Source organism: Anabas testudineus, chromosome 17 (genome assembly GCF_900324465.2).
Source record: "Anabas testudineus chromosome 17, fAnaTes1.2, whole genome shotgun sequence".
NCBI classification, from domain to species: Eukaryota; Metazoa; Chordata; class Actinopteri; order Anabantiformes; family Anabantidae; genus Anabas; species Anabas testudineus.
Window position 1 is genome coordinate 1573665 of NC_046626.1, and position 144179 is coordinate 1717843.

Sequence of the window (144179 nt, forward strand, 5' to 3'; positions counted from 1 at the left end):
GGCTCAGGTCATCTGCACCTGGAAGACATCATCCCTATTTTACTTTTTGTTGCTCTGCTTTGCACACATATCCATTCCATATGTATCCACCCTAGTAGAGTGATCTATATTTGGTTGTTCTTTCAAGTTTCTTCCAATTTTTGCTTGATATAATGTTGATGTGTGCCTGTACATCTGATTGACCACTGCAACATTTTATCAAATGGCATTCTCTTGCAGCTGACCAAGTTTTAATTTATTCACCTGACAATCTTTATTGTAAGGAACATCAGAGGATAGAAGGAATGCTGTTCTTGTTACTTGGCATATGGCCCTTTGTCTCAGCAAGGAGACAAAGTTTGTTTAAGGAGAGACTGAAGCCAGCAAGAAAAAAGGCTGAATAATCAGGAGAGTTTGGGAAATACTTTAGAGTTCAGACAAGAGCACTGTGGTTGCTGTAGTAACGCTTCTAACAAAGCAGTTTGCAGTGTTTTCACGTCACCTTTTAGTACCACTTCAGCTCGCTTGGAATATATAACATGATATCATCTTCTCCTGACCCCAAACTTAAAAATCTGTACCCACATACAGTACCAGACAATATAAGGCCTGCAAGTTCTGGAAGAGGCAAAGTTTGAAAGTAGTGATTAAATGTTTGAACTGCAAAATTAAAGATAAAAAGTTCACTAAAGGCTTTTTACTTTAATTTATTCACCAGATAACCATTATATCAGTGAGGTACGGCACTTTTAAGAGATTTTTAAAAATGAAGGATTGTAGGTGCTGTGAATTCTGCAAGGGAGATGTTATGAATCTATCAAAGAAAGGGCCACATCGGCTTCTATATCTGAGGCTTTAACTCTGCTGCTGCCCTGGATTACATCCAACCAGAGAACAGACCTGACATGTATCATAGTAGACTTTACATGCACAACATGCTTGTGTGGGTTTTTTTCTGATGCTCTGTTTTTTGAAGACCCTACATTGCCACTATCAGAAATGCATTGAATATGCACTTGGAAATTGGAAAGGAAATTGGAAAAATGCAATTGATTAATCACTCAAACAGGAGAAAAAATATGGGCCACAGATAGTAGGTGAGACATGTAAACCACTACTCCAACCACACGCAGCCATGAGGAATTTAGGTAGAAGCCAACAGAAATGTTGGTTCTGCCAGAAATCTCAGCTGGATCATTCATGATGGTCATGGAGTCCCTGCATATCTTTTCAAAGACGGATCTGCCCACTGAATGACAGAAATGAACATTTATTCATCATAACATGAAACCTTTAAACAAGATGTATAATGGAGTAGGATGACTGGATGAAGATTCTAATTGTATTCTTAAGCTACTAAGGAGTATTAGGTATTTTTTAAATTCTCTACTTTCTGAAACTTTGTGGCTGCTTGACATTGAAATGAGAGCACATGTTGCGCTCGCCGTGTGATAAAGGGCTCACACTGTGGCAACTGTGGCACACTTTCAACTCTTAATGAAGCTACAACTGAAACCATGCTGCAGTGAACAAAACACATGATGTATGTACAATAGTCCCGTTTTTCAGAAAAATGAAAAAGAAAAGTGAGAGAACTGTTGGAGTCAGCTGTAGATAACATGCTGTTTTGTCGACAGGATTCTTGTTAATTGTTATATTCACACCAGAACTTGGCCTTTTCTGTGCACACACTCCATACAATGTGTAAAGGATGATGTAGTTTTTCTCCACTGTGCATAATAGAGATGGAAAGTTCGATTCTTTTAACTGACTCAGATTTTTAACTCTCAATCTGTTACGATTCCTCCCTTGGCCCCTGTCTGTGGGTTTGTTTTTTGTGTCTCACTCTCCTGCCATACACCATATATGGACTTCCTCTTCCCCCATTCTCCACCCACTGCCGGACTAATTACTGACTCGGTTCACCTGTGCGTCCCTCCATTTTATAAGCTCCCCTCAGTCCTCTGCTCACGGCTGGTTTGTCGTCATACATGCTGTTCATTGCATTCTCCCTAGTTAGTTAGTTGGTTAGTTAGTTAGTTAGTTAGTTAGTTAGTTGGTTAGTTAGTTAGTTAGTTAGTTAGTTAGTTTGCTAGTTTGCTAGCTAATGTCTTCACACAACTCTGTTCATTGATGTAATTCATACTCTCACACTGCTCATGTCTTGTTTGCTCCGTATCTGGTCAGTTCGTGTTTTTGTCCGTCAGGAACCGCTGTTTTTGGTTTGTACGTTTGAATTGTTTTGTCTGCATTTAAGCAGCTTTTTGAGTTGATACTTTGTCCTGTTAGCTTTGTATGTTTGTTTCCCATGTGCCTGCCTCCCGCAGTGATTTTGGTTTGTCACTTTGTACTTTTAGTCTGTTAGTTTCATGTCCGCCTTAGTGGGTGGTTTTTTGTTGGTACTTTGTATGTTGTCGCAGGAGTTTTAGTTTGAGTTTTTGCCTGTGTTTCCACAGTGTTTTATGTTGATACTTTGTTCATGTTTGTTAGTTCCCTGTGTCCCCTGACCTTTTTGTTAATAAATATATCCTTTTTGTTCATACCTGTTTTGGTCCCTGTCAGTCCTGTTTGTTAGTTTGTATCAGTAAATTGAACGAATCATTTTGAGTCACTTCGTTCATTTTACAACAGGCCTTGAACCAAATTAAAAAGTTCTTCCAATCAAAAGGCTTCAGCACTGTCCTGGGCTCAAACAGATGAGACTAGGGGCTTCTGAGTAGGTACACTGCAATATCTATGTTTAAGGTAGGATGCGATGTCTGATGCAGGCTGACACACTGATCAAACTGAATGGTCAAATGTTTATCTGTGTACAGCTGGGAGAAGCCTTAGGCCTCATCAAATAACTCACCAGGACTTATAGACTCACCAAGCCAAATTGGTTGATGTTGGAGTTATGTGGGTGTGAGGCACATCTGAGTTCGCAGGGTTCTCTTTATGTGAATAAATGGGCTTGCTGGGTTATATAGGTGACATCATCTCTGATACAGCCCAGTCTATTTGTATATGTGTATTTCCTTCTCACTCATACATGGTATGTGTGTGTGTGTTGGTCAACTGCAAGTCCTCTACCAGAGGCCTGGAAATTTGAGGGTTCTGATCTTGTTGTTCTACATACGTGGGCAGACCACTCTGGTGTTGGAATCTGCTGGAGCTTTGGGTGTTTGTCTTGTTGGGAAAACCTCTGTGCCTAGTCAATGACAACAAGAGGATGCAGGGACCTCAAATGACTGAAACCACTTCCCAAATGGCATCAAAGAGCCAACACAATCAGATGACAGCCACTAGGCCTGGTAGATCTTGCTTTACTCATTTGATATTGGATCTGTTAATGACACCCAGAGAACAAAACAGTGGACTTCCATCACTTCTACCAAGTATGAAATACAAAAAAGACAAAGTTGAGGAATCCTTACATTCTTAAAACACTGTGTATATATTTATTTGGAGCCATTCAGAAGACCAGGAGCTGCAAACAATAAATCCATGTACTTGGATACAAACAATTGTTCTTTAGTGGCACAGACAGTAAGTATTATTCTAAAGAATTGGAGCCAATTTTCTTGCAGACTAAAATAAAGCAAAACAAAGCTTAATGTAGCAATAATAGGAAAAAAAGAAAGGTTACAGGAGACCTATTGAGTCCAGAAAGAGACAAACCTTACAGGAAACACAATACATACTGCTGCTGCAGAGGACTCACTGTATACAAGGCATCGGGCCAAATAAATAGTACACTAGCCCTCACACTTTGGTGGTTAAGCTACACAGTGAACCCAGGTTACATCTGCTCAACGTTCTACAGTAGAGGACCCAATGTCCTGGACAGCTGAATTAATGTGAAGCAAACTGCTTTGTCACTTCTTTCTATACAAAAAAAAAACAAAAAACTCGGACTGCAGAAATGCAATAAAAGGTGACATTTTTGACATGGAAATTTGGAGGGTTTTTAAAGTTGGTCTTTTGGGTTATCAGTGTTTTGGATGGATGCAGCAGCTGGAGGAAAAGGCTGAGGATTGGACCGGGAAGGCTGAGGATGCAGAAACAGCTTTAGGCTGCACAGCCCACACAAGGCTAGCACAACAGCTTCTGAAAAGTGTGAGTGGGTGGGTTAGTGTGCATATTTTGAGCATACACATGTTTGTATAGTGTGTTTTGTAAAGTATTTATGGATATATGTGCATTAGAATGTCTTTGTATTAGGGAGCAACTGAGGGTGTGTGTGTGTGTGTGTGTGTGTGTGTGTGTGTGAGAGGCCTAAAGTCATATCTATGTGAACGTCTTTAGAAGCATGAAAGGGGAGGATATGGGTGCATGGTGTCTTTAAGTGTTTGTGGACTTGTGTGTATCCAAATGTGTATTTGCCCATTTCAGTTTTTGTGTTTTACACTTGACCATGCCCCACAAATGTCAAGTGAAGCATGAAAGATAATACCACAAATCAATAAAAGCTTGGCTCGGATGGTGACAGACAGCCTCAAGAAGAACTGTGTGTTTTGGCCATGTCTCAACTTCTGAACCTTTTCAGGCCTGACCGATCAGAGCCAATTTTCTATGTGGCTACACCAGAGTAGCTGTGAACACAGCACATTGGATGTGTGAACATGTTTAGCCAGTGGATCAGAGAGCAGCAGTCCTAGCCAGACAACAGGCTGTCACAGATCTTAGGGGACCAAGGACCAGAGGAAAATACATTCAGTGCACAAAACAGAGACTTGGAACAACATTTGTTATTTGCCTATTCTTGGTAACGATTCAGTGCTGACAGACTATCCTCTAGATAACAGGCTTGGCCAACTATGGCCTTTCACACTCCCTGATTCATTGATTCATTGTTGTTCTTACACACAGCCACAACATTAACACCACCAGTTATGTTGTGGTGGACAGGGGTTAGCATGGGAGCAATGCAATAATGGACAAGTGTCATACACACAGTGCATCAGTTTGCTGTGTATAGGGCTGTGTGGCCACAGACTTGACAGAGTGCCCATGATGATCACTGTCATTCAACAACTCAACTCAATCAGATTTTTGGGAATCTTTGTTTATTCTGAGCGTGATAAATTGAAGAAGTGTATAGGATGTCACACAATTTCAGACCGTCTCTTCTTGAAGGCAGTCAGTGATGTTGATGGACTGTGATGCAAGTAGTTTTGCATCAGAGCTCGAGGGAGAAAGAGCTTGACAGATAGATTTAAACCATGCACATATTCACATTTTTGCACTCCTGAGCAGTAGTGGGTGGCAATGAGTTCTTATTTTGCACTTGATTGTACATACGTTACACAGTGGCTGCTTTACTTTGTTGGTAAATAATTTTTTTAACATGCAGATGAAGCAAAGGTAGACTGATTTAAGGCGGTGTCTTCATTATCTCCTTTCTGCCCACACAAATCTGATCTCAATATGCAAATGCATTAGGTAGAGCTGGCAGACTTGTCAAAAAAACATGATGTGTTAGCTTCATTTGAAATCACCTCTTATAGAATATTTTCTGACTTCTGCCTCTCATAGATTGCTGAAGATGTACAGTTCCAGGGGCCCAGGGGTTCAAGCAGGGCCTCGACCTGACCCACTTTAAGTCACTTGTTGGAAAACAAAGACAAAGTACGTTATCACAATAATGGCCAAAAGTATTATTGCTAAACATTAAGATGTCACAGCAAAAATTAGACACTGTATTCAATGTGTTCATTTTGTACATGTGCCTAAGAGCCTGAAAATTATTCTACAACATTTATTGCTACTGACACTATTTACTATAATGTACACTTAGCATTCCTGTTGTACAACACTTTCCCTCCAATAAAAACAAGGACAAACCAGTGTTTTTGCTGACTCTGTCTTCCTTTACTGTGCATGGCTGAGTTAAGGTCTCCATAAGTGGGCCCCTGGAGGAAAACAAGGTCACTTCAAAAAGAAGGGCTAGTTGTTAATCAAAAGACATAGGAAATGAAAAGCATCAGACGAAGATTAAATTCTTTTGTTGTTGGCACAATAACCTGTCAGATGAAGCATCCTTCCATGGCGCCAAACTACCAAACATTTTCAGTTCACTGCCCCACATACATTTGATAAGCAAATACTCTTATTTTTCGGCTCTCAGGGACAGGCCCATCCTTCACCACCTAAGCCTTCTCTTAGTCCATCTGGATTTTTCTCACAGACAAGATGACAGCAAAGAACAAGACTGGACTGTTGAGGCTTGGAAATCACATTTCTCAGCCTAAACATACAGGTGGTTCTGGAGCAAACAAAGAAGAAGCACTGTTGTCACATGTTGCACAGGCTCGGCTTCACAGTGAGGGAAGATCATTTACAATTAGTTATTTGGCAGATGCTTTTATCCAAAGCGACTTGAGATACAAGGTACAAGGGTAGGCAGGGTAAGCATAAGGAGGTCTTGGCTTAGGACCCCTACTGGAGGTCGGCCACAGCCAGGATTCAATCCCAGTCTTGCACATGGAGAGTGGCGACCTTATCACTACTCTATTCAGATCAGAATGTCATCAAGGTAAACAAAAACAAATCTGTTCAATATATCTGCCAAAACATCTTTAGCCAAGTTTTGGTACACGGCTGGTGCTTTTGTTCAGACCAAACAGTATTTGGAGTGCCCTACCAGGTGTTAAAAGTTATCTTCCATTCATCCTCCTCTGGGATTTGGACCAAGTAATAATCATTACCAAGGTCCAACTTGGTAAAGATGCCCTGCACACACTCAACAGTGGACAAAATGCAGCAGGTAACAGTTCTTGACCATGAAGCCATTGAGGCCCTGGAAGTCAGCGCATGGATGCAGTCCCCCATCCTTATTCCCAACAAATAAAATTCCAGCACCAGCAAGGTGCTGTAGAAAGGACTGATGAGTCCTGCAGCGAGAGCCTCATCCAAATATTTTTGCATGTCCTCAGGTTCTGGAGAAGACTGAGAATAGAGATGACCACGGGAAAGAGAACAGCCAGGAAGAAGATCAACTGAGCAATCACAGGGTTGACGAGGTGGTGGTAAGGTAGCATTAGTCTTATTGAATACTTCTTTCAGATCATGATACCCAGGCAGAACTTTGGACAGATCACGGAACTGCTCTTCGGCTATCCAGATATCAGAGATGGCCAGACAGCAGCACGAAGACAAGTGGTATGCCAGTTAATACCCCAACATTGAGGGTTATGCTTTCTACACCAAGTTGCTCCCAACACTAGAGAGAGCTTTGCAGAATAAATGATGTGAAAGGATAAGGAGAATTGACTTTTTAACTGGGACATTGCTTTTAGAACAAGGGTGATTGATGTGGTCATCAGGTGCTTTTACTTGGACTTGGGTCTGGGAGCCAGAATACTGGAGTCCAAGTTTCTTTTCCAATAGTTTGTTGATGAACTGAGAATTGGCCCTGGAATAGAGGAAAGCCGTAAGGGGATACGATTGACTAGATACACACAGAATGACAGAGGTAAGTGGCCAGGGGGAGATTAGAGATGCTGTTGAGTCCTGTCTTTTGACTGGCAATCAGAGACTATGACTGGGAAAACAGGAGCTTACAACAGACACATTGTGAGAGCTGTAAAGAAATGGCCTGAAACAACTGTTAGTGACATTAGCAACAACCTCCAGAGGGCAGCAATGAAGGTACAATAACCATATACATAATTCGTTGATTGATTGCTGTTATTATTGCTCCAAGAAAAAAAACCTCTTAGTTAAAGAGTTAATGACTGAATGAGCCTTTATCGTTGGGCACAGACAGTTTTACATTAGAGAACACTGTGTGCAACAACCAAGAAGCAACAGAGTTCACAGATGGGTGCCGCAGTCCTGTAGTGGTGCAGACAGGACCGGCTGAAGTGCTGAGACATTACAGAACAGCGCAACATTTCTAAAGTTGTCTTTAAGTAGTGGACAGAATTTGCTTCATTTAGGAACACTAATAAACCACTCTATCTCTATAAAAGTATAGAGGGCTAAGGTACCTCGATCACAAAGAGGATGTTACAGACTTTGTGCATACACAGTCAATACGCTCTCCAATATGTCTCATTTTGTGCTCACCCAGTTGTCTTTTGCAGATAAACTACTGCTGTATGTCAAGACCAAGCCTCTGCTGACAGGACTTTCAGGCTCTGTAGAAGTGAATGGATAATGGTTGTGTTGATGCATAGAGAGTTGGAACAGGCAGTGCAGCAGCTAGAATCTATTATTTATCAGTAGCACAAGGAGTGTAAGGAGGTATGAAGAATTCAGATAGGTGGAGAAAGAGGGGAAACCACTAGTCTCAGAGGCGTAGTCTCTCTCTCTCTGTCTCTCTTACATGAGACACACACACACAGTGTCCTCCACTGGGGACTCTAAAAGCAGATACCATTAGTTGTCTCTCAAGTCCAGATCTAGTGGACTTGAATATGTGATTTTTTATGTTTCAACTTCCTGCACAAGGATTTTTCTCTTGAATACCTGTGTATATTCCCAAGATACTCATGCTTTATAATAATTTAATTCCAATTCCAATTTAGTTAAATCCATAAATCTGTATTCTTTTTTGAAAAGTGGTTTTTAAAAGCTTCAGTTATATTCATCATTGGATTTTTCCTCTTTTATATATGAATGAGTAATCTTTCAAGGAGCCTGGGGTTCGTTTTGTGATTTATCTAGTGTACTTGAGTTGAGTATAATTCAATGAAATATATTATAAACAGGTCTTTGTAGAAATTATAAAACTTCAAAAGATAAAAAAAAACAAACAAACAAAAAAAAAACAGGAATAGAATTGTTTAATTTCAATATCCAATTCAATATAGTGCAATGTAGGTCTAATATTTACTTTTTTTGCTCTGATTTGGTCTTCACTAAATCCAAATATGAGAAAAAATATCTATAGTGCCAAGAAAAGTATGTGAACGTTTTGGAATTTTGTCTTTTTCTACATTAACTATTTCTAAGTAATGTGAACTGATTTTCATCAAAGTAAAGAGTATTAACAAATATAATGTGCCTAAAAAAATTCAGATCTTTCATGTCTTTATTGAGAACAACTATAAAAACCTCATAGTGCTAGTGAAAAAAGTATGCGAATCCTTGTAATTAATAACTGGTTGACCCCCTTGGTAATAAACCCAACCATGTGCTTCATGTAGCTGTGGATCAGACCTGCACATCATTCAGGAGGAATTTTAGCCCATTCTGCAGAACTGCTTTAGCTCTGTCATATTCTTTGGACCTCTCAGGTTTGTGGCTCTCTTCATTCCATAGCATCTCTATTGGGTTGAGGTCTGGGCTCTGACTTGGCCACTCCAAAAGGCAGATCTTGTTTTTCCCAAGCCATTCTGTTGTGTGTTTTGGGTCATTGTCCTGTAGCATCAGTCAACTTCTACAGAGTTTCAGCTGCCGTTCTCACATTATGCTGAAGAATTTTTTATTGCACTTGAGAATTCCTTTTCCCCTCAGTCACTGCAAAGCAGGCCCAAACCATGAAGTGAAGTTTCCTCCACTATACTTTATGATTGGGATGATGTTTTCATGATGATATACAGTGACCTTTTTACACCAGATGTAGTGCTGTGTGTTCTTTCCAAATAGTGCAATCTTGGTTTCATCAGTCCATAAACATTTTGCCAGTACTGCTGTGGAGTGTCAATGTGCTTTTTGGCAAACTTCATTCATGCAGCAATGTTCTTTTTAGTAAGCAACAACTTCCTTCACAATGTCCTGACATAGACGCCCTGCTTGTTCAATGTTTTACCTACTGTAGACTCATGAACACAGATGTTAGCCAGTTCCAATGATGCCTTTAAATCACTCTGGGTTGTTTCTTTACCTCATTGAGAAGTGTTTGTTGTGCTCCATCTCAATTGATGGGATTAACTGACCACCCACTTCTTGGTAGAGTAGCCACAGTCCCAAAGTGTCTCCATTTGTAGATTGTTTGCCAAACTATAAACTGATGAATTTCTGGAGTCTTAGACATCACTTTATACCCTTTTCCAGCCCTTTCCTGCAAATCACCAATTTTTAAACGTAGGTCCCCTGAAAGCTAATTTTGATGAGGCATGGCTTACATAAGCACATTCTTCTTGTGCGGAGCAAACTCAAAAAGCTCTAGTCCACATAGTCCACAACTACAAACTTAGAAACTTTATATAAATAAAAACTTTGACAAGAATCCAGGTATGCTAGCACCTGACTCCAGTCTTTATTGATAATGTAACACATGATGGCAGTTTTAGGGACTAATGACACCAGGATTAACCTCTACCAAAGTACTGAAAAAGTAGAAAAAGTATTGAGTAGAAAAGGTTCTATACTAATTAAGCTCATGTGTGAAACATGGTGGTGTTACAGTTCCTCCCTCTGTCCCGTCTGTTGGTTTGGTTTGGTTTTGTTCTGTCTTTCTCCTGCCACACACCCATACATGGACTTCTTCTTCCTCCACTCTCCACACTCTGGACTCAGTTCACCTGGTCATCCCTCTGGTTTATAAGAAACTCCTCAGTCCTCAGTTGAATTGCTGGTTTGTTGGCATTATACACGCAGTTCTCTGCATTTCCTCTGGTTAGTTCGTTTGTTTGCTGGTTTGATGTTCATTGTCGTGTCTTTCATGCCCCGTATCAACCACCTCTCTGGTCGGTTCGTTTTTTGGTCTGGTTTCTTAGTAAGTTTAAACCGTTTTGTTTTTAAGGTAGAATTGTTTGGTCTGCCTTTTGCAGTGTGTTTTAGTTGTTACTTTGTCCTGTTAGTTTTGTATGTTTGTTCCTGTTTGCCTGCCTGCCGCAGTGATTTTGGTTTGTCACTTTGTACATTTAGTTTGTCTGTTAGTTTCATGTCCGCATTAGTGCGTGGTTTTTTGTTGGTACTTTGTATGTTGTCGTTAGAGTTTTAGTTGGAGTTTTGCCTGTGTTTCCACAGTGTTTTATGTTATGATGATACTTGATACTTTGATACTTTGTTCATGTTTGTTAGTGTGACCGTTTTTGTTAATATATCCTTTTGCTCTTACCCGTTTGGTCCCCGTCAGTCCAGTCAGTCAGTTCGTAACAGGTGGTGGTAGTGTCATGCATGCATGCTAATCTTTTTTAATGATATAACTCAGTGGTTAGCAGTGGGATGAATTCAGAGGTGTTCAAAAACAGGTAATCGATGTATCAAAACCAATTAGGAGTAATTTCATAATGCAGCAAGACAATGATCTGAAACACTTCAACAGAAGGAAAAAGAGGAAGGTTTTAGACTGGATGAGCCAGTCACCAGACCTTAACCCAACTAATCATTTCACCTTCTGAGAAACTCCCCAAAACAAACTGAAGCCTGGAAAAGCACATCAAAAGAAGAAACCACCAGTTGATCACAATTTAAATACAAAGAGGGGATAGGTACCTGTAATATCATGAAATCATTCCAAGACAGAATTCTTTTGTATTATGTGTGTATTTTATGTAATTGTGAAACAAATGATGTTTTAGTTTTTTTTATTTAAAAAAAAAAAAGTTTGAGGCACAAGTCACAAATTGTCAGCTCTGTCCTCTTGGAAATGTACTTTAGCTCCATTTGCTGTGTTCTGAGTTTAGTTTATACAGTGGCAATGAGACAAATGCTGGAAATTTACAGCAAATCCCAAATCTGATTTAGCAGCAGTGTGTGAGTGAATAAATGAAGTATCACATGTTGTTCCGGCTTTCATCAGAGCTCAGATCTCGTTTCACTGTGTCAGAATCAGATTGAGGACTAAGGCATGAAAACGGAAAAAACAAAGACGACTGATGAGCTTTGCATCATTGTGGTTTGTATGTACTGTACTGTATGAATTAATCTTACATTCAAACAAAGATGGCACCGAAACAATCACATTCAGTAGTCAGTCCTAAAGCCGAGAGCTTGGGCTTTCATGTTGCATGCCTGAAAAGACAATTACATAGGTACACTTAGCTAGTATTTTATTTAAGTGGTGTATTGATCAGGTTTGAGTGGTGCCTTTTGGAAGGGAAGAAACAACCTATTTTAGGCCAAGAAACAGTCTGCCTTTGACGGCCATTTGCATCCAGTGGCTCTCAATCGATGGGATGACTGGAACAGAGCATAAAGGCGTGTTTTAGCTGGGTGAGCGGAGTGATTCAAGGTGGACATGATGAGATGTAATTACTGTCACAGTGGCTTCATTAAACACACTCTGCTGCATCGTGCCAACAAGTGATCGGGATTTCAGCTCAACTGTCACATCCCACACATGAATTGGTCATAATTACAGTGGTATACTTTCTTCAAATGAAAGCCGTGGTCAGAAGTCTATGAGAGGACTCAAACGCAGATAAGCAGTTCCAAATGAGAACAGGAATTTTGTTTAACTGAAAAATACAATTTGTAGTGACATGCATACACCACAACTTCAGTACTGTGACGTTTAACACTGTCTGATTGTGTAATTACTTAATATTTCAAACTTTCTTTACATTACATTTAGCAGGCACTTCTATCCAAAGCGACTTACAAGTGAGATACAAGGTAAAAGGCAGGATAGAAGTAAGGGGGTCTTGCTTAAGGACCCCTAATGAAACTAGGCCACAGCTGGGATTTGAGCAAATTTCTATTTATTTGTTACTATTGTCAGACTTAAAGTTATTTCAGTGACCAGTTTGGGTTATTCTTTGTTTAATGGAAGGGTACCAACAATTTTATATCTGTATGTTCACTCTGCTGTCATGATGTGCAACACAATCCATCCCTTGTATTTATTCTCTATTGTGTTCCCTGTTAGTTTGCTAGTGTGTCATCTTTGCTTCGTCAGATCCTTTTCCCGTTTGTCCTCCCCCGACCACCAACTTTTGTCCTCCATGATCTGTATGTTTACATTTACATTTACATTTAGTCATTTAACTTACGCTTTTATCCAAAGCAACTTACAAGTGAGGAACAAGGCAAGCAAACAAAATCTAAGTCAAGAAGAAACAACATCAAAGCAAAGTGCTATCAAAAAAGTGTTTCTGTTTCAAGAGATGTGAGAACGGAAGAGTAGAGAATTTTCTTTTTTTTTAGTGCAAAGTAAGATGAGGAAGAGTTCTGTTTTCAGCAGTGTTTTAAATATTAAAGTGAGGTGGCTGAGTGTGCAGAGTTCTGCAGCTCATTCCACCATCGTGGGATCACTGAGTTGAACAGTTTTCCTTGGTGTCGACTGTGTGGTGCTGGTACCACCGGACGTCATTCACCGGTTGAGCGCAGTGGACGGGAGGGGATGTAGACCTGAATGATTGAACTGAGTTAGATGGAGCTGTGGAGTTAACCACTCTGTAGGCAAGAGACAGAGCCTTGAACTTGATCCTTGCAGCCACAGGAAGCCAGTGCAAAGATCTGAAGAGCGGTGTGACATGAGACCTTTTTGGTTGATTAAAAATGAGGCGTGCTGCCGCATTTTGGATCATCTGGAGGGGTTTGGTCGTGGATGCCGGTAAACCCATCAGTAGTGCATCGCAGTAGTCAAGACGAGATAAGATCAACGCCTGTGCAATGAGTTGGGTTGTGTACTCCGTCAGATAGGGTCTGATCTTTCTGATATTGTGGAGGGCAAATCTACACGACCTAGAGACTGTGGCGATGTATGTTAGTTAGATTTCTCGTTAGTGTTGGTTTTGTTTGTTACAGATTTCTTACTTGTAAGCTTCCTGCTCTGCAGTGGTTTTTCATTTGTAGCTGGTCCAAATTTATAGCCTCCTGACTCCGCAGTGATTTAGTTTTCTTGTTTTGCTAGTAAGATTATCTTTAACGTGTTCTCCTGCCTTTGCAATGACCTTTGTTTTTTCCTTTGATTGTTGGCTTTTTTGCCAGCTCTAGCTGGGATCTTGTGTTGTACACTTTTTGTTAATAAATATTCTTGCACTTTATTCAATGTGTCTCCTTGTACTTCCACATTTGGATTCCCCTTTTTGCTAGCTTGTAACACAAATATGCTTCCTTTGTCCATTTTCATCAATAAGTTAACTATCAATGTAATCTTCTACTATTTGATGATGGAGGCCACTGTGCTCATTAACTTTTGATCAGCATTAAAGATCATTAGGATCTTTAATGCTGCAGAAATTCTGTACCCTTCCCCAGAACTGTGCCTCAATACAATCCTGTCACATGTAAATGTAAATCACTGATTAGACATCTCATAATAAATCAGATGTCTATAGACAATTCCACGAACTTTATGGCTTGGTTTATGCTCTGCACATGCACTTTTAACTCTGGGACCTTATATGGACAAGTCCAAATCATTTCCAATCAACTAAATTTTCTACAGGTGGACTCCAAATTCGTTGAAGAAACATCTTAAAGATGATAAGTGGAAACAGGATTCACCAGATCTCTTTTGAGTGTCATGGCAAAGGCTGTGAATACTTATGTATTCTCTGAATTATATGTACTGTATGTACTTATAATTCCTCTAAACCATCAAACCATCCCAACTACACTCTCAAAGATGTCTTACCTAAGATCAGCACATCCATATTAGATCAGATCAATCTATCTTTACAAATAGGCTACGTACCACAGGCTTTTAAGGTTGCTGTAGTCAAGCCCTTACTCAAAAGGCCTACTCTGGACTCACGGTTTATATCCAATCTGCCCTTTATCTCTAAAATCCTTGAAAAGATAGTTTCTAAGCAATTGTACGACCATCTGCGCAGTAATAACTTGTATGAAGATTTCCAGTCAGGATTTAGAGTACATCATAGTACAGAAACAGCACTGGTAAAGGTTACTAATGATCTTCTATTAGCATCAGACAATGGACTACTCTCTATACTTGTCATGTTAGACTGATTCTTTTCACTTTATTTATGTCCCCTTAGGCAATATTATTAGGAAACACTCTATAAATATCCATTGTTATGCAGATGATACCCAGCTATACTTATCTATGATACTAATCAATTAGTCAAACTTCAAGCTGCTTAAAAGACATAAAGACCTGGATGTCCTCCAATTTCCTTCTCCTAAATCCAGACAAGACAGAGGTTATACTGTTTGGGCCTAAAAATCTCATTTCAATTGATGACTTAGTTCTGGCCTCAAGTAATACTGTAAGAAATCTCAGAGTTATCTTTGATCAGGATATCTCCTTCACTTCATACATCAAATAAATCTCTAGAACTGCCTTTTTTCACCTGAGAAACATTGTTAAAATTAGGAGCATCCATGCATTTATTACTTCCAGACTGGACTATTGTAATTCCTTATTAATAGGATGTTCCAATAACTCATTAAAGAGCCTCCAGTTAATCCAAAATGCCGCAGCCAGAGTTCTGACTGGAATTAGTAAGAGAGATCATATTTCTCCTATGTTAGCTTCTCTCCATTGGCTCCCTGTAAAATCCAGAATTGAATTTAAAATTCTTCTCCTCACTTATAAATCCCTTAATAATCAGGCTCCATCTTATCTTAAAGAACTCATAGTTCCATATTTTCCAAGCAGAACCCTCCGTTCTCAGACTGCAGGTTTACTTGTGGTTCCTAGAGTTTCCAAATGTAAAATGGGAGGCAGAGCCTTTAGCTATCAAGCCCCTCTCCTGTGGAACCAGCTCCCAGTTCAGGTTCTGGAGGCAGACACCCTCTCCACATTTAAGACTAGACTTAAAACTTTCCTCTTTTATAAAACTTATAGTTAGAGATGGATCAGGTGACTCTGAACCATCTCTTAGTTATGGTGCTATAGGTTAGTTTTGGTTGGCGGTATACAAATAAAACTGAATTGAATTGAATTGTGTACATGGGAGTTTTTTATTTCAGATTTTAGACAAACTTATTTCATGTTGTCATTGTAATGAGAAAAATAATAAATTTAACCAATTTTGGAATAAGGCCGTCTCATACTCAAACTTTCAGTAGACTTAGTTAGTGTTTACTGGAGAAGAGTCATCTGTCGCTGCTGACAGATGTAAAGATGATGCTCTGGGATCTTCTCTGATGCCATCTGTGCTGTATCTGATTCAGATAGGATCTCACCAGACACAGCGAGATCCAGTGAGTCAGCTCTAAAGTATATTTCGAATATTTGAATCATCTGCTTTCTCTCTGCATCTTGACACGATTTAGCCATTTTGACTTTCAGAATCACGACGTAGCAACTGTCAGTCATCAACATGCAAGCTGGATTATCTTTGGCAGTAAAAATGAGATTTAACCAATAATAGTTTAACAGTCTCATTTCATACAGCTATTAGTCAACACAACATTAAGTCATGCAGATCACGTTTTAATAGTGTTGGTGGTAAGTTGTGCTCAAACCCCAGGGTTGGTGGTTCGATTCCTGGTTAATCCTGGCCATATGGTGACAAGACAATGAAACCCCCTCAAAAACACCATCTTGTATGTGTAGCTCTCCAACAACAATCCTCCTTAGGTTGGTTAAAGATTGGTTTCACGATTAACAGGACAAATTATGCCATATCTTCCTGCTGTAGGATGCTCAGTTTCTGAATGTGTAGCATGAGCCTGACTTTAGCTGGCACACTCCTCATATTGAATTTTGTTAGTGTGGTAACACATGCTCCTCAGTACTGTCACTCTACCACTCTCCCGTCTGTTTCGCACTCAACTTCACAGTATCACACACACACACACACACACACACACACACACACACACACACACACACACACACACACACACACACACACACACACACACACACCAAAAAACACCATTTCTCCATCTCCCAAAAAGCACTTAAGAGCACTGGACCCTCCCTTCTGTTCCTCTTCTCTTTTCGAGTTCCCAGTGAGCCCTCAGATGAAGCCCATGTAGAAGTCTAAAGACTAAACTGCTCCATTCCTCTGTTTGAATATGCAGATGGGCCATGATTGGATGACACTGTGTGTGCTTATGAGTGCATTAGCTGCCTTATTATGAGCAAGCAAAGATACAGGCCTTCATCAACTGAGCCATTTCATTAGCATAGTTGTAAATTAAAGTTGCACTAATCAACTTTTTATATGTATAATGGATCTAATGACTAACTGTGATGTGACAGCAGTCACCCTGGCCAGTGCATAGACTGGGCTCCCATAGGGAGTTCCCATAAGTTTAACACACCTACTTGTCTTGAATTCTCACTCTCAGGGTCCTCGTTTTGGTGGCTCTGATCATATCTGCTTTCTAGTGTCAGGTGAACAGTGGACGTATGGGATGAGGGGAGCAAGCAGGTGAAGGAATCATTGAATTTAGGGATCAGAGAGCAAGTTGGTAATACTTTGATGGAAAGAGAGTCTTAGATGTTATGAGTCTGCCTATGATTTTATCAAATAAGACACTTCTTGGAATGCATGGCTAACCAGGATGGAATTATTTTTAAAGCATAGGTTCACAAAATGTGTCTTTTGAACACATCAGTCAGGCGCTGATATGAACACTAAAGGAGGGTTTTTCATATTCCTCTCGTTCATACTGGCTAAAGCTCTTATTATGGAAGTGACAAGAGTCAACATCAACAGTCACGAATTGTGTATGAACACATATTCAAAGTTAAAATGAGTCTTCGGAGATCTTCCAAAGTTAAAACCTTTTCAGTTGAAAATCCCTGTTGAGTTGCAGTGAAAGTTAAAAAGAAGGAATTTTATTCATGTAATACATTTGAAAGGCTGGAGATATTATCTACATATAAAGCTTTTGCACAGATGGAGGACTGTGGACTTTCACTTCAATAATAAACTTCTCTTCGAAGGATCTCTTATGGGTCAGTATTAATAGGAGGATTGATCAGAGCAAGTAAAGCCAGTTTCAGTGCTCATATGGTCACCTAACTGTAATTCTACACCCACAGTAGACATTAAAATCAATTTTGATAAAAACTCTTAACCAGCAAATGCACCGAAAAAGTTGTTGTATCTGCAACAAAAGGTTGAATGTGTTTTTCAGCCGTTTCATTACAGCATGTATCTATACATCATTCTTAGTCCTACAGCTTCTGCTCTGCCAGAGTGAAACACCGTTATGCACGACCTTTCTTTGTAATAACTTTATTAGATCTACTGCAAATGACAACAAGCTAATATAAAAAACCTTTCACACACATGTACACATAGACAGACAGGTCAGCTATAGATCAATGACAACTTTGTGTGTCAGTTCCTTTTTCCATCTGTCTCTTTCAACAAAAGCAGCATTTCACATTTTACCAGAGATACAATGAGACTTCAGAAATAGTGTCAGACTGTTACAATCAGCTCTGTGTATGCCACAACCATCTGATAGCAGTGATAACTACTAATACTAACAAAGGACAACAATAGAAAAACAGCTTCTTTGAGGTGCCGTCCCCCATCCCCCAGCAGTCAGACAGTGCATGGTTGTTTAGGTTAGTTGTCACAGCGATGGTGTTGGATCTGCTAGTAAAGCTGCAGTCTCCATGATTCGGGTCTATGGTCAAGACGCTTTCATCAGACCATCTTAAGTCCTGCAGCCCAGGCGCAAAGACAGCTTGTAGGCAGCTGTGGGGCTCAAGGTGACAGATGAGCAGACAGGGCTCATCTTACCACTGAGTTGTGAGTTAACCTCCTGGTAGGCTACATCACTGTTCTATTCATTGTGGATCAAATTTACCTGCACTGTTGTCAATGTGAGAGCAGGTCATAAAACCTTAGAACCTAGTTAAACCCAGGAAACATGCTTTTTGGCCATACTTGAATAAAGTTTAAGTGCACATCCAGCACAGTAGATGGCAGTGGCACCCTCATTGTTAGAGTGTGCGCAGAGATCATTAGCTCTATGGTGTTATTGCACCGAGTATGGAGCGGGAAGTTTGAAGTGTAGTGAACAAACCCTCAAGAGACACCATGAAAAAATATTTAACAGGGATGAAAAGAGAGATACATGTAGAAAGAGAGAGAGGTAATGAGAGAAACGAAAGTCACCCTAAAGCTAAGACGAGGAAATATGACGAAGGTTATGTAGCGCTCGGCTTGGCTTGACAAGGAACAACTGTTAGGATTACTGTGTCGGGGGGTGGGGGGTAGTGGTGGTGGTGTTTATTCATTCCTGAGGGCGGGGGGTGGGGGCATAACAGAAAATAATTGAGAAGCACTGGTTTAGAGGAAGAAACCTCCAGCACAAGGCTGGGGTTCATGATGGATGGCCATCTGCCTCGATCGGCTGGGGTGAGTGGAAAGAGGAGAGAGAAAAAAAAAACAGCTAAAACAAAAGAGCATGTTGGAGTTAGAATGTCTTCACCAAAGTCACAATGTTTAACGTGACAAAACACAGTCACAATTCTTTATCCATCTTTGCCATTTGTCAACTGCTTTACCTCCTAAGAGTCAAGGGGGTGCTGGAGTCAATCTTAGATGTTAGCAAACCAGTTGAACGCTGGTGCAAAGACCAGAGCATCAGTCAGTTGTAAATTCACTTGTAAATACACCCAGACACTTCTTCCCAGACATTAACTTGTTCTTGCCACTGTAGCTGTTCTTGTACCATTCCTTGAAATACAAATTATAATTAAAAAAAAAAAAAGACAGTCAAGCACTTAAATAAAACATGAAGTGAAATAAGTAAAAGAGAAACTGTAGGAGTTTGAGGTATTTGTTAATGAAATGTTTCAGTTTTGCACAGTGACTGTGAGAAACGGCTACTGTATGGAGCATTTTAGGAGGTGACAGGGCAGGTGGGCAGCTAAGTGTGGCGGTCATTCATGATGAGAGGTAGAAAAAGCTGCAGTATGGGGAAGAAAGCTCACTGTTGGAAGTTAGTTTTATGTACTAATTACTTTTTTTAATGCTTAAGTGAACAGTTTGGTGTTCAGTAAACTATTAAATGTATGAAATAAACATCTTTCTTTGAACTTGGAAGTTAAGTGCCACATTTAGAAAAGCTCTGATTGACTTCAATCTTTCAAAGTGTGTCTTCAAGCATACTCTCCATTAAGGCAGAGGAGGAAGGAAGAGACTAATTCAAACTGTATTCGTGTATATGTTGAGGTTATAATAATCAAAGCCGATGATAATTCTTTCATCACTGGGAAATATTATGAAACAAATAGGAATTAATTAGAGGGTATCTGATTAGATAGTGAGTATTAAACATTAAGATTAAGGATGTGATTTGTTCTCTCTCTGCCTCTGCCATCTGTTTCTCATATTTCATCTGTCTGCCTTTGTAGATGTGGTATTTACAGTTTTTAAACCCGCTTTATTCTCCATCTCCTCAATATTCATCTCTGCTGGATTTGTACTGATAATTATCACTCATCTTAGCAGTTACATGTCAAATCTCAGCCAATTCCACTGACTGCAAAAGAACCTTTTAATAAAATCCAAAATGAGTAGTGGCTTATCATTTGCTTTCATTTTTTTTTTCATTAGATTCTACAACTACTGTGATGTTCTAACAGTGTACCACAATGAAAAACAACAAATTGAATCCCTTGCCCTGGTCTGCAGTGCACTGGATTGCTTTTGAGGTAGCCTTCTGTCATGTTACAAATTAAATGTAAAATACATTTGCATGATTTGATTACACTGTGTATTAGTAAGTTACTTGTTGTTTACAGACACACAGTTCTTGTCACCCGTTTACTAAGACAGTATGAGACCTTAACCTTAACCTAATCTATTATTCTGGAAAAGACAAGTCTTTCAGCACCTCACTGTGCTATTATGTGTTCCAGCTCTCATGGACACTCTTCCCTGGGTAAGCTGGCCAATGCACAGACAAGCTGCCGTACAAGATTAGACTTGCAAGATGAATCTTTGTTGGCTTCTCTTAAATCTAAAGACATTCCCCAGTGCTACACATATTTTTTTAAAGAACTGATTACTTCTATTGTTCTCAGTCTCTCTCAGTAGCAACCTTCTCCAGCTGTATCCTGACTGTGTGTGTTGTGCCTGTAGCAGAAGGAAAAGCCCAGCGCTGCAGGCCACACGGCGCTGTCTCAGCACCTTGGATCAGTCAACCCAAGCCCTGAAGAATGAATGGTCATGCCTTTCTGAGTCAATCTGTGTGTGAATTACTGAATATGCAGTGTTTCTGTGTGTGTGTGTGTGTGTGTGTGTGTGTGTGGAAATCCTTTGTGCAGAGGTGGGGTTAGTGAGTTTGACAGTCACTTTTTATCTCCTTACATGACATCTCCATCAAAGATTAACAGGGAGAAAGAAATATGAAGCACTAATGGAGGCGTGTGGTGAACTCATAGTGTGGTTACTGCTGTCATCACTAATGCTGCCACTGGGTAACCACTCTCTCTCTCACACACACACACACACACACACACACACACACACACACACACACACACACACACACAAACACACACAGAGAAACCAGGACTGAAGTGACTGATGTGCTCTACCTCTCAGTCTACTGTCCAGATGGCGATGGGACACAGAGAAAACAGGGTTAAAGGTTTAAAATCTGTTCATTCCCATTAAAAAAGTCAAACTGCACTCAAACAAACATACAAAAAAGAAAAAAAAACCCTGTCAAAGATGAATCTGTCAGAAGCGCTTCTGACTAACTTCAACCCAGAATACAAAGTGTGAATCTTTTATGGGATTCTGTTTTATCTAACCACGGAGGTTATTTATTCATTTCTCTGTTTCATTTACTGACAAAAACATGGTCATGCAGAGTTAAAAATTTATATAAAGGCAACACTGGCCTATTTTTGAAAGACAATATTATTCTGAATTTATGGTTACAAGGAAACACCACCACCAACAACACACCAATACAGTCCAGCCATCTCACTACCTTAGTTTTTTTTACCTCAGTGATTAGTTATGTTATATGCTTGCAGTAATGCCAATACTGCATATTTTACATATTGCATTTATGAAGCCTAACTAACAAAATATTAGGATTCTCCAGAGGAAGTATTAAGTGAAGATAAATGCACAGTGAGCTCTGATAGGGCTGGACCCCTCAGTACAGCATGACTTCACTGCAGAACCACTGAATCTGTTTTACAACTTCGTGTTTACTGTGCAAAACACATTTGGATTGCTGAGTCTACTGTAGATACACAACATTTAAATAAATGCTTTTCTTTCAATTTAGAGACATGCATCCGTTGTGCTGCTGCTGGGTAAAGACTACAGCTGTATAAGAAAGTCAAAGAAAAGGAGCTACAGTGCATTATTCTAAACTGTTCTGACTGTAGAATAATGTGGTTATTGCTGAGTTATAATATGTTATATTATTGTTTGTAAATGGCAACAGCTATTAGCTAGCTATTAGCCCTATAGAACACAGGTCTGATCCCCTGAAATGCAATAGCAATAGCTTTCAGTGCAATATGGGCTATCCTGATGTAATTCCATCACTATGGAGTCAAGAGGATTCTGGGCTGTGATGAGTGACCTCAGGATAGAACAGGTTGTAGGGTTTGCCCCGGGGATTGGAGGAAAGAAAGAACAGTTGACTTCACTGGCCTTGAAGTGACCCTAAAAAAAGAGCTTGAACAAAGAGTACTGTCTGGGCTCCACTGAAACATGGCTATAAAGAGGCTGCTATCTCAGACTCAGAGAATGAAAACGATCTAAGCAAATAGGTCATGATATTGATTTAGAAGCAAATCATATACAGATCTATTCACTTTGTGGATCATCTAGGTGTCTACCACACGTCTGTTAACCTTATTTAGTTTCATGTTTTAAAACAGAAAAATGTCCAATGTCCAATATAAAAGTGACATTAATGCAGAACATTGCCTCTTTAGATGGTGATGGGGTGATGGTGAGGGGACCCTTCCCTAAAGTCTTGTTGAGCTTTAGGCAGTGCCTTGACATCCACTCCAAGATATTTGCCAGGCAAGCAGAGATGCGTTCCACCTGATTGAAAAGAATAGTTGGGTGTCCTCAGCATACATTAGCAGTGGTAGAAGAAGCTACTTGAGTGTATGAGGACCCAAGCTGCAAACGGAGAGAGTGCATAGCCTGAGAGAGGACAGTCTGATGTTTCATCATGTCAAATGCAGCACACATATAGAACATGTGCATTAAATTGCTATGGTGTCCTGGAGCAAAAATAAGTAGCTTCGCATAGTGTGGATTATTTTTTGCCCAGGGACACAGTAAACGTCCTGTACCACCTGTTTTTTTGTGTTTTTTTCTGAACAGCGGAATGCACCTTGTGCAGTCCCAGATGGAACACTAAAGCTGACAATGTTACTCTGCTAACACAGGTAACACACAGCCTACACCTACACAGTATTGTAGCCACTCATATTTGCCAATAATTGCATAATTTACCAATCTCATAATGTAGCCAAGGTCAATTTATATACTTTATGTTAGCTGTGTGCACGAGGGTAACTTTGGTGCAAGTCTGTGGACTGTGGCAAGAAACCAAAATATGTAGAAAAAGGGGAAATCCTCTATGCCATGCCCAACTCTACTTTGTAGTAGTAGATGCATACCAATTTTTTTTTACTGAACTGAAAAATGCTCTTTTCTCCTGGAAGAAATAACTGAAAGAATAGCAAACGTGCTATTTTCTCTCTTCTTTCTCAGTGGAGATTCATTTGCAACCATTTCCAAGACCACACTTTTAATGAGCAAGGTTTTTACTGTAAAACTTTATTTTGAGAAAATTAAACAACTTGTTAATACATCATCATATACTGACGGTAGACTGCCCACAGCAAGTTTCACACCTCCAAAAATTACATTAAAAAACAGAGAAGCTGGACAGTATTTGGATTTTTTGAAGAATATCATTGTTTGTCCTATAAATATTTGGTACAAAATGACTGAATTACAATATAAAGAAAAGCATGTGGACATGTTTGAAACCTTCACAGCAGACCACGTTCACAAAACACAACTGGAACAACTTGCTGCTTTAACTGGAACTGCCAAATCACACAATCCTGATATCAAATAAGAACAAGAATAAATCTGAATCTGTCGTCCTTATAACTTTTTAAACACAGCACTGCGGTTGATTGTTATGATGATTTTGTCCTTTTTTCAGTATTTAGCATGACATCAAAATAAATGACAAGTATGTTCCCATCCAGTGTTGGTTAATTACACTGGTTAACAACAATGCTTTGTGTCTCTGTATGACACCTGAGGGTAGGCTCATTAGGAAAGCAGTTCAGTTTCTTTGCTTGTCAGCAGCCAGGTAATTCTGTGCCAGAAAACCTTTGGGTAAACACATTTGCATCATATCCTCAAACTATATGAATACTAAGGAGGAAACAGGTATGAGCAGGAAATGACATGACGTTGAGAACAAGGTTACCAGTCACTGAAAGACATTGAGGCTGCGTTAGGGGCTCTAAAGTATGGCTGTCACTTTTTGAAACAGGTCTAATATGAACAGGTAAATGTTGGAATTAATTTATGGTACATAGTCTAATCCCAGGGTAGTAACTGATTAGGCCGTGTTCATTTGCAGTAACACTGCAATAAACTACAGTAACAGGTGGCTGAATTTGTTGTATCATTTGTCTGTAATTGTCCACTTTAATCCAAAATGCCTCCACACATTACTTCTCAGATGTTTTGGGATAATCTGATTTGAATGTTTTTGTTACCTGTATTTTGCTTTAAACATGCATTTTTTTTGCCTTGAAGCGAAATTAGGTTTAGTTATTATGGGCTAGCTATTTCTCCCATCAGCGACAAATTATTTCTGTATTTTATAGAATTGTTAATAGCTTTTTATTGCCCATGTTGAGCTATAGGGAGTGCCTTGACATTCACTTGTAGATCCTGAACAATAGCTGGGCATCATCAGTATAGCAGTTAGGGGGAAGCTCAAAAAGAGTGTTACAGCACCAATTGTCCTTGTATAAAAGGCACGGTCATTATGCAAAGCTAAGTGGTTTTATATTTACTGTACAAATGTTGGACTAGTAACAGTCTTTTTAGTATGCAACTCTTTGGATTTAGGCTTATTAATAAGAAGCAAATAAGCCTAAATGTTGTTGTGGTACTGTGTCACTTTTGTTTAACATAAAAATACATCACTCTTCAGCTACCAAGTACTTTTCCGCACGAAACCAGCCAGGTTCTATGTTCAAGTTGCCTGTACAGTTGAGGACCAGATAACCAAATAGGATAATAAATATAGGATAAAAGATGATAAAATAGTAAAATGAAATAAATATGGAACTGAGAAGAACTGCAGATTTGAGGATCATTCTCTGGAGATTTGTTTGCTACATTAAATGTAGCCATTTGATCCACTGTTATTTGGAGGACAGGAAATACTTGCCCTTCCGCCTTTACTCTAACAACATGCAGAATGTTGGTGAAGTGGGGAGAAAAAAGACCACCTTGCATTCAAGTTCTGAACAAAAAGTGACAGCCACACTATAAAGGCAGAACTTCTTCATGTTCTTCAGGTACAGTAAATATAAAACATCTTCCCAATGAAAAGACTATTGAAAAACCTAGTCAGACTGTGGTTGTTCTTCAGCTTCTAGGTGTGAATGTGGGGAACTGTATAAATGTGATCAGGGTGTTTGGTCCTGGCTTGGTGGAAAGGGGGTATCATTGAAAGTACCCTGAATAAATAATGGTTGAAACAAGACTGGTAAAATTTAAGATTTATAGTACTTGCATACTTCCTTGTAACTTGTATACTCCCAATATAATTCTGTTCAACCACAGTTCTGACACAATAAACACTTAAAAAGCTAAAAGTCTAGAAACGATGTGGTGAACATCTCTTCTTTTTGTGTGCAGCACAAAAAAAAAAAAAATCAATCAAAAAATCTAAATACCTGTGTAAACAAAGAAATCAGTGCATTTAGTCATATGAGTTGTCCTCTTTATACACTGTGTCCCAAAGAAGGCGATTTTCAACCAGCGATCCTTCAGAATAACTTGTCTGGAATGGTCATTTTACACAAGACAGCAGAAAAGACAAAAAGCAATTAATTTAGTCATTAACCCCCCCTCCTCAGTTTCAGCCAGCCTACAGGCGTCCAAGGTTCAGCTTGAAGGGCAGCAGAAGGGCACTTAGTCAAAAAAAAAAAAAAAAAACTAAACATATATTCCCCACACTCTTCACTTCATATATGCAGCTGATAGTGTGTTTGGTCCAGTCCTGAAGTAACTACACTGGGGCTTTGTTGCTGACCTGCTTCCACACTTCATTCAGTTTGGCTTAAATGGCACATCTAAAGCCACAAGAAACACTACAAAACAGTTATTTGGTAACCCAGGAAAGATTAAAGCAAAGTCGCAAAGTATTAAAAGTCCAATTCTCAATACAAAATAGAGTTCAATTTAGATTAAGAAGTTAAGTTAAACATGGGTGGAACTGAAGTTCTTTGGCTCCACGATTACGCTGGTTGATTTACATTTCCATTAGTTTCCATTCCCAAAAATAGATATTCAGGACTTTTGTTTCCTTTTAAAATGAATCAGTTTCAGGAGCCATGTGAAGTAAGACTGGGTCAAAAAAGTTCTCACATTTTCTTAAAGCTCATCACCAATGTTCCCAATCTCCAGTATTGGGTTTGTAGTTAGACGTTGCTTTCCTCTGCCCTGAATTGTCAAAATGTAACTGAGCCTATGTTTGATGTGGAAATGTGTGTGTGGGTTTTTGGTATCTGTGTTAGGAGAAGTCACTGTCTTCTGCCCCATACAGGTCAGCTAGTTTCCTGAACCTGGGCCCCCAGTCACTCAGGTAGTGGTAGTCCTGTTCAGCCTCAGACGAAGCTGAGCCCAGTGAGCTCAGTGACTCAGCCACTGAGCCTGTACCTTCATAGGCGTAGGTGGCCAGCGAATCATATGGGGGTGCTGTTGGGTTACAGTCATTCTCCAAAACCCTCTGGTTAATGAACTCGCGAACATCCCCGTTATCCCGTGACACCATACCGACAGGAGGCATGATGAGTCCAGGGGCAGTGGGCGCAGGTCGGCAGTTTGGAGGGTACAGCAGGGTGTCAGTGGGAATGATGTCGCGCCTCTGTTTGGCAGATTCCTCCAAGGCTGCCGCAGCGTCCGGGTGCCGTAGCGCTCCGATGTCAAAAGCCTGGGTGTCCTCTTCGCCACCACCCTCATCGTTGTAGCTCACCACATTGTCCCGGACATCTTCCTTAGAGATAATGAGAGGTTCCTGCTTTCTTTGGCGTTTTAATGCTGTGAACAGAACGACGATCACTGCAGGAGACAACAGCGAAAAGATTACAATTAGACGATTTTATTATGAACAGCAGTCATAAGAACATACACCAATAAGCCACAACATTGAATGCATCTGCATGGCCACAGACCAGTAAGGTCCACCACCATGTTGAGCCCTGTCCACCACAACATTATGTCATGGTGGATGTTGTGGCTGACTGATGTACAGCTACTAAAGACAGACACATACAAAACAATTTTCATTTTATTTCAATATTTTAGTTTTGATGGCATGTTTTTACTGATCAACAACTTAAATGCTAAGATCTGGAAACAGGAAGTTAGGGGGACGCTCAGTTCAGTGAATATGCAGACCTCAGCACCACCTGATGAGGTACGTATCTGTTCACCAACAACTTCAACTTATCCCTATCTCAGGTCAGATTCCTCCTGCCTGAAGCCAGACAGTATTATTCCTATGCAAAACAAAAATCCATCACCTGCCTTAATGATTACAGACTAGAGGCTCACACTCATTACCATGAAATGTTTTGAATGGTTGGCTACACAGCCCATTAAATCTTGCCTCTCTCCACTCTGGACCATAGATGTAGGTGGCCAGTGAGTCATATCACAGTCAAACAGATCTACAGAAGACACCATCTTCAGTATCCTTCATACTATACCTACTCATGTACAGTAGGAGAGACATACTTTATGTAAGAATGCTACATTGATTACATTCAACACCACCCCAACAGGATGTTTCACAAACTGTTAAATCTGGATCACTCTTGGTGCACAGATAAAAACCTTTTTGACAAACTGACCAATAGATTTATTAGGGCTCCAATGTACCGAAGTGGGGCTGTATAGGGTGAGCCATGTGGAATGAATTATGTGATTTAGAGCCTACAGAGTTTTATAAATGCAAGATGAGGAGCAGCAGGAAGTGACAGTGTAGCTTTCAGGGGAGTGATATGGCAGCAGGCATGCAGCAAACTAGAGAGCAGAGCATTGGCAGTTGAAGTACATCAAAAGGGTATATTGGATATATGTTGCAGTGAGAAGAATACTCCGTGGTTGTGTGGCAGCAGACTGGAGATGGCTGCCTGGACCAGTTCAGAAGCTTTGCTTCATTTAGAAACAGACATGATACTTAACTCTCCAACAAGTACTAGAAAACAGAACAGTACATCACTACACTAGATGAAAAAGACAAAAAGTTTAAAGTAAAACAGAAAGATTTGGTGTGAAGATGTATATGATAGCGCATCTTCACACAAACCAACACCTGGCACTCTATGCCAAAATGAGTGTAAAACCATGGCTGCACAGACCAGTTACAGGCCAACAGCAGCCTTGGATTTCAGAGAGGACTCAGCCATAAATAATCATACACAACATTTGATTGGCTATGCTCATGTGGGCCAGTTTGAATTTAAATCAAGTGAGAGCACAGTGGGAACAAGAAAGAGCAGAAGCTGTGTTAGGTCAGTGAACTGAAATAACCGATATTGCACACACACAGTAGCATCACAAATCACAACACCAAATGCCTGCAAAGGAGCACGAGAGTGTGAGCTGTGATGTGAATGGGAAAATATACCATACGCAGAAAACAAGGTAAATGCAAAAAGACAAGGAAGATATGTATAGATAAAGAAATCAGTTTTGTATAGTCTGCAGAGAGGAGACAGGCACAGAGAAGAATATATAAGCATCTACTTCAAACCAGTAAATGGATAGAAATTGACATAGAAAATGTATGCTCAACATGGTTAAAGAAGTTTGTATTTATTGCTAAATTCCTTCAGTTTATTTAAAGCCTGCAGTCATTTGAAGGCAGCAAGACACATCCAGTATGTGTTTCTGTGGGTTCTCTCCAGGTAGCCAAGTTTCCTCCACAGTCTAAAGACATGTGGTTAGGTTAACTGGTGAGTGTACACTGCCTGTAGGTGTGACTGACTGACAGTTGGGCTTGCCTGGTGTGAGTGGCTGACAAAGAAAACCCAAAAGTAACACACTCTACTATTTCATTGATCCACCTTTAGCTTTGATTATGGCACACATGGCATAATTTCGATAAGCTTCTGCAATGTCACAACATTTTTTTCCATCCAGAGTTGCATACATTTTTTGTCAAGATCCTGTATTTATAATGGTAGAGTCAGACCACAAGTCTTTTCCAGCACATCCCAAAGATTCTCAATGGGGTTAAGGTCTAGACTCGGGGTAGCTACTCCATCTGTAAAAATAATGTGTCATGCTCCCTAAACTACTCAGCTTGGAATATGCCAAAAAAAAAAGCAACTGATGGAATAGCCTGGTCATTCAGTATATTCAGGGAGTTAGCTACCGTCATAATGTTGCTGAATCTAGACCTGACTAACTGCAGCAACCCCAGATCATAGCACTGCCCCCACAGGCTTGTACAGCTTATACCTCTATCCCTCAGAAAGAGGCTAAATCTGGACTCATCAGACTACACGACCTTCTTCCATTGCTCCAGAGTTCAATCTTTATGCTCCCTTTTTTCAAAATTAGCCTCACTGGCAAGTGGTTTTCTTAAGGCTACACAGCTGTTTAGTCCCAATCCCTTGAGTACTCTTCGCATTGAGTGTATGGAAATGCTCTCACTTTACATTTATATTTAGTCATTCGGCAGACGCTTTTATGCAAAGCAACTTACAAGGTAAAGGGCAACTTATAAGGCAGGAGGTCTTGCCTAAGGACCCCTATCGAATGTACGCCACAGCCAGGATTTGAACCTCCCGCATGGAGGGTGATTTTACCACTACACTATCACTATTAAACATAGCAGTGAGTTCTATTGTTGCTTTTCTACGATTTGATTTCACCAAGCATTTAAGTGATTGCCGATCATTTAAGATTTTCTATGACCACAGGATGTGTCTTCCAATATTGTTGTTTAAGAAATGAGAAACTACTCACTGCATCAGTTAGGGTTAAATGATCAGCTGAAAAATCATCCACACAGTAATTATGCAATCGGATTCTCTTACCTATTTGCTTAGTTAAGTTAGTAAACCTACTGTACGTTCCACATGCTTTTGTGGGTTTGGTGAAGAAGGAACATGCTGAATTCTTAAGGCATATAATGAGATAACTGGGATTTCGAACTGGGCTAAATATTTTTCATAACCTGTCAAAATGGAAACAAAGGGGAATTTAAGAAAAATAGTTTTGTTGCATTAAGAATGTTCTTAGTTGTGCATTTTAAACGGAGGCATGGATGTATTGAATTCTTATTACACCATTTACAGATTAAAATAATTTTATGTATATGTAGCATAACCAGTCAACAGATTTGTTTAACCAGGTTAAGAAATGTTTTTACTGTAAGTAAACTTAAGGTGTGTGTGTGTGTGTTTGAGTGTGTGTGTGTGTGTGTGTGTGTGTGTGTGTGTGCAAATGGATGCTGCTGATGGCTGACTGCTCTCATCTCTCTCCAGTCATGTAAGTGTGGACAATGCATTACAGCAGTGCCTGCCTCCTGTGTGTGCGTCTTCATATGTCCTTGTGTGTGTGTGTGTGTGTGTGTGTGTGTGTGTGTGTGTGTGAGTGTGCGTCCACTAAGCCTGCAATGACTGCACTTTTCAGAGGCATAAATATGTATTCATTTTCCTAGCAGCTCACTGGACTGTGACCACCGCATGAATAAGAGGATAAGTGGGGATGTGGTGGCAGATGAAATGCAGTCATTTCCATACGAGCTTTGATTCTGCAGCAGACTGGAGCTCTGAAACAACATTGTTTTCCATTACAGCAAATGAGAAAGCACAATGGCTGCTTGTGTTTATGACGCTGTACAAATGGAAACACTGCAGTGTGATCAAACAATGCTATATATTGTGTGTGCACATTTCATTTTACATCTGTCCTGTTGGATTTTTATGCTAAATATATACTTTTCCTATTTATTTTTCTGTTGCTGTTTCTGATGTTTCATTCACATCTGAATTTGTCTATTTATATGACATAGAAATGAATGGTGGATGGACATTAGCTGACACAGTGTAGAGATGGAACATGGCTAGAAAAAGTTTGTGTTGTTTGTCTTCTTTGTGTGACTGAACAGAAAAAATACTGCTACAAATACTGCTGGTACTGAAGTTCTGGTTACTTAACACAATGAAGGCTTAATGGCTGTATTGTCTGCATGCATGGTGTTGTAAATTAGTTTAAAATAATATTAAGTCTTAATAACGAGGCTGCTTCACAATAAAACCTTTGTATTATGTTTGTATGTTATGTCATATAGACATACAGTATGGAGGTCCACAAATCAGGAGGTTCAAAATATTCAAAATGGCACTCAGAAATAATCATAGCTGTGCCACATCATTTCATCATCATCATCATTTTTCTGAGACAACAAAGCAATCTCCATACCTGTCATAGCAACATCTGGCCTCATTTTAATTTACATATAAATGGGTCCTTTCCACATTTTATCACATTATCATACTAATGCAGCTATTCATACATCTACAGTACAACATTCAATACTTGCACTGTACCTGTTCAGCTGTGCTGTGTATACAATATATTTCTATAGAATTTTAGTTCACTTTTGTGCTTTATATTTTAGCCCACACATTTCCCCATACATACTCAGCAGTATAATAGCACACAGGAGGATGGCGATGAGTGCTCCTGTGCTGAGGCCGGGAGAGCTGCTCAGGGCTTCAGCATTACACAGCTCCTTGTTGCCTTCACGGTCACACGTGCACACCCTCACAGTGAGGGTTCCGGTGCTGCTCTGCATGGGGTAGTCGCCGTCTGTGATCACCACGGGAACCAGGTAGACGCTCTGGTGAAGGCGGCTGTAGCTGGCTCGTCGTGTCAGGATACTGGCAGTGTTATCTGAGTTAGAGAAAGTCTGCTTAGAAGATCACTGAAGAACACCTGCAGAGCACAGCGTGTCTTGATACTTTGGAACACAGCATAAGAGGTGTGAATAAAAATCACTTTATTACCAAACTGCAAAAAGAAATGTGGGGACAACGAGGCATTAGTCAGTCATACTACCTCACTGAGAAGGCAGCGCGTACTGCTATGTAATGTAATGTAAGGTATTTCATACCTGGATTTCTATCTCAAAATTGCTGTTTAGTGGAACAGACACAACCTTTCATGAAGTTGAGAATTTCAGTTTCTGATAGTTTCAGCAAAAACCAAGCAATTATCACCTTGTAAAAGTAAAATTCATTGTATTGTATTGCACTAGGTTGTCCAGGTGTATCAATGAAAAAGCTGTAAAATGCTCTAAAAAGCTGTTTACATCAGTTAAATGGCTTTGTTTAATATCATGCTCCATGATAATTATTCAGTGAATTTAAAGAACTTGCGTCCGGTCAGGTGTTGCCTACCTCCATTGTCTCGGACAGTGAAGTTGCTACGGTGCGTCCCGTCCGGAGCCAGGCTGAAGAAAAACTTGTGCCCCAGCATTGGGTCATCGGCATCGACAGCACTCACCGTCTGAATGAGCTGTCAAAGAAACCAGCATGCATTAACACGAACATCTCAGCTGAGTTAAATCAATTAAGGCCAGTCATTGAGTGGAAAAATAGGTTTAGGGTTAGAGGTTTCATTCACAGGGACTCTTCTGCCTTAGCTCACAGAACAGAGCTCAGACACCACCATCACCAGTGTCTGTGCCAAATAAGTCATTAATATCTCTGCCATCAAGACAGCTCTTAAAATGATGTATTACACTGAAATGGGATAGTACACTCACTGCACACTCAACAACAACTAATTCACTCAAACTAGATATCTAATACTTGACATATGATATATGGCCTTTCTGAAACGCATATTATGTATGTGATTAACCAAGGTTCTGTACTGCTGCTTCACACAAAATAGTGCGGCTCATCAACACTCTGGTTCTTCTCATTATACTTAATATACTGTATTTCATGTTCTACACAGTTATCAGTTCCAAATGGTTATGTAACAATATCTGCACTATTTTATTCATGATTTTCTGATGTTGTTGCCGTCCTTCAGTAAGATGGGACTAAATCCCCTGCTGCCAGTAGCGTTTTGAGTAGTGTGACAGCAGGACATGTAAACTGTTTATTTAGCGTTACTTTAGCAGAATTCTGAGTGTTAGCTCACACTGAGTGTGTGGACTGACAGTGGAGAAGCAGATTATGCTACGGCAGTGGTTTGAGAAGATCCATTGTAGCCGACTGAGTTCAAGCTGAGCGCAGCTGCTGTTCTCTGTGAAGAAGCACCCTACACACTTTTATAGCTACCTTTCAAGTTGACAGTGGTGAGAGCTCCATGAACCAAAGATACAGTTTGGTTGGAGAATTGCTTTGAGCAGACAAAAGCAGATCTCAGTGAAGTTTCAATGGATTTAATAAAAGCATTAAAGATCAAGTAAACCAAATCACTGATGTGATTCTTGACACATTAAACGTGTCTGTGAACGATGTAGTACTAAATTATGGAGTTAACCATTTAACAGTTTCTCATCATTTTTGTTGTCAGGACTTTTTAGGCAGGGCAGAAATAAAGCTCAATGACGAACTGGAGATGCTGAACTGACTGACCCATTTAAAATTCTAATGAGATTTCAACATTGCTAATAAATAAAAATTCTAGCTATGGAACGCAGCTTTTATTTCCCTGACATGTCACTCACATGGTGTGTTAAGATAAGTATTGTGAGGTAGGTTTTCCTCAGCAGATGCACCTGTCCAATGAGCAGCGAGGACTCCTCTTATGGTTTGAAGTGATGCATTTTGGTATGCTTGGATTTTCTCTGTGTGAAAACTAACTGAACCATGCACCTCTACATACACTCAAGTAACCAGGCACAGTTGGCTTTCTCAGCTAAGGTGAATTCTTAATGGTCATGGAATGGGAAACATGCTTACTAACTTGATTTCACGTGGTAGACTTCTCCCATATTCTGCCATGTATACACATAGTAACTGTTCAGTTGCATGTGTCGCCTACACTTGCTACTCTCAGCAGGAAAGTGCGGCTGGATGAAAGGAGACATTTTTCACCATGTATTTCTTTAATTCAGACAGTTGTTACAGTTAAAAGGAACTCTGTGACGGTCTATATGTCTCTCCCACAGCACGAAAGTTGTCACCTCCCCCTACACATGTATCAAAATGCTATTCTGTCTCTATACAGTAAAAAAAACGTGAACCATGCTTTCAAAATCAGCACAAGGTAGAGGAGAAAGCTGATTATTAATCTGCTGCATGTATGTGTGGATTTCCAGTAACCAGGTTTCTCTGCTAGTGTTCCCCAGTTAGCAGAGAAACCAGGCTTCTCTGAGTGACATATTTCAGTGCATGTAAATGCAGTAAGGGAGAAATGCTCTTGTATAAATGTTTTGGACCAGAGAAAATGTACTAAGGTGTGAAAACTCCTTTAAACAAACGTAGAGGGAAGTTACGGAGAAGCCCAATGCTGCCACTTGCCAGTCAGAGTATGGTCCAATCGTTGTTTAGCTGTTATTGTTACTACAACCTCTTAATAAAAAAAGACACAACCAAGTACATACTGTACGTGCTCTACAAACAATGTTAGACTGTAAGAGAAGGTAAAATTGTTAACACTCAAGAAACGTGGTTACTGGAATCAGAGTATACATACAGCAGGTACAGTAATCTGATTGCTCCTGCGCCCTGGGCTGATTTGGAAGCTTGGTCCACATATTTAAACTGCATAGAGACAGAAAAGACCGCTTCTTTTTTTTTAGCTATGTGTGTCGGGAGAGGTGACTGACAGTGCTGGGAACACAGACAGACACAGCGCTACTTGTTATGCCACACTTCTCAGCTGATAGTAGTAGAGTGTTAAGTGTCTGCAGCCTCTGTTATGCGCATGCACCCTTGTAAAAAGCCCATCAGAAACCAGGTTATGCGTTTACATGGCAAAGTGATCTACGTTCTCTGAGAGAAATCTACCACGGAAATCTGGTTTCTTTAATCCCCTACCCCAATTACAGTAACCTGGTTTCCCATTTACATGACAGTTAAAAGACCAGCTTTTCAACAAAACCAACTTTAACCTGGTTACTTAAGTGCATGTAAATGCACTAATTGGTAAGTTAGTTTATAGACTGAGCATTCTTCACTTTTTTTGGATGAAATTTGACAAATGACTAAATTTGTTCAGGAGCTGCTTATTTAACTCCAATGACCATCAAAAGTGATATATAACATAGGCAGTTGTTTTTGTTCTTTTTCTACTTTTTAAGTGCAGCTTTATTTAATTGAATAGGAAACACTAGCTGAGAGATTAAAAGCTTTAACAAAGATCTGTGCCAATAACTCGCACATGTGCACAAATCTGGAGCCTGCGGGAAGCAGTGGAGGATATCCAGTGAACAAATACTGATGATTAACACTGATGGACAGATGAAAGGGCAGAGGAATTAAAGGATAAAAGGGTGGCAGGATGACAGGGACTTTAGGAGACCAATGGCAGCAGAACCACCATACGGAAGAATGTCAAGATGATGCTGGGTGGGCGAGTGTGTGGCATCAGCAGAGTGTTCCTAATTGTGTTTGTGGTTATATTTAACATATTGTGTGTGTGTGTGTCTGCGTGTGTGTGTGATTACACGTACAGATTTGTGTTTTTATCCTATTAATTGTTGCATGATGTTTGATGCATGATACAGTTGTGTGTGTATGTGTGTATAAAACTCTATTTACAATACTTGATGTGTGAAAGCTCCTGTCAGCGTCCATGACAGATTAACACATCAGCCACCACAAAAGAAGAACCTAAGTGGTCTCCAGGAGCACAACCAATCGGCTTTTCAGCTGCAGGAATAAGTGTGTGTGTGTTTATGCATGTATGTATGTATGTGTATAAGCTTGTGCACACTAATCACATTAGTTGAGTCTCACAAAGAACGCAATGACTCGCAATGATATTAAGTGGCATTACAGCAAAGGACAATTACTCTTTAAAGCATTCAAATGCACATTTTTGATGGTAAAAAAAATCTATATTAAAGAAGTCTGACAATGTCAAAGCTATTTCTAATTGGACAGTGAAGTCAGTGGATTAGGAAGCTGCAGCAGAAGCTACTAAAATGTTCTGTGTGTCAATGATTGGTGCACAACACAGCAAGAAACAACCAAACATTAAAAACCCTTCAAACTTGATTCATGTAGCTGTGCGGCTAAGTTAAAAACCAGACTGTGGTGACACGTTTGTACTGCATATTGCACATTGTTATATATATATATATATATATATATATATATATATATATATATATATATATATATATATATATATATATATATATATATATATATACTATGTATTCTTTTATTAAGCAGATTCTGCAAAGTAACTATACTATAGTTACTGAAGAAAAGTAGCGGAGTACAATTATTATGTTTAAGTATTCTTTACTCAAGTAAAGCAGGAAAAATGCCTTCAGTAAATGTCTATGTGCATAAGGTAAAAAGTGACAGTACTCTACTTATGCTCTACTGTGCATCCAGCCCGAATGCTTGTTAAAGAGTCTCACTTAAAAAGAGCGTCTGACTCTGTGCTGCTCGTCATGATGCCAAATGTTTCCATCACACGAGTTCTCTCAAATGACAACTGCTTCATTTGGGGCTATTTAAAGTTACTTAATGTTAATACTGGTATTTCTAATTTGGAAATATTAAATCCATTTAAAGTGCAGTCCTGTCCAGCTCCACTCTGTAGTCTGTCTGTCATTTCTCCCTACAGAGAGCTCCCACAGGCTCAGGTGAAACAATAATTAGCAGCTTCTCCACAAACTCTCAGCCGCCACAGTAATATTAATCAGACTTTTGCTGAGGAAATAACCTGTGTTTAAAACAGGATGTAACACAGTTACTCTCACTGTTATTTGCCCCCTGCAGGGAGGCTCTGATAGGGCTTCATTGGTCTGTTCTAGTCCACATCTGTTCCAGGCAGAATTCTGGGACTGGCTAATGAATCTCCTTTTTCTTTCTCTTTTGCAAAAACAGATAAAAGATTCTCCTGCTCTGTTAGATAGTTTGGTTTGGTTGACGTGTTCTCTGCTGAATACTCTGCAATGCTGTTTGGTGCATAGGTACAGACAAAGAGCTTTCCCCACAGAGCTCTCCTCATCTCCCTGGAGAATAAGAGAGTCACCTACAGTATATGCACTGACTCATGCCTGTAATTGCAGTAGTGACTTGATAAAAAAAGACTGCTACTTCTTATCTCAAGTATGCTATCAGGAGTTCTACTTTCCAAATGCAAAAAAGAACGTAGCGGCAGTACCTGGCCAGCCTTGGTTCGCTCACAGACAAAGGTTTCATAAACAGCGGCGAATGTGGGGGCATTGTCGTTGATGTCCAGCAGGTGGATGTAGACAGGGATGTGGCTGCTCTGACGGGGATTATCTGGAAGGTAAACACAGGAAAGGTGTCACGCTCCACTTCCGAATGCTCACACAACCTAACTGGTCTACTTATAGCCCCCAGTGAGCAGCTCCGTGCCTTGCTTTCTTAGGGCACCTTTTCAGCAGCTGATGGGGTGAGAAGTTAGAATTACCCATCCACTTTTTCTCAGCCATATGTTCCCTTCTTTCCCTCCTGCTCTCACACCAAAATAAAAGATAAAATCATGAAAGAACACAAAATAGGTTTTGAAAAGCGATGACATACAAAGGGGCATATTTCTGGGGCCATGTTGAAGTGTAGTTGGTTTATAGTCATTTTCACAGCATGTGTCAGTTTAAGCTACGAAACCAATCAGACTTCCATTTCACACTGTTTGTGGAAGCTCAGACTTGGTTGATTCAATGTTACTGAAACTTTAACTATAAAGTATTAATTTGATCAAAACTAAACAAAACAATCTTTTTTTTTAATGTAATTTTTATAGGCTTCAGTATTTTCCAAATAATAACCAACAGAGACTAATTACAGTGTGACCAAAGAATTACTACAAAGATTTTCAACAGTTTTAACATCTGAAAAGCTCCAAAATGATTTGATTTTGTCACCACATATAAGTAATTTCTCCTGTTATGAATAGGACCCATGAAATAATTAAGGATCAAATGCTAAATGATTCCTCCTCATAGTGTTTGACAAATTATTTATTTTTGTTTATTTTTATGAAGGTTTTGAGATATTTGCTGTTAAACAGTGCTATAATATTTTAACTAACTGTTCACTGCTTTCCAATTTATTTACATCTACAGTATATATCTATATCCATATCTATATCTATATGTTAAAAAAAAAAAAAAAAAAAAAATATATTGCCACTATCTGTTTCAATACTGAAAAAAAAAAAACAGTGTTTCAGAGGAACATTTACGAATTTTACTGAGTCTACTTAATGTAGACACTTTGGCAGTCACTCCCGGATATTATATTTAGATCTATACCACACTGAATTCTCTCAATGTTAAGTGAAAGATGTTCTGAGACATCATACACTCAGTCTGGCTCCATACATTTCTACTCTACATCAATGCATCACCTCATCTCTGCAAATACTCCAGGCTTCTGCTGCACTTACTGTATTCAGTGGCAATAACTGAAATATTATGCCAGGCACTCTCCTCTCTGTCCAGGCTTTTGAGCAGGAACACAGACCCATTCCCTGGATGGATGCTGAACATGCGATCCATGTCAGTGCGACGGTCGATAGAGTACCTGTAACAAGCAAGACAGAGAAGGTGAGAAAGGGTTAAATTAAGCCAGTGGCTGGGATGAACTCTGGTAACCCTTGTATCTCTGCAGTCACCACATGGGTAAGAAGAACTGATTTCTTTCAATCTATGATAAACAAGGGTGTATGGAGATCCAGCCAAACCAAGTGAGTGAGTGGTGTGATGAAGTTTAGTGTGTAAAGCCGTTGAAAGCACAATGTGAACTCATAAACTTTGCATTACTGTAGGTGTGAGTTGCTGTGTCAAGTTGTTTTTTTTTTGCTTTCTACAGGACCCTGTGGTTCAAAAATGCCTCTGAAACTATGGCAAGCTGAAGCTCAAGGGCACAGGTTTTTAATCGGCTAAATGAAACTGTATTACAAAACAGAAATGTTTCCCTTGAAGCGTGTGAACAACAGCAAACTCAGTCTGACACAGCAACAACACATGGTAAAACTCTATCCTGAAAATGAAATACAAGGAAATCATTTTTACATTTTATCAACATTTTACTTGAGTAAGATGAGTGGATTGTCATTGTTTCTGTCCCAGATGTGAAGTCAGCATGTGGTTGGCTGGTTCAAAAATACATTACAGGTAGTTAACTTATAAATAAACTGTAGAACATGACTTAATGGTTTCAGGGTGAATGAAGTGCTGTAACATGCTTCTATACAGTGGCTATCTCAGCTCTCTGCTACCCTCCAGTAATAGTTCTGTGATTTACATTTGCATGTTAATGGTTGGTTAATGGTAAATCTCATTAAGTGTTATCCAATTAATGAACAAATACATGGTAAATTGTTATAGTTCTGACAGCTGTGCTGAGCTGAAAGTCAAAACCTTGACTTCTAGACTTGTATTTTACCTTGTGTCACCCTATAACTATAGCTGGCCATCCCAATTTTTGGATTACTTGTCCCAGCACTCAGTCTCCGTGCTGGGTTAACTAGTGTATGCTGTGTTGTCATCGCTGCTTTGTACGTATATGAGGTGGATATTGTTGTATACCTTATATCTGTCTCTGTGAGACACAAAATAAGAGTATTTCCCCAAAAACTAAAGGATGTTTACAGACTGAAGAAAAGGGGAAAGTGGAAAATTGGAGAGTGAATTTTACATGAATCGCTTTAGGTGGCAAAAATTGAGGTGAAGATGTGTTTGCACATCATTGAAGCATGAAAAATGTGTGCTTGTCCTGTGGAGAAAAAGGGATGAGAAGAGCAAAAGAGAGAAAGTGGAAGAAAAAAAAAAACTGTAGTTCCTCATAAATGTCCTGTTAAACGTTAAGTTAAGCTCAGCTTTTGGCACCACGCAGTGTGGTGTTAGCTGCCAGGGCACTCGTTTGGCCAATCACAGGCATACTTCTGCTGGATTAGTTAACATGAAGAGTCTAGTTCTGCTGTTAATGCTTTGAAGTAGTGCTGATGAAGGATAAAATAATTGTCACTGTTTTCTAAAATCCCTCCTCAGGAGTGTTGGTGTCTGATGAGATTTCAAACTTAGGGATCTGCTCTCAGAATTAACTTCCTGGTCTAACTATTGCCTGACAAAACACCTACACATCCTCATTTCCTTTTTAGTGGAGGCTATGAATCTCTCACACACATGCAAATAGCTGCATTGGCTGTTTGTAGTGTATAAACAGAGACAGAAACATAACTAAACTCGCTTTGCCTTCAGTCTGAATACAAGCCCCGAAGTGAATTCTGCACCAAAAAAGGGATGTACACACTTTGATGTGGAAGGCTGGACGAAAACTACAGCCTGTGTACAACAGCCGACCTTGATATTCTAACTACTGGAATCACATAATTGTGCTACACTGGAAAGCTGCTGCGTTCTGTCCTCTCCTCCTGTTCAAGGCTGTACAAAACATCACAGCTACTTGAAACTCTCTTCCCACTGTTTGTGAACTGCTCACAGAGCATTCTCTATTTTTGAACTAGTTGCTGAATGCAGCTATTCACAGATTCATAGCACTTCATAGATAATAGAACTGAAATGCCTTTGCCTCTGTCTTTTTCTGCCTGTCAAAGTGGAGGCTCTGTGAACGGCAACTGCTCATTGTACTGTATATGAACATTGTACGTGCCTGGACCAAGGCTGGTTTTACTGTCTGCTCAAACATGTAAACTGCAACATCAAACTGCTATTACATGTTATGTAGGATTCAATTTTAATTATTATTTTCCATAAAGAGATGTGAAGCCGCCCCAGGAGGTCCAGGTTGGATCATAATTAGAACGCTCTGAACAGTAAAATAATAGTTCATGTGAATAGATAATACAGGCGCAAACACAAATGCACAAATGCAGCAGTAATTGGAGTTGTGCCTGAGTGTGTATGTGTGTGTATGTGTGTGCCCCCTTGTGACACATAATTTTAAGAGCACTCCATGGTCCCGTGCTTGTTTTAATTGGAAAGTGTTCCTCATTAGTTCGCCAGCTTTTAATGTAGAGAAATAAAGGCAGCGTTCCAGTCTCCAGCTGTGCTCTGTCCTGCTGCACCACTCCATCTCCTGTCACTTTACCACACTCATTCTGCTGTCGTTCATTCATTTGTACATCATGATTGGTCCTTTTATCTCACCCTACACTATGCTACACTCTGATAATTTCATCCTAACTGATCATTCTGTGTGTTTGCATGGCAGTGTTTTCTAAATGATGTTTATTTACTGCTGTATCCTATTAGTTTTTTGGCAGTGACTCAAATCGCTCTGTGCGATCACAAAAGTTTCAACTTATCTTAACATTCTTGCTACTCCTGTAACACCCACTGCAACAAAGCGAATTACTGAGGGCTTTAGGCGTTTTATTTTGTAAGCATCAGAAAATTCCCAGGATGTACTGACGCCATTTGAGTAATGGACAATTACTAACAGGAGAGCAACAGCTCAACCTATCCTAATGCCAAGCATCAATAATGAACGGTACTGCAGCGAGGCAGCGGGGATTAAATATAGCCTGTAAGTGAAGTTTGGTGTTTTGTATGTGCTCAGCAGTTTTTACACACAGCTGTATAGTCCACAGACAGCTTGGTTTATAATCACTCTAGCACCTACAGTATCTTTTAACTCACTTCATATTTCTCCTCTTTCCCCCTTTTTTCACAATCCCTCACAAGCCTTTAGAGAATTGAGGTCCATTTGAAGTCAAACTTCCTGCTCTGCTATTTCAGGATTGTAAAACAGCAGAGCAGGAAGTACAGATATGCCAACTTTCATATATAACAGTCCTGGCCTACTCAAACAGGCTCCTGTTTTCAGTCTCATATATAAAATCATTGCTTTTAAAAAAAATCCCTTCACTCTTACCCTTTTAAACAGGTGTGTCAAAGTCAGTGTTTGACTGACAGCGTACCCAGCAACCTTTTTCCATTTGTCCTTCAACTGGACAATTGGCGTACTAGTGAAAACATTCACCAAGATGGATTGACATTAGCTGTGCAACTTTACCAAATGGATGTTTGGTAGATCTTTCAACAAGGCGACAGAAGCATTCTTCAAAAACTAATGGAGGCTGTCATTCAAATCTGTGCCTCTTGTGTTTGAATTCAGGTTGATATAAGTAATTGTGACCATCTTCCTATGATAGAACAAATTCAACAGTAAATATACTGAGACAATGTGCACGACTCATTAGGATCACAGCAGCTGAAAACACTGTCCCATTCTTTTTAGCTGCTGTTACAAGGTGGAGATTTCAGGGTTGAGATAGACTGAGGTTTGGCCTTACTTGACCATGTTGCGAACTCCATCAGGGTCTATAGCGTTGACCGACCCCACGGCCACGCCCGGTGCTGCATCCTCCTTCACCTGCATCTCGTATTTGGCTTTGTCGAACACTGGTGGCTCATCAACGTCATCCACGCTGATCCGCACCGTGGCCATGTCCTTGGATCCTGTGGACATGAAGCGAGTATCCACCTGGGTGTTCTGGACCTGGATTTCTACAGTGTATGATGACTTCTTCTCATAGTCCAAAGGCTGCAGAAAAAACAAAAACAAAAACAAAACAAAACTAGAGATCTACTGTATGTCTGATTATAAAGATTAACAGTGTTTGACAAAAAAAATCAATGTACTGATTTTCATGCAGAATTGAAGTTCCAGTGACCACAGTGGCCTCCATTATCCGTAAGTAGAAAATGTTTGCACATTATATTTGTTAATACTCTTCACATTTTATGTGAAAAAACCATGAAATTCCAAAAGCTTCACATATCTACCACTCTACGTACATGTGATGTTTTAATTTGTTTTTTATTTAATACATTTGCAAAGATTTCAAACAAACTTCTTTCATATTGTCATTATGGGGTATTGTTTGTAGATCGTCACATTTATTGACTTTATTATTATTATTTTTGCTATTTTGGGGCAGACACACTTACACTATATTCAACAGCAATCCAGCAACAGAATCATTTGACTCAATGTATTATTTAATGGGAAAGCTGAGAAGTTAAGCAACAAAGGCAGAATTTATTGTGTCAGGTTTGCTGAGTGTCTGAATGATACAAAAATGAAAAGCACACCACATGCTGTGGCAGAGGAAAGTCTAACATTAATAAAAAAAAGGGATATAAAGCAGCTGACAGATTCAATCTGATGACAAATGATAATAGTTTTTCAAAAGTGCAAATAATGTTGATGAAATCTTGACATCAGATGTGACAATGCTGCCTGGTTGTTTTTTTCAAACAAGAACAAAGAGTCAGATTTATGGATATTGTCCTCAGCTCGTACCCCGCTGACAGAATATCATTACTTCTTTGTTGAAGATTGCAGACTTTTTTCTAGGCTGTGTCAGCAAGACGAACAAAAGAGCTTCTAAATATCAGTTGTGATTGTACATCACTAAACACACACACTCTGTGTGAGGACACTGTGAATCGCTTCTAAAATCCACGAGCATAAAAAGCTCCACTCTTGTGTATTAGTGCTTGCTGCAAAGGCTAGGACTGGGGGGTTGTGAAGGTAAAGATGAATAAGTTTAATTTGGTTTCTTTCATCTGTCAAGCATGCCCAGGCTTTGCATATTTAACAGTACGTGTAAAACAGACTACGTGGGCAGGATCCTTATGAGTGGAAAAGTGTGGGATCTGCTGAATCACTGCTTTAGAATTAATTTGACTCTTAACCAATGCAGTGAGAAAAATATCAAGATAATTAAAAGCCAACCTTATTTGAACATGGGCATCAAGAAAGCACCAGATTCCTTGTTTATTACAATATGAAGTAGTTTGACTTTTGCAATTGCTGCTGCTTTTTATTTTAATTGCTTTTATAGCAATATTCTCAGAATACCTTTTTAATGTAAATCCTTCTAATCGCTATTGTTTTCTGCCTTACACTAATAAAAAAATCTAAAAATGTGATCAGTACTCACTGATACACCAAGCAACATCAAGAAAAGAGGTGACTTACAGAAACTGTTGTGTCGCCTCATGTTGCCTTTGTCTGGGTTAAAAGTGGGACTGAGAAACAACTTTCTATGGCAGCAGGTGGCCGCGTAATCTGAATGAACTATTCAAAGAGGGAAGGCAGAAGAACGCCTAGGACTGCAAATACACAAGGTAATCAAAGCAGCACTTGGCAGTGTTTGCTTACAATTTTCACACCACTCTCAAAAAATATGCCTGATAAGAAGTTTGCTAAGCTGAACAGCCAATCAGGGTGATCTCTGACACCGACAGGCTGCTGATTCAACACGCTGAATTAGCTAAATGGGGTCGCGCTCCCTCTCACCTTGCTAATGGTGATGACCCCCTCCTGGGTGTCTCTGTCAGTGGAGATCTCGAACATGTCCATGCCATCTCCACTGACGATGGTGAAATACATCTCAGCGTTCCTCCCGATGTCTCTGTCAGTGGCTTGAATTCTTCCAACTTTAGCCCCAGACGTGGATGACTCTGGAACTCTGAACTGGTAAATACCTGGAAACACACAGGAAACCAATGAGCTTAAACTGAAAAGACATCAGTAAACACTTACCTGGATTCATCTTTTACATGAACATGACAGTAGCATTATGGCTGCAGAAGAACTAGACCACTGTTCCAGACCTTTGTTCTCTACGCGCAACTACATTCAGAAAAACTGGCTACAATCAAAACAGATGATGCAAACCCACTCTTCTGAATTTGTATCAGTTAGAGAGAGTCAAATGAATCTTAAACATGTCAGTCACTTTAGGATGGTGGCTGTGGCTCAATAGGTAGAGCAGTTATCATTGGATTGGTGGTTCGATTCCCAGCTGCCATGTCCCATGCCAAAGTGTCCTAGCCCTACCGAACCCCTAGTTGCCCCCGGTGAGTCAGGTCAGCTGCATAGCAGCTCTGCCATCGGTGTGTGAGTGTGTGTGTGCTTGTGTGTGTGAATGAGTGAATGAGACGCAGTGTAAAGCGCTTTGAGTACCAACTAGGTAGAAAGGAGCTACAGTATATAAGTGCAGACCATTTACCATTTACATTGTTTCAAGACTGTAGTCTTGTTGGGAATCCAGCGTGGCCAGGACCTCCCAACTTACAAAACACTTCAGTTCAATATAATACAAATAAAACTGAATAAAGTTTGGATTTAACTGTTGATCAATTAGTGGATCATGTGTTAGAATGTGGGTACAGTAATTAGTAGTAATTATTGGACCTGTTATACACTGTGTCATGTCACACTTTATTTTTTTAATATTTGTTTTTTGTGAAGCAAGTTCTCAGTGTCATTTAGGAAACTAAACTCCAATAGTAAAATGACACCCCCTTTCAAAAGTATAGGTAAAGTGAGGCCTTTATTTTTACATTTGGTTTTGACAACCAAAAATGTGCTTCTAGTTCCAGGTGTTTACATCTGGATCTGATATAGAACTTAGCACCTTTTGCTTGAACCCCCTCCCCACTTGGTTCTATGTGAAATAATCATGGACTGGGAGTAGCAGCACACACATGCATGCACGCACGCACACACACACACACGCACCTGCACACAGCAGACAGCAGGAATCTTTTCTGCAGGGTTGAGCTGTCGAAGCTTCAGAACGAAGCTGCTGCTATGAAACAACCACAAAACCTTTTTTTTTTTGTGATTTATTCCTTATTCGCTCCCTCTCTTGATTCACTCTTAAGCATGCTTGACCACCTCAGGAGAGGAGGGTCTAATTCTCAGCACAGCACAGCATTAAAAGGAACGACTCTTGACTAAGACTTGGTTTATTTGTTTCTATCAAGGAGCTGTTTAAACAAACCAGATTGTTCGTAAACGGAACATCACTATTTTGTGTGTAGGATTGGAGAAAGCAACACTATTTACACTGTCTGAATGGAAAAATCCATCCGGCTAGATCTGCTGCATCAACATATAGACTTTCCAACATGGGGAAACAACATACTGGAGCGTTTTTTACACCAACCAGAGAGAAGCTTACAAAGCTCTTCCCCTAACCCACCTCGGAATCTAACGCCACACCACTATCATGCTGTTACCAGCATATAGGACACTGGTTAAAGTTGCAAAACCAGTTTGGAAGCAGGCATGAGTGTGGCCAGAAGGGTCTTCAGAGGCACTCAACAGAGTGGAACCTACACAGTACATGGGGGAGGTCCACAGACTCCCGAAGGGAGAAATGCTGCCTTTACATCTAGAGATGAGGACAGCTCGGGCCTATCTGTCCTGAGGCACCAAAGATGCTAAGAGACAGTACTCCAGGAGGGTAGCCCACTGCCTGTGGCGAGGAATACGGACCATTACGGCCTGCATGCCCGCACAACAAACCTGCAGCAGCACTCCCACCTGTATATAGTATTTTTGTATCTTTTTTTTGTTCATAGCTCTTAGCTCTAACAAATATTTGTTACTAACCTTAAATATATATTTTTTGTAGAAATAGGCCCCAAACTTAGCTCAATATGGAGAGGTGCTGTCAAACTATCTGGCGACAGTGCAGAGATATTCCATAGAGAAGGTGGTTGTGTGAGGCTCAACATTTTAACCAGCTGGATCAATTGTTTTTTGTTCATTATTTAATGTCATTTCATAAGACAGCTAATAATTTCATAATGATTGAAGGGCTGTGAAGAGCAGTCAGAGAAGATTATATTTTCTTTTTTTCAGACTGATATTTGAATCATTAAAATCTTTACCACAAATCCTGTTAAGGGTCGTAGGGGTGCTGGAGCCTGTCCAAGCTGTCATTGGCAGAAACGGCCCAGCCAGCTGTCAGGTTTGAACCCAGGAGATTCTTGCTGTGAGGCAAGTACAAACCTCTCCAACCATGCCACCCCACCATCACCACCACATGCCAAGTGCAGAAAAATGACTCTGCTTGGCAATCCTATCATTAGATTATTATTAGATAATTATTTTCAGATCCTACAAACGGTGGCTTTAATTCTGAAGTCATATTTGAATTGAAGGAAGAGTTGTTTTATTTTTATTTTGACATAATCTTATTCAAGTGTGTATGGTGCTTCCAGTTGTTTGGATTTTTAAACTGAAATGCACAAAACTGAAAACCAAATCACAATAAACATGTTCCACATTCAGAGAAAGATTTCATTAAAAGGTATAAACTATAGTCTCTAGACATGCTGCAACTGTTAGTCTGGGAGGAAATCACACCTTTTCCTATCCAAACCTCATCATGAGAATGCTCCAAATTTGCAAATGGAATGTTCTGATAAAAGTTTAATATGCAATTTTTATTTGACAATTATTTTATGGTTAAATATGCTTAAAATGCTGTTTTGTGATCGATTTACAACCATTTGAACAAGTAAAAAACCAACAAACTAAAATATGAATGCATGTATGTAGGTGTTCTTTTCTTGGCAGTGTGTTCATTCAGTCATGCATGTCATATCATAAAAAATCATTTTAAATATCAGTCTGAAAAGCTAAAATAGTGTCAAAAGCTCCCTGATTAAACATTTTAAGTCACTTAACTCCCTCCACCTCTAACTTTTCCCATCTCTTAGCCTTAATTCAGCATATTAGAATGGTTGGCCATGCTACCACATTCACTAAATGTAATGTGTCTTTATAGTAAGATTCATTATAAATATCCCTGTTGGGTCACCTAAATCCAACAAAGCACACAATATAACAAAAGTAAAAGTATGCTGAGTCTTAAACAACAACAACAGACTGGAGGTACAGTAGATAATACTGGTGACTGAAAACAGATGCACCACATAAACACAAACAAAGACATTGAGAAAGTTTTTCTGCCATTGAAAAAACAAAAAAGCAATAAATCACAAACAAGAAACAGATGACAGCATAAATGCTAAACAAAGAAACAACATCTTTCTCTCGTCTCAGAACCTCATAAAGAAGGTTAGACAGGTAGACAGCAGGAACAAAAGAAGCATTCTCAGTCCAACACAGAAAAAAAAAGCTGCGTAAATGCTGATGGAAGCCAGGCGCTGGAACAACATCACGCTGCCAGACTGCTGACGATCATTAAAAAAAGCATTTCTATGTATTTTTTAGTGAGCATGATATATCCTTTTGTTCTCTGGAATAAGTGCTAACACTGTGTTTTGCCATCAGTTAGTTGCTGAGGATAGCTGCCCGCTGCTAAGACTTTTCCTCCTCATTGTTGAACCAACACAGGCTCTGCCTGCATGAGAAAAAACACTGAGGCTCCACTAACTCACTGAATGGGTCCAAGCACACAAACACACCTAGATGAATGCAAATGAGATGTCACTATGCGATATGAACCTGAGGCAGTTTCATATCAGGATACCGCCATTACTTAGGATGTGTGTGTGTGTGGTTACACTCAATCTCTAAGATCTGGTGGTGTGTGTAAAGCATCTGAGTGAGTAATTATAAGCTGCTGAGACACAGAAGGCATAATACACCCTGGCAGCTAGACAGTACTCAATCTACCACTATTTTGGTTATATTTGTGTGTGTGTGTGTGTGTGAGAGAGAGAGAGTACTGTTTGCACTTACATGTAAACAGTACACTTCAGACCCATTTAGTTTGTGTATGCTTCTGACGGAAGCAGTAGCATCTCATTTCTTTAACAACCATGTCTGAAGACACATGCTGGAAAAGATGATAATCTGTTTCAGAAGGGTCAAATTGTTGGCATCAAACAAAGAAAACATCTAGAAAACACATGTGGGGTTGCTGTAGTTGCTCAGGTCTAGGTTCAGCAATGTTTTGAGGTCAGCTGACTACCTGAATATACTGAATGACCAGGTTATTCCACCAATGGAGTTTTTTTTCTCCCCGATGTCACGGGCATATTCCAAGATGATAATGCCAGGATTCATCGCTTCATCAATACAAGATCTTGGTGAAACATTAATGCAACTGGACGGGAATAAATGTTGTGACATTGCAGAAGCTTATTGAAACAATGCCACAGTGACTGCGTGTCTTAACCAAAGCTAATGGAGGTCCAACAAAACATGGGACTTTTTTGGATGGGAGTGTAGTTTCTCCTTTACACACTTAAAGCTACAGTACATAACTTGTTTTCTATTCTCTTTTTTTTTTTTTTTTTTACTAGAAATATGCTCCAAAATATATCCTTAATGTGGAAAAATACTGTGTGATCCAGACTTGCAGGACAGTTTGAGTGTAAAGATATTTACTATCACAGATGAGTGTGAAATGGGGGAAATACAAGTCAATACGCATCGTCCAGCTTCTGACTGACTGCAGCCATCGTGTCAGCTCTTAAAAAACTAGTACACTACACAAACATTTTTTGGACTTCTAAAAGTATCATGTGCTTTCAATGAGATTCTTACATTGAGATTGACAAAGTTGACTTATTTAAAGCATAAAAGGCGTTTTATGTATGTATTATGTAGGCTTAATGTTTATTTCTATATTGACAGCAAACAACATTAAAATGTATTACAGAGTTCTATCAGAATAAAAACATTTTATTTCAGACTTGAGGCAAAAGTCAAACTAAAGATCCTCACACGGTACTGACAGCTGCTGGTGAACTTAACAGATCAATGTTTTAAAGTAATAGAGACCTTCATTAAACTATTACATGATGTCAACAGGTCACTTGATATTTCAATGTCTGCCACGGTCCAGCAGATGTAAATCCAATTCAGGAACCTACAGACATCTGTAGATCAGGTGGTAGAGCAGTTGTCTACAAGCCCCAGGGTCAGTGGTTCCTGGTTCCTTCTGGCTACATGTCCTTGGACAAGACAGCACAGCCCTGTAGTAGTGCTAATGTGTACTGTCTGGTAGCTGTCCAACAACAACTTCCCCATGGGGATCAATAAAGTATGTCATTATTATTAACTGAATTCAATGGCCTGCAGTCACAGTGTAAAATGGCCAGAAGATACACACAAGAGATGAGGAGACCTAAGAAACAGCTGTAGAACAGCTGCTTTCACTCACCACGTCTACATGCGCTCAAATAGAAAGGTTACAGTTGATTTTCTTGAGTAAGCTTATTCTTAACTGTCATGTAGATGGGAAACCTGATTATTGTAATCAGGGCAGGGGATTAGAGAAACCTGATTTCCCCATATGGATGTCTCCCAGAGAACCAAGCGCTTGCAGGACAAAGGCTGCAGACACTCACCACACTACTACTATTAGGTGATAGGTTCATTACACAAACACAAGATCTATCTTAAACTCAAACCAGCACAAAGTTTGCTGTAGATGTATAAATAAATTACTTTTCACTGTGTATTTTTTTACTTTTGCATATATTAAAATATATATAAATAAATAATCTGTGTCTGTACAGTTAAAATATGTGAACCATGCTTCTAAAATCAGGTAGAGGAGAGGTCAGATTACTTTGTTCATCATTTACCTGGCTTCTCTAAGTAACCTGGTTACTTAAGTACATGTAAATGACTGTTCCTTTTGGATGTGTTGGTCAAAGAAAATTGCTGACTGGTGTTTCGTGGGAGACACAGTTAGACCCTACAAATATCTTTGCCCATACTGAAACAATATTCTGTAACTATAAAAAACTACTCTACTTTACTATTCCAAATATTTTATTCTTCATTTACGTACATACATGTTTGACAATCAACTGAGAGCCTGCCGAGACGCTGAAGAGCCCAGAGGCAGAAACAGATTTAATCTCAACTCAGATTTTTTTCGGGCTGGTTGACAGCACCGAGTGGAGTTGTGGTGTGAATTGAAATAAACTGATGTGAATGGTCCAAGGTGTGTGTATAACTGTGTGTTCTATCTTTGTTCTGACCTTCAGACTGAGGACAGGAAACATACTTCATGTAATCAACAGATGGTATTCACATTGATAAGAAACAGTACAAGCGTGTGTGCGTGTGTGTGTGTGTGTGTGTGTGTGTGTGTGTGTGTGCGGGTGCGTGTGTGTGTGTGTGTGTGTGTGTGTGTGTGTGTGTGTGTTTGTGTGCGTGTGTGCGTGTGTGTGGTAACTTCAACCAAATGATGATGCCACATGCAATCAGCAGATTTTAGGGTGATCCCATTTTACACACTTCACCACCGACGGGAACAGTGGATGAATGGGTGCTAATGGTGGGCGAATAGAATGAGGGAGATACTGACACTCTGATATAAGTGAATGTGATTGAATGAGGCAAAAATGAAGAGGGAGAGGGAAAAACTATTAGAAAATGAAGAGTTGGACACAGAAAACCACAGAGCCAGAGAACGAAGGGGAGGAGGTTCTGCCTCTATGTCAATACGTGATGATTAGACAAATGAATGACTGATGTGATCAAGAGCAACAGAGCAGAAAAGAACTCACTTCTTTTACACTACTGCAGTCACTGATGACTGCTGATGGACACCACACACACACACACACACACACACACACACACACACACACACACACACACACACACACACACACACACACACACACTGATATGCAGTAGTCATTTGCACTAGATGTTCTTATGCTTAAACTCCAACAGTTACTCATCATCTACTAACTTGATTAGCAAACAAACTGGCCCTGACAGTTGTAACTGTGGAATAATGTTAACGGGAAACAGAACGTTTCTAAGTAATGACAATGCAACAAATACTGTATATCATTTCATTTTTTTCCCAAGACATCTCATCTATGTTGAACTAAAAAGTCAAGGTCCAACCAGGTTGTAGCACTTTAAAAATCGTATGATGTTCATCAGTGCATTGATGGCAAAAGCCTTAGCTTAGCAACACAGTTGTGTTTAGGCACCTAGGGACACACGACATGTTCTGTTGAATTTAGAAAAAGAAGCAAATGCAACCAATGCAGTGAACAGTTATAACTTTCTTAAATAGGAGTATCCAGAAAATCTGAAATCTGCAATTCCCGAACAACTGGACAAATTGCATGTGTGAAGGAAGGTCATGTGATGTAATTGACAACTCCAGAACAGCTACTAAGTGGACTTTTGTGGAGTCGTTTTGTCATTCAACTCTGTTTTCAACAAATAGACCTTTACTTTGAACACAAATACAACATTTCTCACCTTACTTTACTGATATTGAACTACAGAACTAGTTTCCATATTATTTCTCCATCTCAATGCACTCACAGCAGGGCCAAATAACCTTGCTGAGGGGCCTGAGGGCAAAACTAAAATGTTTTTCTCATTCTATCATTGTTCACATATTCTATTGCCCTTATGTATTCACCTGCTATTCAGTGAAAAGCAAATTATACATTTAGAAACCAACCAGTACTCCTGTCCTACTACAAATTGTTACATCGTCATTTTCTAACTATGTAAGAACTTAAATTCTTAATTAATTAATGTATCTAAGACTAAAGAGACCCTCAAAGTTAGTTAGGTATAGTTAGTTAGAAATTCAGGACCAACCTTATGGCCCTTGTCACATCAGGTTACATAGTAGAGAACAGTCCCAAGCACATTTACAATTCAACTAATTACCACAAAGTCATTTCCACACAGCAAGGCTTTGGACCCCTTGAGGGTCATTTCTCCAGGTCTGACAGCACTGAACAGTGACAATTGAAAAAATCTGCAGCAACACATTTTCAGACAGAGTTCCCTTGTTACTCTGGATACTCCACTTTGTAAGTTTACATAGAGACTTTTTACTAAGCTAAAACTAGCTCCATCAAACTGCAAGGTTACGACTGTACCCAACCAAAACCAACACGATCTACTCTCTGCATACAGTTGGTTTGTAATGTTGGTGTAATTGTCCTTTAACAACAATTTAAGACGGTATTAAATATCAGGCTTCTTGATATCTCTGATTCAGTTAACACTACTCACCACTGACGGTCCTACCTTCCTACCTTATATCTAGTCTCTATTTTTGCATTAGACCTATAGATCAAGTTCCACTCATGAACATTAGATGGCAAAATTGGACAGGCCAATCATTTTAACATTTCACATTTAGATATAATTAATGAACTCTTTGGGATCCATGAAAGTATTTATTTGTTTATTTGTTAGTGCTGACCAATAGGGATCTGTTGCCATGGGAAACAGTGCCAGAATAACTTATCAAAGGATTTTTTGTTTGCAGCCACAGCCGAGGTGGTGTCAGGTAAAGGGAAGGCAGCCTAGTTGTCTTCTTTAGTTGGACTAAGAAGTAATCAGAAGAAAATGGACTATTTCCTGACACATGGATGATTAGATAATTATTTTGAATCCTAAACTACAATCATTTAAACCATAATAGAAATGCTTGTGAGTGGCAGTCCCAACTATAATCTGAAGCCAGACTGGGGAAGTGTTTCATTATTAGACAGTGCTGTTGTTAAATCCACAGCCTGTCTCCTCCTAACTGACACCCTACAACAGGGGTTTGGAGAGATTGTGTTTCTTGGTACATGGCCCACATGTTTACAGCGAGACTGTTCCTGTGATTTAGGATTAATTAAGTTTCATTAATAAGGAGGAAAGCTTTTGGGAAGAATTAGTGTTACTTGGACAGATTCTCCTGAAAGGACGCACACAGCCGGTGAAATCATTTCCCAGAGAATAAGTGCTTCGTTCCTTTAGCAGTAAGTGCTGGGCTTTGAATAGATAAACACGCTGGGAGTGAATTGTGCTCCTGCTGTGATGGACGGGATGAGTTATAGAGATAGTTAGAAACTTCATTAATTCTACTGCTACCGTACGTCTGTAGTGCAGCAATTTCTGGCCCCTGACATGTGAGTTGAGCACAATGATTCACTGCTGTGAACAGTAACTGTGAGCAGGAAAAAAAAGTCAGCAGTGAGCAGAAACTTTTGAGTTCATGCTGAACGTTGCATTTATGGGCTTATTTAGGGAGCAACATATTGTCATCCATCATTTAAATCTGCTTAACAATAAACAGGAAAACAGTCTGCCAGTTAATAAGCCTTCTGGTACTGACTAGTCCTAATCTTTGGACCCCATTCCATTCCCCAACAGGTTATCCCAACCTCAATGATTACTCTTGAAAGCCAAACTCAAACTATCTTCATCTCAACAGCTGGTTCCACAGGATACCTATTTTCACCTTTAGATCCTGGAATGGCCTTGGTTTTGAATGTCTTGACTAATTCTCTATCCTCCTAATCACAAGTGTCTTGGCTTGGATGAAGAACCACAACTGGGTCATTTCCTGTTTGAAATTTGATTTCCGGAATCAATGACCAAAGACAAATTCCCTTATGTACCAGTATCCTAACACTGTTTGTTCCACTTACATAGCCAGGGAGTAACAGTAAGAAATTAAAACCAGTGACTGCTCCTTGCACATGAGCCAAGATTTCCATTAGTGTCCACACACTGAGCTGCATTATAAAATCCATAAAATCTCACTTTTCTCATTAATGGTAAGATATTAAAGCTTTCAGAGGTTGCTTGTTGTGTGTTAAAGGTGTTTTTTGTGACTTTGCCTCCAGTGCTCATTTTTTAATATAATGTAGCCTGAGCTGTCATTTGAATGCAAGACCTTATTGATTCCTGAGGGGAAATTTGATTTGTGGATATAAACTCTGTGACATTTCAGTCGTTCTGCAGTTGTGTTTCCACATTCTCTCTGTTCTGTCTGCAGCCAACTAAGTGTTTTTCAATTTAAAGTTGACAGAAGATGTTAAAGGTTAACTGAAACAATCTCACAGAGAAACTTTACCACACGCAGTTACCTGCATTTGATTCCTGTGGGGAAATTGTTCATATTTAACAAGGTATGGAAAAACAGAACTGTTATCCTGCCCTTTAATTCTTCTAAACCCCATAATTAATGCATGCGTGTGACTCAGTGTTTCATCATCTGTTTTCCTTCAGTGTCTTACTCTGAGTGAAGCGGGGAGGGTTATCATTGACATCAGTCAGAGTGATGTTAACCACCGTGGTCCCTGTAAGCCCTCCTCTCTGTCCGGCCATGTCTTTGGCTTCGATCACCACCTGGTAGTGCTCCCTCTGCTCGCGGTCCATGTCCTCAGGACCCAAGGCTGTCCGGATCACACCTGAACAGACATTAACACCTTTTTACATACTGTTTTTCTCTTTTCTCTTACATCATGCATCACCTACACATCGCCTACATGAAAAATCACAGATCTTGCTGTTTCTAATTAGAATGTATTTCTTAAGGTGAGCTTCGGCTGACCTTCTCTACTAAAATAGGTGTATTTTGCTCTTGTTTCATTTGTGGGTGGTTGAGAGAAGAGCCTGCCATCTGTTATACTAATATTTAGTTGTTGTTTTGTTTCAATCAATACACAGCGTGTTACAGATGTCCTTCAGATAAAATCAGGCACATCTACAATAGCATCTGATAAGAAGGCCAAAAACATTTTCCTTTTTTTAAAATGTCTGGATCATTTGGTGTAAATGCTAGTCAATAGTGTTGGACAGAGCTGCACTGAATTTGGTCTGAAAGAGTTTAATCTTGATATGTGTAGTGCTGAAATCTTGTGTTCTCATGTTACACATAATGTCACAAGAAGTCAGTGGAGAAAACAGAACAAAATCGTTCTGGCCCTTAAAAAAAAAAAAAATCACCACTACCACATTTTACGTGGGATCAGTCAGTCCACTTGTGCGTTCACTGATTTTAACACTTTTCAGATAACAATAGAAGTCTGTGACAGACGAATAAACCAACTCAGAACCAACAGCAAGTAGAGGCAACTCATGGTTGGTTTCAGTCTCTATATGGGAACTGAGTATGAATAAATGTGAACATAGTATAAATGTGAAAACTGACCAGCCTTCGCCTTTAAGTAAACAGAAATTTTGAAAATGAATAACAATCCAGGCGCTGTAGAAGTATGAAGCTGGAATTTTAAGATGGAAAACGATTTTCCTGACTTTGTAACACATGGTTAACCTGTACATAAACTGAAATGTTATTGAAAAAACTATTATATATACTATATTAACAGGAGGCGTTGCCAGGCTCGGTTCCTTTCAACTGTGGGGATAAAAATAGTTTTAACTTCAGTGTTGGGGAGTAGCAAAAAAAAAAAAGACATCATCAGATCATTATTCAGCTGATGACATCATCAGATCATTATTCAGCTGATGACATCATCAGATCATTATTCAGCTGATGACAGAAACTAACCATCAGACATATATTACAATACTAACAATGTTATGAAAGAAAATCCTACATTCCTGCACTTTCCCAATCACTTTTTCTCTTCAGTAACTGAACTAGGTGTTTCCCTATCATACCTTTGCTATAGTTCAACTGTACGGTTGTACTTGATCCTATACAGTATTATACTGTTGTACATACTGTAATTGTTTTTGTAGTAGTGTCATTGAACTGATAAGGGAGACAGTGTTTCAGTGAAGTTTGCCATTCCCACATATTTAGACCCAGGAGTTTAAGGGGAAATGATACGTCATATCAAAGCCATCCCGAAGTATGTTACTGCTCATACTGGTTTTACTGCTAACAATAGAAATATTTAATTCTCTTCCTGATAAAACACATGATTGGTGGAGAGGACACAGCTTTTATTGTGAAGAGGCAATACATTTGTCACTGCAGCAAGTGCTAACGGTAATCGTTCATCCAAAATGAGCTTTCACAACAAAGCAACAACATCATTTCCCCCAAATTCTTTTAAATGTGTCAGGAAAACATTGAAAGAGTTGAGAACAGGAAGTATGAGCTGCTGGATGAAGAACTGCGGGCCAGTGCTCTACATTTTCTTTAAGTGCCTTTAATTCACAGCCAGCAGTAGTCTGACCATAGCCCTGACTTCTCTATCTGTTTGAAACCAACAGATGAGGAGAGCGACAGAGATTACCATGCTGATTATCTAAATGTATGGCTGAGTTTTTATTTACAGAAAAAGTACTTGAGCTCAGGAGAAGGCTGAGCTGAGCAGAGCTATTTATCGCAGCAGACATTACAACAAACCCATTTTCTTATTTTCTTCTTTCAGTGTAGCAGGAGCATAAAATGTGCAGAGTGAAGGTACACTGAGCGTGTCTTTACTTTTCATTACTAGTTCTTTCCAGCTTTTTATGCAGAAGAAAACAGATGTATTGGCTTGAAATGAAATATGACGGTGCAACAAAGAAGAGCAGCCTCTTTCCGCTACCTGAGAAGCACACTGTTTACTCAAATTAAATTCTGGCGTTGGTACAGGCGCTGGTGGAAAATACCAGCCAACCCAAATCAGATAAATTGAAGCAGATAAAATAAATATGAAGGAGTGAGATGCAAAAGTGGCACTGTTAAGAGAAAAGGGGAGTTAAAAGTCAGAAACTGGAAATGATTTGCTCCCAGTATTTTAGTTTAGAGGTAAAAAAAAACTATTTCAGGCCACCACTTTCAGTTTCATTCTGTGAATCACTGTGTTGCGTACACCTACATTGAGACACTTCTGTGCTTTTTTTGTAGTTGATTAAATCATGTTTCAGGGAGGGAATGTGAAATAAAAGAGCCATGTTAATTTATGGGACAAAGAGTTGCAGTGTAGACCTGAACCTGTAGTGCTGAGCATTTTTAAAAGCTGTCTGGGTATCACACAGAATTCATACATGTGCAAGACTAAGTTGGATTCAGATTTAAAACATGACTCTCCGCCATCATACCTGTGTTTGGGTCCACAGAGAAGTACGGGTGTCCTTGGCTGATGCTGTAGACAAGTTTGGCACTGTTCCCATACATGCTGTCATCAGCATCTGTAGCTGTCACCTGGATGACTGACGTACCTGAGAGATTCAAATTTGCAAGGCTGCTAGTAACAAACATCCCAATGTGATCATTACATTACATTCCACATTAGTCTACAGGTACAAGAATACAAGGAAAACTGTTGCTGCAGTGAAAAAGTCCGGTTAGAGTCCTTACCGATATCAGACATCTCAGGTACACTGCCAGTGTAAACCTCTTGGCTGAACTGAGGCTCATTATCATTGATGTCGTGCAGTTTGACGATGAACTCGGTCTCTGGCTCCAGCTTTTGACCTGTCCGTTTGTTGACCACTGTGGCTCTGAGGATATAAAAAGCCTTTTCCTCACGGTCCAGACGACGGGTGGCGTGCAGGTCGCCGTTGTTCTCGTCGATGACAAAGATTGTGCCGGCCCCCTCGCCAGAGAGGACGTACTTGACTAAGCCATTGCCATGGTCCTGGTCTGACTGGAGCTGTAGATGGACACATGCATATGTAAGTGCTTAATTATCATCCACTTTGTGGCTGTAACAGATCTTAATCAGGTGACCTTACAAAATACAAGTTTGTCCTGCAATCTGACCACCTCTAAATCTGTTTTCAGGCACTTTTGGTTCTTTTATTTTCAACTTGATTTTAATATAATTATAAAGTTTCTCAGAAAGTGGCATTTATCACTATAGACTCTTTTAGGTGTAGGGTTAATTTAATAGTACAAATGTAGTACTTTACTTTATTTTTGTTAAAGAAAGGTTCTTATACTTTTTGGTGCTTTATTGCTGGAGGACAAAATAGAAATTTGCAGTGGAAGTGATGTACAGTAGTTGGATAAACATATGGTTGATACAAACATATGTACAGCCCTGCATTATTTCATGGTTCTTCAGCCATTGTTTTTGATGAATTATCAAGATTTTGGTGACAGTGATCAAAGAATTAGCTTCCTTTGTATTGTGTTAGTCTATTTCTTCAGAAAATGGCAGATACACATGGTCTGACCTGTTTGACTTAGCTGAGAAAGCTACAAATATGAAAACATGGGACATATTTGACATGTTCAGGGAAATGTTGAAACGTATCAGCTATTTAGATACCAACAGATTTGAGGGATCGGTAAGGACACAGTGGCCAAGATGAATAATAAATATTGAGGAGATACTGTGAAAAAGGCATGCACTTGAGCCTTCAGAGCACACCCCCACCCCTCTGCAAATGCCGGCTCTCAAGCTTTAAAGAAATACCAGTGACTTTTATTGTGATATAAAGACAGTTTTGTCTGTATTTGTAACAGAGGTAAGTGCATTCATTGACAGCTAAAAGAAAAGATTTTGCTGTCCCTCTCATTTATTGTGCACGTTTGATTACTTTTCTTCCACGTGCTGCAGCTAAGTAGTTTGACCACTTTGGGAAAGAATAAAGTCACAATTTATGACTTTATTATAAAGTCACAATTTATGACTTCAGTCTTGAAAACTTTAGCCCCACAGTATTTATGGGCCTCCGACATGCAGGGAGACTCTCTGGAATAAAAAGAAACAGCATTTGTCAATTTACCAAATACTGTAAACAACCTACAGCATCTTATCCTGACAAGGAACATCTTGTGGCCATGTGGATCATAACTATTGTCTGTCACAAGCTAAAGAAAAAGTTGTGTGACATTGTTATAGTCAAAAAAGGGGAATTACGTCACTCATTTTCTACTGCCAGTTCATGTTAAGCACTTAACCAAGATCTTAATGATCAAAACTGGTGATATTGTACATACTTGGTCTGGCTGGAAAGAGGGGTGGTTCAGTTTAAATGGTAATGACTTATTTAATTAGGACAGGTGAGAATGAGAATGTCATTAACACTGCCTTGTGTTACATGTTACATCTCAATTTATTTATTTATTTGCTTCACACAGCTAATGCTACCCTGAGCCATTTGATAGTACTCTGCTTCTTCAGTTGATTGAAATGAAATGAAATGAAATGAAAGGCAAGAAGCCGGTGCTCATTAATTAGCATTACTGTGCCAGTGAAGAATGTCTCTTTTACTCTAAATGGACCTCAGAGACATGGTGTCCTTTAGCCTGATGGGACAGACCGCTGGATCATACCGATGTTGGTGGTGACAGGTTTACACAAGATGAAGCACAGACAAGCAAAGACAGAAACACAAAAGAAAGTCCAAGAGTCAGCTCCAGATTGAGAAACAAAACAAGAATCTTCTAAGGCAAAAGCTGTGGTAGAAAATGAAGAGACAGAAAGCAGAAAGCCGGAGTTTGTGTTGTGCCTGAAGGAGCAAACATCTATCAGATCTGCTGTGAGATCTGCTGCTTGTGCACTGATACCTGCAGCAACAACCTGGCTCGCTCTCTCTCTCGCGCCTCGAATCTCTCGACCTCAAGTGGCTCGCTGTTCACCTTTCGTCCCTTCATCCCTGTTTATTCCTTCAGGCCAGGTGTTAGGGTGAAGCCTTTGATTATACGTGTGTGTGTGTGTGTGTGTGTGTGTGTGTGTGTGTGAGAGATAGAGAGCCATTATAGCTTCTACTTTTCCCACTACCTGTGGAATGTGTGAACTACATACAAACCTTGGTTCTAGATAGATTTATGTCTAATATTTTCATCTTCCCAAACATCTGATCCAAACAGATTTAGACAGTGTTTTCTACTCCGTCTGAATCGGATTAGAAATCATTATTACTATATATAATAGCCCATTCTGCAGGTTTCCCTTCACCAGAGCTATAGGTTCTATTTTCAGGCTTGTGTTGTTGAATGTATTTTCTTTGCGTCCCACAGATGTTATTTTCATGTCTGTGCCGGTTGGTATCTTGATGATTTACCGTTACCCTGGAAGCTTGGGGGGTGCGGCGATGCCAATCTGAAGTGTTTTTGTGCAAACAAATTACTGTGCTACCATGACCAACAAATAACTCCTTTCCTTCCTCATCCCATGGGGTCTCAGTCTAAAACACTGAGTAACTGGAGACACAGTTGCATGCTCCATCTTGTCTTAAATGAGTCTAGCCAAAGACTCCAAGAGACACCATCTGTTGGGTTTGAGGATGTCTTGGAATAGTCCTTTAACACCATCAGAACAGGGCTGACTATGACAATTAGAGCTTTTCACTTCTGCAGGAGGGAGCAGAAGACTTGTCTTTTCCACCAAACCTCATTTACAGTATAGATATATTTATAGGGACTTGGCAAATGCTGAAGCTCTCCATCATAGGTGTGGCATCGCTTCAGTCATTCACCTAACGTCTCACAGATCTGTCAGCCATCATCCACGAGTGCAGTGAAAACGCCAGGCTCATGTTTTATTCATTGAACCGCTTTTCATGTTATGGAATCTGCAGCTCATTATTTGGGGTTTTGCTTAAAAGAGAAATAAAAAAGCAACACAAGCTGTTCATCATAACCTCTGTGACTGCGGGTCAGCTTCGGAGCATTCCAGTAAAAACTCGCTTTCCTGCCCATACCAATGAACCTAGATGGAAAACAGGAACGCTGACTCACAGCCTCTTGGTCTTCCTCTTCAAAAAAAAAAAAAGAAATCTGATTCTGCAGACTTGGCTGGTTAGAGTTTTGCTGGGTTGACAATGAGAGGATTCTCCTTTCAACTTATTATCTTTGTCCCCACAGACGTCCCATTCCTCTGAATTCAATAAAAAAAGAAGCTATGTGCAAGGTCTGCTTAAGCTATGGGTTGATTTCAATGCAGAAACCTCAACACTTTGCTAAATTCTTCTCTTCACAGGAGGACTTCATGCTCCACATACTTAACTTGATCTGCCCAAACATTCTCAAGGTTTTGTCCTTCTTCACCTTTCTGGGCATTGATTTTGACGAGTTTGCGCCTCTGTGCCCTGTTTCACTGTTCTTCCTCTTAGGCTGACATTGATTTCAACTTGTTTATGCCCAACAAATAAAAGGATCCTTTTAGGCTTAGATATTGGGGCACTACACACTTCAACGAACCTTGGCATACTATTGATCTCGAACTTACTGGCGCTTTCATTTTTTTTCCTACTGTGGAACAGCTGGCAGTGTAGTGTAAGACAATGTCATCAGCAGGTGTCAGAGTGAGAATAACAACAGAAAAATTATCATGAAATAGAGACAAGCTCAAGGATGAGATATATAGGTGAGTGAGCGAGCTGACATACAGAAATAGTTCTTCAGTCGCTGTACAATATATCTTCGACTGACTGGACATGATGTCAAAATTGCTATTTTATTTCATTATCCAAAGGAATATGAGCTGTTCTATTGCTTGCTTAAGGGGGATTGTTGGTTCTCTCTAAAAGCTCTAAAGCTCATTTCTTATTTTGTGAAGTGCATTGAGATAATTCTGTTATTGTATATATATATATATATATATATATATATATATATATATATATATATATATATATATATATATATATATATATATATATATATATATATATATACTGTATACACACACACATATATAAACTTAAACAATATTCAGAAAGATACGATATTTAATGTTTTAAATACAGTCATAAAAAGTCTTAGACAGCTCCTGCCCTACATTGATTGTAAGTGTAAGACGGCAATTATATATATATATATATATATATATATATATATATATATATATATATATATATATATATATATATACACACACATATATATAAACTTAAACAATATTCAGAAAGATACAATATTTAATGTTTTAAATACAGTCATAAAAAGTCTTAGACAGCTCCTGCCCTACATTGATTGTAAGTGTAAGGTGGCAATTAAGTGGCATAATTCTATACACTGACAATAAAGAAGATAAAGTTAACTCAAATGACCTGTCAATCAACAATCAGTGTTCACAGGAATGTGTGTGATTGGTGTGTGACAGTTAATTGCCCACCTTAATGGATATGTCCTTTCATCTTGTCATAAATGGAACTACTGTACTTTTTACCTTCATGTCTTGAAAATGCCAAGACTGTATTTGCCTTGTGTGTGAGGCATGTAGGAACAGTACAGAGTGTAGGTCTGCCACATCACCCTACCAGACAGATAGTGCCTACGCCACCTGAGAGCGTAAAGGATACCCTGACTGTGGTGTGGGTCATTGACGAATATGTCTTTAGAAGATCTCCTGCTCAGTGCATCATTTTGAGAACACTGATTAATATGAACAAACCTAAGGTATTTCTGAGCTTTAGTTCACACAATTAATTCCCCTGTAAAAGCACAGCAGAAGCTACTGTTTAGCTAAAATGACACTATTAGTCATTGTTGTAAAGCCTGTTTTTACTGCAGCATTCTACAGTGATTTACTGTAGCACTGGACTCATACATAGTTGATGGTCTTGCCAAAAACAGATTAAAAAAAGATCTGGGTTTCCTCCTACAGCAATCAATTGATAACTCTGGATTACCTATAGGTGTGGACTTGGCTTAGGTCTACCTCCATTTTGTCAACCCAGTATTAGACTGGCACGTCCAGGATCTACCCACCTTTCATCCAATGACAGCTGGGCTCAAACATCATAATTTGTTGTCTCCAAGTTTTGGCTCAGATATGTGACTGGTGGTGACTGTGGTGTGATGTGTAGATCCCATTCAAATGAAGATGTTTGGCAAATAAATTACAGAGATTTTTTCTTCCTCTTAAGCATTAAAATCTTATACAAAAGGCAACAAATAGCGGAATGCTTCAGTGATGTGAATTTAAATAATTCCTCTAGTGGAGAATAATGATTTTAATAAAACTTCAGAGTCTGGTTAGGCTGGACATGCTGTTGGTGGATGATGGATTATTCTGGGAACAACCAAACAACTTTAAACAGAATTTTTGCACAACTATGATGAGACTGAGGGGATAATTAGACTCATCTCTTTTTCTCTTGCACTACTTTTCAAAGACAGCAAAAAGCCATTTTTTCCCTTTAGGGTCTTCCTGGCACACTGCTGATAACCCCCCACTACATGACACACATGCACACACACAGACTCATACACACAAAAGACAGCACTGCAAATAAGCAGTGTGAAGGGTTGGGTCACACTTCATCTGCCTGGTTCTGGTGTATGAACTGCAAGAACTGTGTCACCAAGGCTACACAGCAACAAAACCACATGCTGAAGCTGTGTGGTCTCACCCTGTGTCACTGAATCCAATACATATAGTAGATAGTCTTCTGTGCCATGAAAACATTTTACAGCATCATAAATATATATATTTTTTGTTCCTCTGCTGTCCAGCGTTTATTTTGCCTCTGCAAGAAATTATCATGAAAAATTCAGGTGGCATTTTTTCCCCCAGCCCACAAGCTAAAGGAATTGTCCAACAGATTGTTGAGCAGATGCAGTGATAATTGCAACACAAATGCAGGGTGAACGTTCAATGCAAAGTGTATCACAAGTCAACATTAGCTCAGAGAGATGTACAGACAAAGGTGATAATGTCACTGATGTCACTCAATGTTAATTTAGATTCACCACTGACCTTTTTGGGTCTTTCCTTGTTGCTCCAGCTCCCAGTGAAATGATGTTAGAATCCTAATTATTCAGACAAAGACATAATTCTAGTATTTTCTGATCGTCTGCAGTAGTGCAGGTGTGTCTTTGTCTCCTCCAAATTCACCAAATCTTTTGTTAGTTCAAATTGACGTGATTCATATGCTAAGTGAATCTTTGGAAACAAGTGATCTGTAGATATTAGTCTGTTGTAAAACATCATATTGTGTTATCCAGAAGAACAGGGACATAGCTTTTCAAAGGAAATGTTTAAATCTTCTTCTTTTCTAGTTCTAGCTGTGAGCATATCATTTTACTGGGTCCCACCAAAAACCAAAACTGTCTGCATGGCAAGATGAAGCACCAATAAAGTTATGTAGGAAGGACAAGCTTTTGTTACTGTGTTGTTCTACTGTCTGCTACGCTCCACCATGCTCGGCACAGCCCTTTAAATACTGGAAATAGTAGTGAAAATCTCAACTCAACGTTTACCTAATAGCAAATCTCAAGCCCGCCAAGTCTGTTCATTTGCTTCATGTTTACTATTTTCAATCATTTCCATTCCCAGACTAAAACCAACAGTGAATTGCCTCTACCAATAGTAAAACTATAAAACTTCTTTAAAATAACCCCCCATTTCAAAAACCAACACTGAGCTTTAATGCTTGGTGTTTAAGCTGACAAAATCCTAACAGCTACTAAACTTTCATGCCAACAGATCTCCATGACATCTCAATGACAAATGATTGATATATTACAGACACCAGTTTCAATAACTGCTATGTCCAAGTTTACTTCATTTGTTGAATAAATAACTATTTACTGGATCATTATTGTATCAAGTATTGTGCCCAGCTGTTTCTGTGAGTAGACGTAGAAAGAAAATCGAGTTGTTGAATGGAAATCAGCAGTTTACGTCTTCACTTTCCTTCCCTAAATGCATTTATGCAGTTATAAATACAGTTATTCACATTTTCACTTTTTACTTTTCTGATTACTTTCTCTTTCTTCTGTCACTGACCTCGTTGTCTTCTTATAGATGACCTTTTGTTGTATTATTTATTTCATATTATTTTGCTCTACCTGTCCTCATCTTCTTTATATTTTTTCTTGATCTTTTATCTGAATATTTTTCACATTACAAAACCTACATTTCCTGCATTTCTTCGTATCTGTCCTCATTCCTCTGCTTCCCTTCCCCTTACTCTAGGCCTTTCCTTTCCTTTCTCCCTGCCTCTCCTCTAGCCTGATCCTTGCTGCCTCTTCTCTTCAGCAGTGTTCAGTCTGATTTGATCTGTCAGTCTGCAGGGCTGCAACACCTCCATGCTTTCACCTAACACAAGCTGACGAAGCCTGCGGACATTTCACCACAGCACATTTTCAGAGTAGGGGATGCTTTCTGGAGTCGTTATGTGTCCCAGATCAGTGTCTCCACTGCCATACTGTACTGCTGGCTCTTATAGTTCTTCATCATATTCATGCTGACAATGGTACCACATTTATTACAGTAGGTACCACAAAAAAGACCTAACCAGCCCATTGCTATGTCAAACTTTATTGCTTTTGATTCCACTAAAGAACATTGCAATGGAGCTAATGCAGCTAATTTATATCAAGAAACCCAAGCAGGTCTGAAAGGTTGCTGATAATCTTTAATGGAATTGAACCATTTGTACACAACTAAAATACAGGCATACACATATAGAGGGAAAATAACTATAATGTTGTGGCTAAGTACAATGTGCCTGACGGACAAAATAATGAAATCAGAACCCAAGGTCTAATATACTAGCAATGACATTCGCTTTCAAAGTAAAATTGTTGATTTGTAAATGCACCACACCACACATACGCAAAGGTCCAATTCCAGTTCTCTCCTTGGTCTTAGCACCTAGCTGTAACCCTTCAACTACTAATAATGCATAGGAGTTTCGAAGGGCTGTCCCATTTCACAGGGTAGACAAACATAAGGATGTACTTAATAACAATGAGTGGGGGTAAACAATTTAAACTGGTGGTAGAGTTTTTATTTCAGTCTTGCTATTCTGAAAACTTTGGGTTCTAATTGTGAAGCTTGATCAGTGAATTCAGCTTAGTCCTAGAACTGTCTGGCACTTATTGTCTGTATTGCTCCTACATGCAGCAAGATGATTTCAAGATTGCATCTTAAGGTAATGCACCGTATATTACTATATACTGTATTTCAATAAACTAGTACTTTAATAAATCAGGATTGGAGAAATATTCTGCAATAGACATTTACATTACATTTACATTTAGTCATCTTGCAGATGCTTTTATCCAAAGTGACTTACAATTTCAAAGCGCCAGCATTAGACCTCTAATGTTAGATGTGTGCGCTCTGTGGTATCATGAATAAAAACATGATATTCATTTTGCCTATCCATAGTGTTGCCTCTGCTAAACACTTCACTGTTCCCTGCTAATCTGTCTCTAAACCATATTGTTGTCACTGACACATATCAGGAGCAACCAGCAGACCCCCCGCAGTTATGGCAGCACCCCAACAGAGAGAAAAGTCTCCTGACTGTCTTGCTTCTCCCCGTGTTTATCTAAATCATGGCAAACTCTTGTTTGTTTCAAATCGTACTTTGTTTTTGTGCTGTCAGACAGCAGGTTTCATACAGAGCTGCACAATACCTCGCGGCATCTGGCTACTGATCAAACAGTAACAGCTCTAACTATCATTACATGGCACTGTGTGCTAACTTCTAATAGGCCCATGAGTGGGTATCTTTTTCTAGATATTAAACATAACAGCCAGTTAGATGGAAAATCTCTACATGACATTATGCACGTTATGAATGTTGTGTTTTTTTCCTTCATACAATGTGTATGAGGTGGTTTTTATTAACTGAACTCACTTCTTTTTTCGATGGACGCCAGTCATTTATTCATACCAATCATTAATTAACATGACACTCCTTCTTAAGAAAACCAGAGCACACATAATTCTGTCCACCAAACAAAAGCTGTCACTGAGGGAAAAACTAGTCAAGACATTATAATTGGCAGAACACGCTGCATTTTCAGTTCATCTTCAGTTGTGGCTTATGAATGGCATATGCACAAGTTTTTTGTAATAGTATATGGCCCACTGGTGTGTTGTAAGAAGTAAGGATACACATGGGTGAGAAATTAAATGAAAAATGAACATAAAATTAGTATGTTGTTGAGCCGGTGAGGACTTTTTACGTTTTTCTTTTTGCCTTCAGTCACTTAAAGAACACATTGACAGCTATTGATGATGGAGCTGAGTTACCGGTAGTTAATTTTTTTGCCCTTTTTCACTTCTTTCACCTAACATTAACCTTTGTTGCTTCCATTAGCAAAGTTTCTGCTTTTATTCTGTGCTGTCTTAGATCTTTTCCACTGCAGGAGCTCACTGACCTGTAACTGAGCTTTCCCTTTCTTGTTTCAGGTTCTGCTTTTGTTTCAACTGTCCTCACATCGCTTTGGAGACAAGTTCGGTAATCCAAAGTCCAGTTCCTCCTCACAAGGTAGTTCTAATCAAAAGCCAGGTACTTGTGGGGAAGGGTGTGGATGCTGCAGGGCTCTTGCCTGTGACTGTCTCAGTGTCAGATGATGCCACATCTGACACTGAGACACTTAGCATAACAAGCAAGATGTTTAAATCTACAATCATATTCTTCAAATGGGGACTTCAGTGAGTTGACTGTGGGTAAAACAGCCAAGATGTTTATATTCTGCAAGTTTGTGTTCTGATTGTACAAGGCGTTTGTACAGGTGTTAAATTGCTCCTACTGCCTCAATTACTGGTGCATTTTGTAGCATGTATAATTAACAAGCATTATGGATGCAAGCTGGATGTCCTCTCATCAGCTTTTGCTGTTTACGTGCCTTTGTGTAAAGGCTGAGGGGTATAAGAAGGTCCAGGTTTATGGATGGTTCCTGTGGTCAAAAAGAGGTAGATAGAGGCTCTAACTGTGCTCAGAAGGTGACACAATGCAAATACTAGGTAATTAGTAATGTTCAGTTCTGAGTCAATGTATGAAATCGCTGCGTAATGTGTGTCTTCACCTTAACCTGAAAGAATGTTCAATACAGTGGTTTGGAATAGAAACAACAGAAACCAGCATCACGTCCTCAAAAGGTTCCTAATAGTTCCTGTTTATGGAAAACTGCGGTTTATGGACTGCAATAGAAAAGGGCTATTTGTCTGAACATTAAAAAGTTACACACCGAGAAGAAAATAATACGATGTTGATGCTATATCTGAGGCATATGTTGCCTTACCGTTGAAATGGAAATGTACTTATATCGAAATTAACCTGCTAGATATAAACAAAGTCCCATTTGCTAATTATGCAAAAGGCGGAAAGATGATATCAACAGGATAGTGCTGACGTTAATACATCCACCATGACTCATACAAACAGGTAATGTACATCTCTGTCTGTGAGGTGCGAAAACTAACCTGAATTTTCCAAGATAATTGCTCGCAGATGTGGAATAAAAGCTGAACGTGTTTCTTATAAATTCACATGCCTTAACACATTCTGTCTTCGCTCCTATCTAGCCATTTCTTCCTGTCAACCTTCCTGGCACTGCCTGAATGTGTATTGCTGGGCATCAAAAATCAACACAAGCCTTAACGGTTTGGATGAGCAAAAATATCACAATGAAACAATTTTAGAGATTCCATTGTTTGTGTTAGGAAAGCTTTTCAGTGTGACAGTCTGAGGAAGCAGTGCTTTCACTGCTCCACTGCAACTATAGAACTTTGATGCACATCTAGAGTCACCAAAAATACACACTGCACAGTATCTGCTGTACAATGTGTTCACTGTGCTGTGGTGGAGAGCTGAAGTTCTGTGAATTATGATCTCATGTGATATTATTATGTACTTGTATGTAGTTTTTGCTTGTATAAATACATTCATCAGCCAGTTATCAGGCCTGGGAGGTTGGCAGGGCTAAAGCTGGTGGCAAAGGTGTTTTTCTTTAAAGTTGCACATTGTGTCCAACACGTTTATAATACTGTCATGGATTCTGATTCGTATGCAGTAATGTGTTGGTGTGATAAGACAAACATACGCCAGAGGAGAAACAGCAAGAATCTTACAGGACACAAAGCAAACTGACCCACCAATGTTAGTTACATAGCCAAATCTCCCTGAGCTTGTCTAATCGAACACTAACAAGTAGCCAATGGTCAAACCAGAGCAGTTACTGCTTTAGCAGCAAACTGTGACTGTACTGAACAAACCAGCTAATCTCACTTTAAATATTCTTTCTTTTATTTTTATATAATATTCAACAACAGTGCTAATTCATTATGCTTGCAAGAACAGAAGTCATGAGCAAAATGAGTGTAGAGTGATTAACCTTAGCATAAATTCATATTAATAAAGTCAGCAATTTAAGAAACAAGAACAAACATGGCTGATGAAAATCTTTCCAACTAATAAAAAGAACTTCATTTTATGCAACATTTAGCATAACAAAAAATTGGGAGGCAGCGGCAGAGCAGTTACCTTGCCAATGTACTGGTAGTCACTTCCAGTATACTCCTCCTGCAGGAAAAACTGGTTCCACATCCAGCCTCGTCTCACTCTTTTGAGTACCCTCTCTCCTCTCATCACTGTCTCCATTACCTCTGTCTTCTGTCCCCTCAAGGAAAGTGCATCCAGGAACGTGGCCATACAGAGCCACACGATGCCCGGTAAGATAGTCCTCATTTTTCCGGAGTGTGGGATGTGCAGTTTGCGAATGTTCTATCTTCCTAGTTGGATGGTCTCGAACTGGTAGACAGATCTATCAGTCATAATCCTTCAGCTTTTGATTGGCAGGAGAGTGGAGCTGTAAGAGATGCAGACAGACACCAATGAGTGCAAGGCTGGGCTAAACATCACGCTGATGTCCAGAATAAATGAGACTCAATTGTAAGCGCAGTTTATGAATTTCTTGGCACCTGAACCGCTTTATGTAGGAGTATGTAGGAGAACTTAACAGTCTTATTGATTTGGAAATGTATGCAAATCAACTAGTGGTACATAGACATACTAAAGAAACAAACTTTATAAGCCTTATAATCACCATTTACTGTTGCAGCTCGGTGGTCTAAGTGGTAGGTCAGTAGATTTACTGACCCTGTTCAACCCATACAATTTGAGAAGATTTGTCAACGCAGCATCAGAATAGGTTGATGAGCCTGTGACTGCATTTTAGGAGCAGTATATGTCAGCTCAGTGAAACACAGCCACTTCCTGCATGCATATGGAGGAGACGGGAGCAAAGTGCTGCTATTTTCTGACCAGCACTATTTAACAGCTTTGCATTCACTGAATGTCAGGCTAGATGTTGAACAGTGTAATGAATAGCAAATTAGGACTTTGTCATTTGTCTACCTTTTCATTAGCACTTCAGGGGCAAATGATATGCTATATGCTTCATAGTATATCATTTCATCAGATTTCAACTAAATCAAACTGCTTAAGCTATAGGAAAGAAGCATCATCAAAAAGAAAACTCCAGTGAGGTTTTTCATTGAGCTTCAGAGTTCTCAAAGAGCTGAATCTTCTCTTTATTTATCCAGTAACATGAATATTCCCAACTTGCTGCGCTAGTCTCTCTGTAAACAAAGATTTATTTTTGCTTGGAATCAAGAGGACGACGCATGAATGCACTGAGTGCGCCTACTGCCCCGCAGTCCAATCATTAGAAAGACACTCAGAGAGGTGTTAAACAAAAGCAATAGAGTCACAAACGTTTCACCTTAACACAACAAATGTGTGATTCCATTGAAAAGGCCACAGAGTGAGCTCATGCAAAAAAGAGAGGTTGGAATAAAAGCAGAGACGTAGAGCATCGCTGACACCAGTGGGAAGATACTGACAAGGTTAAGAAAGATGAAAGATAAGTGGCAAGGCTACGGCTTGAAAAGGCCTTTTATCAAGACGTGTGTTTGGTGAATTATTCATGAATGAATGCACTTTCACTGATATTACCTGTAATGATGGATATAATATAGATCACCTCATTTCCAGTTGTGAACATGCAAATGAAAGTCATTGTGCAAATATATGTTTTTAACATGTTCAATGTTTTAACCAGTTAAACACATAGAAGTCTCTGTCACATAGTGTCATGTAGGAACTATAAGACCAAGGTGGTTTGGCTCGTCTGGCTTGTGATAAAGCTCCACAAACTATATTAGGTTATATATAAGGTAAAAACAAAACCCTCCTCATCTTAGAAGACATTCTGTTTGTGGAGATTCTGGCTCTTTTTCACTGACTATAGCTCATGAAAGCTGAACATGTGTGCTGTGCCTCTTAGATTTCTAACATAAACTCTGCACAATAACACTTGATTTATGCTTCTGTGTTGAATCTATACTGAGTAAACATTAATACTTGTGTCTGCGTTGGCCTCATCTCTTAAACCAACAAACCACTAGTAGCTGCATTCTATGGTACTGGAAGACTGAAACTGACCAATAGAACATATTGGAGTTGGTGCTTTTAGGTTACTTTTACTGAAGATACTGCAATACAGAAAAGAAAGAAGACACTGAAAGACATGGTCCATGTGACATCCAGACCAATCGCAGTTGTTGCTCTCTGTGTCGCCACAGCATGTAGTTAGATCTCTGGGAAGTTGTGTATCAGGCTATGAAGGGTCCATGGCTCTGCAGTCCCTACGCTGTAGCTACAGTGTAGTTTCAATGCAGAAGCATAACGTAGGCTTCAGGCAAGTGGTACTATAGGTTCACTTATGAAAAGCAGAGAGGAAATAACTGTCAGGATACTGTAGAAGATTTGCAGACATCAGGGAGACTATAACTTTACTCCAGATATGCGAATGATGTAGTGTGAAAATATTGGAGTTTCTATCCACCCAAAATACTAGAAGAGACAGCCAATATAATATATATAACATTTTAGTATAATTTAATAAATACATGTGTACTGTACAGAATTAAATCTATTGTTAAATAACATTTAGGCTTGAATTCAATTCAGGACTAAATGTATAATAATCAGGTAGATGTTTACTTTTCATTACTGGTAATGTGTGTTTCTCTCTTTCACTTGCATTTGTTCTTCATGACTGAGACAGATGTAAATTACCTTTGCAGATTACCTGTTCACAGACAGTAGCCCTGTATGCAGGGCCACAGTGGCTAATGAAAATGTACAGAAATTTCACTACATGCACAGAGTGAACACATGTTCCTGTTTGTCGTACATGCATTACTGCAGGAAGGCAAGCTGTCTTTGGCTTTAAATAAACACTTCCCTCAGAAATCAGACTGCCCACTGACTTAACGGTTGTAGCATCTTAAAAACACACCCGAATAACTGCCTTTGTACACTTAAAAACTGCACCGGATCAATAAATCCATACACATTCACGCTGAAGGGATCTGGAAGGAACGCTTACACAGCAATTACGACGCTGAAAGGAAATGTGCTTTTATCTTCCCACACAGAGCTCTGTCAGTGTCTTGCTGCAACAAGCAAAAAAATGTTCTTTTTTTATCTGAGCTACTTTACGTACAAACAGAACCAGTTTCATTCTGTTGACAGGGCATGGCAGCACCTTGTTCACACCATATCAACGTCACTTTATTTTAGGAATCAGGAAGACTAGTGGACAACATCAAGGGAGGAAGACCTGCTCTGAGGCAAGTTATCAAATGAAAACAGACGGATTGTGGTCGACATCGTAAAATGACTAATTAACTAATTGTACTTGTTGTGTACTGGCTGTGACTGTTTGATTTGAATAATCCACCACATCAGTTCACATTTTCAGCACTAGGGTGCAGCCCTGACATGCAACAGTGGTTTTCAACTACAAGTCATCAAAGCATGAGTGTGATGACAGAGGAACCAGCATGTTTGAGGCTGTGCACTTCCTCTACCCCAATGTAATGCACCTTATACACCAAAAATCTTCACATAATTGGATTGAACCAAACCGTGACTTGAAACATGTGTCCCCATTTTTTCTTTTATCTGCCTTGTTATTTAAGTCTTTTATGCCCTAAACTGATGAATCACACAGAATTCTGTCTCTCTGTCACTGTGCCTGTGTTGCGTTGGTACCATTACGTCTGTGCTGTATGAAAAGGCATTAATAGATTCAGGTGAAGAACACGCAGGAGACTGATTGATTCTGGCTTCACTTGTTTTTTTAATGAGCCTTGCTCCGACGTTACTGGGCTGTGAAAAAAAAAACCTGGAGCCATTGCATGTGTGTGCAGTGTGTGTTTGAGTGTGTGTAAGCACAGTAGTGAGCTTGAGCCATCAAGAAGCCCAAAGCACGAAAATCACAGCAGCTTAACCCCCTCGTTTGCAGATAATTCAGTCTTCTTCGTTTATCAGTGGAACTCACCTATGTCATTGTTCTCATTCCGCTGTAGCGGCTGTTTGCGTGTGAACAGCAGAGGCCTGCATTTGCAGCGTGTGAAAAGAAAGCCTTGATGGAGTTTTTGTGAAAGGCTTGATATTTTTGATGTCTTCAAGAAAAATACAATGTTTGCAGGCTGCCACTGTAAAAGACCACAACGCTGTTTTTAATTACTAAGAATCACACAGCTTTTGTATAGCATACTTAAATGTTTTAGAATTCTAAATGTACCCATCTTTTTAGGCTCAAACGACTGGTGTGAACATGAAAAGTCCTCTCAGGGATCTTCTAATCTATTAAGCAGTAGTAGCGCGTTAGGTAATCCATCACACTACGGACACATAAGCTGATAAGTCTCTAAAAGATCAGATTTTATCCTATGACACTGCTCATTCTTCAATAAGCTAAAGGCCAACCTGCAACGCGCATGCTTCTTTTCATGCTACATTTGGTGATGCAGTCACAGACATTGCACATGTGCACTACAAAACAGTGACGGCAACCCTGGCTAGTGACAGACAGTGGTGCAAGATGTACTCAGATCTTGTAAAAGCCAAGGTGCAGAAACACTCACACAAGTTACAAGTAAAGATAGTGAATTGAAAATGTTACTTTAGTAAAAGTATTAGCTCAGAAAATACTTGAAGTTTTAGTTTAGTTTAGTTTTAGTAGTTTTAAGTAAAAGTAAAAAAAAGTAAAAGTACTCTTTGTGCAGCATGGTAGTTTTCACATTGTCTTATACTGATGTATTCATGTGTTCATCAGTTTAATGTATTAGCTATTAAAATACTGATACAGCTGTGACCATGGAGCTTATTTTAACATCTTCTCCACAGATTTTTCAAGCTAATCATTCTAATTTGATTAACTTTACACGCAGCTGGGTAGCTTCTAAACTTCACAATGTGATAAATAAAGTCTTATTATTATTCTGTATTTTATTGTATGAATTCGCTTCCAAAAAGTAACCAGTAACACTATCAATTAAGAGCAACAGTACAATTTTTGCCTCAAAGAAACACTCAAAAAAGTGGAAATCCCTAAGAACTGTAATTACAGTGTTAAGAATAATGCAAATTAAGTGTTAAAATGTATGCTCCATGTGGCTGTTGGTAAAGTGTCCATGATGACCCTCACAGACTTTATGTTACAGATACTAGATTGTTCATGTGTACAGGCAAAAAGCATGAAATGCCCTTAATTGTGTGTGATTATCAGAGTGGTTACTAGACTGGGACGTTTTCCAAAATAATCAGCTTTTCTTCATCTTTTAGCCAGAGGAGCTTTTAAACATGATGACAGGACGTCAGTGCACCAGTAACAATGCAACAGTTATTTAAATCTATCAGCGGTTGATCTCGTATACCATCTGCTCCCAGAGCTTAACCGTACAAATGCAACCATTACAGTAACAGAATGTAAACAAAGCAGATGGAGACAGCAGTGATTAGTTCTGTGTGATTACAGGAGGGACGGCTAGTGGAGCAATGTTTAGTCCTGTCACTCAGGTCTGTGGACATGATGTGGCTGAATGTGCAGGCTGGGAGAAAATATTATGCTCATTTAAACCAACTTCATTTTATTCTGCGAGTGTGAAAGTTTTTTGTTTTCATACCAGCCTCAAAGTTAGTCTGAATGCGACCTTATGTAGCAGAGCACTGATTTTAGATTCAAATATGTATGTATGTAAGTACAAAATTGTATTGTTATGTTGCTTAGCAACAAATGTCTGTCTGACTTTAATACACATCTACATTAAATCTTCACTGGAAAACAAACAAATGTTTTTGAATTCTAAGCACACAGGGGTCACTCCATTTTCACACCTGAAATTGGAATCCTGAGCCAAAAAAAGAGCTGAGAACATCTGGCTGAGGCAAACACACATTTAGTCTGATCTTTGTTGTAGCTTAAAGTTATTCAGACACTGAAAAATTGTGCTCTGTAGTTTAGTGGTGGAACAAGTACAAGTACATGATTTACTTAAGTAAAAGTAGCAGTGGCAGAACCAGTACAATGTAGAAGGTCCTTCAAGGCCTGGCTTCAATAATGGTACCTAAATGAAAGCAGTCGCTTAGGTACCAAGAGTGAAGAGAGAATGATACACAAACTGTTCTGATGACCATGTGTTCTGAACCGTATGATGATTATTTGAAAGACTTCACATGCAGCTTGGAAATTCGAACAAAGTCTTGTGACGAGGAGTTTATTTAATTTACGTTTTTCACAAAAAATGAAAAAAATATTATTTGACGACATCATATGAATTACTTACAAATGTAAAACTTCAAATTAGTGACTGCGTAAGTGAGGCTGTTTTTTGTCTTCATTATTTCGTTTTTGGCTAAGTTACTGAGTCAGCAGTTACCGGACCTTGCAAATCCATGTGTATTTATATCACAATCCTTGAAACACATTTACCTAATTGTGTGACATATTAGAACAACTGGCTGCACAAATGATGATTTACATGTGTGACTTCAAAGGGGATGAATCCATATGCAATCACTATTTTTGTTTAATATTTGTACATAATTATTAGAATTTACAGAGCTCTGTTTTGACTTTGACATAAAGGAGTATTTCTTCTTAATTATTTGTAAAAACAAAAAGAAAAGCCTAATTAAATGCACAAGCTAATGTTGTAAAACAACAAAAAAAAGGGAATAAGATCCCAGGAGGTGAACAGTTTTTCTAGGCACTGTATGCATTTCAGAACAACTGCCATGTTGTTCCAGCGAAGCGGATGATGCATGTGTCCAATGAGGTACAGGAAGAACTCACTGAGCACAACTGTCAATCATTCTCCTACGACCTACTTTAAATGACATCTTTCCAAAGCAGACACCTAATGAGCTGTTCCACAACAATAAGACCAGCATACATTTTTCCACTGCAAAACAGTGTTCTTGTCATAAAACGGTGACCAGTTCAGGTGCAGCATGGAAATGAAGGACTCACTGTACAATTAAGATGTACAATTAGAAATCCATTCTCACTGTCCCAGAACTCCACACATCACATGCACCAGCTCCGTACGCTGGCAGCAACACAATGCAGCAAATATTCGGTGGCCTTTTCAACTAAATGCGTTCATAACTAGGTGACGCGTATGAGTTGATATGGCCAAAACCACAGTGAGACAGTTATTAAAGCAGTCAGGATTCAACCAGCAGTTGGAGCCTTTTTAAACAGCAGCCCGGGCCAACGTGATATTTCCTCTGCAGTCTCTCTTCCTTTGTCTTTACAAAGAATGATAAATGTTCATGACCTTCAGGTGACAATCACAGTGCCTCCCCCTGTTTCCTACTTTTTCTGATGCATGGGTAGTGTGTGTGTGTGTGTGTGTGTGTGTGTGTGTGTGTGTGTGTGTGTGTGTGTGTGTGTTTGTGTTTGTGTGTGTATGCCACCTTGCAGACAGCCACTGAGACCTCTGACAACTCCCAGAGGACCAATTAGAGGTGAAAAAAGGAGAATGTCAGCCACTGAGCAGCTTGTGTGTGTGTTGTGTGTGCATGTGTGAGTGTGTGTGTGTGTGTGCATGTGTGTGACAAGTACAAACCCAGCCACCCCTTTCCATCAGAATAGACCAGCCATCTGAAGGCAGCCAACAGCATCCACACCGCCTGTCCAGTTTTAACTCACACACAATCTTGCTGCCTTTCCCTCAGACACACACAAAACACACACACGCAGACTCACAGACCCGTCAGATAGTCTGGTCCCTGGTACTTGGGAGTGTGAAGTCTCATTATGAATAAACCATAAACGAGGCGCAGGAGCTGCACCTTGACTTTAGACACTTGACTACAAGTTTTTAAAGAGAGAACTTTTTCAGGAACTTTTTTGTGGTCCAGGTGAAATCAGCTATTTAACAGAGAGCAGACATTAGGAACATGGTGTCAGGCAGCCACTCAGTAGCCAGTAACGGTCGATCCATTTATGCCTTCCTAATCCACTGCAGTCATTTAGTCAGTCAGCGAGCCGGCTTGTTGGATATCCAGTGTTAGGGAGCAAGCAGAAAGAATCCAGTCAGTCAGTAACCCACTTTTTGGCTTAGTGTGTGTAAACATCATAACTGGGTTATGATTATGAGAAACCCAGATAGATCTCATTTAAATAACAGTTGCATTAGCATGGGAATATCTTCATGCTTCCAGTTGGAATGTTCACATGTATAAACGCAGGCATTTAAAAGTAAGCCAGCTACTACTGAGACAAACTATGGGGATTAATTAGCTATGGACTATGTGTAATTTCATGATAAAATGAATTCTCTGAAAATTCAACTCCTAATGAGGTTAAGTCCTGTGTTCGGACTTACAGGCTGGCTGGGCCCTTTCTGTTCTTTGTCTGGGTGGGTTACTTGCGCGTACCCTGGCGTCCACCCACAATCTAAAGTCATGCAGGTTAATTGGTAACTTAAACTGCCCCAAGGTGTGAATGTGAGTGTGAATGATTGCCTGTCTCTATGTGTCAGCCCTGTGATCCACTGGCAACCTGTCCGTGGTGTGCTCGCCTCCAGCCCTCCAGCGACAGGAAAAGCGACAAAGTAATGGAGAGATGGACTCACAATGTTTAAATAACCAGATGTAGTGCAGATTAATCAAAATGCATCTTGTCTCCGTGTCACGGTAACAGCTAAACACAGTGAGGACTTTGCAGTTGAATCATTTCTTCCTTTTTCTTCATTTGGTTTTTATTAGAGAACAAACTAGAATCAAAATCAAGATTTTTAATACATATACAGTGCCCATAAAAAGTATTCACTCAGTTTTGTTTTGTAATTTGTTTTGTGAAAAAATGAGGAGCAAGGATCTTTGAGCACACAGAGCAGCCAGTTCATCCACACTCAAAATGCCAGGAGTCGCTGTGATTAAGGCTCTTTTATCATCACCCATGCTTCAAAACACAGCAACTCAACACATCACCATCGTTTCTTTTAAAAAATAACAGGTCTCATAAGCTGTGGTGAACAGTCCTAAAGCCAGCACCTGCTATGTTAGATTGAGCACAGTGTCAGACAGCATAGGTTCGAACTGAAAAAAAAAAAAAAAAAGATGCACAAAGTACGCACAAAACTTCCCTCACATGAAAAATTAAACCTTCAGTGATTTCTGAAAGCAGTTTGCTAGAACTTATATGAGCCCCCTGACAAAAGGTCCCCAAGACAGCATGTTCACATTCTAGTTCTTGCCATTGGTTCTTTTATCAGATTTGAATATGTGATGGGGAATCAATGGGTTAATTTACTGTGACCTTTCCAAGTCTGTTGGCAAAGTTCAATTGTCACATGTGACATCCTCCTTCACCGCTCTCTATCGATTCCATATGTCCAAGTGTGCAAGGTACTGTGGAGCATTTAGGTGGTTTGGTTAACAAATGACTTTCATTTACACTTAAAGCTGCACAAATACATACTGTTATATCAATAATGGATGAAATGACTATGTCAATTACATAATTCAACTCTGCAGTCTTTTAGCTAAAAAAAATAAAATCAATGAGTGCAACTCAGTCAGATCCTTCAAAGCTCTAAAGCAGCTCTATGGCCAAGCTATGAGGTGAATACAGCTTTTAGAAATGTGGGAGCTTTCAATACTTTAATAAATATCTCCCCCATCGCTCATATGCTATCTAAAAACCACTGTTCAGCCAACACAAACCACATCACAATGAGTTGCTCAGCCTAGGTTTCGAGGTCACTCAGTGTTTTAGGAAATTGATGAACTTGTTGATGGGGTTTCTCACAATGTAACAGCAGGGTTAGTGACTGGAATCAGTCAACCAGGCCAAATCATTAAGATGGGTTTGAATGTGGCTTTGTGGAGCACGATGTGGAATTAGTGTCTCTATCCAAAGTACACAGCACGACAATATTAGCCTCATCGTTAAAACGTGCATTTCCTGCCTGTGCCCTGTGGTTCCAACAAATAACGAGCGTGTAGGGGTGGGGGTGTGCGTGCGAAAGCTTTCAACTGTGTCCATAAAATGACCTACATATGTGATATTTAGTGTATCAGTTTGGCCAATACAGAATAATTGCATGGTAAAATCTTTACTGCATGCAAACTAACTGAAATCTGAGGCTTTTATGAGAGTGGGACATAAAGTTACAAAGGCCATTTCCAAAAAGGCTTTTTGTGGAAAGTAACAGAAACTGACAAAGCACACCACATGACATGTACATCGAGGGTCATGTAATCCCTGCTCCCTGTGTTCAACCCCTGCACAGACACACACACACACACACACACACACACATACACACACACACACACACACACACACACACACACACACACACACACACATACACATACACTCATTAGGTGACCCAGTCCCTGAAATTACAAAGTCCCATTCAGTCTAATCCGCCATGCAACCTGAGCTTCGTTAATCTTAACAAAGAGTAGATAATACATGGTGAAATGTACATGTATGTGTATGTGTCCAAGACTTAGTCAATGTTTTTCAGTTTGTAAAGTGTGCTTGTTATGTGTCATTTTTGGGTCAGCAACATCTGATATGAGCTCTGAGTTATGATATACAGTATTTGAGAGCTCAAGGCTGCCACTATGTGCATCAGCAACAACTAGTGATGGATAGTGTTAGTACCAGATGGTACTTTAGGATTTGCAATGTTATATAACCACAGAGAGGGCTTTGGGGTGGGGGGGGGGGGGGGGGGGTAACACATCATGAGCAGCTTTTATCACACACCAGCAGACCCAAAACTCAGCAGGGCACAATTTGGAAAATCATTGACCTGAAATTCTGTAAGGTGACATCACAGTGTCTTCATCTGGTCAGGTGGAGCACACTTTCTCTGGACAGAGACAGACCCTTGAATGTAGGGCTGCATTAATTAATTCTTATTATTCATTATTAGCCTTTTTTCCATTTGTTAACAATAACAATCCTCATTAGCTTATTTATGTTTTAATTATAAAAACTCATATTTGATCGTCATGTTCATCAACCCAGTGATGAACCCAGTGACTCTGCTGAATGGTCAACATTGCTATGAGTGACATCTTCATGTTGCTCGTTCAAATAGTCCAGAAGCTATGTTATTACATTTACAACGTAACAACATGGAGACACCTGGTCACACCAACACCACACACTGGCTGTTGGTGGTAGCTCTTAACCACAACTTCATCCTGGGTTCATTGATTGGACCCTAGGTTTGCTAACACCTGACTCCAGTTTAGTGACATTATAAACCTGGTGTTTCACTGTTTTCACCATCACTCTGTTAGTGTTCCATAAAGATCACGACTGTGTTTTATCAGTTTAGAATAAAAACAACATAAGCATAAACATACTGCACTGCAGCGTCTTCTGTCTCATTGACCAGCTGAACTGATGTGTCTGTGGAAAAGCTCAATAGTGACCAATAGTGTTGATAACATTTGAAGGATCCGAGAGAACAAGACGGATCGTGCAAACTTTGTCTGACTTTAGCCTCAAAGAGCAGGCTGATGTAAAGAATAAAGCGACTCCATCACAAATTTCCTTTTAGCATAAATTTTGCAACAAATGTGTCTCCTCATCCGTCCCCTCATCCGTCCCTCCAGGATGACATGAACAGGTGAAAAAAACATACAAGAGCTGTGTTTTCACAAAGATCGCCCTCATCACTGGGTGTCATATTTCTACTAGCCACTCACACTACTCTGTTCCAGTTACACTTTACATGTACTGCTGTTGCAACTCTTGGTAGAGTTTACATAACGTTTATATAAGCCCTATTCGTATCTTTATTTGACTTATCCCTTTGCTTCCGTCCCACAGTTGCAGTAATAGCTTCTGCTCTTGCAGGGATCACAGGCACACTTGATTTTGTTAGTGGCACTAAATAAACACACTTCCATCTAGCCCACTGTTAAGTTTGGAAACCCTGAACTGAAGGGTGCAGGGCCGCAGTTGGACAGCAAAAACTTCAAATGTCTTGTGATGCATTATACTAACATTAGTATAGGGAACAAAGATGTTTCAAAAAGCAAATACGACTTGTTAAGGTTGCAATAGCACGTTTTGTTACTGTGTGTGTTTACGAAGCTGTGTCGTGGCACTCTGTTTGCACTGCTTTCATTCAAAAGAAACATTTGATGATGAGAACCCCTGTTTTTATGGCTGCCACAGAGCCGGGAAACAGCAGGAGCACACATACACGGAGACAATGCTTTTTGTCACTCTCCTTTGGAATGTAGCAAGCCATTAGTATGCAAATGAGCAAGCATCTAGTGCTGTAAACTACTGTGTATGTTTACATGAATGTGTGAGAAGCAGGGATGTGAGAGTGTAAAGACACAGCCTCCAGTTGAGATGAAAATCTACAGTGTGGTCCAATCATCTGCTTTAATGTCCCTACTTCAGCAGCTGCACTCTTTTTTCTATATGTTACATCCTTCTCCCCTCGCTCCGCTCTGAGATCAGCAGAATTTGCGCTTATCTTGATCTCTTTGACGTGAAATGAATCCAATTCAGAAGCGCTTGAGGAGTCTAGTGAGGGAAACTTGACTTGTTCCAGAAACTGCAATCAAATATTCATGTTCATGCAGCTCCAGCTTCCAGGCCACTCATTTCTATGTCATATCCAAAAGTGACTCTTATTAAGCGCCACAGTGACCAGTCAGGCTCAGAACCAGCTGATAAGGTGGAGCACCTCTGACAGCTTTCCCCAGTGATGAGGTTTCTCACAAAACTGAATTGTGGTCGTAGTTTCACAGAAATGTGATTTTTAGGAAAAATATAGGGTATAGGGAAATTATTTAAAAAATAAAAGCTTAGCTTTTGAGTTTCTAAACTGCACCACAACAACAAATGAAGCAGTCAAGGTACAAGGTAAGTTCGTTAAGTTGTGCCAAACCCGATGCTGCTGAGACTGCTGAGAGAAGACTGTGGTGTATCCTGATGCACATGTGTTGTGATGTGGCCCCAATCTCCAGCAGTGTATGTTGCCCTTATGAATTATCACACCCAGACAACTAGCAGCACCTGTGATACCGACTTTTAAATGGCGTCTCCTGCTGTCACTGCCGCCAAGCAACATTTATAAATTATCCGCGTGTGAAGAGCTAATGAGCAGCTGAGGATGAAGCAGCATGACTGCGAAAATGTCTCTTCTATTAAGATACAGCTCCATTTAAGAGCCTTTTGTTTGTATTAGATTTGAGCTTAAAAAAATGAAATGAAGTGCTCCCTGGCTCATGTCCACTGTGCACCCCACCTCTCACCTGATGCATGCTGGGATAGCCTCTCCTCTCCTACACATGAGCAGCGGGTATGGAGCATAGATAGATGGCTTAAGGATGAGTGAGTGAGCAGGTCACGGCCTTGATAGTGGGTGGTGGCCATTGTACAGTAACAGGAACACATAGGCTTTATGTTGTTAGTACTATACTCAGTGATTAAAGCCTTTTTATTAACAGACAGATACAAGTGCTATTATTAACACTATCTGTCTGCATTAAAACAAGAGTTAGGGTTCTACTTCTACCATTAATGGCATATTAGTAGTATTTTTTATTTAAAGAATGTCACAGAGGAATACACTGAAGATACAAACTGGGCCAAAAAACATGTTAAAAAGTGACAGCCTATCTGGAGCACAGTAATAAAAGCACTCTTTGAAATCCAGCCTCTTTCATGACACTGTTTTATCACAGCAGCCTGTGCTATCCAATCCAATCCAGTGGAAGTGAACCAGAATCAAAAATGTACTACGTAACCTCTGACTTACTTCCACCATCCAACCAACCATCCACCTTCAAACCCTCTGAATGCACATACTACACAAACACAATTACCAAAAGGCCTGTGTAGCTTCCCCTACTTTTAGCCATCATACAGTACACGCAGTATACACTTGTACACTTGTCTCAGCTCCTCCTGCTTCTCCTCTCACTTCCATTCACAACAGTCAAAGCCTGGTGATGGGGAGTGCTTCCCTGTGTTCTTGTGTGTTTGCTTTGTGCTTTTTAACAGCCTGTGAAACTAGTTGTAGGTAAATGCGTGTGTTAAAAGGTTATCATGTTCTTCCTGTTCTTCACACTGTGGTTCAAGAAGACAAAACAGAAAACAAACATGCATCTTAGCATCGTAAAGCAAAAATGTTTCTTTTGTTTTTAAAAGCAGCTCAGTAGAAACAGGTTCTCTTTAGAGCCAAAGGTCAAAATGGTTGCATGCAAAAGGAAGTAATCCAAGTCTTCATGTATAACGTTAACAGTCCTGCATCTTAAAGGGCTTGTAGGGAAACGTCCTTAAGTCACTAAAGATAAACATTTCTAGTCTTTTAGTTATCACATTAACTATAGTCATTAAGGTTTTAGTCATCTTAAGTAAACTGTTTTGAAAAATAATTTAATTTCGATTTTTAACTGAACGGTTAAAAGTGTTTGTAACAACAGCGTCTTTTGGCACTTTGCAGTTTCCTCACCACAAATCTCAAACTTCCTCATCTCTCTCATTTAACTCAGTCTCTGTTAATGCTCCCCTCTATTATTTTTATTACCAGAGTCAATATGCAAAAAAAACACAGACATGAATTCCACTCGACTGTTTTTACAGAGGCTATGCGTCAGTATTTAACGTGAACGTAGCTTTAAAGCTTTGCAGCTAGGGGATCTGCTCTGATGTTATTTTTTAAAGTGGATAAAACAACGTCATCTGGAAAGATACTACAACACTAACAAATCCAGTGTAACAGTGTCAGTGCAGACGCTCCTCACTGGATGACCATGTATCCGCTACATAAGACTTGTTTTACTGTGGGACTCATGTTGTAGCAACTTTGTTCATCACCTGTGATGTGAAGACATCAGATATCTGTCCCTCCCTCTGCCCTGCCAGACTGCAGACAGCGCTGTCAGCCAAACACTCAGTCACAGTGAACAACAGTGGAGGAGGTTGGAGCAGCGTCTGCTTCAGAAGCTGTTGAGCTGACAGTCGGAGCAGGAGCTGGGGGCGCCGGAGCGGCACCTGTCCTATGTTTCCATCAGCACGCTCTACGTCCATCACAGGTTCATTTTAAGACAACATGCACTTTGTAAAGCGTATCACCGCTGTGCTGTTGCTTCCACACTGTTCTGTGTGCAACAGTGCAGCTCAAAAATAAATAAATAAATAAAATCAACTCCATAGTTTTAAATTTAAAACCGGCATTATTTTTGTTTTGGAAATGTGTGTTTCTGCCTCGTGACTTCATTAGGCTGTCAGGCTTGATGTTTGATAAACTTTGAAAACATTCCTGCAGCACGATGCACTTCTCTACTGTTGGACCTGTTTCAGCATGATCTAACAAGCTCTCCACATCATATCTTAATACTCTACTGCCTCATCATCACGGATACCAACAGTTCCTGTCAGGTTCTCTTTGTTTTTTAAAACTAGGGTATATGCTCATTTTGAATTTGATGCTAGCAATATGTTTATAAAAAGGTGGAACAGGTCATGCTCTCCTCCAGGGCCTAGAAACCAGTCAACGCTGCACATCAACTTTTTCAACAAAGCTGTGTACTGCAGTTACAGGATACACCTTAAGATGACAGTTCTGAAGCCACTTGACACACTCCTCCAGTTTATTTCAGAGGTTTGTGTGTTAAAGGCTGCTGCCCTCCAAGTTTGAAATGTCTCCACTAGTGCCCTGGATTGTGTGAGGGTGAAAACAGCCTTTGAACATCTACCTGTGCAACGCTCCAGAGTGAGGTTATATACTGTGTTCTCGTCATGTAGCAGTATTCCCCCTTTCACTGCTAATTTTCTCTGGTCCATTTTTAAGTTCTCCTCTGCGTTAGCTCAGGTTAGCGATCAGACACAAATTAGATAACTTGCAATGATAAAAAAAAGCTTCTCATCTAATACGAGTCAAAATGGTAAAGCAGTCTGGAGGATTCCGACATGCTTCCACTTCTTTTCATTCTCTCCAACCTGGCTTTGATGAACAGTGATTCACTGTATTTGCAAACACTACACACTGGGCCCAGAGAGCTCTAATTGGAGGAGCTGTCAAACCAGCCGTGAGGAAGGCTGAAGTTGTCTTCAAACAACAATTTAGCGGCTCTCTTCCAGACAGATGCGGCTGAACACCTGTCAGAGGAAAACCGTTCATTTGATGCGAACGCTTTCTGCAGTGTGTTAAAAGCTGCTGCTATTCACATACACATGGATTTGGTCCGCGGCTGGAGTTATAGACACGAACGAGATCCAGTACCTCACTGTTATGATTGTCTTCCATCACAACCATGAACAAAAACAGGTTTCCATATGATTATCCACATTTGTGGATAGCAAAACAGACCGGAGCCTTGTTGGCCGTCAGTCTGAGAACATGTGGACAGGAAATCAGCGTCCCGTGGAAAAGTACTGATCAAAGCCGACACACACACACACACACACACACACACACACACACCTTTACTACACCCACACTTCAGCTAATGAATCCACTCAATGTACCTGATGATGCACCTGGACTGAATCAGTGTTATCACCTTCTACACACACACACACACACACACACACACACACACACGCACACAGAGCACAAAGAGCATTGTCAGGGCAGTTGTCGGTTGTCAACATAATTAGCACACAGAGCAGTTTCAGGGCTTCATTAGCATCAAGAGCTTCTGTAATGAAATGTGTGTGAGTGTCTGCTCTGTCAGATTCCAGCATGTTCTGTGTGTTTTTAATACTGATTACTTTAACAAGACTTCCATAACAGCTCCTATCTGCTTACAACGGCATTAGCTCTGTCTGATAACTGCACACAGTAGGTGATCGTGGCCAACTGGCAGTTAGCTCTTCTGAGTGCGTTACTTCATGAGACTACTTACAACAATCTGTTTTCTTCAGCTTTCCATTGAATACATGAACTGTTTGCTAATGTCGAGCTGTTGGCTCCCCAACCTTCACTTCCTGCACTGTGTAATCTATGCACCCTCTCAATGTATCTGAGAGGTCTTCCTTCAGATCCCTGATGCCAAAACGATTTAGCAATAAGCCCAGTATCTGTCCTAGACACTGACGATGTGCTTCATGTGCAGTTATCATCCAAATAACCATCACAACTAACCTCCTAGCACCAGAAAATCCAGGATATTTGGAGGATATTTTCATACATTTGGCCTCTGTTGTTGTCCAGCATTGATCCTGCAGTGTTACCATCACTATCTCCCTGTTATATCTCACATTCTTAATGTTTCACCATCAACTGTTTTGCCCCCCAGCACAATGTAGAGCTTTCACAGGGTGCAACACAGTGAGAACTCACATCAATAAGAACATATACAGTATATGCATATGTTATTAAACCATATCAGTAGTGTGGTCGAACAAGGAGTGCAAGACCTTTTCACATGAAAATAACCTTATATATAACACAATATATCACAGTTTCACTGTTTTACACTACAATATTGTTGTATTGTACTATTTTTGGTAGCCTTAAAGAGTAAATACTGACGGGTTTTCTCGGCTGTAGTGGAGGAAGTCTTCACATTATGTCTGTATCTATACCCATTTTATCATAAACTAAATGTTCCCACGTTTTTTTCTGTTATTCAAGTTAGAAACGGGCCACGTACTCTGAGGGATGGCATCTTCTTTTAGCAGCCACACATTTAGTAAAATGAATATCTGTCCTCAAAGACTTGAGAAAGTTAACGTTGACTGATTTTATCCACTGCATCTGTGCCTGTTGCACAGTCTGACAGTCGTTAGCTTCTCTAATAAGAAAATGTACATTATTAGTATACATTTTCATTCCACGTGGAACTGGCTACTGCTATAGCTCTAGTTCCTTCAAAGTAATACATCTTTGAAAACATGCCAACATTATTATAAAGTTTTCATCACCTAAACATTTTTTTTTTGCATATGATATGGAACACCATCAGGAGATTTGTTTTAAAAAACAATATCTTCTACCACACCTCAGTAACAGATAGTAGCTTTACTTACAGCCAGATGATCATGATGATGCCTCTTTGACACTGAAGCCCTAAGTATGTCTCTCAACTCCTCTGAACAAGCCAAAATAATCCCAGGTTTTTATTTAGTGCTTATCAGTCTCGCTGGGAAATCCTCTTCCCCCTGTGCCCATGTCTTCTGGAAAGTCGACTGCTGATAAAATTAAGGTCATCAGATCTGTGTACTTTCTTCTCCTGCCCTTATACCAGTCACTGGTGCCAGTTTAGGCTGTTCTAACATCACACTAAGATCATTTCTCTCTTCCTGCCTCTTATTATTGCAAACTACAAATGATTCTTATTTGACTCTACTCTGTAGCTCTTTTTGGAGATTCTTTGGGGAGTAATAACAGCAACAGGAGCTGCTCAGTATTTGCTGAACTGTAGACAGTCTCTGATTTTTGATATTTGCTGTGACATGAAATAAATAAAATTGCACATTTAAAACTCAGATAGAACATTTACACAGCTCACACTAACCAGGTTATTTAAGGAATAACTTCTTCATTATTTTTCCAAATGATGGAATTTAGACTGTCCTGAAAACATCCCTACTCTCAGCTTAAAAAACATTAGCCCGGCTTTTGAGCCCTAATTTGGAATGAAACACTAAAATCTGCGTTTGTTTCAGGCTTTTCTGGTCATCTCAGGAGCACTGCTATACTTAGATCCATCCCGAGTTTCAGCAATTCTGTGGATTATGTGTTTTTATCTCGTCTTGCCTTAACTGCTGCAGTGCCCTGTTTGTTTGCCTTAACCAAAAGGAGAACGCCTCCAGTGTAGCAAGAGTGCTGAAGCAAGACTTTTACCTATAACAAAGAGAAGGGTCAAATATCTCTTCACTGATTTTCGTGCTTATCATGTGCAAATGTTTTCCTGGCTTGGCTCTGGGTTATTTCTCTGAACATTTGATGACTTAACAGACTACATACTGCATGACTGACCTTACCATGACTGTAGCCAGGCTAAAGACTAAAGGTGACTGAGCTTTTGCCAGCATGACTCTTGTGACTTTTGCAGATGCTGTCTCAACAACAGAGACTGGCACCATCGTATCATCATCGGTAAATCTCTTCCCTTCCCTTAAAAGCTTGATGTAATCTATATTTGGATTGCATTATTTGTAACTGAAATGAACTTTTACTCTGCTTTATGCTGTCCTAATGTTTTTTTTTTAGCGCTATTTATCACTATTCTTCTTCATCCTGTGTCCATTTATTTTTCTTGACCTGTTTTTTCTCTTTACATGTTGGCTTTACTGCTAAATCTCATTATTATTTGGATAGAATATAGATGCAGTCGAAAGCACTGGGAAATAAAAGTGAGTTCTGAGTTCTGCTAAACTTACACTCACAAAATAAATAAAATAACTAAATAAAGCATATCTGAACTGACATACACACTGACATTAATGAAAAATAAAAGCACTTCAGCTGATCACAACGTGTTTGCTCTGGTCCTTGTTTTCTGAAGGACACTGAAGCATTTGGTTTTTATTGTGCTCTAACATTATTTTTGGCATCCTGCTGAACTGCAAAGGGCAGATATGTGCACATGCTGATTATATGTCATTTGGAACATTTGGTGGAAATAAGTTTACTAATCAGTAAACTTACGACAGCATTTTTCAGCCCATTGAACCATCAACGTGGTCCACTAATGACACGTAACCTCAGATAAGACATAGTTAACTTCAGGGTCAAGAACACCCGGGGATTTGCTAAGCTTCTGGAAAACAAAGTCCCCTATTGTAGTTTTGAGACTTGACTCTAATGGTCATAAACAATGCATCCTGACACATGCAGGCACTTTGGGACAGGCTTTCTGAGCCAGTTTCTCTGTCAGTGAATTGGTGTGCTTGTGGACTACACAGAAAATAATCCTAAATCATCTATTAGCACTCCTTTAGCAAAGACATATAGAAAAACTAAAACATAAATTGACAGCAATCCGTGATAAACACAACACTTTTACCAGGATGTCACAGCTTCCAAAGTGTACAGACAGAAAAGGACCATGGGAATAACATGCAAAACAAGACCCAGTCTACAGTCAAGCTAATAGTTACAATAAACTCATTATGTGCCTCTTTTATTCCGGCTCTTTGAAAAATGAGCAATGGAGGTCATCTGAGTCACTGGGGAATGTCTAATGCTAGGCCTGACTCAGACCACGTACTATGGGTGATGGATGCCAGTGCTGAGTATGTTTCCAAGTCACTTCCATGCATGCTGGGAAACCCCAGAATCCTCCACAAGCGTCAATCACATTATGTCAGCGAGGGGTCTGAATTACCCACCGGTGGTCTGGTGCTGTTTAATCGCTCTAGTTGAGAGTTTAATAACATCATCCTCCAATTTGTTATCATTTAACAGAATGAAAACAGACACACGTTTAAGTTGGTTTGTGGAAGTCTTTGGCAAATTTCAGTGTTTTGTTAAGACACGCAAAATACATCACTAAATATATTCATGTTGTTTTGACGAATCTGTGATTTTAAAATCTCTTTTATTAGTTTTCTTTATTGTGACTAGATGATGCTTCATAGGCTTTCCTGCTACACATTTTACTGGACAGTTACGTTGTCCTGTAAACCAAACGGGCCATGAACTATTATATAACTATAGCAGAAGCCATTTGGAATATTTATTACATTAACTTTATCATCAATGCTGTTTCAACAGCGGCCCAGATGTTACACACCCCACCCATCTGGCTCTCCATGCCAGTTAAAACAGCCTGATGTGTTGTTTGACCCAAAGCTGCTGCTGCAGCTATGTGGCCATTCAATCTGTACAGGATCCCAGCAAAGCAAACCTGCAGAAGCGCACAGTGACTCCAACACACGGCAGCGCACGGAGGCGTTTTCTTCTCCATCGGACTTAAGAAGAACATGTCTGATGTTTTCTCTCCTCTGACTGAGGATGCAGGGCCTGACGACGTGAAGTTAAAGTGTATGTGTATATATGTAACTCAGCTCTAATTAGATACTAACTTCGCAATAGAAAGAGCAAGATGGAGTCAGAGAGAGATGAAAAAGAGACGAGTCGGAACAGATCAGCATCACTCCGCCCCGCTCCAACCCGGTCTGTGTGTGTGTGTGTGTGTGTGTGTGTGTGTGTGTGTGTGTGTGTACTGAAGAAGCCGTAACGAGTCAAACAGCAAACGACCATGTCATGAATCTGCTCCGTCTTAAATATCATTGAAATTAATTAATATTCCCTTCAATTTTTCCACCACCACGATGTGACGCGAAATTCTGATTAGAGAAAAAAAAACACAAAACAAGAAAGCGAAAAAGTTCCCTGACATCCAACTGACAATCTGAAGGTAAAGTTTGGTTTTTCTTTTTTAACATTTAACATTTAATCAGCGGCTTTTGAGCGTCTCACTGCTTCAACCTGCCTCATCCGGAGCCAGTCCAGGATCCCGGTCCCACAGTTCTTAAAACGAGCCGTTTGAACCAGCACACACGATGAAAACACAACTCTTTCTCATTAAATGTGACACATGATAACTTCCCTGCACAAATTCGGCGGATGTGAACTTCCACACTGAGAACGGCTGACGACGCGCTCTGCGCCAGCGAGCAAATAAAACACCTGCTTGTTGAAAAGCGTCTGAAAACAAGCCAAATGTGAAATAAAGTTGCAAACTGGCCTATTCACACCTCCTCCCTCACTTTTGCCGTGAAATAACCCAGGTCCGAGCGCACCGCACCGCACCGCACCGCACCGCCACTGACAGGCTGCTAATGAACTCTATTAAATGATCATCACTCCGACGGCAGAGGCAACAAGAAAACACGCAAACTGTGCACATGAGCATCTGAGCACTTGTGTGATGTGCGGAGAACCCACTGCAGGGGCAGTAAAAGCCGCGGGGAGCAGAGCCACTTACCGCTGGTCGCCGCGGACGGAGCCTTAACGAGGAGAAGCACCGGTACGAGCCGACGGAGACGGACTGCCGCTGCTGCTCCGTCTGTCCCCTCTCTCCCGTCCTCACCCTGCCTCCTCTCCACCCTCTCTCTCCCCGTGTGTGTGTGTGTGTGTGTGTGTGTGCGCCAGTCCCGACCTCGCTCTCCCGCACCCCCTCCACCAAATCAACAAATTGAAGAGTTTGAAACGGCTGCTGATTGGTCATTACAGTGCCGTCGGCGATTAAAGGGACACGCGCGCGCGCGCACACACACACACACACACACACACACACACACACACACACACACACACACACACACACACACACACACACACACACACACACGGGCTCTCAGTCTTCATTTCAGATTCACCCAACAAACATATTTCAATCAGATGTTATTTCTAGAAGCCCTTAAAAGAGCTGAACTCTGGGTTATTTGAAGACCTCTGAGCAACAGCAACATATGAGGTGGCACAGCTTCTTCTCATGGAGCTTTATTAAGCAGGAGCTGGCAGATCACAGCCTGCAGGTGTCAGGTGTATTCTAAAGTGCTGCACACTCAGACTTTGGTAAGACAGTATTGTACAAACTGTTTATTGCACCTCAAATGTTCACATATCCTTAAAGCTCATTGTAATTTAAATAGAAAAATACTCTAATTTACAATGAATAAAGGAGTCAATCCTAAAAAAGCCACATTTAGTTATTGTCCTATTCTATTTTATGATACTCGTTAATATAAAGAGTAACACAGGGACTTTCTGTATTTTTGTTTTGGTCAACAAATCCTTGTGAAGAGACTAAAACTAGAAATGATTTGCTGTGATGTATACCGAGTGAACCACATGACTGCACTGGGCTCCTATGGGTGAGAATGACCATCACCATGTACAAAGGATTTTATTACATTTATTGTTGACCAAAACTAAAATTTAGGAACTCACTGAGCTTAAACTTTGAGTTAAATTGATTGTCTAAGAGTGTGTTTTACTTTCTAAGAGCTGTGCAGACTGGAGATGATGTAAACTCAACAATGAACTGGTCTGAAATAGTGTTACGTTTACTTTTCTATCAGTAATGACTCTTAATTAGCCTCTCATGTCAGTGAGCACCAGCTTTACAGGTCCTGCCCCTGTGGTTGTCAGACATCTGTAAATGAATCTTTAGCACTGGAGATAAACATTAAATGTACTGCCTTTGTATTACACTTTGTGGCATAATGCCTTCAGTAAAAGATACATAATTGATTTTGATTTGTACAATTATCCTTAATGTGAAAGTGTGTGTGTGTGTGTGTGTTTGTGTGTGTGTGTAAAATCTGTAGTGCTGCTCGAGACTGCACCACTGAAAGCACAGTTATGGATACAAAGCTTATATTCATTTCGTAATACTACAAGTAGGAACTAATAGTAACACTACGAAATGATCCTTGCTTGTTTGATGGTGATACTACTAAATTAAATTTTACTGCTGAGAGGATTTGTATTGTTGTGGGTTAGGGTTAGGGTTTTTCTTGGTATCCTTGGTGTTTTTAACAGCCTTCATACTAATTTGATGAGGCCAGTCTTGTCTAATGTTTATTCAGGATTCTTCTTTCGCAAATGACGAACAGGAGTCCACTTTCAATTTAAGGACAACCCTGATTCACAATATTCACAAACTACCCAACGGAGTGCACATTCTCCTGAACCAGACTGAACATGTCTTATTCCTATTTCCTTATCATTTGACTAAGTTATTAGAGAAAACATTTATGAATCAGTTCAATTATTCAGGCAAAAGTAATTCTCAAGGTTAGTTGGGATGCAAGCATTGGCACTGAAAATTGGCAAATGAATCAAACAAAAGTCCCCAGAATGGTTGTCACCACTTAAAAATCTGTCAGGAACTACATTGACAAGATCATTGGAAGGGTTGATTTAACAATTTAATGGCAATGGAAATAAAAGAAGATTTGTACACTTTCTTTCTTTCTCGATTTTGATGGGAAAAGTGTGCTGTATGTGACCCTGGCTTGGACCTTTAGTGGACCGGTCCACTTACTAGCTTATAGAACAATCTGAAATGTCTCACGGCCTTCTTTAGGATTTTATTAGTTCTTGCGTTCATCATCATTTTAACTTACAATTTTTAAACAAAATACATTTATGTTTGTGGTCCCAGAGGCAGTTCTAAGGGGTGGCCAGGGGTGCCATGGCTGCAGCAGCTCATGACAACGTTAACACATGTTATTTTATGGCTGTATTCTGTAGAAATATTAGTATAAAACAAAATTTAATGAATAATGACAACACTTCAAAAGAGTGTTGTATGAAGACAGAATGTATGAAGACAGATTTGTTCTAATGACAACATGGCTGAAAAGGTGAGTGGGTTTATGTTATTGCTGTTTAAGGCATTCTCCAAAACACTGATAACATGCTGATAACAACTGATAGCCCCACACATCTTTGCCAATATGACCACACTGCGCCTGTGAAAAATTGCCAAATATAGTTGATAACAATAATAACCTGTTTTTTATTTTGAAATGAAATATTTTGTGATCTGTATAGATGCCTCTCTATATCTGGACCTGGACAAGAGCTTGTCAGTTGATGACTACTGTTCTAGATTGTCATTGAAGGTAGGGCCATATTACATAACAACGCACTACATTGCTACCTCACAATCTTGTGGGAGCTTAACTGTTACTACAACTGGCTGCACTTGTGAAAGGTTGATATAAAAATAAGATTGTCATTATGACCAGGGTGCTCATTCAGACATGAAGTGGACATTTTCACTGTACTGGAAAGTAAATATATAGAGGGGGTTTTAGAAATTCCTTTGGAACTTTATGGTGCATCAGAAGTCACACAGCTCTCATCTGCTATATGTTCTCACTAGGATCATTATGTTTTATTGTTCATTTATGAAAAAAAGTCTCTCAGTGGAATATTTCCCAGTGATGCTGTTGCACTGATTAGTAATCTGAGAAATAAACACAAACACAAACAATAATACAGCTCATACCTTTCACACGTGTTATCTATATTTTCATTAGGGTCCTACTTCTACCACCAAAGTCTGCCAGCTGGCTCCCTTGCACTGTGAAAAAGTGTTTTGATTCAACCACTGACATTACTTCTGCCTCATGAGTAGCTCTGACTGAGAAATACTAAAAACAGTAAAACAGCACTGATTCAAAGAAGTGCCTTCAGCACTTATTGGATTATTTCTGCTATTACCACAGCAAAGAATGCTTGCTTTTTGCTGCAGATTCTGTAAAACATTTTAATTCAGTGCTTGTCTTTTTTTAGATGGAAGGCTTGGGTAAAAACATCAGTGAAGGAAAAATGGTACCTATATGGCATTGAAGTGATAGAAAAAAATGTGATTTGTAAAACTTTACTGCAATTGACAGACTTGGTAGTAAATTGTGGAATTACAAGCACTTTCATTCACAAATTAACTTCTGTGTAAATGTGTAAAATGGATCAAAACCAAAAATACTGTGTGTTACACCAAACCAGAATCAGACACTGCACATTATATCCATGTTTTCACTGACAGACTTGTTCCATCAAACCCAACAAATGTATTCTACAGTTTTACCAGGCAATGTGAGCACACCAAGTTAGCATTTTGCTCCTACAGAGTCAACAGATGAGCATTGAGGTGAGCCAGTATTGGAGCCTTAGTATTCTTTCAAACTGCAGATATAGAAAATGCTGCGAGTACTCAGTAAGAGCAAGACAAGGACTAATGTACTGTATATATATGCCATTAATGCAAAACAAGCAGTTACTGCTCAAAAATCTGAGAGAACACTTAAATCACACATCATATCTTGATAAGAAAAATTCAATTCAATTCAATTCAGTTTTATTTGTCACAGCAGAAGTCATTTTAAGGCACTGTCCAGTATAAGGTTTAGGACCTTACAGAGTATAATTGTATGCAAAATTACATAGAAAACTCAACAATCCCATTTAAGCAAACTTTAGGCAGCAGTGGAGAGGAAAAACTCCCTTTAGAGGAAGAAACCTCCAGCAGAACCAGGCTCAGGGCGGGTCTACCTCGAGCAGTTGGGCTGAGTGGAAAGAAAACAGAGAAAAGAGCACCAGGCAACAAAAAAACAACAACAACAAGCAGCAAAAACACTGGACAATTCAAGTTGAAAGTCTTTACTAATTTTTTAAACTACTTATTAGTCAGTGCTGATTAGGGCCTAGCCTGCTCCCAACTGGATAACATTGTAAATCCTCTAGATATATTCAGAATACACATGAAAATGACCAATGCTCAGACTATGCAGTATATTGTATATTTCAAAACCAACATACTGCTCATGCCAAGAATGAATTAGCGACTTAACTTCCCGTGACTCTGGCAGAGGGCAACATCTCTGGAATCTACGTACATGCTAAAGAGTGGCACACTCATCAGCAGTTGTCAGTGAAAACAGAACCGGTTTGCTTTTCCACTGGACAGAGAGCCACTTTAGACCAATGCTAAGCACGAGTCTACTCTGGCATCCAAACACATTCACCCTGCTAGATGTAATTGCTATGTCCAATGATTATGTTTGGTACGGTTTGATCATTGTTAAAAATACCCATTGTTAATGTTAGATTAGCTAGATAATTAGTATCAACAGTGTTTCATCAATCCACCTGCAGTTAAACAAATCTAATAAATAATACACAATTTTCTATTATTACAACACAGCTTTTGTTATTCTTGTTGGTCATGATAGTCCAGCTCCCTTCAACTGGCATGAGAAGTTCTTAGTTAGAGACCAGCAAAGAACTGGTGCCAGTCTGGAACCACTTTCCCTAACCAGGAGCTAAAGAACTGGTAGTAAACCTCTCTGCTTGTGCAGTATAAGAACACATTTCCCTTACAGCATGCATGTCTAGAAGTATCCTTGATGACTGACATAATGAAGTCTAGTCTGTGGTCACCTGTCTTTCTTTGAGACATCCTGTCCATATGGGTGACAGCAGACAGTGCTGTCACATGTGAACTCATCAAGGCAGAACAGGGTCATGTAAAGATCTACATTTATATATTCGCAATCAATGCTAAATGATGAAATGCTCATGGACTTTCATGGACGCTCAAATCTCAAATGTTGACTTTGTAAAGGACTCTTGTCTGCATGTGGTTTTATTCTAGGCCATGATTCAAGGACATTCCTTGAAACCTTTCAGTTACCACCCTGGTTTATTAGAGAATATATTCTAACTATATTCAGAGTAATAAAATATAGTACAATAAAAAAGGTTGTTTCCCCAGACATATTTAGCCTTCAGAGTGTTTTCATATCTGAGAGGCTTATCTGGATTGAAGATATAATTAATGTAGTACAAATATAGGATATGTTTTCCTTACTGGTCCTTGTGTATTGTAAGCCACTCCTTATTGCTTTCAGAGTTGACTAGAATTCGTCAGACGTGTGAATGCACAAGAAGAATGACAGGATGCGGCTCAGTATGTCTCAACAGTTGTAAACTAGGAGCAATTTAACTCTGCTAGAGCCAAAAGCTTTTCCAGGAATTAGTCAAAGTCACAGTCAGGGACAGCCAGGAGCAAACCTAAAGAACAACAACTTCTAGCTTGAGGAAAACAGTCCAGATTTCAGTTTGTTTTTCTAAAGACATTGATGTGTATTTTAAAATGTTGTTTCTGTTAAGACACTATAAAGAAATGTTAAGCTTTGAGTGGCTTTAAAATATAATCATCTCACATGTTCTCGAGACTTGAGCCAGCCACCTACAGTATCACAGGATGCAAACATTTTACATAAGATGTATTGAAAATAGCTATTGTTTCTTTCACTAATTCAGTCCGTCTGTGAATATTTGAGAGGATTCTCTCGGGCTTAGCACAGGAATCTCTAATCCGCCTTAAATCAGTTACACCATATTGGCTGACTGGCTCTGGCAATGCTGTTTACTGTGCCTTGCCAAGACAAAGTGAAAAAATTGGAGCTCTGACTGAATAAGGATGCTGGGATAGAGACAGGAAAATTAGCTTTTCATTCATGCTCTTTCGGTGGCTATATAAACATGGGGGTGGATATTTACCGCACCACGATGGCAACAATTTCAGTTAATCTTTTTGTTAAAAATGACTGAAACTGAAAACTGTGTCATTCTTGGTATCCATCAATACTCATTTATCAATTTTATTTAATCAGAGAAGTTATTTGAGAACACATTCCCCTATGTAGGAACAACTTTTGGAATAGGAGGTCGATAAAGAGATGGAATACATGACACTCAAACTCACCCAAGTCACTGCAATAAGGCGCAGTGGTTTCCTTTAATGATTCCCACATTCTATTCACCTTATCTTGATAATTGCATCTAATTATGAAGCCAGTTCCTTACAACTTGGAATTGAAGGGTTTACAAGCATTGTGTGATCTTGTTGAAATTTCCCCACTGTGGGACGAATAAAGGTTTATCTTATCTTATCTTCCCAAAGTACTCTACCGTTCTTTCTTCTTTCTGCAAGACATTTTCTTGTATGGTTGTGGAGTGTCAAGTTGGTCTATGGAAAACCTCAAGTGTGCTGCAATTGCTTTATCTGTGGTCTACTCTTATTGTACATGGATATCATGCCTGTTTCAGGTTTTGCATATTGTTGACTCTTGAACGGAATTATTCAGAAAACCAGGAAATTATAAATAGTTAACCTACTGTACATAGTGAAAAAAACAAAACAAAACAAAAAACCCAAATTTCCATTATTTTATAATATTGTTCAGCACTAACACAATTTAAATGAATCCCACAACCAGCTAGACTTTTAGAATTTGTTTGGGCCGAGTGAGGCAAATTCTGATAGTAATAGGTCATTTCAAACATTAAGCGTGGCCATTTTGCCAAAATTGCTTTATAGTCCAGTACTACCCCCTCAGCAGCATGCTTTCTGAAGTAGCACTGCTGTATCAGCCCCAGCTGTTTCTCACTTTCTAGAAAGAGGTTTAGCTAGATACCAGGAAGAAGAAAGCTTACTGTAGGTGAACTTGTTGTAAGGATAATTTTCTTATCATATTAATAATTGATTTTTACCATCTTGGGAACAGCATAATGGATAAACATATCCCTATGTTTTAAAGAGGCTAATGTGTTAAACAGTGTCCTATATACACACCCATCCATTTGCACTGGAATGTGTTTACAGCTACATTAACTTTGCATTAATACAGTAAATCTGGTGTAGGTGTGTTACTCTTTGCCCAGGTAAGATTTACAGTACATATCACATCTTAATACCAAATTCAAATGGGGTCATAGTCTCCACTATGCAATTTCTAGCACTTAATATGTCACCTTCTCTGTGGGTCTTCACCATTGTGCTGTTATGTCTGAGTTAAAATACAAAAGCCAATTATTTGGCTGCAGGCCTTACTGCCATTGACCAACAAGGATTTTTAAATTAAAATCTGTTTTTGTCTCACTCACAAAATGTCAAATGTAAATTTTATGCAGATTTTCTGCTTTTTTCAAATCACGACAATATTTAATTGCAGATTATATAACTGTACAAAGGTTTGTTTTAGTAATACAGGAGTCACGGCACAGTCATCCGTCTTTGTTTTCCTTCTGGACACATAGAGTCACCTTGTCATCTAGTGTCTGATGTTCAGGGACTGTTTCAAAGTCCCAAACATTAATAAAAAGCACATCAGAAAGTTTGTACAAACCCAACTATGAAAGCATATGCCTGTACCACTACCACATATGTATTTTCAGGAAATCTATTGCTAAATTAAAAGCTTCTTATCTTATCATAGAGTAAATTCTTAGCTTCTTTAGTGGCCAGGTGTGCTTTTGGGTGCCTAATTTTAAATGTTTAACACTAGTAGAGTTAAATTTTTAAGAAGTTTTACCTGTGCAGTAAATGCCAAAAGTAAATAATTTCAAATGTATTGATAACTTTGAAAGGATTTATTGTAGCACTCAAACAGTACTAGTCAAATGTTTGGGATCACTAAAAAATGTTCTTGTTTTCCATAAAACATACACATTTTCAACTGTGATACATATTAACAAGAGCTTTCAAGATAAGATACGATATGATAAGAAAACCTTTCTTAGTCCCACAATGGGGAAATTGCATTTAGTTAAATTAGCATTTAAAATAACTAAAAATCATTAGCGAACACAACCAGTGGAACACAGGACTGACATTTGCTGGTTATGCACCTCTGTATGTCTATGTCCGTATTTATTATTGATTACAGTATTTGCTGACGATGCTCCTCTCTACATCTGTATAAGTACTCCATTAAAAAACAGCTGTGTCCAGTTACAGTAGTATAATCATGCTGACATGCAGATTAGCATAGCATCATCATCATTCCACAGTGGCAGATTGGCAAAAACAGAGACTTCTTGCTCTACTTATCACACTACCAACAACGAATCACTGCAGCGACTATAGTCACTTAGTGCACCCCCCCGCCCCGTCGGAAAACGTCACTTTACAATCAATTTAAAACAAAACAGAGAAAAAAGCTAATGACTTTTGTATTTTTATCACGTTATGCTGTCTGCTTGTAGCAACTTGGAAAAATAATTTACAGACATTGTGTGTCTGTGTAAACAACTATCCAATCACAGCATAGTATGTAAATAAATGTATTCAGCACATCATAATACCTGAACTACAGCTTCACCAGAGCCAATTGTCATTATAGTGTAAACATAGTGTTAGGATACATGTTTTAATTGTAATTGCTTGAATAACTCTAACACTAACTGACCAGCAGACACTGCCACCTTTAGAGACACACTTCAACAGAGACTCCTTCATGGTTAATCAGTAGTAAAATACTGAAAGAACAGTTTAAGTCAGCTTGTGTCATTGTGAATAATAAATAGAAGATGAGAATATACAGGTCTGACAGCTTGTTGGTACTGTTTTAAATACCTAGAGCTTCCTGAGGATAAAGTAGTGTATGAGCTGTGTGTGATTTGGCCTAATTCACTAAGTATTCAAGATAGTGTTGGTAAGTTTAATATCCTCTTGCAGGGATTTAAGAGGACCTTGCTAAAGGAGTAAGACGTCAACATGAAGACTGATTTAATGTTGAATACTGACAGTTCAAATTCCTTTGATGTTGCTCATGTGCTAAGAGTTAAAAGAAAATACAGCATTATGATGATTTTGATGACTGCTGCTACAAGAGAAGAACTCACCAAGATCTGAAAGCTTGTCACTGATATGTATTTATGTGGAGAGAACAGAGCTCCTGCTTAGGGCACCACCACCATGTACATGTACCTATGCAGTTGATCCTTGCACTGAAACTAAAATATGCACACATAGATACATACAATATACTGAATGCTAGGTACACAGAATGCATCCATCACTCCGTTACACACACACACACTTCAGTTCATCAGCTTAGCCAGTGACAAGTGGGTCTGCCAGTCTGTCTCTGTCAGCCTGACAAACTATGTGTTTGTGTGTGGGACTGATGAGTGTGTCTGAACGGCTCTCTGTGGAGCTTGCTGAGCACAGCTAATCACAGAGTGGAGCAACTTGGAGCCCTCTGAAGTCCTGTGAGATTCCAGACACACACACACACACACACACACACAGAGTCCAGGGGAGCTGGGATGCCTGAGGCCATGGGAGAGGAAGTAAGAAACTCTTTTGTGTTCCACAGCCCACATCTCTGTTTCTCCAGAGACAAAGCAGTTTAAATACAAGTGTTTGTATGCCAGTATTTAAACAGGTTGACTGATCCAACAGTATTAATCTCATGTGTTACCCTTTCTCTCAGTGGTGAAGCTTTGTAGTGGGGGGTTCATAAAAAAGATTTTAAGAATCTTTTATAAATAGCTTTCTGTAAAATGTATAATTTTTCCTTTGTCCTTTCCCATGTAGTCTGAGAAACAACAGAAACACAACACAGAGGGAGGTTTGAGGATATAAACAACACACTGTGCTCTGTCCTGTTAACAACTCTTTCAGCCTGCAGTGAACCCAGCTTGGCTGCTGGTCTGAATGGCTCAATGTGACCCGACTGTGTGACCCTGCACCTGACCAGGGTTTAATGAGACTCTGACGCTGCTGCGGTACCAAAATGTGAACACACTTTAATAACTATACACTTGCCAAAAGTTTGTAGAATCATAATAAAACTACAGAGGATTTAGTGTAGAGTTGTAGCCCTTGGCTTTTGCTTTCAATTCTTCTGGAATGAACAATAGCTCTTTGTGGCTAATGTTAGCTAATATTCATTTTAGTTACAATTTGGTGTAGGAGATATTCAGTTCACTGACTTTGGTTATTCTCTACATTGTTATCCATTCATCCATGCATTATTTTTCTTTTGCTTATCCAGACTTGTGTTAAGGTGGTAGCAGGTCCAGCAAGGTAGTCAGACGTACCCATCCCCAGCCACATTTTCAGCTCCTCCTGGGAAATCTTACACACTCCTAGGGCAGGTAATAAATATAATCCTGTTCTGGGTGCATCCCAGGCTTCGAATCAGTGGTGCGTGGAAGTTGCACAGAAGGCTCAGATGCCTAAACTATCTCAAATGGCTCTTTTCAATTCACAAGCAGTAGTGGCTTTATTATATTCTCCCTCTGGAAACTCCACAAACAGGATAAGACCTTTAAATGACCCTACAAAATCTGAGTAACATCCTATTGAGCCCATGTGTTGATACAGTAGATAGATAGATAGATAATAATAATTAATTAAACAATCTTTAATATCCTTATTTACCTTGGTTACTACATTACTCAGATAGTTCCTATTCTTTTTATTGTGCCCTATTGCTCTTCTACTGCTCTTCTTGCTTGCCACTCAATGTGTTTACATGCATCCAAGTAACCAGGTTAAAAGAGAAACCAGGTTTCTTGTGTAATCTGGGAATGAGTTTACATGCACCAAAGAAACCTGGTTACTGGAAATCCAAGTATACATGCAGCAGATAAATAATCTGACTTATCCTCTACCTTGGAATGATTTTACAAGCATAGTTCACAGATTTTAACTGTATAAAGACAGAAAAAAACAATTCCTGATCTTTTTTTTGTTTAGTTATCTGCGGAGGTGACTGACAGTGCTGTGAGAGAGACAGACAGACAGTCCCAGTGTTTCTATTTACAGTGTAAACTGTCTGACTTAAATAAATATGAATTGTGAAAAGTGACTTATTTAGATGTGGAACTTTATGTTTGTTTCAGTTTTAGTTGGACTTTGGCCCATTTAAAAAAACAACTCAGCTGATAAAGAAGCGAGTGTCAGCAGCCTTTGTCCTGCACATGTGTGCTCATGTAAAAAGCAACCTGGTTTTGTATTTACATGGAAGAGTAATCAGAGTTCTCTGAGAGAAATCTGGTTTCTCTAATCCCCTACCCCGATAACAGTAACAGTAAGTCGAGAAAAGCTGTGACTGTAACAAGTGAATTTCCCTCTTGGGGATCATTGAAGTCTTGTCTTAATGTTATCATATCTTTCTGTTATTATTTGTTTGATCAAAATCTGCTTCTGAGTAAAGACATAGTAGCATTGGAAGCTGCATTGTTTGAGCTCTGTTCACTTGACTTGATTGTCTATATCCTGTAAAAATACATTTCGTCGGTGCTGTTTTATGCATAGACGTAAAAGAAAAGACTTGAAGCTTAAGAATATTCATCAGGTTGCATATATGTATGTGACATTCATGCCTATGCATGGGCAGTGTAGGCAGCTAGATTGATTAAAATAAAAGTAAAGTAAAATAAAAACATGTTTACTTTACTTAAACTTAACATGACACCTTGCGAAACCTTTTTACACAAATGATAAAGTATATATTTAAATAGTTTTATCACAAAATTAAACATGCAAAACATACCTTACCTTGCTATGAGACTTGGTTTATTTTTTGCTTGTGTTGTAACCCATTAGTCACAGGAGGAAAAGCGCTAAAAGCATTCCATTTGAGTCAGTTTGATGACTTCTTGACTCTTTGCTGCTTATGCTACTGTATCCAGCCTGACCACAAATAACACAGTGTGAGCACACGTTCATACTATGATTTAGCTTTTACAGGTGGAAGTTTCACTGGTATCACAAAAATGAAGAAACTGAAGCTCAACAGAAACAAACATGCAAATAATCAAATGCATTATGCTAAATTCCATTTAGCTGCTTCATAGTTTCACATAATGTTCTCTGCACACAAGTCAGGCATCCAGAATCACCCGATCCTTAAGCCCCAATAAAGACTCTGAGCCAATAAAACAGGCTCTGCTGGAGGATAATAGCCCCCTCTCTTCTTCCTATTTTACAGTATTTCCTCTGTCCATCTTTGCTGTGGTGTGGGGGGTTCAGAGAGAGAGAGAGATTAGAGACCCCCCTCTGGCTCTACAGATGGATACTGCCACGACCCTGCCATTAAAGTCCTCTCAGCTCACACACTACTCTTTTTGTCCATACAGTAGAGCTGTAATCCACCTCAGTGGATTTTCAGAATTACAAAATGTTTAAAGAATCATGGTTTCTGTCTCCATTGCATCATCAGGAGTTTTGTTACAATGTATTGTTATTATTATTGCTTACAATTTCATTATGTGGTATTAGCTATTTTCGGCATCCGACAGACCGTCCAATATCTGTGCTTTAGCCATTAATATTTGGGCACTCAGCCCCGCCAAGGACACATTAACTCTAACAATTTGTTACAAGAGTATCCAAATATGTGGTTTTGGCACTGTTAGCCACCCACAGGGCACTTCTCAAACACAAAAACGGAAAAAGAGGAAAAAAAAAACCAAACTAAGAATGAAAATCCAATCATGCTTGTCACCAAATACGGGGCTGTCTGCCACCATTTCCATGACTGCCAAGTGATATTATTCACAAGCTGATGAGAAATTTTCATGGTGGAACTGCAGAGAATTCTCCGTATTTGTTTCCGCTGTCCGTTTATGGAAAATCCTCTCACTCAGACAAGTGTGACACAGGAGATTGGATTTATGACATGTAATATAAAGTGAATGGATCTCTGAATTTCTTGGCAAGTATAGATGAAGCATAAGAATACTGAATATAAACAGGACAGGGGTCCATGTGTATTGTGATTAAGGTGTACTGCCTTAATCCATTATATGTTTGTGTTATGGCTTTGATGGAGGGGGATGGTGGGGGGTAATCCCCTGTATAGACCCCACGATTAACCCCCTACCTTCCTTTCTCTTCGGCTCCAGCCCTCTTTTCCTTCCCCATTCTATCACCAGAGATTTTGCCACTCTTCTCACCCCTCTGTGATGCCCTCCAGTCAATTCTTTCGCCAGTTGCCTTGACCTCCTGCTGACTCTGTTCTTCTATTACTCTATTCTTCTTGTTCTTTGGTCACTGTTTCACTAAGCAGACAGGAGCGAGACAGCAATTTAGAGACAAGAATGACCACCCCACCCCCACCCATTATAACTAACAGTGAAGCTGTGTAGACAAGTGAGACAATGAAGTTAATAGAACATAACAGAGTAGTAAAGATGTACAGATAACCCCTTTCGTTCTAGAGCTATACATTTTGTTAAATGACCACACCTTTCACTTTTATGCAAACAGTGAAAAGCTATTATTCCAAAAGCATAAAAAAACAAAAAAGGCAGAAGGAATGCATTTGAGATCAGTCTGATTCAATTCATGTATTTGTTGCCAGGACAAAGCTGCTAAGCTTGCCCCTGTTAGCCATGCTAACCATGCTGATTAGGTCAGTAGTTAAAGCCTTGCTCATGCCCACCTGATACTAACCTGAGGATGTCTGGTGATTTATTACTGTGAATGCATTCAAGTATCCAAATGTTGATCTGTTTCACAATATACAGCACCCTTTCTCAATGGCTTTTCCTTCTTTTCTATAATTTCAGCCTATTGAAAACAATTCTAACTTTGATTTTACTTCAACTTTACTTCAACAGCTCACTGTTTAGCGGATTTAAGCAAGGTTGCTAATGTGAGGTACAAGGTACAAAGGCAGGCAGGCTAAATGTAAGAAGGTCTTGCCTTAGGACCCCTATTGGAGGTAGCAAAATGCTGCCACCACCATGCTTCACTGTAGGGATGGTATTGGCCATGTACAGAGTACAGGCTGGGTTCCTCCAGACATGACGACAAAAAGGTCAATCTTTGTTTCATTAGACCAGACCCTCTCTAACTCTTTTAGAGTGACTATGGGGTTCTTGGTTACCTCCCTGACTAAGACCCTTCTCTCAGTCTTTTAATTTAGCTGGGCGGCTAACTCTAGGAAGAGTTCTGGTGAACTCTTTTCTGTACCCTTCTCAAGTTCTGTGCCTCAATACAATCCTGTCTCAGAGGCCTCCAGACAATTCCTTGGACTTGGTTTGCGCTTTGACATGTACTGCTAACTGTAGGACCTATATATACAAGTGTATGCCTTTCCAAATTATGTCTAATCAACTGAATTTCTCACAGGTGGACTCAAATACATTGTAGAAACATCTCAAGGATGATCAGTGGAAACAGAATGCAATAGAGCTCAATTTTGAGGGTCATAGCAAAGGCTGTGACTTCTTATGTACATGAGATTTTATTTTAAATTAAATTGCGAAAGAAAATAAATTGCATCACATGAGGTATTTTGAGTAAAAGAAATTTTAGGAACTTGATTCATTTTGGAGGCTGTAACATAACAAAATGTGGAAACGTGTTAATGTCACGTAAATACTTTCTGGATGCACTGTACAATGGCTGTACAACAACAAGGGAGCGGTGTTAAACTCAGCATCTGGTGAAGACGATATCAAGCTGGTGCCAGTGGTGGGACGGTAGGTATCTCAAGGTCAATGTTGTCTATTTCAACCAGCTGGTCCACTCTATCTTGTCATGGGCCTTTCTCCAGGAGAAATCGACCTCTTCACTTACCTCAGGTGTCTATAATCCCCAATCCTGATTACAGAAGTATAGGTTTCTCATTAACATAACAAACCTCATTGTCAATGTTGATGCTGAATTGATGTAATTTTTTGTACCACAAAATAAATTTAATCTATGTTTACTATATTGTAGAAATTTTAGAGACATCTCAAATTCAATCTAAATTGGCAGATACCACTACAGAGAAAGTTAAACATTTAATTTTTTTTAAATACATATTTAATGGTAATTTGGCAGAAGTAGCTGTTTAAATGAATTTAAGTGGGCAAAGGTTAATCTTTGAAGATCACTGAACACCCCAAATATACAGAGCGTTACTTCAACTCATGCCAGTGGTAGACAGTGACGAAGCACTAAGATTTCTAGAGATCCAATTTAACTTATATGCTATAGGAGAATCGGCATGCCACACAGTTACACAACAGACATAGGACAGAGAAAATTAACATGTGTGACCACAGTTAGATACCACATGGACAACAACGGGACTGCCCTAAAGTTGTCTGAGTCCTTTTATTAATTCTATTTATAAGATTTTTAATATAAAAGTTAAAATTAAGACAAACAGCACAATACATCAAAACAATAAAGGGCCTAGTCAACAATGTATGGCTGGAGTACTGGATACAATATATTGGATATTTATTTGTTTTTGCCAATGAAATCAAGAAATGGCCCTAATATTTTAGGAATGCAGTAAGTGTCCCAAGATGACTCACTGTGAGTGGGCAACATGTATCCAATTCTGATTCCAGACATAGCTCAAACTCTTGTCACTCTCTGTCCACTTTCAGCTTTGACTTTATTGCTGTGTCCAATGTTTGAGCAACATCCTAGCATTGGGTAATAATTTAGAATGGGCTTTTAATTATTTTTATGATAGTTTTTTAACAGTTTGGAGCTGTATAGTTATACGTGTAATAACCAGCAGCAACTAGATTAATTATGGGTAAATAGCTTTCAATAGTGAAAATTGTACACATGGAAATAAATATTACATTTGCATTAATCTGGATGTCCAAATCCAAGATAGAGTGAGAGGACAATGAGTGTGCAGTGCAGACAGGAAGAGAAGCAGCCTGAGTATGTATGTAAGTGAGAGAGCATTATGGTTGAATAGCGTAGTGGTAAGATTGGTCAATCCTGACTGTGGCCTACCTCCTGTAAGTGTCTTTAGGCAAGACATCCTTATGTCTGCACCAGCACATCTAAAGCTCAACAATTCAAACATTATACCTCAGTTGTTTTCCCTTCAAAAACCTGTAGTGTAAAACACCAATTTGAAGTTTTACACTAGTTTATGTTCTGGACTAATTATTTGCCAGAAGCAATAGCTTCCTGCTGTCTTGTGTGACGTGAAGTTGCCATGCAACAGCAAAGACTCAAGCTTAGCACATCCAACTTCTAAACCTTCACATCATTATCAGCTGACAGTGCGAGAAGCAGCTGTAGCAAAAATAAGTCATTTCTCATTTGATTTTAGGTACGTTTACATTTACTTTTAATTTAAATGGCTACTGTAGTTTTTTATGAAGCTGTGAGCATCTGTGATGCTACTCCTTCTTCTTTATGCATCCATAAAACTCTCATGTCAGGCCAAATCATGTGGATGTGTCTCAGTCCCACAGTCAGCCTTGAACCAGTAAGACCACTTCCTTTTCCTGTTCCCATCCTGTCTGCTTGTCTTTATTACCACACCTTGCTGTTAATCCCGTCTGAACAAACACAACTCTACTGACTGTCTTTTTAAAGTTTCTTTTTAGTTAAAATTGACTTCACCTAAAAAGAAGGTATTACCCAGTTTCTCCAAGGAAAAGTGACAAAATAGTTTTCGGCTTTTCCCATCAGGGGTCGCCACAGCGAATCATCCTTCTCCACCTAACTCTATCATGGGCATCTTCTACCCTAACACTAGCCAACCTCATGTCCTCTGTTAAGACATCCATATATCTCCTCTTTGGTCGTCCTCTTGCCCTCCTGCCTGGCAGCTCCATCTCCAACATCCTTCTACCAATATATTCACTATCCCTCCTCTGAACATGTCCAAACCATCTCAGTCTGGCCTCTCTGACTTTGTTGCTAACACAGGCAACGTGAGCCGTCCCTCTGATGTACTCGTTCCTTATTCTGTCTAACCTGGTCACTCCTAAGGAGAACCTCAACATCTTCATCTCTGCTACCTCCATCTCAGCCTCTTGTCTCTTTCTCACTGCTACCGTCTCTAACCCATAGAGCAGAGCTGGTCTCACCACTGTGTTGTACACCTTTCCTTTGAGTCTTGCTGACACTCTTGTCACACAACACTCCTGACACTTTCCTCCACCCGCTCCAACCTGCCTGCACTCTCCTCTTCGCCCCTTTTCCACACTCCCCATCACACTGAACTGTTGACCCTAAGTACGCCTGCACCTTCCTCTCTTCTTCTTCCTGACCTCCAGAGCCATCTTACAAACCACCATGCGGTGCTGTCTGGCTACACTCTCTCCTACCACCACTTTGCATCAAAACATTTCTGCATATATTATTTAAATTCACTGACAAGAATGTAACCATTTTCTATAGGTATTTTTCACAAAAGATCAATATTTCGGTTTATTTCCAGGCATTTACATATCAATCTCATACACAACTTAGAAGATAGCCCCTTTTGTTTGAGCCCACACATTTTTCATGTTAGCAAAAATATTGTAAATATTGTAATTAATATGTAACAGTAACAGATGAACTTAACATAGATAAAAAAGTAAAGAAGACTTCATATTTAGCAGCTAATCCTTTGCTTGCAATAACTGCATCAAGCATGTGACCCACAAACATCACCAAACTTTTGCATTATTCTTTTGTGATGCTTTCCCAGACTTTTACTGCGGCCTCTTTCAGTTGTGTGTTTTGGGTGGTTACTCCCTTCAGTCTTCTCTTTAACGGGTAAAATCCATGCTCTACAGGGCTTAAGATCTTGTCTTTCTCCAAATTTTAGCCTTTCCATGACCTTGGCAAAGATTTATCTTTAACTCATCAGTTTATAAAACTTTATCCCAGTTTTCGAGGCTCATTTTTTGGCAAATTCCAGCCTGGCCTTCCCATTCTTCTTGCTAATGAATGGTTTGCACCTTCCTGGTTATGGCAAATGTTTCTGTAATGGCTCTGATTGATTTTCTTCTCTCAGCTTTACAATTGCTTGTGTTTCATCCACAGCCCTCTCATTTTCATGTTGGTTACACCTCTTAACTATAAATGCAGTCTGAACAGACAAAACTCAAATCTGAAACTAAGTAGACATTCAGTTTTATTTATTGTTTGAACAATCAATGTAATAGACAACAAAACACACCTTTCAGTCACATGTTTCAATACTTTTGCTCACATGACAAATAGGTGGGTTCAAACTAAATGTGCTATATTTTAAGTTTTGTATTGGATCCAGACGAAAAACCTGGAAATAAAAGCTGAAATTATTTTTTGCTTCTTTTGTCTCATATCCATCTTTTGACCCAAATGTTTTTAGTCTACAGCAAAAAAAAAAAAAAAAAAAAAAAAAAGGAACTAGCCTCACTTTTCCAATACTTTTGGAGGGAAGGTTATATTTACTCACTATGAGCTGAAAATGTTTGAAGGTACTATGATTGAACAGATTTGTGTTAGGATGATACAATACAATACAATACAGTAGCATATTACCGTTTCCCATAAACCCTTACTGTTTCTGTATGTGGACTTTTGCTTGACCTACCAACTGCCACTCCTACATCTATCCTATTTACTGCAGCCTCTATCTGTTAATACATTAACACAAATGGATGCTCAGCAGTCAAATTAGCAGGAATTTAGGTGCTGTGTTGTCTGTTAATGCACCAGACAATATACTGTATGTTGGGGACTTTTGTATGTACTGTATGTCATTGGTAGCTTGTTAAGGTATTTCAAAAATAAGACTTACTTTGGTAAAATGGAATTAATTTTATAAATATAAATTGTAAGTATTTATTACTGAAATATAAATATATGCGATATAATGCAATAATTAGACTCAATAAAAATGACTAAGGAAGAGTGAGTAAAATTCTGTAAATTAACAAAAATGTTAGGTGTAGTTAACTTACCACTACTAGTACTTTGACTGTGACTAAGCTGTACCTAAAATACAGTTTACTTGGGATTACACAATGCAAAATGTACTTTTTCTGTGTGGAAATTATTGCCAAGCATCATAAAGTTCATAAAACCATCACTTCTTATAGCAATGACTGTTTGGGCTTGAATAGTGTGTGTGGATTGTAGGTTCAGTTGTTTTTTCATAAAATTTTAATGTAACAGCAGTAGGAAATATTGGCTTTGTAGGAATGTTGACTTTGGCCAAATAAACAATCAACATTAAGCCAAAGCATGCTGATTACACAGATACCAAACAGTAATGCTGGATTATTAATAATGACGACATACTTTATTGATCCCCTTGGGGAAATTGTTGTTTGGACAGCTGCAGTAGATGATCGCTCTACTGTGGCATTTCTGTGTCTTGCCCAAGGACACCTCGACATGTAGCCAGGGGAACCAGGAGTTGAACCACTAGCACTAGCTTAGTGCATGAAAAGCATTAAGATAAATAGTGACTTCAAAATCAACACATTTGCACTTTGCCATTTACATTAATGAAAAACATATCGTCATTATGTTAATGGAAGTTGTGATCTTGTTGCAATTCCATACAAACAGTAGATGTATAGAATAGAATGTAGGTATGATGAGGGAGACAGCATAGAGATATATATCAGCAGTCTGAGCACTTTATTACTTTAAAAAAACTTTACTTTGTCACTGCATTTGTAGTCCAGTATTAGAATCTTCGCCACGCAGGAGGCCTGGGTTAGATTCCCAGCCAATGCAAATCACTGTTTTTATGGGGCGACTGTTGTTCAGTTGGTAGGGAAGTCAGCAGTTGTTTACAAACCATTGGGTTGGTCACGCGCTTCCTGGCTCCCCCCGACTCCTGGCCGAAGTGTCCCTGGACAAGACATCAAACTGGGAACCCTTGGTGCCTCAAGGGAGCAGCCTGTTCACAAATTTCCCCATCTGGGATTAATAAAATATTAATTATTGTTATTATTTTATCATTGTTCATGATCAAATTAATATAAACTTGTTATTTTAATTACCAGCCTAACTGGTCAGTGACCAAATAAAGGCTCATGAATGCAGTTTCTTCTTGTGTTGACAGTGTATTGATTAGAACAGTTGTACCTTATCTCTCCACCCTGGCCACAACAATGGAGAGCTGAACCATCCACCTTTATTCAAACACACTGTTTATGTTTGCGTGTCTGTGTCTGCGAGCGTAGGTGGAACAGTGGGTGAATGAGGTCACAGATAAGAAGCAGAAAAGAAAATGTGTTGCTAAACTGTGGTGGGCGGCCAGAAGAAAATAAAGGAACAGAGAGAAGGAGAAAGGGACAGAAGAAGTGACAAAACACAAAGACAAGGAAAGAGAAGTGTGGTTTTATATTTCTCAGTGGCTGGTGTCTGATTTATGGACATTTTAAACTGTTATTATTCACTTCTCCAGGTTGATTGTGAAAATTCTCAGTCTATAGGTCAAGGTTTTCCCAAAAACGTTTTTTTGGGATTCCCAGTTCCTTCACCTGTAGTATCTTTTCCACTCTCCACAGTCATTATGTCAGGATCTGACCTTCTAATCATACTTTTAAATACCTCAAAATGTAGAGTGGTCAGATCCTGACATAGATCAAATTAAGTTAATTGATTTCTTTTTCTATTTCTATTGATCCCTATATCTGACCAGCCTTAAACAATAGGATTACAAACATAGAATATCCTTTAAATAATTGTGGGATCAGGTCTTGACATTCTTTACACAAGTAAGAGTAGCAGTACCCCAGTGTTAGAAATCCTACAATTATATTTAGGTGTGCAAGTACTAACAGCAGGAAGTATAAAATTAAAAAGTATGGACTGTTGTGGTGTAATGAGCCTCTAAAGCCACAGTTCAGTTCAAATGTCAAATATTGTTTTGTTTTTGTTTTTTGTTTTTTTTTTGACAGTCAGGGCAATGTACTGTCCCTGAACACAGTGCACTGGAGCAGCAGCTGACTGCTAGTGCTACTTTGGTCCCAAAAGACTAAACCCCTACATGTTGCAGTGTCAAGTTTAGAACCATTACACCTATTATTTACAGTATATACTATATGTTGTAAGAAACATTTTAATGTTCATTTTTTTAATTGCTCATTTCATTCATATACTACTAATTACTACTGTTCTAAGAAGACATTTCTACACATCGTGTAGAAAGGTAACAAATATGAGAAAAATACAGAGAGGAGAAAATGCTAATTCATAAATTGAGCAGATGCAATGTGATTTAACAAGTCTGAAAGCTATTGCGTTGGCTGTGACTGCATCTGTATTTAATACATTTGAAATGCAGATGCAGTCTGCTTGAGCACAGGTGGCTGCTGTTATTTGAGTGACGAGGAGGCAAAGAAGATATTAAAGAATTGTTTAGAATGCGTATTTCCCATTTGTGTTAATACTGTAGAAGAAGAGATAGAAGTAAGCATGTTGTCTGACCAATGGTCTAAGATAGGACTTGTTAGTGAGCTATGGGCTGATTTGTAACCAGTCATAAGCAGGAGTCACTTAACACCTGCCATACCAAAACTTGTCTTGTCTGCAAGGGAGAGCATTTCTGCATTTCCTTGCTTCTTGATCATTCTAGTGTACTGTAGCTGTGGTCAGCTATCTCCTGCCAAAGTAGGTTTTTACTTGTATTGTCCCTAGTCCTGAAATCCTTGTCATGGAGAATGGGGTATTACATAAAGTTTCCATGCACTCAGAATAGACTGAATGAGGCCAAACATAGCATTTATGTGGTTGCTGGTTTCCCAAGAGTTACAGGAGACGTATGCAGCAGGATTTTTGACTCGACTGCTGAATGGCTAGTGCTGTACAGTCTGTGGTCCAGTCCAGAAATTCTAACATTTATTTTGCCTTTGTTAACTTGAAAATCTATAATGGAATATGGTCATTGTAAGAGATGGTGAATATGGTAATGGCTTCTTTTAGGTGAGTTATTATTAAATTAGACTGGATGTATGGCCATCATCCCTAAACTCAATGACAGACCAGTGAAACACACAAAATCCTAATTTAAATCTCTTCATGTTGTTTACTTGTTGTCGATCATGCAGCTTTTCTTATTGGATCCTCACAACTGTGCAATGCACATTTTTTAAGGTAGCACATGCATTTTCGCACTCACTATTTGGAATAAAAAAAAAATCAGGCCCTTAAAGCACTTCCAGTATGTCAAATGCTTTTCAATAGGCTTTTTTTTTATCTTTGTATCCCTGTTAATTACATATGTAACTAGAGCCGGATAGTTCATGTGCACATCTAACTGGGACACCACCATCAGACAGCTCAGTCTGCAGAGTACTGCTAACAGGATAAATAGTTTCAGCGTGGGGGAGTTTTAAAGTCAGTGATTACACCGATCAGACAAATTAGTAACATGACGTGGTGGTTTAGTCTGGTGGTTTCTCTTAACTGCATCTCTGATCAACAGGTGTGAGAACTACAACAGAGCTAATGCATATAATATTAATAATAATAATGATGATGATGATGATATACTTTGTTAATCCTCTTGGGGAAATTGTTGTTTGGACAGTTGCAGTAGATGACAGTGCTACTGTGGGACGTTAGTGTCTTGTACAAGGACAGTAACACTGGGGTTTATAGATGACTTCTCTACCACTTGAACTAATTAATGACACCTAAACTACAATCATACATTTCCTGTTATCAAAGTTATTATCTGTTCACAATTAACATAGCTCACACAAATGCTTTGATATTTGTTGTCGTGTGTTTCCTGCAAAAATATCCAACCTTGTAGTTTAACATTCAGTTTTGTGACTCCATCAATCTTGCATGGGACTCTGGACTCAATGTTGGAGCTCTGTTTGTCATTCCTGCACAGTGTTGAGATGTGTAGCTGCAGACACCAGTCCATCCCAGCATTTAAATCACCAGCTAGCATTACTATTGTGGCTGATTGGTGGATGTTTTGAACTAGTTATTATAAACGACAGCTATGAGTTGTGGGGGATACGTGTGGTTCCTGTATCAAGCTTTCTGGTTGCAGGTTTGCAAAGATGACAAAGATGCACAAAAGACACAGAGAGGATTTACAAGTTCAGATGCATTTATTCTTGTTTAAAAAAGAAAACAATGTTCAGTGTTTTGAAATGAGACTGTTGAGACTGCGAGTGTCTGCTGAAATAAGAAACACTTTACATTTAGCCTTATTACAATTTTGTTGTAAGATTTTATTAATTATTGTTGTTGTTACAACACTAATTATTACCGGAGTTCTGCCATGAATTATACTTTAACAAGATTATAAATCCACAGTTTGTATTGACACTGTCAGAATGGTGATAATTCTGCTACATGTTTATTATTGAGGTCATAGTGGTTGGTGTAATTGTACTTGTGGGTGTTTCTATAGTTTTGAACACACTTATTACTAATTACATAAATGAGGAGTGAGTGGTACATAACGTTATTTACCTTTCTTCAGTCTTATTTCTTGCTGGGATTTCTACTGGAGTTTAAAAATATAAAAAATTTTGAAGCCATTTTTAAAAAGAAGAGGATCCATATTAAAAATGCCCTTTTGTCTTCAAGGACACTTTTAACACCTGAGCTTTCATAGGGGACTGGCAAACTCTTTCACAAAAAAAAAAAAAAACTTGACACAAACCATTTCTACCACTCATTTTATAACATATTTGTTTTTTGTTTGTCAGTTTGGTTTGATTTTGTGACGTAACAGCTCATTGAATGTAATGCTTTCTGCTATGAAACTGTCAAATGTTAGATGTCAGAGCCTTGGGTGCCAGTTTTTCTATTAGTCACTGATCACAGCTTAAGTAAGACATCTGGTTCCCACTGAGAGCATGGCTAATGAACTTCAGTCTTTCATGGCAACTTCAGAGGTTGTTCAATAAAATGATTTCTTTCTACAGTACAAGACTTGTAGTCATAGCTGAACAGAATGCCCACCTAAACATAAACATACATAAATTAATCATTAACCATTCTGGGTTCCTTATTCTGCCTCCACATTGGGACCTGGATCTTCATTTTCCATGAGCCCCATTCCTTATCTCTCTCTCTTCATCTCATACAGAGGAAGTGCAGGGTTCCCTTTATTTTTTAGGCCACACATCCTACAGGAATTAGTTAGATAAAAGTAACTGATGAATGAAAGGAAATCAGAAAAAGCAATAGATATACAGAAATAGGGCTGTGCAGGTACATCTGTGAAAATGTTTGGTTCTGTTTAGTCCTTTTGGAATCTAAAATTGGTGTTTTCTATCTGTAGCTATGAGCTACAGCTCCACCTTCCCTCATCTGACCAGTTAATCCCCACAGATTCATTAGCAGCTCTTCCTCCTGACTCTTAAATGTCACACACAGACCAGACAGGAGGGAGGAAATGAGAACAGATAGAGAGACAAAGGAGAAAAATACTAGAAATAGAGCAGGAGAGCTCTTTCCATCTTTAATTATCTATTTCAATCAGGACAAGCAGATAATATGGCAGATTAATTATACTTGCCTATCTCTCTGTTTAATTAATTTGGTCATGCATACTGCACAGCTTGACTTTAGCCTGAATTTGAATCTCTCCAAATTCCAAAAGTACCACATTATACTGTTAGCCCACATTTCAACACATGAACATTTTTATTTATACTGAATGTCAAGTTTGATAGGTGTAGTTATCTGAAGCTATTTTTGATCAGGTTATTATTATTATTATTGTTATTATTATTATTATTGTTATTATTGTTATTATTATTATTATTATTATTATTATTATTATTATTATTATTATTATTATTATCTGACTGAGAATGAAATTATATGTACATACATACACACACGCATACTACACTACTGAAACAGTACTGCATGTATGACCTTAAGGCCTTAAAAATAAATGAATTTCCTCAGCACAAAACTATGTTCTTTATTTATGGGTTTGTTGTACTTTTGGCTGTTTTGGCTACAATTCTGAAGACAGAGATGTAATAGATTTGTTTTTTTAGTTGTATTTACAATCACAAATTTTTCCATCACCCGTTCTCAAGGAGATATTTGTGACTACTGTACAACCTTGACAATTTGCACCCTAGAATGTGTCTTGTGTTACTATGACTACTGGTAATCATGTGGTATAATATCACCAAACATCTTCTAATTGAGTTTCTTTCTTTCTTTCTTTCTTTCTTTTTTACTGTAAGTTGCTATAATTCAAATCTCTTTTCTGGAGCAAAACAAAAATGTTAAAAATGGACATAGAAATATTACAATCCATGATACAATTTCAAAATATGTGAGACTACCTATTAAAAAAGATGAATATAAAATTCTAAATTGCAAAAACAAAGTATTATACAGTTTGAAGATTGAAATAAACTTTAGTATTGATCAAGGGAATTTGTTAAATGCATTAGTTGCTATCTTATTACTAAGCAGAGTACAGTCAAGGACTTCAGACCTGATTGTGTGACCAGTGTTTCAATGCTTGAGTTGCATTGTGGGTAATATAGGTGTCAGGAGTTTTAAGGCCTGGTGGCTCAGTGGGTAGATCATCTGCTTTGGATGCAGAAGGTTTGGGGTTCAAACCCCACCACAGACACCAGGTGTGTCCTTGAGCAAGACACTCCACAATAGCTCCCCGGGCGCTGCATGTAGCTGACCACTGCTCCCCCCAGGGGGATGGGTTAAATGCAGAGGACAAATTTCATCTGTAACATGTAAAATGTGACAAATGACAAAATAAAGGTGTTTCTTCTTATAATACAATTGACTACTTCACTGATCTTTACTGGTTCAAATGCAGTATTAAATGGGTGGTGTTTACTTTTAAAGGGACATTACATCTTCTTTAAGAAGCTCTGTGACACAGTTCTGAAATCAAACCCAAACTCTGGTCTGGTTTTGACATAGACTGAGATAGAAGCTGAAGTATTCAGGTGTTACTTGTGAGCTTAGAATTTAAATTCTCATTCAGGAATTTTGTGGAATCAGTGAACATTTTTAAATTATCTTTTCAAGCAAAAAGTGTGTTAACTTTAAATCACAATAAAATGACAAGATTTCTCTCAACATATTAAATTACGTCAATAAATAAAGTTTTAAGACTCACATTTTCAAGTTAAAACAACTTAAACATATGTTTACTCTGTATCCCCCTCATACAGAGGAAGGGTGTCATTTTGTGCTTTAAGACAGAAGTTTGTTTGGAAACAAATCCATGCTGTTATACTGCAGTAGGTTTGCTGTTGAGAGATGCATTCAGGGAGCTCCACGAGTCCTCATTAAGTTCACGGTTGAGGCAGACATTCATGTGATACTGCATGATTGTGTCAGACAGCCAGGCTGGTGAGGCGCTGCTGGTTTCCCAGCTGCTGACAGCTGCAGCCTCGTGATAGGACAGAGAACCTCAACAGAGATGACAACAGCAAATGATCCTTCACACAGAGGGACAACAGAGCAGAGGTGAAACCGTGATCTATCTATTACTTTTTCGATCTTTTCTCTTTCTCTCATTCTCCTCCCCCTGATTCTGACAATCTAGGTCAGCCTGTCAGTGTGGCTGTCTGCCCTCCATCCATTCATCCATCCACCCATCCATCCGGCCATCCGTCCTGCAGAGAAATACAACACCTACTGCTTCTGACAGTCCATCCGGATTTGTTTGGCATTGTCATAGGATCTGTCAATCACTTGCCTTGTCTTTATCTGCCTATTTACCTGTCTCTCTGTCACGTAGCCAATGCATGTATGAATGAGTTAGGCTCAGAAATTTACTGTAACTATTTTCGCTCTGTAATCTAATTAAATCAAGTAGATTCTATCCCTTCTGGTCATTTTAGGTCTGGTCAATTCTAACATTTTTTTATTACACATATTATTATTATATTCATGTTTTAAGTGCATAATAGTCAGTCAGTTAATTACCAAAATAAACACAGTTTGTGTTATTTTGTTCAAGTTGTTGAAATGACAACAACCACCAACCATGTGAAATCATGGCTGCAAAAAACACAGCTGATCCTCTTCAGGATAGATTTCCCACATCAGGAGCTGTCATCTGCCAATCCCAGTCCATTCCAGCTCTTTACTGCACAGTACATATACAGTAAAGAAGTCAGTGGTTAAAAGCAAAAAAGAAACAAATGGAAAAAAAAAAAACTTTCATGTGCAGTGCTGTGTTTCCAGATTTGACTGACAGAAAACAGCCAAGTTGGTGCCCTGTATTTTATTGACTTAAAAAAAACTCTACAACTTAACACAAACACACACAACCCGAGCCTTACACAGCTGAGCTTAAAAGTTTGTGAATCCCTTGAATTTTCAGTTTTTTCATAAATGTGATTTAAGTCTTAAAACAAGACAAAGGGAATGCAATTAAACAAATGAGATAAAAAAAATAACACATTTCTTCAATATAAATATTATATGCAACACCTGCACATCAGGTTTTTTTCCCCAAAACAGTTCTGACTTCCCTGACCTGCCTGCTTCAAGTCCTTCCACAGCAGCTAGCATTAAGGTCAGGAATTGACCCAGTCATTCCAGAACATTACATTTCTTCTATTTTAACCCTTCTTGGTCGAACAACTTATGTTTTTAGTGTTGTTGTTTAGCTGCATGATTTTTCTATTCTAGAAGTTTGGTCTGGTCCATCCACAGACCTAACTTACAAAAGTGTTCTGACTTATTCACAATCTTAAGCAAACTGTAGATGGACTGGGGTGTTTTCTTTCTTTCTTTTATTTTGGAGAATATTGGCTTCTTCATTCCATTATTGTTATTCTCTTATTATTGTAACCTGGTTACTTAAGTAGACATAAATTAGTCAGTGACTGAGCACTTCTGTGGCTTTAGAGACTATATAAATTGTAGCTTTACAATTTCACATAGTTTACTGCTTTTTCATTAAAAATCAGCTTCCAAATCAGCTTTGGAAATATACATGTTAGAGTCTGAATTGACATGTGGAATATGACACTGGGCAAGATGAACAACCCCATAAAGAACAACAAAAAATCAACAAAGAGCTATCCAGCTGCTTAAGATTAACGTAAGATTTGTACTGACTAGTGGTGCGTTCATTCAGTCACTGTGGGGCAAGAACAGAGAACAACCTTGATTAGAATGAGCACACAATGCAAGTGAGGAAGGGGTGATTCTCCTGATGCTGTACAGTAGCCATGTTTGCTGGCATCAAGGGTGAGGCCTGAATTTACCACTGTATTGTCAGCGATGATGAACAGTACATTTCACATGAGTAGAAGAGCTGCAAAAGCTTGCATTCATGTAAATGGCTTGTCAGGAATCAGTCATGCCTGTATTTAATTATTAAAGACACTATGGAAAACGATTTATAAAGGCAATAGAAGTGAACTAAAATAATTTAAAGGATACAAATAAAAATCTCAACTTAATAAAAGACAGTATACTTTCAATAGTATTATACTATTAATAAAAACAAATGTGTGTTTGTGTTCAGCCTTTTGTGTGTGGATGCCCTTGACTTATTTTGGATGGTGTTGGAAAATCTGTGTTGCCTATTGCTCATCAGGAACCATCTGTGGTGATAACAGATTTACTGTGGAATAGGATTTTGCACGCACACACATACACGCGCAGACACACACACACACACACACACACACACACACACACACACACACACACACACACACACACACACACACACACACACAAAATGCTTCAAAGCAAAAATTCTAAAAGATAAACCCTTCAACCTACTGCATGCTCAGTCACTACAGTACAATCCCACTATGGCTCAGCCCCTCCAAGGTCTTTCCTATTATTTTTATTTCAACTTTTATCGGAGAGTGTTGACACTGAGGTCCTATGGTGTTTGTACTAACAAGGTATGTGCTGTAGAAAGACAATATTAAAAAATCTGGTATTTTACCTTTAACAGTATTAAGAATTCACAGGCCCTCTATTAGCTTTTTCCATGCATCCATTTTTTGTCTTTCCTGTGTTTAGGTGACAGTGGTAGCAGGCTGTATATGTGTTGTGGAGGCATCCTCACCAGATGCCTGGACTAACTCAAATGGTTCCTTTCAAGGTAAAGGGGTACGGTGAGGACCAATTTAATATGACATGACATTCTTTCCTATTAATTTTATAAGCAATGAGAGATTCTATGTGATCCAATCCAAGATGACTAAGGGTGTGAAAGTAATAACAAAAAAGTCATGCAGTGGTGGATCATGAAATTTCAGTCTTGTTGTGGCTAGATTTTGATATCTTTGAATTAGAAGTGTACTTTTTTCAATTCATCTTTTCTGCAATTTGTCACTTTTGTCCAGGATGACAGATACAACAATTTCTTTGCAAAAAGAAATTGTTGGAGAATGTCATAGCTTGTATGTTTAAACAATGCAAGATCTGTTATTTCAGTGGGTCTTCACCAAAACAGCTAGTTTAGTGAGAAGGAAATTCCTTTCAGAAACTCAGTTCTTTCAGTCACTACCCAAAGGTAAACATACTGTACATATTTAAAATTTCAATCACTTCAATAGTGAAGTAAAAAAAGAAAAAAGAAAAATGAAATCAACAAATTCTTTTGGTTAAAATAAGTTAGTTAAGGTTAAAGTTGACTCTCAGGAGGAAATTCTAGTTCAGTCAAGTCCAAACCTTTGTCAACCCATCCATCCACACTGCCCTTTTTCTTCATGCTGACTTTATCACTCTGATAATAAAGTCAATTGACATTTTTAGAGTGTAAACATGATGTTTTGGGTCACCTACTAAAATTAATGTTGCAGTAGTTCTTCCCAAGAGCCACAACACTAACATAGCTTAAAATATGAAGAGATTATTTATGTATTGTTAAGGTAATATGTAATTTTAATTAGATATTAAATACACATTGTTGTTTTAGTAGTAGAGCAATTAATTATTCTTTCCATCATCTCCTCAGAGTTTAGCAGTAAACCTTTAACATTTGACACCCAGCACCTAAAAGAGCCACTGGCCACCAGACTTCAATACTTTACCTGCTTCCTAAAATGCTTTCTTAGAATAATGTATTAATTGTGGTTTGAGATTCAATTCAATTCAATTCTCTTCTTACAACTCCTTTAATGACTATTGGCTAAGCTTTTCCAATATGTGGAACTCTCAAGACTCTTACTCTGCTGGCAGTACAAGAGAGCATGACTGGTAGTGAGGAGGATTGGTCCCTCGTGATTGACCATCGGCTGTTTCAACAGGGTCTCCACACCTTCTGGATCTCTCACTAATTGTGCTTTTAAGTGTGATTAGATAAAAGAGCTACTTTTCCCTCTGTTCCCCTGCAGAGGGCCATTTTCGTCATAATCAGCTTTGCCTACAGAAGTAATAGTGTTTTGCATGTTTTACCCTATTTACTTCATATACCATGTGGTCTTTCTATCTTGATAAATTCTCCAAAATCATGAAACCAATTTCTAATTTTATTATGTGTGTGGTTTTACCTGCAAAGACCAAACCAAATGCACATTAAGATGACTCCCAGGGCTAATATAAAAAAACAAAACACAACTGTCCTACCTGAAATCCACAAGCAGTGATCCTTTGGTTTTCAGTGGAGAGACTAATATGTCATGGGTCCTGTAATTACATGATAACTATCTGTGATGTCAGATTGATCAGTACATTGGGCACCTTGGTCCTCAAGGATCCATGCAATGGTTATGAAAGAGATAATTAAAACATAAGTAACATGTTCCTAATATAAAAACAAATAATTGATGACAGGCTGCATGGCTGTATCGGTAAATGGAAAAAGTTGAATAAATAGTGCCAGTAACAGATTAATATCTGGAAAGAAAGAATTGGTTCAAATCTAAGACATTTTCAAACATGCACTGAACATACAATTCTTTTGGTAAATTTACATACTGTATGTGAGAAAATGTCCAAATCAGTTGCATAGGATATTAAACGGACTTCACTCAGCTAGCTCCCTAGTAACAGTAATAGCAAAGCCTGTGTATTGTTCGATTGAGCCAGTGTGTGAAGGGTGTGCTAAAAACATTCCTATTACATGACTCATGCAGCACTGATTTGCTGCAAACAGAACATGGTAAATTCCACAGGTGACTTTTTGTGTCATGTTTTGACTACCCCTGACCTAAACCAAACAAATGATTTGTGATGAGGATGTGTCTGCCTTTGTAAGAAAAATTTCATAAGATGACATATAAAGGTTTTAGACTATAATGGAGTTAAGCAACTATGACTCCAACTATGATCAGACACAATTCACAAATTTGTAGCTTAAAGTAGACATCACAAATCCTGGAAAGGTGGTGGCATTACAATAATTTAGATATATCTTGCCTAGTCTGGAGAGTTTAATATAAAAAAAAAACACTCAGTAATGCTAGAACCACTTTTTAATAATCATAAGTAGAGGCAAATAAGAGCAGCCCCAGGCCTCTTTTCACCACTGTAGCCAGGCTGACAAAGAGTCATAGCTCTTTTGGCTTCATTAATTTCTTTACACATAAAATCATAACTATTAGAGGAAAAATTATCTGATCCTCTTTGAAACTAGCATGGATGGTCTAGTGTGTACTACAGCTCTAGATAAATTTTTCAGACCTCACTTGTACTTAAACTGCTTCTTCCCTATAGGTAATCTGAAATTAAGGTAATTTCAATAATGAAATAATCTAAACCATCAAGATGTCTCTTAGAACTTGAGAGTAGACTGTTAAAAGATGTTTTATCTTTAATCAGGATGTCCATATTAGATCAGTCCTTTTTTTACTAACAGGTGTGTACCTATGTTTAACATTGCTGTATTTAAAACCTCTGCTCAAAAAAACCTACTTTTGACTTATGGGTTTTAGTCAATTATAGACCAGTATCCAATCGACCCTTATCTCTAAAATCCGTGAAAAAGTAGTTTCAAAGCAATTATGTGACTAACTGTGAAGGAATAACTTGTATGAAGATTTCCAGTCAAGATTTACATCAGAGTGCATCATAGTACAGTACATAGTACAGACCTTCACAGCACTGGTGAAGGTCACTAACTTTTATTAGCATCATACAATGGACTTCTATTTATACATGTTTTGTTAGATCCTAGTGCTGCATTCGACACTATAGATCACATTTTATTACGCAGACTGGAACATGTCATTGGGGTCAAAGGCCTGGTTTAAGTCTTACGAGATTGATTGTGAATTGTTACCTTAAGCAATATTTTTAGGAAACACTAAATTTCCATTGCTATACAGATAACACCCTGTTATACACTGACCGTCCAAAAAAAAAGTCACCACCTGGATTTAACTAAGCAAAAAGGTAAGAGCCTCCCATTGAATAATTATTGTATGGATGATTATTTTCCAGCTGATAACAAGTTATTTAATCCTAACTGATACAGTGAGTAGCATTCATTTCTTAAACAACCAAGTCAGAAGACACATGCTGTGGTCGTGGAAAAGAAAGGGTTAGGGTTAGGGTTGACCCTCTTTCAGAAGGGTCAAATTATTGGCATGAATCAAGCAAAGAAAACATCTAAAGAGACTGCTGAAACTACTAAAATTGGGTTAAGAACTGTCCAATGGAGGAAGGTCATGTGGTCTGATGAGTCCAGATTTAGTGATGCACCCATCATTTACAAGCCTGTGAGGGCAGTGCTATGTTCTGGGGTTGCTGCAGTTGGTCAGGTTTAGGTTCAGCAACATTATGAGGTCACCTGACTATCTGACTATACTAAATGACCAGGTTATTCCCTGTTCAGAGAGCATGACACATCATTTTCACACATGGATTGACCACCACAGAGTCCAGATCTTAACCCCATTGAGAATCTTTAGGATGTGCTAGAGAAGTACATCCCATCATCAATACAAGATGTAAGTAAAAAATTGATGGAACTCTGAACGGGAATAAATGTTGTGACATTGCATCCTGGACAGGGTGTGTATTCATCTATGAAACCAGATACAACAAATAGATTAGTCAAATTTCAAGCAAACTTACAAAAATAAAGGCCTGGATGTCTTCTAATGAGCTATTCCTCAATTTATTTTAGTTATAGAAAACCTGAGTAATATTGTTAAAATTAGGAGCATCCTGCCTCTGTCATGATTGCAGCTTTCTCCTGCCTGTCTGTTTCCGGTTTTCCCCCTCCCTGCCTCACTACTCTGAATACTCATTATCCACACCTGTGCCACTCCTATTAAGCAGCTCCTTGTGCTTCTCAGCTCTGCTGGATAGTCTCCTGAGAAAACATACTATCCAGCATTCTTTTGGACTGACTTCCTGATATTGAACCTGCCTGATCTGAACCTGCCTCTGCTCACCCCTTCGATACTGTGAGTGTTTTCTGCCTTTCCTTCATCCTCCTTCCCCATACAGTACCGAACCTGATCCTGTTCCTGCTCCCCTCTGTCTCCTTCCCTGTTCTGTCTCTGAGTTTGGATATCTGTGTATGACCTAGAGGCCTGCTTTCTGCTTTTGGTACTTCTGCTGGTATTGATCTGGATTGTTGTTTGGACCTCCGCACCAACTCAACTGTGTTGGACGGCTCTGTAGTGTATGACCTTGGATTTGTCTCTCATTCTGCCTTTTTGGATATCCGGAAACCTGTCTACTGACTTTGTGTTTATCATATTGTACTTATACTACATAGCTCACTCTCCAGGCCACACGTGCGTCACTCTACTGTCAGCCATTTTGGAGGCTGTCTTACACTCCAGTCACCACTACTTTCAGCTCACCACTCAGTCTACTGCACCTCATCACCTCCCATCTAGTTCACTCCTCCCTGCACTCAACCACCACTCACCAAAACTCCAGTGAGTAACCCATAAGTAAGAGTAACACCATTTAAGATCCAGCCACAGATTCGACTTAACTCGGTCTCCTCTCCTAGACCACCATACCTGGCGACAGCCCTGTTCAGTTGCTGACTCCTGTGACTCATCCATTGCAAAATTGTCAATAAACCTTCATTTAACTTACATTCGTGTGTTGTGTGGTCTGTTGTCGGATCCTAGGTTTCTGACAACAACTCCTTAGAAAGCCTCCAGTTAATCCAAAATGCTGCAGCCAGAGTTCTGACTGGAATAAGCAGGGGATCATATTTCTCCGTTCTCACGTTAGCTTCTCTCCATTGGCTCTTTGTAAAGTCCAGAATAGAATTAAAAAAATGTCTCCTCGCATATAAATCACTTAATAATCAGGCTCCATCTTATCCTAAAGACCTCATAGTTTCATATTTTCCCAACAGAACACTTCACTCTCAAACTGTAGGTTTACTTGTGGTTCCTAGAGTTTCCAAATGTAGAATGGGAGGCAGAGCCTTCAGTTATCAAGCTCCTCTCCTGTGGAACCAGCTCCCAGTTCAGGTTCTGGAATGCAGACAACCTTTCACACCTACAGGCTTTAGTTTGTTTAAATCAAACTCAAGTTTGTTTGTTTGTTTGGGACCAAAAGCTATGAATCGTAGTTTGTCCACCAAAAACATGCCGTTTGCTTATTCGAGGACAAACGTGGAGACTTGAAGTGAGGAGGTGAAGTTCCTTGCAGACACAAGGTCTGATGACTATACACGTGATGTCACGTAACAAACAATAAACGGCATGACCAACCTGCCTTAACATTCATTGTGAAATTATATCTCTTCTGTCACACAAGCGTACAGTAGTCCACAACACTTTACCTTCTTCCTGTATTTACTTTTTTGCATTCACGGCAGACATATCTGACCAATAAGCAGAGAAAGACAATGTTCTTGTGTGATTTGATGTGACACATTTTAGTCCACTTATTTTGCATGCCACCATTGCATGTCAGAAACTTTGCGTTTTCTCTCTCTCCCATAGTTGTGTCCTCTGTCTCCCTCCCTCTGTAGTTTTCTGCAGATACAGTGAGGGAAAAAATTATTTGAACCCCAGCTGATTTTGTAAGTTTGCCCACTAACAAAGAAATGATCAGGCTATAATTTCAATGGTAGGTTTATTTGAACAGTGAGACACAACAATGACAAAAAAAATCCAGAAAAATGCGTTTCAAAAAGAGTTATAAATTAATTTGCATTTCCATGAAGGAAATAAGTATTTGATCCCCTATCCGTCAGCAAGATCTCTAGCTCCCAGGTGGATCTTATACAGGTAACGAGCTGACATTGGCAGCCCTCTCAGCTCGTTACCTGTATAAAAGAGACCTGTCCACAGAAGCAATCAATCAATCCAGATTCCAAACTCTTCACCATGGCCAAGACCAAAGAGCTTTCCAAGGATGTCAGGGACAAGATTGTGGACCTACACAAGGCTGGAATGGGCTACAAGACCATCGCCAAGCAGCTGGGTGAGAAGGTGACAACAGTTGGTGCAATTATTCGCAAATGGAAGAAACATAAATTAACTGCCAATCTCCCTTGGTCTGGAGCTCCATGCAAGATCTCACCTCGTGGAGTTTCAATGATAATGAGAACGGTGAGGAATCAGCCAAGAACCACTCGGGAGGAACTTGTCAATGATCTCAAGGCAGCTGGGACCATAGTCACCAAAAAAACAGTTGGTAACACACTACGCCGTGAAGGACTGAAATCCTGCTGTGCCCGCAAGGTCCCCCTGCTCAAGAAAGCCCATCTACAGGCCCGTTTGAAGTTTGCCACTGAACATCTGACTGATTCAGAGGAAGACTGGGTGAAAGTGTTGTGGTCAGATAAGACCAAAATCGAGCTCTTTGGCATCAACTCAACTCGCTGTGTTTGGAGGAGGAGGAAGGCTGCCTATGACTCCAAAAACACCATCCCCACTGTCAAATATGGAGGTGGAAACATTATGCTTTGGGGGTGTTTTTCTGCCAAGGGGACAGGACAATTGCACCGCATCAAAGGGAGGATGGATGGGGCCATGTACCGTCAAATGTTGGGTGAGAACCTCCTTCCCTCAGTCAGGGCATTGAAAAGGGTCGTGGTTGGGTACTCCAGCATGACAATGATCCAAAACACACAGCTAAGGCAACAAAGGATCGGCTCAATATGAAACATATTAAGGTCATGGAGTGGCCTAGTCAGTCTCCAGACCTTAATCCCATAGAAAATCTGTGGAGGGAGCTGAAGGTTCGAGTTGCCAAACATTGGAGAGGATCTGCAAAGAGGAGTGGGCCAAAATCCCCCCTGAGATGTGTGCAAACCTTGTGGCCAACTACAAGAAACGGCTGACCTCTGTGATTGCCAACAAAGGTTTTGCCACCAAGTACTAAAGCACGTTTTTCGAAGGGATCAAATACTTCTTTCCTTCGTGGAAATGCAAATTAATTTATAACTCTTTTTGAAACGCATTTTTCTGGATTTTTTTTGTCATTGTTGTGTCTCACTGTTCAAATACACCTACCATTGAAATTATAGACTGATCATTTCTTTGTTAGTGGGCAAACTTACAAAATCAGCTGGGGTTCAAATAATTTTTTCCCTCACTGTATCTCTGGCCTCTGAGCTGTGTGATTCCAGTATGTGATTAATGGCCCTACCAAAAAAAAACAAAACAAAACAAAAACACTGGTGCAGTTAAAGCTATCTGCATAGGGGACTATACTTAAAATGAAATTTAAATTTTAAATTTTAAAAACTTTACTTTAAAACAAAATCTAAAAATACGTCTTGTTTTTGTGTAAAAGCTAGATGAAATAATGATTGAATAAATGAATACAGGAAAAACTAATCCAGCTGCTTGTTCAGCTTAAATTAAAAAAGAGGACTCTAACAGATGGGATCTCACGCAATATCTTAGGATTACATTTGTACTGATCAATAACAGGTGATGATTTAGCTTCTACTAATGCAACAAGTAGTGTTTCCAGAGAGTCCAGCATTTCTAATTGTAAAGCTGGATTTGAAAAGTCATTGACTGAAATCTAAAAACACCAAAGTTCTATTGAATCACAACAGAGTAGTATTGCACAGTTAACCAACAGCAAACCTTTTCATTTCAATTTCAATATCCATACAGTTGACCTGATAGAGCATTTCTATCTGACACTGATATGGTCTGAATCTGTAGCTTTTAGCAGTGGAGGTCCTTACTGGCTACTAAGCAATTACACAACTTCCTTATCTAAATCATTATCTGATAATTCAGATAAAAATAACTGAGGTATGTACAGAAGTAGTCACAATACCTGCTGAAACCAAACCTTATGGGGCATTCACACATTGTATAAAAAAATTTGGGTTTGCAAAAGCTGCTGTTCATTGTCAAGTAACTGGGTTGCACAGAAAGACACTGGTTTGTTGCTTTCCAGTGTTGTCAGTTAGACTAATTAAATTGAAACGAATCAGTTGTGAGACATCAAAAACTGCTGTTACACTTCTGGTTTAGACGGGATGTAAAGGTGGTGATGTTACCTGCTTCTATTCATTGTTACACAGAAAGTAAAAACACTTGAACAGAATAAAATAAACTACAGTAAATCACATTAAAGGTAAATGCCTTGACTCACTTTGGCCAAATATCTTTAAACTTCCCTTCAAATATCAGTGAAGGTCAGCTTGTGCGTATGCGAAGGAAGAACGCTAATAAAGGTGGAACGGTACAACAGAATCACTAAGCAGCTGTCTGCATTTGTTAGTACAAAGGGATAGCAGATTTTTGACCCTGAGAAACTGTGCTTTGATACTAGGCGAGAGAGGCTACTGCCGAACGCAAACATTTGACTGAATTCACCTGTGCCAGCTAATGCAGTGTAGTACCACAGCCCTCTGCAACAATAATGTTGGCTTTACTACAGAGAGATTTTTGAACTCCATATCTGAGACTGTACTTAGTGGAGCTAATTATTATTTTAATTATAGTTATTATTGACTGAGTGTGGAACCAGAGAACCTCACAGTTTAAAATATATTGCAAACACTTTTCTCACCATTCAGGTGACAGAAATCTCACCATAATGTGCTCCATAACATTCCCTCTGTTGTGCTTTACAGCTTTTATTGTCTTTTTTAAACAACTTAATTAGTGTGGAGGTTGGTGGTCTGAGAAAAAAAGTTTATCACTTTGATTAATTAAAGTATTGAAGGGTTACAAAAATTACCTCTAATGTTTACCTTGAAGAGCCATGAAAACATATTAGATAAATGAACTTTATACTATATGTAGTTGTTATGACTGCATCTTCATAGATCAATTGTTACTCTAACACAATTTCTGTGATGATCTTAATATGCAGCAGTCATGTATCACTTTAGGTCAAAAACCAATATTTTGTTAGACTGAAGGAACAGAGAAAGTTCAATTAAGAATTGGCGTATCCCCAACTACTCTTTGTTTAAACAAAGAAAAATTTTCACCAGGGTGTTTTCACCCACAAAAAGTATCCAGAATACCAACAGATATACCTACAATCCCACCAGGACATTTCTACATGTCCTTGCGTCAAACAAGAATGGACATGGTAGCATGCACAGCGCACTGTACTGAATCAGTCCTCACAACCAAGTCACATTTGCAAGTGTCGCAATGTCGCGAGTCTTTAATCCCTATCAGTGAACATGCAGACTTTCTGAAAATATAACTGCATGAGTTACTTCTATATATTTGAGAAATTATAAAAAAATCACAATCATTACCAACGCACATGAGGAATTATGAAAAAGGAATAGGTAATATCTGTGCTCTTTAACACATCATGTAACTTAGGTTACCAGGACAGAAAAAATTAAAAACAGCTGCCATCGCTGGAGTGTCTGGAAATGGTGGACCCATCCTCTGTTCTGTCCAGTCAGAGCAGTGGATGTAAATTAGTGCTCAACACAACACACAACAGATCTACAGATTTGCAGCTCCTGACCAACTACTTTATATCTGTATGTGTGAACTCACCATTGAACAGGAAAAGGGTCTCATTAACCAAAGCAGTTTCCTTGACAGTGTGTGTATGTTGTCTTCTTCTCATTATCTCTCTCTTTATTTTCCTCCCACCCTTTACCTCATCTGTTCACCAGCAGGTCTCACATCTCAGTGTGCTAAACTAGCACTCACAACAAATCATGTTTATCAACAGCTGAGCTTCACTCAGCTTGCTGCTGCCCGTCCACCATTGCTGTCCAATGACTGGAGCACTCAGGCAATGCTGCCTTTTTCATGTGCTGCCCAGCATATGCACAAAGGTAAGGTCATATTAGAACAGTTTGGAGATCTTGTCACTTGCAAGAAACATGATCATGTTATTTTTGCCCTTGACCACTCGTTGTGTATTTGTGTATTTAATATAATAGTACAAAATTTGGCTCAGTAAAAAAACAGTTTAGTCCAAACAGAGATGTTCCAGCTCATAACAGTAGATATTTCCCAAACAGTTTTAGGATGACTCAGCACAAAAATGTGATGCTGCATCACACTTGTACCTCACTTGTAAGTCACTTTGAATAAAAGCTTCTGCCAAGTGACTACATGCAAATGTAGATGTGTTGTTGAGGTACAGTGACAGTGCCTCACTAGCTCACCTAGCGTTATTTTAGGGAATAATTGAACTTTTAAACTTTGACTGGTGGTTTGGTGTGCGCTTTGCCTGTAATGTCAGTATAGTAGGAGTGTGATCACCCCTGAAATGTCAGTTTGATGTGAACCAGTGTGCAAACGCCTACAGTATGTACTGTATGGCTGAAAGTGTGCTTTACACACCTTGAAAACCACCCTGGGCTTTATACCCACAGCATGAAGATGTTTCATTCACTCATTCCTCAAGGTGTCAATGTTTTAGGATCAACACTTTAAACACGTTAAAATCAGATTTGGGGCAGATTTTTATTTAGTTTAAACATAAAATCATAAAGTAAAATAATACCATAACTAAATAGTTTAATAATGATTTTCTCTCAGTTAATTTAAGCCACATCATGCAACATGTGCAAATGTTGCACCTTAAAACAAACAGCTTTGTTTTGATTTGACTTAATCTAAAATGCTGTAACTTTAACTGTGAAGAAGCAGCAGGAAGTGCTCCACTAGATACTTATTACTTACTTAGATTATTTTATATGAGAATATTTGACTTTTTTCTGCACTTGATTGGGATTAGAACATTTTAAAGCACTTAATGAGAATATGCTTCAGCAGCTCTGACAAAGTAGATCAGAAAACCACTTTTGCATGTCAAACAGAGGTAAGAATTGAAGTAGGACTATTCCCTGTCCCAGTGACAACATCTCCTGCGTTATATAGAATGTAATTTTGTGAGTAAGTTGCAGTTCTGACTACAGTATTAGTTAAGGCATCTGAATCCAATCCCAAATAATCCCCTGTAATGTATATGCAAAGGAAGTGTAGCTCAAAATAATAACACTCATTTCCAGTTGTCTTAAGGCCACATGGATCAGCTAGAAGGCATGTATGAAGAATGTTCTGTGGACAGATGACACCAAAGTAGAACTTGAATGAATCTTGAATGAGAACCATTATATTTGGGGATGATCTGTAACCCAAGAACATTATCCTATCTGTGAAACCTAGTGATGGCAGTATCATGATTTGGTTCTGCTTTGCTGCCTCTGGACAAGGATGGACCTTGCCATCTTTGATGAAGCTCTGCATTCTGGGTTGTAGCAGTGAATTCTACAGGAGAATATTAATGTATCCACCTGTCAACTGAAGCTCAACAGGACAAACACACGAGTAGATCATTGGCCTGAGATACAGAAGGTTCGGGGTTCAAACCCCGTCACAGACACCAGGTGTGTCCTTGAGCAAGACACACCACGCTATATGTAGCTGCCCACTGCTCCCCCCAGGGGAATGGGTTAAATGCAAAGGACCAATTTTATCTGTGACAAATAAAGGTGTTTCTCTTTTTCTTTTCTTCTAAGTTGTTTTACCAAAGAATTCTTTATCCTGATTTATAAAAGGCAGTTACAAACAGCAATATGTGTTTGTGAACAAAGCACCATGCCTGTGGTACCACTTAAATTCAAAATAAATTAAATCAAAATTCAAAATAAAAAGATGAACTATGAGGCGTGGTATATGCTTCAGTTTTTTACCTGTGCTACAAATTGAAGACTTCATGCATTCAAATACACTAAATTCTGAAAGCACAAATGTAGAAATAATCATATTCAATTGCCTGGCTCTGCTCTAGCAGAATGATGAGTAGGTAGGAAGTTTGTCTGAAGAAGTGATGATTTTCTGATGCTTTAAAAATTTGCTTTTGTCAGACAAAGCAAGATTTATAGAAATAGCTACCCTGGGGCTGCCATCTGGGACAGAAAGGAGTGCTCCAGTTTTTCCTGGTTGACAAAGGACAAATTCCCACAGAATAAAATGCACACAGAAATTCACATACATACAAACAGTACTTGTCTATTGAACTATTTACTAAGCCACTCAGGTTAGGTCTATTGATGGGTTAATTCTATTGACTAAATCTATTGATGTCCTAGAGCTCCTGCAGGTCCACAACGGGAGTGACACTAAAATAATCTCACAGACAAACACAGAACACAAAAGTGGATTAAGACACACACACACACACACACACACACACACACACACACACACACACACACACATACAGGTATATACAGGTGCTGGTCATATAATTAGAATTTGGGGTTTTCATTAGTTGTCACTTATAATCATCAAAATTAAAAGAAATAAACATTTGAAAACACTTGAAATATATCAGTCTGTGTGGAATGAATGTATACATTATACAAGTTTCACTTCTTTAATGGAATTAGTGAAATACATCAACTTTTTGAAGATATTCTAATTATATGACCAGCACCTGTGTGTGTGTGGGTGTGTATATGTGTATATATATATATATTATATTCATATATATTCATATATGTCTTCTGCAGAAGAGTGCAGTCCTAGGAACCGCTAAGAGAATGCGCAGGACCCTCAAGCTCCCAGGCCTCTGGTAGAGAACCCAAGCTTGAATGAATAAGACCGCTCCAAGGAAGGAGCAAGTGGGGATTTTTTTATATATGTATCTATAAATGGTAGTGTATTGGTTTTGTCCCTCATTAATCAGTCAGCATGAGCTCAGTGACTTAATGGCAGACGACCTGTCTGACAGCATGAAAACACAACAAATTACTGTAACACAGCAGCAAACACAGGTTACTGCCAAATCCTCCACAAGCCTGTAGGCACTGTTCCACTGTGTCATTAAGCCAGCCATAAATCAATTCTATTATCCTGCCTGTGTTTATTAGCTGATATAAATCCATACTTGATTCTTTCTGCTTCTCGCAGGTCCATCATTATTCAGACAGTGACAGAGAGGATTGTATGCTCATACTGTAACTTTCATACAACAGTATTTAGGTTAAAACAACTTTCAGATGTAATTTTAAATAGCTACATAAAGAATGACTGCCTCTCTTTATTTATCCTTGTCTCCAGTCAACAATTTTGATTTAAAAATATGAAATGACTACATGTGCTACATTTTTCTATTTCAAGTGTATTTCACAGCTCTAATTTGTAAAACAGTCTTAATATATTTGATTAATCAAAGTAGATATTATGTTAATAACCAATATGGTTAGTGGGGTCCTTTCGGGGGACATGAATGCCAGTACAAAATGTAATGCCAAGCCATCTAGTATCTGTTGAGCTATTTATACTTTAATACTTTCAGCCACTGGTGGTGCAAGCTAAAACACAAAGGCATCAGTGTAGTCACAAGAATTCATCCTGTGGGTACCATGGGTTTTGGAACAAAATTTTATTTTTAAAAAATTTTAGTGCATACTGGAAGGTGACAAACATGATAACAAGATTGATCAAAGAGTGCTCCATTTTGGTATCACTTAAGTAGCATGAAAGTACAAAACTTGTGTAACTGAAATGAGGGTTTAATGGTGTATAAGCAGGCAAACCGAAAGTGAAAGTTCTGTGTTAAAGCTTTACAGTTTCTGTACCTAAACATCACACAGCAGATTCTTCATTGAACTCTCCAAATGCTGACAGATAAGTGAGTTTCCTTAGCAGGCCTGCTGCCACTTTGACTCAGACGTGGATATGTATAGATTTTACTACAGTTACAGGACTGGCAGTAAAGAAACCATCAGTAAACATCACTGGAGTTATTTCACATTTTTCAGTCAACTCAGCTCAATTCACTTGTCATGGACATGATTCTATTTAATAAGATACAATGATTATTGTATTAAATATCATTATAATAAGCATATGCATACATACACATATGCATTTTGAGTACAACATTTTAACAATTTCTCTAAGGCTTAGTTTTACCTACAGAACTGTAGGTGTACTCTTTTTTTAGATAAAAAAAAAATTTAGATAAAAAATAGGAATACTAAAACAACATGCAAAAGCTGCAGGGAATCAGCCCAAGGGGGCTGAAAGCCTGTGCTCCTTAGCTATGTGGTGTAGCCTGTGTCTGGAGAGAGTTCCTATTGGATTGAAAAAGTTCCTGCAAATAAGAAGCCACAATTACAGACCAGTGGCTCTGACCACACATATTATGAAGGCTTTTGAGAGGCTGTTCCCCACACCCACCTGGACAAGCCTTAGTGAGGATCATGATTTTTGAGTTCTCCAGTGCATTCGACACCATCCGGCCTGCACTGCTGGAAGATAAATGTAAACAAAAATGCAGGTCAACACTCCCCTGATTTCCTGGATCATGGACTACCTCACCAACCGGCCACAGTACGTCCGCCTGCAGAACTGTGTGTCTGACACTGTGGTCTGTAGCACAGGTGCTCCACAGGGGACAGTTCTGTTTCCATTCCTCTTCACCCTGTACACCTCAGACTTCAGGTACAACTCGGAGTCCTGTCATCTTCAGAAGTTCTCTGATGACTCTGCAGTTGTATGATGTATTAAGGGTGGAGATGTCACAGAGTACCGGGGAGTGGTGGACAGTTTTGTTGACTGGTGTGGACTCAACCATCTGTAACTCAACATCAATAAAACAAAAGAGCTGGTGATGGACTTCAGGAAATCTGGGAGTCCCTTCACTCCTCTCTATATACAGGAGGAGGAGGTGGTGTATCTGAGTACAAATATTTGGACAATGGACTGGACTAAGAACTCAGCAGCACTGTACAAAAACTCAGAGCCAGATGTACTTTCTGAGGAGGCTCAGGTTCTTCAACGTCTGCAGCATCATGCTCCATGCACCATGCAGATGTGTTATGAGTCAGTGGTTCCAGTGTCATCTTCTATGCTGTGGTCTGCTGGGGCCACAACATGAAGGTTTCTGACACTAACAGACTAAACAAACTGATTAGGAGGGCTGGCTGTGTTCTGGGGGTGGAGCTGGACCCTCTACATGTTGTAGCTGAGAGGAGGATGCTGTCCAAACTCCTCTCAATCCTGGACAATCCCTCCCACCCACTGCACAGTGTGCTGGCTGGACAGAGGAGCATGTTTAGCCAGAGACTGATCAGCATCAAGTGTTCCACAGAGCGCCATAGGAGATCCTTTCTACATGTGGTCATCAAACTGTACAACTTCACCCCCCTCTGTAAGGAGGTAGGGAACTGACAACCATCATCAAATCATTATTTATGTCATATATTTGTTCTCATTCTACCCTGGACTATTATTATTGACCTGTTTACATTCATCTTACATATTGATTATATATACTGAGTTTTCTGTATTGATGTTATTCTGTACTTGCGTTGGTGTGGATCTTTTCTGTTTGTGGTTCCTTTTCTTTCCGTCTCAGTTGAGAGCAACTGTTACAAAGCAAAACTATTTCACTCTGGGATTAATAAAGTTTTATGAATCTTAAAAAGGAATACCTTACACAGAATGTACTTTCTTCTTTTGTATGAGAACAAAAACTGACCTTTTCAAGGTTGGTGCTGAGGTCCACATGGAGGACAGGCTTTCTCCATGATATTTTGTCTGTTTTGTTTAATTAGTTGGGTATTTAAATACTGCCAAGCGGCACTGAAAAATAATGTATTAATAGTGGGACTATTAATACAATATTTTCAGTGCACATGCACTACTACCATATCAAAGAGAGAAATTGGTAAACAGTTTTCATCCAAAATTAACAAATGGTCTTTAGTTTCACTAAAAAAAACTTATAACAGACTTTCAAATTTCATTATTTATATGCATATCTCTCAGCATTCTGATTGCTGTTCTGCATACTGCATCCTTTTTGATTACATAATTTGCTTCATTTAAACATATTAATTCAATCCTCCATCCATTTTCAATACTGCTTATCCTGTTCAGGGTCCCAGGGGTCTGGAGCACAGCATGCACCAGGCAAAAGGCAGTTCATTTGATCAGTGATATCTAATTATTCAGCATGCCTGATGATGCTAAGCATTTCTTCCTGGTCCATGGCCTGTCTTTAGTACCAGGGCCAAACATCGTTTAATTGACTTGTTGAGTTATACAATCTTCGTAGGAGAGACACAAAACAGAGTTTAGTTTATATGATCTGAAGTGGAATATATGTAATGAGCTTTAAGTTGGCTATTTTTTCAAAATGCATAAAAACTACTTGTTCACATTGTTTTAATCATAATCTCCATTTAAACAGATCTTTTCTTTGCCAGTAAAGCACAAAACTCACAATTGTTATACATATTTTGATGCTTCTGCAATGATGATGTCAAGAGGCGTTATGTTTTAGGGTACCCATTCATCTGTCCCTACGAATGCAATATCTTGGGAACACCTTAAGGAACTTTAGACTTTGTGATTAGCCAAAAGTCAAAGGTCAATGTCACTGTGACCTCATATCAATGCCATTCCTGTGAATACAATATCAACGCCCTAAGCACATCCTGTTCTTCTGTGTTTAGATCCTTGTCAAGTCCACATATACTGAGTACTCTTAGTATTTTGTAGTTGATAGTGCTAACTACAGAGAACATTACATAAAAGACAATTAATCTTCACAGTGCGAATGTTTTTTATTTTCAGATTAATCAGTATTTCATCATAGAATATCCTTCACTTTATTGGTTTACAAAATAATTTTATATTGTATTGTAATTTGTAACAAGATGATTCAGCATTGCAGCAATTTGCTTCAATTTCACTGTTTGGCTGCACTCTTAAACTATCCTGTCTCAAAGCCATGATTCACCACATGGCCAATAATTGTGTTCCTTATCTCATGAGTGATCACAGCTCTTGGTCTTTCTCTCCCTGACACTCTCCTCTCCCTGCTAACCTGTCCTCTTTGAGCTGTATGTTTTCAGAGTGCAGTTAGTGGCCCTACCAACCTGCCCAGTGTTTTTGTTTCTACTGCCTGCTGTTCTTTTCTCTCTCCTCTTCTGCTACAGGTTTCTTCCTCTAAACAGTAATTCCTCTCTACTGTCTCTGAGTGCCTCTCAAGTGGGATTGTTGGATTTTCTATATAATTCTATATACAGTTCATTCACTTGAAATGGACACACAGTCCATGGACACACAGTCCATTTCACTTATGTTTTCTTTTCTGTCTTGGAATATTATGTAAAATTCATATTCTTTTGTCTAGACAATTATCTCTCACCAGCACAAAAAAACATGCTGTGAACAGAGAAAAGGCAGTACTAGAATAAAAGTAAGAAAATCTGCAGTTATGCATCAAAACATAAATTGATTATAGGTAGAGACAGATTTATGTGCAAAAGCGTGAGCTTGATTAGGAGAAATCCTGATTTTTGAGAATGAGTACAAAAACTAGTTGAATGTTTGGGAGGCATCGAAAGCATTTGTACTAATTTGTACATCACATGTTACCAACTTGCTTTTTTCTTTTATCAGGTGTTTGATTTTCCACTGCAAAGCAGTGTACATGGTTGTTATAAGCCCTTTTTATACAGAAACCCCAATGTATTAGTTATTTTAGGTGCCTTTGTCTGAACCTTACACTGAACTTTAAAAAATGCCTCTGTAAAAGTGCTCCAGTGTTCATTTTACACAGGTGCTGGCATTGTGGTTATTAGCAGTGTGAAGTCCACGACATACAACACGCAAGTCAGATATACATAGCCTTCAAAATATTACTGATGGATTACCCTTGATGAGCTTTTACTAATTTTGCCAATTTAGGACATGATTTGGACTCCAGCATACTGAAACTGAAAAAAGTCAATACATGTTTCTAATGTCACTGGCTGCCAATCTGTTGGCTTGTTCCTAACACCAATCAAGATGTTTGAATGTCTTCACATGTTGACGTCATTCAAATAATAGAAATCCAAATCCATTTTTAATTATGGTGGTCATGAATGAGGAGCCAGGAGATGAGAGTATTTCTCCCTCATTGAAGGACCATCTGGATAGCGGACACCCTCCAACCTAAATAATGAGTCATGATGTCGAATTGTGGCATTAATGGGGCCCAGCCCAGCTATACATAGAGACAAGCGAACAAAATCCTTTCCAAATGTCTGTCTCCAATAAGTTACATTTGTTATAGTGTCAACAATCATGATTCAGTGGTGTCAATTTGTTAGTTATGATGTTACAGAATGTAACATTCAGAGTGTTACACTAAGATTTCATAAAAAGCTACAGACATGGTTGGAACAGCTGTAAAACATACTTTCCCACCTTCACAGAACTGGAGTCTTGTGCTCACTCCCATATGTTGTGCAAAATCTTGCCCGAAAAAAATCAATGATCAATTTAGGATCAAATCAAGAATCTGATCATATAACCAGTTAGAAAATGAGAAGACAAACAGAAGGAAAGCAGCAAAACAAAAAATAATAAAACCCAAAACATAAAATACATACATTACAAACAGTTATAGATGATATTGTATTAAATTGTGATAAAACGTAAAATGTGTATTATTTATATAAATAAAACACAAGGAAGAGTCAAATATAAGAATCAGGCACAACAACAGATAACAATAAGCAGGACTGATAAACAAGGAACTTGCACAACAAGAGCATAAAATAAAACAATTTAAAAAAGAATAAAAGTGGTCAGAGTTTGGTTTAATAGACCCTATTAAAATGCCAGACACAAGTTAAGTAAAGGGAGTTTATTGACAAAAAGATGATAATTATAATGATACAGGGACCAGGCAGGGAAATCAGGGGACTGAAGGATTATTTTGTAGAAAACAAAAATACCAAGTAACAACAGAACATGGCTGGGTATGTATAGAGGTACAAAAATACATAAACAGAAAGGGACTTGCCACGAAAGTACAACATATCAACAAAAAATCACTTGGCAAATGAACAAATTCCATGATCCAAAGGAAAAATCTAAAGGCAGGTAAAAGTCCAAAATATGAGGTGGATAAATCCACAAGGGGCAAGGCAAAGGCAAGGTCTACGTGCAAACAAGGTCTAAAAAAACTAGGGAGAAACCCTAGGCCAGATACAAAAACGAAAGACAGGGTAACTAGGCAGGGTTGGCTGGAAAGCAGTATGGATACGAACAATCTGGAGGATATATAAAGGGAACACAACAAGACACAGGTGAAAACAATGAGGGGTAATTAAATAAAGCTGGAGACAACGTCATGACAAAAAGTCATTTACTGATAAGTAAGCATTGCTGTAAAGAGAGATGGAAATGGAAGGTAACGTAGTAAATTACAGCTCTCTAATTACTAAATACTTAGTAATTGTTTCACAGTTTAAATTAACCGTAACCCTAACTGCATTTAGTGTAAAACTAGTTTTAATTTTTATATAATTATCAGGTAATTTGCCCTAAATGAAAGTAAAAATGCAAAGATTTAGTATGAAAAAAGTTTCCAGTAACTTGTCATTTAACAATGAACAGTGATTGATAGATTGATTGATGATAGATTGATTAATAGACAATACTGTGCAATTGTTAGGTAAAAGCACTTGACCATTTTGCAGCACATATTTTGCCTACTGTAATGTAATTAACACAATATTATAGACTTGGTCCCTTTGCACTTAAGAGGTAAGAAGCACTTTTCATAATAAATCTTTGTAATTTAACCACAATTGTGCATGATAATTAAATAAAAAAACTAGTTTTAAGCTAAATGCAGTCATTTAATTTAAATTATAAACGAAGTACTACGTTATTATTTAGTAATTGGAAAGCTGTAATTTACTAGGTTACCAAATGGGAAACTGACAGGATACATATACAGATACACATGTACATACTGGCAGACACAGGACTGTGTATTGGCAAGAATCTCACTTTTACTCCAGTGCACTGTTTGCCAAATCACTCATCCTTAACCTACTGAGCTGCACAGGACAGTAAGGCAAACAGGTTTTGTTTAGAGTCATTGTAAGAATAGAAAAGAAGCAGAAAAAGGTATACATGCTATGCGGCTCCAGCTAATTTTTAATCACTTTGTAGTCATCACCTGCCAATAAACGTAGTACTCTGACTTTTAAAACATGAACTGATCCTGATTGAAGGACAACTGCATTACCTGCTCTTCTCAGTTTTTTTTTTTTTTTTTTTGCCTTCAGCATCCGATGTGATTTAAGGTGAAGTCTCTGACTTTTTTTTAGAAATGTCCAGGAATAACCTGAACTGTGTGTGGATTAATTTGAAGTTCTAACACAGCAGTTTTTACACTTTGGATGAGACAAGCAGGTGTGTCACTGCTAACTGTGTTCACATTTTCTGCAACTGCTACTGCCAGGTAAAAACATCTGGTAAAGCAGATGGTCGTCTCGATGATGCAAAGAGAGTAGCTGTAGCTCCAGTCAAACACATACACCGTACACACATTACTTCCAATTGCTTGAACAATGTACAAATGTAAACATCACCACACTGAGAATACTCAGTAGTAACACAGAGTAGAGATGTAGTGTTCAACCACAATATTATAAGAACCTAGTGCTTTTACCGTTGTGGTTGATTGGTGTACACACACTCAAACGCAGTGGCACACAAACCCAAACATCAGTTTTGCTGCCTTTCCATTAATACTTAATCCTATCCTGTGTCTTTGCAGGTTTCATGCCTTCTCAAGCCTGGTGAAGCACAGAGACAGATGAGTTGTCATAAGCATGTAGCTGACACAACATGTCAGCCAACCCACCCACCCACTCTGTCTCTCTCCCTTTTCTTTAATTTACCCTTCTTGGCCTCTCGAGTTTTCTGGAGTATTGTCTGTTCTCTGTCAAACTCTGTTCAGCTCTATCTGCTCATTTAGCGTCTTCCCTCAGTGGGAAACAACAAACATGATCACTGTGATGCTGACAACCTGCTGCTAATCTGCTATTTCAAATGAGTTTTCCCCCTTACTTTTGAAATTTGAATTTAAACTCTAGTAGGTGAATGTGAATTCAGAAAATGCAGTAAATGAAAGAGTATATTATGATGAATGAAATGGAATTTTAGTGTTACGTGCTGTCATAGTATAAAAGTAAGTATTTACAGCACTGTTTTCACATTTTGTCATTTTACAGCCTTATTCCAAATTTGATGAAATAAATTATCTTCCTCAAAATTCAACTAAAATACCCCATAATGACACAGTTAAAGGAATTTGTTTGGAACATTTGTAAATTCTTAAAAAAAAAAATTACAATGACACGAACATAGGTATTTACAGCCTTTGCTTAATACTTTGTTGAAGCACCTTAAGCACCAATTACAGGCTCTAGTCTTAGTATGAGTATGATGCTACAAGCTTGGCACGCCTATTTTGTGCAGTTTCTCCTATTCTTCTTTGCAGTACCTCTCAAGCTCCATCAGGTTGAATGACGAATGTCGTTGCCCAGCCTTTTTCAGACCTCTCCAGAGATGTTTCTGGTTCAAGTCTGGGCTCTGGCTGAGCCACTCAAGAACATTTCCATTGTTTTCCTGCAGGCACTGCTTTGTTATCTTGGCTGTGTGCTTAGGGTCATTGTTTTATTACTTTGTTTTGCCTCAAATGTCATGGCCAATTATTGCGATGCATTTGGTGGCCATGAAGAGGACGCTAGCCTGATCTCTGCCATCTTGCTCTAAAAGACTACATAATCCACAGTTCCTCACTCCTTCCTCCTTCATAGAGCCACCTGCTCAGTCCCTGCTGCTATAATCTAAAAAATAAAGTTCCAAAAATGTACATTACTTACCATTGACACTTCTACTCACCTACCTCTCCTCATCAGATATGCACAGCCAAATCCCAGAGCTGACTTACCTTCCTCATTCATTATACCAGCTACCCATTAACCATCATTGCATCCAATCTCATTCCTTACAAAAGATGCCTCTGTACGCTACTGCATTCATCTTTCACTTGATCCTGGCTAGTCTCCTAGTTCCTGCTGCTGAAAAACATCCCCACAGCATTATGGTGCCACCACCATGCTTCACTGTAGGGACGTATTGGCCAGGTGCTAAGTGGTACCTGGGTTCCTCCAGATATGACGCTTAGTGTTCCTGCCAAAGAGTTCAATCTGTGTTTCATCCGACCAGATAATTTTGTTTCTCATGGTCTAAGAGTCCCTCAGGTGCCTTTTCCATCTGAGATTAAGTGTTTTAGATTAAGTGTGATGTGCCTTTTACTGAGGAGTGGTTTCCATCCACCCTGGGACCTCATATATGTATATGTATGCCTTTCCAAATCATGCCCAATGACCTGAATTTTCCACAGGTGGACTCACTCTCAAGGATGATTATTGAAAACAGGATGCACCAGAGCTCAATTTTGAGTGTCATGGCAGAGACATGAAAACTTATGTACATGTGATGTATTGTTTTTGTTTCAGATTTCAAACAAACCTCTTTTATGTTGTCATTGTCATGGGGAAATAAAGAATTCAATCCATTTTGGAAAAGAGTGTAACATAACAAAATGTTGAAAAAGTTCAGTGCTGTGATTTTTTTTTGGGATGCACTGTACAGAGTGCTGCATGTCTTTTCTGAATAATTCCAACTCAGTTTCCTCAGTCCACAAAACATACTTCCAGTAGCCATGTAAAGTGTCAAAGAGCTTTGCGCTTCACATTTTCCAGTTCCATACCAACTGGAAAGCATCATCCCGATGGTGAAGTACAGTGAAGGAAGCAACATGATTTGGGGCTTCTTTGATGCCTCAGGGCATGGACATGTTTCCATTGTGGAGGGGAAAACAAATTCCCAAGTACCGTACTTAAATACAAGTAGTGAACAGTAGTGTAGTAAACACAGTTTATGGTTTACTACAGTAGCATTTATTTATCTTTTACCTAGTTAAATACCCCATGCAAAGGATTTGGAACAGAATCAGTTAGAATCAGACAAAACCTACACTGAGCTGACTGTGTTACCTAGTTCAATATTACACTGGCAAAAATGCACCATAAATGAGAGGCAGAGGTTTTTGTGCACTATAACCTGTTAAAAATAGGTGATGTGTCGCATGTTGAACAGAGGTGACAAACAGGCTTTGGGTGAAAAGCAGGTAGCTGGCTGCCACTTGAATGTGAAGTGGATGATAGCTTGTTGAGCCAACCCATCAGATTTTACCACTTATTCATGCTCTCCAGCAACATCATTGGCATCACAAATTCATCAGTGTTCTACAATTGCATCATAAAGTGAAACATGCTGTAGAGACATAAAGATAAAAAATTTTTTCTGGAAATAATGACCTCTTATACTAATATGTGCGCATA

The 144179-nt window shown here is 39.1% G+C and overlaps 1 protein-coding gene across 1 annotated transcript; it reads right to left on the reverse strand.

Annotated features, from left to right (window-relative positions):
* Positions 1–23499: 23499 nt before the first annotated feature.
* cdh6 (cadherin 6) lies at positions 23500–91658 on the reverse strand. The gene is given in 13 exon segments (XM_026375226.1): positions 23500–26541; positions 26543–27065; positions 31668–31919; positions 32426–32543; positions 37335–37456; positions 38586–38722; positions 42459–42709; positions 44474–44661; positions 54967–55140; positions 57734–57853; positions 57993–58287; positions 69821–70145; positions 91583–91658. Coding segments are annotated over 12 exon segments (2547 nt in total). The 5' UTR covers positions 70025–70145; positions 91583–91658; the 3' UTR covers positions 23500–26378.
* Positions 91659–144179: the final 52521 nt, after the last annotated feature.